This window comes from Leptosomus discolor, chromosome 24 (genome assembly GCF_034619465.1).
Source record: "Leptosomus discolor isolate bLepDis1 chromosome 24, bLepDis1.hap2, whole genome shotgun sequence".
Taxonomy (NCBI): domain Eukaryota; kingdom Metazoa; phylum Chordata; class Aves; order Leptosomiformes; family Leptosomidae; genus Leptosomus; species Leptosomus discolor.
The window spans coordinates 3,734,199-3,873,988 of NC_141414.1; the positions used below are offsets into that span (position 1 = coordinate 3,734,199).

General features: G+C 57.1%; 2 protein-coding genes across 19 annotated transcripts; both read right to left on the minus strand.

The window, feature by feature from the left end:
• Positions 1-1,219: 1,219 nt before the first annotated feature.
• Positions 1,220-3,711, minus strand: UQCR11 (ubiquinol-cytochrome c reductase, complex III subunit XI). Its single transcript, XM_086477604.1, has 3 exons — positions 3,656-3,711; positions 2,811-2,945; positions 1,220-1,495 (listed from the first exon to the last, which is right to left on the minus strand). The coding sequence occupies exons 1-2, from the start codon at positions 3,703-3,705 to the stop codon at positions 2,825-2,827; spliced, it is 171 nt and encodes a 56-aa protein (XP_086333730.1). The 5' UTR covers positions 3,706-3,711; the 3' UTR covers positions 1,220-1,495; positions 2,811-2,824.
• Positions 3,712-15,135: 11,424 nt separating this feature from the next.
• TCF3 (transcription factor 3) lies at positions 15,136-89,551 on the minus strand. 18 transcript variants are annotated; one of them, XM_086477578.1, is made up of 20 exons: positions 89,505-89,551; positions 86,788-86,889; positions 79,471-79,543; positions 47,968-48,041; positions 46,750-46,846; positions 38,168-38,235; positions 34,856-34,985; positions 33,149-33,198; positions 28,328-28,430; positions 27,891-28,030; positions 27,580-27,706; positions 26,647-26,708; positions 25,807-25,885; positions 24,754-24,827; positions 24,051-24,254; positions 22,625-22,748; positions 21,977-22,142; positions 20,721-20,959; positions 16,680-16,824; positions 15,749-15,786 (listed from the first exon to the last, which is right to left on the minus strand). In XM_086477578.1, the coding sequence occupies exons 2-19, from the start codon at positions 86,860-86,862 to the stop codon at positions 16,682-16,684; spliced, it is 2,028 nt and encodes a 675-aa protein (XP_086333704.1). In that variant the 5' UTR covers positions 86,863-86,889; positions 89,505-89,551; the 3' UTR covers positions 15,749-15,786; positions 16,680-16,681. The 18 variants fall into 18 exon arrangements, with proteins under 18 accessions (XP_086333719.1, XP_086333704.1, XP_086333707.1 ...); XM_086477581.1 differs by lacking the exon at positions 89,505-89,551 and having other exon boundaries at positions 46,750-46,843; positions 86,788-87,190; XM_086477592.1 differs by lacking the exons at positions 20,721-20,959; positions 89,505-89,551 and adding an exon at positions 17,394-17,617 and having other exon boundaries at positions 21,992-22,139; positions 26,647-26,705; positions 86,788-87,190.
• Positions 89,552-139,790: the final 50,239 nt, after the last annotated feature.

The following is a 139,790-nucleotide window of genomic DNA, read 5'->3' on the forward strand; positions in this document are numbered from 1 at the left end:
GCAGCCGGGCGCTGGGGAGAGGGACAGGCTGAGGCAACAGCACGTTATTATTTCACAGTTATTTCGTGGTTATCCCATCAGGTCATCAGCTTCTGCAGCAAAGCGAGTCTGGGATGTGCAAAGGATCCTCCCCAGCCCCGCAATTCGTTATCAGCGATGCTGCCGCAGCGATGCCGAAGCAATTCCCCTGTGAAAGGCGCAGCTCGAGCGCCCTGCACGGTGCCACCGTTTTGGCAAGGTTTTACCACAGCTTTCCACAGAACCACCGCGCAGAGGCCTTCGGCCCCGGAGGTGATGCCCAAGCAGCAACTCAGACCTTTCCCCTGAGGAGATTCAAAACTTTCATTACGGCCAACAATTGTAACGAGACGAAGTTTGGCACAAACCAGCGAAAACAGCAATCCTGTTCTTACACAGAGGCGAGCTTGTTTGCAAATTCCGGTCTTTGCAGAAAGGGATCAGTTTTTTCCCCCCCTCAGTCCGAGTCGGCTGCTGCAGCTTAATGACAGAGACCAGCTCAAGAACAATCCTTTTCACCAGCAGCTAAAAACTTTTTCATCTAAACAGCTCCAGCAGTGGGTTGTTCCATCACCCATTTATGTTGACAAATACACCCTGAAGTACAGCCACATTCTTTCCCTACTCGAAAGCACTAAGGAACCGAGCAGCTCTCAAACCACTGGTTTTGACCCCAGTACACAGAGACTCCCCCAGTTTGCAGACTCGCCTTCCTCGAGCCCCCAGCTCAGGGCAGGAAAGCCAGCCTGGCTGCAGCAGCACTCGCTGCTTTAACACGGTGCCTGCCCAGTCAGACGGTGTCAGGGGTCCACGAAGCGACATGAAAAAGGAAGAAAACCTTGCTTTAAATGAAACACCGGGAATCTGTGTCACCACGAAACGCTGCGGCATTGGCTACGGCAAGTTAACTGCCTGCACCAGCCCAGGGTCCCCGCTGAGCTGGGAAAAAAATGGCTTCAAATCAGCACGTCCCTACGAACAGGTCAAAGACAGCGGCAGGATGAAGAGCGATGAGCAACAGCTACGGGGAGACAACTAAAGGCTCATCACACCCAGCAGGGACAAGGAACCAGCACACGGGAGCCCCTCCTTAGGGGACACTCAAACAAGCCAAAGACACGACGCAACCCAGGAGTCGGGTCTAAAGAACGTGGATTAAGAGGGTAACGCCAAAAAATACCCCAAAAAACCCACCCAAAAATATCATTCACGTGGTTTATTTTGTACATCAGGTTTATAAATTGTTGCCATTAGGTCAAGATCTGCTGTGACAGCGACCGGAGGAAGCAGGCTGGCCAGCGACGTCAAATTTCTTCACAACCACGCAGTCGACACGGTTGATGGGAGAGAAGGGGCGGGGGGGGGACGGACACACCCCAGCCTGCTGCAGGAGCTGCGCCGGGCACCCCGAGTTCACCTCGGAGCAGGGGCTCAGCGGACGGACGGCTCCGAAACGCTCCATCCAGCCACACAATCCCTACAACAAACACAAAGCCGGCGTTAAGCAGCGGTTCCTTCCGAAGCCTCCAGCAGCCGGGCCAGGAGTTTCTCTGCGAGGAGCCGAGAGGGCGCAGGAGGAGGCCTGGAGCCCCTCGGGAGGGAGCCCAGGCCACCGCAGAAACCCCCTCTTCATTCCTCTTGCTGGGTGGTTTATGCACAACGACACATCAAAGCTCTTGCCTCACAACAGAGACCAGACGCTGCGGTCTCAGGAACGTCTCCACGTTCCTCCTCCCGGCTGATTTTTAAGCCCGGAAAGGCCTTATTAGGTAATTTATTGCCTCTACGTGGCTGGAGAGCTTTTCCACTTGCTTTCTGTAAACCTCTACGAGCACCCAAGGTGCTGTGAGCGCAGCTGACTTCCATGGAAAGTTTCTCTCATCCTTCACACAGACGATCTGGGTGATATTTTGGAAAAGGGGAAGGCACAGTAAATTGTTGGAACTGCAACAAGTATCTCTGGAAAAAGAGACTTAAAAATACCAACGATTTGCTCTGTGACTTCCAGACTCGCTGATCTCCCTGTGTAGCTCGAAGGCAAGTATCTTACTTTCATTTATCAACATCTCAAGCCAAGTTATTCTGACGGAAGACAAGTACTGAGGTGTGTACAGTTCCCTCCAGACCTTTTCCCGTCAGCAGCCTGTAATGGAAGGCAAAAAATCTGCCCAAGTCCCTTCTTTCTGCAGCGAGGAATAAAAAAGCCCTCAGCTGCCCACGACACGCGTTGAGGCGCCCCATCTAGTCGCTGCTCCAGCTTCACGGACGGGCCAGCTCACGGGAGGTTCAGAGCAGCACGTTTCATACGCAATTAAAGCAGAAAAAAAAACCCCAAACCCAAAACTCGAGAAAGCCAATTTTCCCGTGAATTTGTGGTACACAGTGACCAGCCCTGAACCCTCAACTTGCAGTAAGTTACAGGGAGCAGGAAGGAGCCTGAACTGGCCCAGCAACAAAACCAGTCACGAGCTTGACGCCGTTCTACCTGGGAATGGAAGTGAACAGATCGGTCAAAAGTTCCAAATTACCGCAGGAGGCTTGACTTGACTTCCCAAGGGCCCCATCGCATCGTGAAAAATCCACTGCTGGCAAAATAAGAACTTGAAAAACATATTCTTACTCATGTCTGACCCTCCTGGCACTCTCTGAAGCCCCATATTAAACAAAAAAAAGTCCTGAATAATCAAATTTTGGACCAATAATACGATTGTGCCCTGGGCAAACAGGACACATCCACTGTCTGGCAGCACAACGCCGCTCCTTCAGCCAAGAGAGGCACAACCAGAACTTACCGTCAGAGGGAAGCTTAGTCTTCAGTGTTATACTTGCCACCGATGTAGGGAACATATTGAAGGACCAACTTCCAGTCTGTGAGCCATATTAAACCAGTCCCAGCTACACCACCCCACGTCACGAGGGTGGGAGTCCTAAAGAGGAGACACACACGCACAGGCAAATAACGTTAATTCCCCACGCGGGAAGGTCTGGCAAGTGCTCATCGCTGAGGACCCGGCAAAAGTCATTTCCATCGTGGCAAAAGCTCGGCAGAAATCTCGAAAGAGCCTCACGTACACGGGACAGTGTCAGTCCCCGGGGTATTTACAGGAAAAGGGGGACATTTCACTGCTGCAGCTCGTGTCCCCGCTAGTCCGGCCCGCGGGCTGCTCCACTCCCCGCACACAACCCCACAAGGCGTCATCCCCTGACACCGCGACTGACACCCCCAGCTCTGAAACACTCCGAGGGCAGGCAGGGCGATCCGGGGGCCAAAGCCACCTCGGCCGAACCACCGCCAGACAGACAGACGCACAGACAGACGCACAGACAGACACCCCCGCCCCCCTCCGCCCTTCAAACCCAGCCCTAGCGCCGCTCCGCACCCGCGGGGCCGGCCCCGCCGGCCCTCACCCGGACCACAGAACCGCGGGACCAAGCGGAAAGCGCTGGGGAAGCCCCTCAGGCTCCGTAAGTACGCAGTGGGGGCCGCAGCCGGTCCCGGGAGCCACGGTGAAGGGCGCGGAACAGGCCGGGCGCCCCTCACCGTGGCTCCCGGGACGGGCCGCGGCCGCCCCGCAGACCCAAGACCCACCGTGAAGGAGCCCCGAGGCCCGGCGGGCAGCCCCGGGACGGGCCTCACCAGTTCTGGAGGAGCTGGACGTAGCGCGGCCCCACCAGCTTGCTCAGCATCCCGCCGCCCCCGCCGCCCTCAAAGTCACCCCCACTGCGCACGCGCGGGCGCGCCCTCCGCTCAATAAAGGACCCCGCGGGCTGCGCATGCGCATTGAGCGGGACTGTCCGCGTGGCTGCCTGAGTAGGGCGGCGTTGTCATGGCAACACACACACACACACACACACACACACACACACACACACACACACACACACACACACACACACACACACACACACACACACACACCCACACACACACACACACCCCCCCCCCCCCCCCCCCACACACACACCCACCCACACACACCCACCCACACACACCCCCCACCCCCACACCCCCCCCCCCACACCCCCCCCCACACCCCCCCCACACCCACCCACCCACACCCACCCACCCCCACACACCCCCCACCCCCCCCCACACACACCCCCCCCCCCCCCACCCCACACCCCCCCCCCACCCCCCCCCCCCCACCCCCCCACACCCCCACCCAACCCTCCCCCCACCCCCAACCCCCCCCATACCCCCCTCCCCCCCACCCCCCCCACGCCCCCCCCACCCAACCCCACCCCCCCCCAAACATACACACCCCCACACTCACACCCACACCCCCCCCCACCCCCCAAGGCCCGATGGCGCCGGGGCCGTCACAGCCGCGTCCCCGGCCCGGCCGGAGGGGGGCCACGGGCCGGAGGGGATGGGCTGTCCCCACGCCGGAGAGGGGACACAAACCCCAACAGGATGGACTGTCCCCAGCCAGAGAGGGGATGTCACCCCTGAGGGGATGGGCTGTCCTTGCTCTGAGCTGGGACTGCTTCTCACCCTCCGTGCTGGAGGGAAGCGGCCCCTTCCCAGAGCAGCTTCCCCAGTGCCCACCAGTGCCTCTGCAACCCCCCCTCGTCGCTGCCGCTCAGCCTCTCCCAACAGCAGAGGGAGCTTCAAGCCAGATTTTTCCAGCAGAGGGTCCCCCAACCCACCGCCAGTTCCATAACCTTCCCCAGGCTCCGCTCCGAACCAGCTCAGCCCCTCGTGAACCAGCAGAGAGCCCCGGGGGCCGCCGGAGCCTCAAGCGCTCCCCAGCCCGAGGGCTGCGGCTGGACCGCGAAACCTCCAGGGCTGCAAATGCCTCCGGTGCTCCCGGGGCCAAACCTGCACCGACGGCGTCCGGCAGCGACGCCAGCAGCCGCCGCCTTCCCTCACCCCCAGCGCCGGCTGCCGAGAGCCACGATTCACAGAGCGGAGCCTGTGGCAAAAATCCAGCTCCTGGGTGGTTTTTTTTTTTTCCCACCGGGACACGGAACAACTCTTTTATCAGCCCTTTGTGCGACCGACTCAACACCACGGGAGGGTTCGAGTGTTGCCCTGCCTGGGTGCCAGCGGGGCGACGGGGGCTCCCGAACCGTGGGGACTTTGGGGTTCGTTTCTGCGAGCTCTTTCCCCGCTGCCCGCGCCCCGGCTGGCGCACGGAGGAGTCAGGCGGGAGCTTCGTGGCGGTCGTTCCTGCAGGAAAGTGGAGCCTTTGCCGCAGCCACCGCGTTGCCGAGGGCACGGTGGGCGAATCGAGCCCCTGAACGGGCTCTGCGCGGGTTTCGCTCTCGTAACGTCCCTTGAGCTCTGTGAGAGAATCTCGGCTTTTGCTTTGCATTGAAAGTTTCCTAAATGCCTAAAAGAAAAAAAAATAATAAAGGCAAAATAACTCACAAAGCAATGAAAAACAAGTCAATGTTTACCTTCAGAAAAGCCTTGGGGTTTTGAAGGCAGTGTGTGGGGGTGTGTGTGTGTATCCTACTGCTTTACCCCAGTCAAGGCAGACAGGGAAAGACCCGGTAATCCCACCGATTTCCTGGTTAAAACGAACCAACGGCAACGTCAGCGACTCGGCCTTGCCGCAGGTTTTGCTGTCACCTACAGCCCAGGCACGGTGCGGAGGGATTTGCTCCGGACCCCACGCTGGGACTCCACGCTTGCTCCTTCCCTGCGGAAATTCCTTTCTAGCTGTTGGGAGAACATTCCCACCGCCGCAGGGACAGCGACGCCTCCGAAGCCTGACTCCCGAAGGGGAACTGCCACCAAAGGGGAGGGTCGCTTTCTTCTGTTGGTGGCTTCTGTGGCACAGGTGCCATTTTAGGTTGGGAAGCAGAAAAGAAAAGAGCAGTGAGCCTGGTTGTCCGGAGTTGCCTTAGGGACACCCCAGCAAAGCACAAAGCTGTATTTGACCATTAGAACAAGCGACCTGAGTGTCTCAGGCCACCAGAGCAGGTGAGGATGTCCCTGCTGGTGCCTTACGTCAACAAAAATCACTCCCTGTTCAAAGCAGCCAGGTGGGGGTTTCTGCTCCGAGAGAGCAGACGGCTCTGCGACAGCTCGTCCTTCCTTAAGGACAGTTCACGGCCACGTCTGGCAGTGCTGGCGTGTCGTGACATTTGCCCACAGGATCTGACAGCCTCATCCCACCTCTTGACTCATCTCCAGGGAGAAAATATTTCTGAGCCTTCACTGGCCTCCAGCTCCGTGTCAGTTGGTGGCCACCACTTGGATCTCGGGCGAACTGTTTGCTCCCAGCAGCAGCTCGTGTGTTGCTCCTTCTCCCTGCCCTCACCTCAGCTCCCAGCCCAAGCCTGCTCTGGCCACCAGGACTTGCCTGCGCTACCCTCAGCCTTCTGCGTCGCTGAGCCTCCACCTCCCAGGCCGCAGCCTTGCTCCCAAGCACGTGCTTCTCCCTTGACTGGATCTGGTCCAACCTTGGTTTCTTGGTCCTCCGCCCTTCCTTGCCCTGATAGGGGCGGATGGCTCCCCTCCTCACCCCGAGGATGCCCATCACCCCCCAGCCTGGCAGCTCACGTCTCAACTTTCCCAATAACCAAGGGGTTCGGTGTCTAAACAGCTCGGCTGACCTGAGCCTACCCTGGCTTTCAGCCAGCGCACGGGAGAAGAGCCCACAGGCCCAGCACAGGCTCTGGCCACACGGCACCGCAGCCCCCGAGGCTGAACTATCTCCCCTGTGTGATGGCACGCAGGAAAACGACCCCTGTGAGGAGGGAGCGAAGGCAAAGAGAACGAGGTGAGGCCCATCAGCCTGGACAAGGAGACACGGAGCTGAAAGGACCACCATTCGATGTGCTCAGTGCAGCTGGGGAAGGGCAGGGCGCTACCTCAGGGCTGGCTCGCTGCTGAGAGCGGGGCAGCCAGGGCTCGATGAGACTTAACTACTGCAAGAGCCAAAGCTCAGTGAATCTGGACTCTTTTTCCTGCCTGGCCTTGTGTGGACAAGCCCCAAGCTGGAGCAGCACGGTGGAAACAGGCAGCAAACCTGAGGGCTGCTTTCAGACAGGCTTTTCTCTCTGGAACCAGCATTTCCGAGAGCGTTTGTGAGGGCTCAGTGCTCCTGGGTGCAGCTGTTTCCCCCAACAGGTAGTCACTGATGTGCCAGGCGAGCTGGTGGCGGAGGAGTAACCCGACCACCGAAACCACAAGGGTTGAAGCTGTGACGATTTGAGGAAATACCTGCTGATCGGAGGGGTGACACAGCCCGGCGAAGCCTGGAGGATGAGGACAGGGCAGCGGCGGGTTTGAAGATGCCGTGGCCAGGGCTGGGCCCTTGGCAGAGGGTGATGGAGAGAGATCCCACATCCTTCAGCCTGGCCAGGGCACAGCCTCACCCCACGGAGGGCGAGAACCTACGAGGCTGGGCTGTCTCCCAGTACAGACCCATTCTCGCAGGGTTTGAGCCCTCTTAAATGCTCCGCCACCTTGTCTCCCCCATGACCAGTCTACGCTGGGCTGCCGGTACGCGCTGGGTGTGTTTGACCCGATTTCCAACTCGCACCCTGCCGGTGCCGCCCTCACTGGGTGCTCCCCAGGGCAGGGCAGAGGCGAGGGAACCCCAGCCCTGCCGCGCCGTCCCCTCCTGCCAGCCGGGCCGGGGCTGCGCTCCCAAAGGCGAATCTTTCCGGCATCAGGATGAAGACGAGCTCCCCGGCACGCGGAGCCCGGGCTGAAACCCACGGGGCCCCGCGCGAACAGGACCCCAGCGCCCGCAGCAGAGCCACGGGAGCAGCTGTGCTGCAACAGGGAGAGCCCAGCACCTACCCGGGGGCTGCTGGGGAAGGCGCCCAGATCCCAGGGTGATGGGCAGCGCTGGAAGCCTTCACCAGAGGCTGCGTGCGGGGAGGGGGTCAGGAGCACCGGCAGGGCAGGAGTTCAGGCAGTGCCACGGGGCTGGTTCGGCTGGGGAGGACCCACGCCGAGAGCGTGAGGGGAGAGTGTCTGAAAACCTGCCTTGTCTTGTCTTTTCTTCCTTTTTTTTTGTTTTTAGTACAAGGTAAAACCTTTATTACAACTTTTCATTCATAGGTATACAACATCTGAAAGACAGATATGGGGAAAAAAAAGGTAATATTGTTATAAAATGTCACATTTATTGCTACATTACTGTTATATACAGGACAGTTCTCAAAATCTACTTTAAAAAAGTTAGGATTATTTAAAAATTCCAAATAATCCAGCCAGCTGTTTTGACACTTGTATAAAATTATTTAAAAAAATGAAAACAATTCATATCTTGAGGCACTCAGAAACACAATTTTATCCCCCAATTGTGATTCATTTCAAAGAACAACGCATTTCCCCACCCCCAAATACTTTATTTATTTTTTTTTCTTTTTTGCTGGGTTAGGCATATATATATATATATTTACTATATATATAGTTCAAAACTATAATGTGTATCTGATTTAAGAACAAGGATTTCAGCCACTTAAGTACATCTGGATTTACAGGTAGGCAGCATAAACATCGAAAGCAAGGACCATTTGTTTTTAAAGGCCAAAAACCAAACCCAAAACCAACCCAAAACTTTCTACGGGGTTAAAAATAAACAACTTCCGCAGGCATCTCCCATCTGCTCTCCCACCCCCCCCCCCCCCATCCTACAAAAATATATAGAAAGAACAACCCAGTGACGCTTCGTTTCCCCAACGAGCTGGAGCCGGAGAAAATGGGTCGTTTCCTGCAGAGCGCGAGGTCCCGGCGTGGGGTCGGGGTCCCCCCTGCTCCCCTTCGCCAGGTGCCTCTTTCTCCTCCCCACTCCCACCGCTGGCAGGAGGGCGCCCGGCTTCCCACGGCTCCTTCCCTCCCCGAGAGGCCCCACGGGACAAGGTTTGCTCAAAAGCTGGTGGGTTTCAAGCGATTTGGGAAGACGTAGCACCGGGAAGGGCGAACCACGGTGGCCCCAGCTCGCTGCTGCGGGAGCTGCCGGGTGCGGGGGAGCTCCATGGCTCCCCTGGGCACAGCCCAGGGATGAGGGGCACCGGGATCTCTTCGGCAAAAGGCCTCGGTACCCAGGACAGCCCGTTTCGAAGCACAAACCCCTTTGCTCTCCCATACTGGTGCCCGCAGCCGCGCTGTGCCAAGATGTAACGAGTTTTTATTCCCTCTCCTTCCAACGCGGCGGGTGCTTGGCCGGAGCAGGGTGGGTCTGGCAAGACCCGAGGAGCAAGAGGCGCACAGAAGCCGAGGAACAGAAATACCGGCGTGGAGACCCGTGGCGGGGCTGCCTCTTGCCCCTGAGATGCAAGATGGACACAGAAGGTTTGGCAGAAAGGACACCCGCGGCCCGCACCGCCCTCCCGACCAGGGACACCTCCACGCTCGCTCGCGCAGGAGTCCCGCCGGCGAAGGCACCGCAGCTGCCAGCTCTCCAGAAGGGGGGAATCGCCCTGAAGATCAAAGCTCTGCGCGGAGCACCGGGGCAGGGAGAGGCAGCCACGTCGCAGGACCGACCTGCAGCATCCGTCCACCTCCCAAATCCTCCCACCAGCAGCCGGTGGCATCGCTCTGCCCCGCTGCGAAGAAACTCGGGGTGGCTGCGCATGAAGGGAAACAGCTCGGAGGTGCTGGCGGGACTGGGGGGCACAGGAGGAGGGAAAACACACCTTCAGGCTTGAGGCGGTTGAAGGAAGACCGGCCAAGCCAAGCCTGAGGCTCAGACGTTAACGGAGCAGCCTGCAGAGCCGGGCAGCAACGAGGTGGGACACAGCTTCTCCGTTCAGGGGTACTGGGGGAGATGGTGGATGCCGGCAGTGAGCTGCCAAGCATCGAGCAGAAGGCACAGGAGGGTGAAGGGTGCGTGGAGGAGCCCTAGGACCAGGCCTTGCCCCCTCCAATTTAGTGCTCAGCTCCTGCAGCATGAGTTGGAAGGGGTGTTCCCGCAGTGCCACCCTCCATCTACCTGCCCCAGCTCCAGGGCACAGGTCTTGAAACGCTTTTGGAGCTGCTAGAAATGAAGCTGGAGCCTGAGAGCAGCAGGGAGTGGGAACTCAGACGTGGACAAGAACAGAGAGAACGGGTTGGGCTGGGATCTGGAGAGCTCCGGGGGAGAGGAGAGGGGGTTGCATAGGATTTAACAGGGCAAAGACCTTGTGCAAGCTTGTGGTACGGAAAACAGGTCTTGCTCTTGCTGGTTTCGAGCAGGAATGGGGGAATCCAGTGGCTTGCTCCAGGTTAGCCAGCACTGCGCCTCGGGGGCAGATGGCACGTCCTGGCCCAACTCCAGTGCCAGCTTTGCTTCGCCTCCTCATCCTCATCCTCAGCTGCTTTCTAAAACCCCAAGCCAGGGCCTTGCTGAAACTGGAGCTGGCCCAGAGCTGCCAACACAGCACGCAGCAAGAGGACCACGGGCTCCGCTGGCCCCGAAGCTGGCAGCCCCCCCCAGAGAGGCAAAGCTCAGGGATGCAGGAGATTGGGGATTTCAAAAGCCTCCTGGTTTCTCAACCTGCCGAGGGGGAGGATGCGCCGAATGGCCCAGCAAGGGCCCAGGGCCCAAAGTCTCTGCTGGCTTCAGCAGGTACACGTGTGAGACGAGACGCAAAGGACCTTTGAGAGCAGGTTCTGCACTGAACCTGAAATTGCAGACTCCTGGGGAAACCCCAGCCCGATTCTGTCCTTCCTGTTCAATCGCTACCAGGCGGCGAGCGCACGACCTCTAGGAAACCGGCTCATCACCGACACACGGGCTGGGGGGAAGAAGCCGGTCACTGAAGTCACAGCTGGGGAGGTTTCACATCACACTTCTGCATTTCTCTGCTGGAGAGGGCAAAAACCCCAACTGCAAAGCAGCCAGAGCCCTGGCCCTGCGGCGATGGTGCCCAGGGAAGGGGCAGCAAGTCGACCCCATCGCGTGGGGCTGGCACGGACCCGCTCCCGACAGCCAGATGCCGGATCCTGGGGTGCTCAGCTCACTTGACTGCCTTGATTCCTGCAAACCATCTGCCCAGGCGCTGCTGCGCCTCTTGCTCCCAGGCTGGAGCTCAGTGCAGACTGGCATCCAGATGTCCCAGGTCCTGTCCCTCTCGCCAACACACCTCTGCAGGAGACCAGCGCAAGCTGTAAAAGCAGGGGAGCAGAGAGCCCGAGGAGATGTTGGCAAAGAGCTGGAGCTGAACTCAAGCCAGGCAGTTGCTTGGCTGTGAGTAGGTCTGACTGGCGGGTCACAGGCAGGGGAGCGACTGCCAAACCAGGGGTTAACTGGAATTTTGCTCCCCGGGGTGCGCTGGCAGCGGCTGCGGGGTTGTGAGCTGGAGCAGGCAGACTGCCACCGCCTCCCGTCGATGCCGAGCGCCGTCGGTGCGAGACCATAAAGGTGCCGTCTCTGGGAGGCTGCAGCTGTTTTGCTCTAGGGTGAAAGCAGGTGAAGAGGGAGAAAGAACAAAAATCTGCAATTTTTACTGTTAATAAACTGGATTCCAGACACTCCCCAGCACCTGGCGGCGTGCACAGCTCAGGCAGGATGGGCAGAGAGGTGGGGGGCTGCTTGAGGGGGAGGAAAGAGGAGGTCCCTTGGGCTGGGGACCCGAGGACTGCACCTCAGCCGCCAGCCCTGCCACACAAGAAGTGTCCCACGGCAGCCTGGGACCCCGGTTCTGTTTGACCGCGACAGAGCTCAGCTACCGCGGCCGGGGACAAGAGAAGCCAGAAAACACGCGCAGGGGAAGGTGGCCTCTCCCCCGATTCCCCACCTGACAAAAGCAGCTTTGCGGGGGCTCGGTGGCCCCAGCGACGAAGGGGGCGCAGCCCTGGAGAACCCAGGCAGGCGAGGCTGGGAGAGGAAGCAGAAACCCGAACGCCCCACTGCCGCGCGTCACCCGTCCGTGACACCTCTCTTTGCAGGACCACCAGTGCGAGGGACACGCAGCCAGGCAGAGAAGCAAGTTTGGGGAGAAAAGTGATCTGTCAGATCACAGTCGAACGCCAGCAGAGCCGTGGGCAGGGGAGGGCACAGACCCTGTCCCTCTCTGACCGTGGCACCTAAAGACCAGGGTTTCATTGCAACGGGCTGATATTTCAGGGCAGGCCTGGCGGTATTTTGGGGACGGCACCTGGGAGTGCTCGTTTTTAGAAAAGCCACTTTCCCCGGCAGGTGACAGGCACCGCATTCACGCTGAGCCAAACACCCTGGCAAGACAAAATAACCCTCCCTTGCCGCGCTCCGCAATCGCTCCCTACGCATCGGGGGAGCGGAGGTGCCGCCGAGGCGGCGCTGGGCTGGCGCAGGGCACACGAAGCACCTTGCGCCATCGAGGCAGCTCCCGGGCACAGCACCACCAGCCCCCGACACTGCATTTTCCTGCTGGAAGGCCCAAGATCTCCTCCAAACCCTGGCACTGGGGGTTATGCTCGAGGACCTCCATCCAAGCCTTGCCAAGGAAGTTTGCTGGTTTTGCTGGCAAGAAAACAGCGTCTACACCGCCTACATGCAGACGAAAAGCCCCATCTCTGTTGCAATGCCTGGTGGTTTGGGGATGATGGGAAAGGCTCTGTCTCCTCAGAAGTCCCCCCTGGCCTGTAGAGCACCAGCCAGGGCTCGGAGGGGATGAGCAAAGTTTTGAACAAATCATAAATCTTCTCAAATTTCCATTTTTTTTGAGTTTCTGGATTTTTCTGACTACAATCTCATTTCTTTAAATCTAGTTGTACATGCCTGCCACCTCCAATTCTTCCTGCAAAATCAAAGACTTGGGGAAGCACTTTTGAATTTTTTTATACAGTTTCGAACTCACCAGGGCTGGGAGACTTTGCTCCAGCCCTCCCTGGTGCTGGGGCACAGGCACCGAGCCAGCAGAAACCCCCGAGCAGCGAGAGCCCTGCCAGCCCCAGCACCATCCTGCTCACCAGGCAGAAATGCTGGCGGGATGAAGCAGCCTCTTATGGGCTGCACAAAGCAGCCGCCGAGTCCCCAATTCCTACCCCAGAGCGTGACTCGGGGTTGTCTGAACGTCTGGACCCGGCTGACGGGCTGCGGAGGGGCACTGCCCCCTCCCTGCGTGGTTTCACCATCCCCAAACTGAACTTGCTCCAGCATCTGAAGCACAACCCAACCCGGCAGCAGGATGCTTCAGGAAGACACGGCTTTTGCTGCAAGGGAGCTGCTCCACGGGGGCAAAGCTGTCACACACGGAGGAAAAGCTCATCCGTTTCACGCTGCCCAGTGCTTAAGCAGGCAGAAGAACCCAGGGGAGGGAAGAGTGTCATAACCTGATGAGCTAATTAGGCTGAAACATGTCTGTTGACACAGGCGAGAAGAACACGTGCTCCTGGGCTGCAGGGACGGCAGCCACTGACCTTTCCTGGGGACAGAGCTGGAGGCTGCTGTGGTCTCAGGTCTCACCACACAGAAGCGCTAGCAGGAGCAGTGGGCTGCGGGTAGGGAAAGCCAGGAGCACCCCAAAGCCTCAGAGCTATGGCGGGACCTTGCAGAGTCCCAGGGTAGCGCCAGTGCCAGGGGCAGCAGGGAGAGACGGTCCCATTCTGCTCCAGCACTTGCAAGTGGCTCCTCTCTGAGATGCTACAGGGGCTGAGCCCGCGGTATCCGGGTGTAGGTGGGAGCTGAGCAAAGTCCTGAGCATTTCCAGCAGGCTTTGCTGGAGCAGAAAGCAGAGCTACGAGCACAGAGGAGCACCAGGAGGTTATGCCAAAGCCTGGAGTTGCTAGGAAGTGCCACAGGACCCGATTCCGTTCGCCATTCCTTCCCTTTCCCCGTGCCAAAGCAATACAGCTTCCACAGGAGCACAGGCCAGAGAAACAGAGGGGAAAGATGGACCCTGCTGCCGGGGGTCCTACCGTACTTGCTGTCCCCGTGTCCTCCCCCAGGCCAGCACCCGTGTCCCGTGAACTATCCTGCCTGATGGGGCTCTGTCAGGCAGGACGGAGCAGCAGCCGGCCCCAGTCCGAGAGCGTTACAGACCCTGCTGAGATGGGACTTAACATCCCCCCGGGGAGCTGACCCCGTCCGCCCGCAGAGCTGGGAAGAACCAGGCACAAAATGTTTCAGAAGGGAAAGGAGAGGGAAGAAACAACAATAAATTCCCGGTGGATGCTTTTCCATTGCCAACTCCGGAACGGCTGCTGCAGCTCAGCACCGCCGAGCACCTCTTCGTTTGCTCCGGCACCTCTGGGGCACCCTGCCATGTGGTGGGGCTGCCGGGGGTCTTCCTCCCGCTGAGCACACCGGAGCGGTCTGGAGTGACACTGGGAAGCCCTCGGAGCAAAGGGATCGTTGGCCCAGCTTGGCCGCTGGAGCGTCTTGCGCAGGACGGGCGCTCGCTGCTCCCCTCCTTTCCAGCGCGGAGAGAGGAGCCCACGGGCAGGTGACAGCGGCCACGCCGCAGCCCCACGAAGCCGGGCAGCCCGCCGAGCTGCGTTGCCCTCCAAGGATGCTCTGGGGATACGACAGCGGGTGAAGGCAGGGGGTGAAACCACCCCTCTCCCCAGGCCAGCAGGGTTTTGCACTTCCAATGGTGGCGGCTCCGGTGCGGGAGAGGGGGATCCTGCTGCCGGCGACGGCTGGAGCGAGGGCACACGCTGGGCAGCTGCGCCCCTTCCCGCCGCTTTGGGCTCCGCTGCCCGCCACCAGCTGCTGCAGGCCCTTCTGCTGCGAGGTCGCCGGGCACTGGGTCCCGCTGGTGCCTTTGCTCCATCCTCTGCCTCTTCCCAGGCCTCCGGCTTTGTTCAGTTCCTCTTTGTTCAGCGCTGCCCCGGGAAGCGCCTCCCCACAGCGGCGTTTGCTCAGACGCGTGGGCCAGAGGCGCTTTCCTCCACCCCGGGCTTTCCTCTTGCATCCATGTCGCTCCTTTGCTTACCTTGGAAGCACCCTTGTCCCTCGGTTCTCTTCCACCCCCCAAGGCCTGCTCTCTCCCGGCAGCTTGTCCTCCCCGTCACGACGCTCCGGGACAGCCGTGGGGCACCTCCTCTCCCAGGCGGGACCGCAGCCTCCGGGATCTTCCAGGAGTCAAGCAAATCTTGCAGAGACCCTCGATGGACCTCGGTCGCCTCCCGGGAGGAGCGGGAGCACCGCTGAGGGATACTGCTGCAACGTGCTTTGCTGTTTAACTTCCTTCTCCCAAATCAGAAGTGGCCAAAGCAAAGAGATGGTGAATTCAGCACATGAGTTTGTTTGTTTGTTTGTTTTTTATAATGGAAGGTACAAGCCAGGCAAGGAAGAACATCTCCTCGCTGTGGCTACATTCGCTTTTAGTGGCTTTCAGAGCCGAATCTGAGAATTCCTCTCTTTATATCCAGTCTCTCTTAATACAATTTTAATATTCTGGTTGATCCTAAAGATGCAACGTTAACTATAGAAACAGCAGCAGAAAAGCATGGGGTACAAGACATTTTTTTTATACAAAAAAAAATTCTTTTCGTTGCTTACAAAACATATGCAAAAGAAGCTAAAAAAACCAAAAGGCATTGCTATTTGTTCTACATAAAAAATCTCATAACTAATGTTCTTTTTTTTTAAAAAAGAAATATCAAGCTTAGGCACAATTTTGCTGCTGGCTGCTTGTGAACAAGCCAAGAGAACACGCCACCCCCTCCTAACTGAGTGATATGTATTGACTGTTCTGCACTTTATACTTAAGGCAATTTTTTTGTTTTCATTTTGTTTTTGACAAAGTGTTTTTTTCCGCCCCTTACGTCATGCCAGGATCCGTCCACGTGTGTCAGTATTAGCAGTACTAAAGTTTATGGTTCGAGAAGGTTGTAGGTCACACCGAGGGTTTTCTTCCTACAGATCTCTGCATCCAGAGGAACAAAAAGATCTACGGATAAAAAACCCAAAAGCCTCAAGTGAGACAAACGCAGAGAACAAACCTCCGCTCCTTGCAAGGGGGGGGGGCTGCAAGCCCCGCTGCCGCAGCCCCACCTCTGCAGAAGTCAGCCCCGAGGGCTCGACGTGGCTGCAGCGGAGCTGCGGTACCAGCTCACTCTTCTGCCCAGACCCCGGCTTTGCCTGTTTGGGGTTTTTTTTCAGGGCAGCCCCAGGCACCCACGGGCGCAGGGGACGTTGGGGGACCACGATGTGGGGGCACCACGGCCCCTCCGTGCGCGGCGGGGCGTGTGGGCGCTATGGGCTGAGGCACTGCAGCCCCGCGCGGGGCAGCCTCGCCGACGGGGCCAGCGGCTGCCCCACCGCTCCGGGACCCGCTCGACCCCCCACCGACACCCCTGCGCCGCTCGGGCCAAACAGGCTGAGCTACTCCTGGCCAAGCACGGGGTTCCCTTAAAAACGGGGACAGCCCAGCAGAGGCTGCGCCTGCCACGGTCTCGCTCAGGGAATTTCACCTTTTGTGTCTTTCTTGGCATTTCTGGGATCATTCCCTCCCATAGGGCCACCAGGCAAAGGAGCTGCTGGTTTCCAGTAGCCAACTGGAGCAGGGCTTGGAGGTGCAGAGCAGAGCGGAGCTTGCTCAGGGTGGTGAGAGCACCGAAACGCCCCGACCCGGCTCTGGGGCTGCACCTCTCCTGCGAGGCTTTGGGTGTCCACGGACGAGCAAACGACATGCACGTGCGAGTCATTCACTCAAGGTAAATCAAGAAGGACGTTGGCTGGTGCTGAAGGAGCGGGGCTGAGCAGCCAAAGCGGAGCAGCGCGCGTCAGCGGCGGGTTGGACCCGCAGTGAGGTGCTGGGATCGCAGGGCGGGGGGACGATACCTTTACATGTGTCCAACAGGGTTGTGACCATCTCCTAGACCAGGATGTGAAGCTGAAAGTGTCATCTGGGGATCTCCTACTACTCCGGACACTTTCTCCTCTTCCCGACGCTTCAAGCAGGCTGCTTTAGGGTTCAGATTGCGCTCTATGCCAAAAACAGCAAGGGAGGGAGGGAAGCAACCTCAGTTGGGGCAACAGCATCGCGGACGGAAGCAGCATCCGAAAGAGAGAGCGAGGACAGAGTCTCAGGACAGACACACGGGGACCATGCGAGGAAACGACCTCAGTGCAAGCTGCTCTTTGCCTGCGGCTCCTTGCAGTGGCTGCAGTGACTTGGCTGGACCCCTGCTAGAGCAAAACCCCATGCCCGGCTGAAACACCATGCCAGTTCAACACGTGCTTGCTTACAGAGAGCCCCAAGTGCCTCGGCCAGCTCTGGGAGTCGAGGACTGAGTTTTCCAAAGCTGCTTAATGGGATCCAGGTGCCAAATTCCCATTAAGCGTGGAGAGGAGACGGGCAGAGCGGCCTCGAATCCACCCCGGGCCCAGGCTTTGGAAAGCTCAGCCTGCCGCGCGGTGCACGCCCGGGTGCCACTGGCGACGCGAACGCACAACCTGGCGCCGAAAGCAGGAGTCACAACAGAGAGGCACGCGCACGCAGAGACGTGGGGGAAGAGAAAGGCCCCGAAATGCACCTGCCAGCTGGTACCATACCTCGTACTTGCTGCTCCAGGCCCAGAATGACCTGCACCGCTTGCTGTAGGATGATCAGTTTGGTCTGTGCTTTGTCCGTTTTTAAGTGCATCTGACACATGCGTCCCAGTTCTTTAAAGGCCTCGTTAATGTCCCGCACACGCACCCTTTCCCTGGCGTTATTGGCCATTCTCCTCTCCCGGTCCCTCAGATCTTTGTCCTCCAGTGACAAGGCCTCGTCTGTACTGCTGGGTTCATAGCACCACAGGGATTAGTCAGGGGGGTGGTACCAAGGGGGGGGCTATACGTTGCCGTGCTGGTAGTGCTTCTGGTGTCCACTGGAAACGGCTCAAACAGCCTCACTTTGCAAAGCCAATTCGTCTCGGGCACTTCTTGGAGCGGCCGGGGTATTCGGGCTGCGTGTCGCCTCTGCGAGCCACGTGAAGGTGCTGCCAGCACGGGGCCGGGCTCCCGCGGGGCTGCAGGGTGCTGCCAGGGGCGAGGGTGGGCAGTGGATACAGTATCGCCACCAACACCTTCTCCCCTCTGCAAAATTTTGCCTTCCTGTTGGTTTTTTGGCTGAAAACTAGAAGTTTGAGGGGGGGCTCTCAGCCAAAAACATTGGGTTCGTCCCCCAAGGAAAGACTTTTTGGCAGAAAGCAAATCCCTCTTTGTAAGATTTCCTTCAAAAATCCCATCTGTAGCAAAATCCTCCCAGTGAAGGTGTTTCGGGCAGCAGCGCGAGGCAGCCTGGCCCAGCACCCTCTTCCGGGTGGGGGGCAGCACCAGTGGCAGGAGCCAAGTGCCCCGGCTGCTGCTGAGGGTCAGTCTCAGACGCAGACACTGAATCCAGGTCTTTCAACACAGCCAAAATCACTCTGGAAGGGGGTGATTTTCTTTTCCAGGCACGGTCAGGAGCTTTGGGAGAGCCTCCACCACTGGCAGCATCCTCCCAGGGGTGCCCAAAACAGGCAGGGACGGGGGGAAGGCAGAGTCGTGCTGGCAGCATCTTACACCGTGGCCTCACTCGCAGCCCGTCCCCTCCAAGCCCCCAATTTACTGTACAGACGACCTTCTCCCCCAGAGCAAAAATTCTTGCAGGAAAGCCACCTATCTGAGGAGGGTCCTTGGCTGAGACCTGGCACTGGGACAGACTGTGGCCTTTGGCTCCAGCGGAGCCATGTGGGGATAAGCCTTCACCGAAGCGGGGCCGCAGAGTCAGAGCCTTCCTGGGTGTTTTGGGGGGTCTGGAGAGCCTCCAGACCATGCCTCACCACGTGGAGGGGGAGCAAGGGCTCCCCAGGCAAGCGTTTGCTTGTGTGGGACAGAGACTTGCCCCTTGTCCCTGCCTGCACCCTCTCCTCGCTGCCTTGTCCCTGCCTGTGTCCCCTCCTCGCTGCCTCGGCGCTCCAGCCGGCACTGCCACCTCCGCTCCAGCACGCTCAGGATGGCCGCGGGGAGCGGAGCCACCAGCCGCCCTGGCACCCGAGCCCACCCCCGGCAGGAACCCAGCTCGTTCCTCCGAACCCATGCTGGGAGCCGCCGTTCCTGCCTGGTGGCTGCCCCCAGCAGGGACACGGCTCTGGCAGCGCCTGGCATGCCGCAGCCAGGCTGGATGGAGCCATCTCCCCGCCACCGGCAAGCGCTGCCGGCGGTTTGGGCGGCCATGGGGGGGTCCTCCGGGTTGTCAGGCCTTGCGGTGCCCTGGCTGCCTTGTGCCCCGCTCAAAGCGGGCGCTGCCCTGCCTGCCTAGACCCCGCCACCCCCCCCCCAGCCTTCTCCTTTCCCTTCCTGCCCCGGGAGCTGCTGACGGCAGCAGGAGGATCCCGGCAGCCCCGGCTGGGCATGCGGGGACCCCCTGGCCCCACTCCCAGGGCAGCCCTGCAGGAGGGGACAGGGGGGTCGGCTTCTCTCCTACAGAGCAGCCCGAAGGCCAAACCCGCCAGAGAAGGGCATCCCGGCTGCCTGCTGACGGCAGCACGCGGGGCTCGGCTCGCTTCCCCGGCTGCGCCCAAGAAGGGTTTAAAAAGGGACAAGCGTGGGAGACCAAAGTGAACACGGTGCCAACTCTGTCTAGCCCCTGCCCCCCGCCGCCCCTCGGCTCCTGCCTCCATCCGCGAGCAGCAAGTACAAGGTAGAGAGTGGGACCACCGAGAGGTCACGGCTGGGGACTGTCTGTAGGAGATCGGAAAGAACAGAACTAAAAAAAAAAAAACCAAAAACCAAAACCAAAACCAAACCTCGAAATAAAAAAATAAAAAAGGAAGGGGAAATTAAAAAAGAGACAGGAAAAAATATACATGTTATGAAAGGCAAAAAATTACAAACTGAAGAGAGGCACAAAGGACTCCAACATCAATGCAACAGCAGAGGCCAGCAGAGAGGAGCACAGCCAGGCACAAACCACCGATGCGTGTTACAACAGCCTCTGCAGAGAGAAAGGGGGTTAACCTGCCGCGGCCCCCTGGCAGCGGGGCCGGGGAGCGGGAGCATGCACTGCAGAACGCGGGAACAAGGCAGCCAAGCCCTCCGGAGCGGGAAGCTGAGCCCTCTGCTTCCCCTCCCACCCGGGGCCAGCACGGGCTGCTGAGACGGGCACACACACGCGTGGGAAGGGAGCGAGTGTGCCCCGGCGAGGGGCAGAGCCTGCGGGTGCCCACCTGCAGCTCCAGGCGCTGCTGGGGGTGCGCAGCGCTCCCGGCTTGCGTCGGAAACCAGTTGGTACAGGCAGCAAGGGCTGCTCAGCCCTGGGCTCAGCGTCTCCGTCCCGCTGCCCCTCGCCTGGCTCCGGCGATCCCCAGGGGTTTTGCCGGGTGTCCGGGGCGCAGGGGTGGGGACAGGGAGGGCAGAGCCCTGCGCTGGGCCCACAGGGAGGACGGGGCATCGCTCGCTGCTGCTGCGGCCGCGGGCAGAGACGGGCTGTGTGCTCGGAGCAGCCCTTGGAGAGATGTCAGATCTGGGCCGCCTCTGGGAGATTCGCTGTTCTTTTGGGTTTGGTTTGGGTTTTTTTCCTTTTATTTTTCATTTTGCTGGGCAAGCAGCTGAGCAAAACACCTGGCTGCGGGAAAGCGAGGACGGCGCAGGTGCCCCCTCGGGGACCGGCATGCAGCACATGCAGTGACAGTGGGGAACAAAAGAGAACAGCAGGGATGCAAAAAAAACGGGGGGAAAAAAAAAAAAGACCAAAAAAAAGACCAAAAAAAAGACATCGACAGCCTTGGGAACCCAAGACCACAGGGGAGAGAGACAGTGCGAGGCACCACAGCACATGTCACAGGAGACAGACAGACAGACAGCCCCGTGCCGATCAGATACGTAAAATATCACCACTCCGGGACCCTCACTGACCTCTAACTTGTTGCTCCAGGTTCAGTATGACTGATACGGCCTGGTGTAGGATTAGCAGTTTGGTCTGCGGTTTTTCGCTGTTTAGGTGGAGTTGGCACATGCGTCCGAGCTCTTTAAAGGCCTCGTTGATGTCACGGACCCGCAGGCGCTCACGGGCATTATTGGCGACCCTCCTTTCTCTCTCTCTCTCGGCTTTTTGCTCTGGGGGAAGAAGATCGTCCTCCTCATCCTCATCTTGACTAATGGTTTAAAATAAGAACGAGACAGGGACATTCCTCGCGTGCACTCTCAGCACTGGTCAACTCACAGAAAAGAAACACACGTCGAGGCACCGAGACGCCAAGCCCCGCACGTGGCCCCGTGAGCCGGGGCGCTGTGCCCCGTGTGCCCCGCCGGGCCGTGCCGGGCCGGTGCCCCGCGCTCAGACACAGGGACACACAGTGACTTTGGAGAGAAGCAATTAAGGCTCTTCTTCTGCCTTTGTTTGATTGGATTGGTTTTTAAACAACAAAGAAAGAAACCACAACAATGCGATTAAGGCCTGAGCTTGTTGCTGGGAGGTTGCAGGGTGGCCCAGAGAAGGCGTGGGGGCCAACACTGGTGTCCCAAGCTTGCATTTTGGGAGGATGCAGCCCTCTGCCTCCAGGGCAGGAGGTGGCTGCAGTCTGGCAGGAGCGGGGCTGGCGCTGCCCCTCCGGGCAGCATCACCCTGGCGAGGTCTCTGAGCTGACGGTGAGGTTGCAGACAAGCCAGCAGGCTGAAAGGACTCTACCTGATCCGCTGCCACATGTCTGGCTGGATGTGACAGAGGATACAGGAGCCCGAAGCAGACAGCGGAGACGGCCCAAAGCAGGGAGGAGGTCAAAACCTTCCCCGCCCCTGGCCAAGGGGAGCTGAGCGCTCGGTCCTTTCCACACATGGCCACAAGCAAAGCGCAGCTCGTGTGGACAAGGCGTGAGCTCTCGGCTTTATGAGCACGAGGAAGCCCTCTGGCCACGGGGGTGGGAGCCAGCAGGGGAGGGTGGCAGGGACCCTTCTCCAGCAGGGCTGGCTGCGGGGAAGCCGCAGGAGCCCAGGCTGTGCCGCCTCTGTGCGAGGACACACAAGGCTCCTGCGGTGGGCAGGGGCTTGGTGGGTCTGTGCCGCAGGATGACCCCCGGCCTCACCGGGCTGAGCCCAGCGCCTGTTGGGTCACTGCGGCCGTAGCCCACCCCAAACGTCCCCAGCCTGGTAACAGAGTAAGTGAAGGGAGAGACCTGTTCAAAGAGCACCTTGTTCTGTTCCGGGAGGGTTTCAGCTCCTTCTTCTCCTCTTCTGAGTTATCTGCCACCGACGTGTTCTCTTCGTCCTCCTTCTCTTCCCTCTTTATTTCGCTGGTTCCCGAGGAGACGCTGCTTCGCCCCAGCCCCCCTGACAAGCCTGCTGAGGAAACAGAGCCACACATGGAGGTTGGAGGGGCCTGACCCACACGCAGGGCTGGGGGGTCCCCAGGCCCTGCTCCTGCTGCGCTGCATCGCCAGTGTGCGGCATCCCGGGCTCATCCTGCATTGCCGGTCCAAAGCAAGAGGAGCCGGAGGGTGTGGTGGCTCTGCCCGGCCACCACTCCCTGTTCTCCCCCTGCCTCCCAGGGCCCTCCAGGATCAGAGCCCAACCTCCCCTGGCAGACCAGGGCCCGGGGTCTCTGTGCACCCACAGCTGGCAGGAGGGATAGGAACATGTAGGTCAAACCTCTGGAAAAGGCTCAAGGTAGAAACTGCCCTGCAGATGCTGCGAGCGAGCACTGGCCTTGCAAGAGCACCCATCTCCCCCCCGGCTGCTGCTGCACAGGGCTGGACCCCAGGGGTGACCCGAATCACCCCCGTGGCGGTGAGCCTCAAGCATGCACGCGTGCAGAGCTGCCTTACCGCTGTACGTGTCTTGCTGCCTGTTGAGGTCAGGGAGTGAGCTGGGCTGTGACGGAAGTGTGACATGGTTGTGGAGCATGCTGGGGTTGCTGGACAACCCGTCTTCGGGGTGACCTCCTCCCACCTACAGCAGAACAAGCAGAGCAAGCCTTGAGGAGGGGGGGGAGCGTCACAGCCAGTGGGCAGGGGCACAGTCACCCCAAGCACAGCCGCGGGGCTCCACGGATGAGGCTGAGGCGCAGCTACGTGCCCTCCTCGCACATTGCCACCACCCGTTGGCGTGGGCAGGCAGGAGGGAAGAGCCCACCTCCTCCAGCACCAGCTCTCCACTGGGGAGCGTGGCAGGGGCACTGCAGAATGCAGCTCCAGGCCCTGCACATCAGCCGGACCAAGCAGAAAGCCCCCATCACTGCTGTCTCCCCCCGCCACGGAAAAGCCTCTCTCTGCCTGGATGCAAGGCTGGCACACCAGAGAGGACACCCTGCCTGGGCTCCACGTGTCCTGTCTCCATCAAGCACCGATGTTTCTACCACCCTCCCAGTGCCACCAGAGCAAGGGACATCCCAGCAGCGTGAATTTCACTCCAAAGGGCCTGGAGGCTGCACTACACCGGCCAGGGACTGGCAGGACAGAGCCAGCCCTACTGCAAACACTCATTTCCGCAGCTGGCAGCAGTTTGCAACAGAGGGGACACACACACACGATTCATTGTTTAGTAGCAGAGTCTGGGGAGCTGGAAGGGAAACACATCTGGCCGTCTAGAGAGACTGGAGACGTGTTACTGTTTGCTGGAGCAGGCAACCAGCTCAGCCAAAAGTGTGCTCCTGTGGTCAGCGGCCTCTGGACAAGGGGAAACCCTCATGACCCAGCACGGGACCCCAGCATCCACGTGCTCAGGGCACCCGGGACCTGTCATGCTCCCTGGAGCCTGAATGAGCCATCGCACATCAGCACTCCCCACGTGCACAGGAGAACGTGGTACCTGCCCGAACAGTTTGGGGCAGGGAAGTCCTGGCGATACCTGGCTCTCTACACCCGCGGTTCTGCCCTGCACTGGATCCCTCTCCTCCCTGCATCCCCTGGGGACAACTTGAAGCTGTTTTGAGGCATTTCCATCCATGTTGCAGGGAAAGAAGAGCTTTCACCACCTCTGCCTGCCCTGAGAAGGGGCACGAGTGACCTTCATGTGGGGAGTGTGCCCCAGAGCCACCACTGTGCCGAGCATGGATTCAACCCCCTGCACGAACACCGCGAGCCACTGCAGTTCTGTGCACGTCACCTGTTCAAACCTGCCACCAGTTGACCCAAGCTGGACCAGACCGAGCTAGTCTCACACCAAAGACAATGTCCCTCTGGATGCCCGGGGACCCTGTGACGTGGGTCCCCAGCACGTCCCCGCAAGCTGCCACGATGCTTCCACACTTACCAGACTCGGGTGCCTGTTCCCCAAGGACATGACCGAGGCAGGGAAGGCCTGGCCCAGGCTGCCCACGGCGGCGCTGTGGGCCGGCGCTGAGCCCAGGAGCCCATGCATGTCCCCGTGGTTGCTGGGCATGGTGGCTGTCTGGCCCACGGCGTGATTCCTCAGCACGTGGATGGCTTCGTCCAACCTGTCTTCCATTTTGTTTTGCTGGAAGGACAGGACAGAGAAACAGGACTGTGTGAATGCCTGTAAAGCCAGCAGCCCGCCGCAGCTCTCTGCACTGCGGAATGACTGGTGGCAACCGTGTACTCGGCTACCTCAAGGCAGGTATGCGGAGGAGTAACCCCCCCTGCCCAGTCAGTGCTGTCCCCTAAAGGCACAAGGGGTCACCCAAGCAGAGCTGCTCAGGAAAGGGAGGCAGAAACCAGCCAGAAATCGGTTTGGCTGGGCCAGACCCACGGGGATGTGCGCGGGTGGTAAATAAGGGGAGGGTGCAAGGCTGCCCCTCTGCCAGCGAGGCTCTGGGCTCAGGGAGGCAGTGCCCAGCTCTGCTCAGCTGCTCCCAACCAAACACCCATCTATGGATGAACCATCTTCCTTCAGAGCCGACGTTCAGGGAAGAGGACTTTACCCAAAAGGCTCTTACCGCCAGGAGCACAAGGGATGGAAGAGACAAGGAGAAGGCAGATCTTTCGGTGACACTTACTAAAGTGTGGAGGCTCCCTTCGTAGCTGGGAGATAAGGCACCCTGTCCGCTCGCTCGCGACCACTGGGATGTGCCTGCGAACAAACGGGGAGAGCTTGGGACCGGGCACGGCCGCCGCTAGATGGGGCTGGAAGCTGGGCCACCATGCCGTGCACAGCACCGCCCGGGCCACCACAACACCGCGTGGGCCACCACAACACCGCGTGGGCCACCACGGCACCGCATGGCCCTACGGGCTCGCCTCTGCTCTGCCTCAGCAGGAGACTGAGCTCAAGGCCTTCAGTTCTCCAGAGGTTTTCCAATTCCTCTTGTCTCAGCGAGCGGACAGCCAGCACACCCGCTGCGCTCGCTCCGGCCCCGGGGGAGCAGCAGGCTGGTGGGTGTGCGCTGCTCTGCACCCCAGGCACCAAGAAGCCTCGGTGCCAGCTCTGCTGGGCAGAAACGAGACCTCTCCCGCCAGCAAAGGGCTTTCATCGGGTGATGAAAATGGTTTTTAGCTAGTTGGCTGCTTCCCAGTTCCCACTGTGCTTCTCCCACAGGAAACAAAACCAGGGACAAACCCTCCCAGCCTTTCCAAGACGGGATGCTCAGGGACAGGGTCTGTCTGGATGGCAGGAGAGAGTCCCAGGGGGTGGCAGCAATGCTTTAACTCAAGCACATGGTGATGTTTCCATGTGGGCCAGGCTCACACCCCTGGCAGAGCCGCCTGCCAAAACTCCTGTGCAGGGGCACAGGCAGGCGCAGGCAGAGCCATCACCCTCACGCACGCGGTGTTCGCCGCACCCAGGCACTGCTCGGCTCCAAATGGGGGAAAAGCTACATCTGATTACAGCAGACAGACAGGCAACTTCACAGGAGGCATTTAAAATTTATCCAACTTGGCTCATCCTTCCTCTTCACTCTCCTGCTTTTAAACATAAATGGGATTGGGTGAGATTACCAAAAGTGTCTTTAATGGGGGTTGGGGGCCGATCTGGGAAGCACAGGGCCTTGGACCTCCTGAAAGCAAACCCGACAGCCCCCTTTACACAAAGAGCAATGTTTTTCACATACCTGCAAGGCCCTGAGGGGAGCCGACTGGTGTAGAGGGGTTTGATGAGAAGTTATTGCTAGAGTGATCAGGGGAATAAATCTGGAGCGAGAGAAGCAGGGCATGGTCAGCAGCACCCACCCCTGTGACGGCTCTCCCCCTCCCCAGCAGCACCACCAAGCCAATGCAGTGAGGACCACCCGACGGCACCTCCCTCCCCCATACCCACCCCAGCTCCCAGCCCTGCTAGTGCCCCCACAGCTCCCCCGTTAACGCCGGGGTCTCTCTCTGTCACCACTGCCACCACCCCTGCAGCTACAGCCTCCCTTCTTCAGGTCCCACCTGGGAGGGGAGCGAGAGCCCCAAGAAATTATTGCAGGGTACAGTGCTGGCACGTCTCTGCCACCATGCAGAAGCAAAGGTCCCTGCACTGAACGAGACAGAGGCAACCCCAAGCTCTGGTAGCCCAGTGGGACCACTGCCCTCCAGTTTGAACCAGCGCACGTAGGGCCAGGAGTACTGGAACCTGCAAGTCCTGCTATGAGGGCTGGGTAGGGTCGTCTTGCCAGACCAGTACCAGGCTGGGTGGCTGCAGAGCCAGCTCATGGGCTTGGGTCTGCAGGACCACCATAATGTCCACTGCCTCAGTTTCCCCATGCTTTTGCACAGCGCCAGGACTCAGGATGACAGCACAGAGGGGGAGGAAAACCCTTCTCTCAGAGGCTGCTGTGGTTTTGGGGTGCATTCACCCAAACTTCTCAATGTGGCCATCTTCCCTGCTGCCTAGAGGGTCCCTGTTATAGAGGGGAGGTCCGACGCTGCAACAGGGCAGGGACTACGTAAGGATTTGCAGAAACTCTTACTGAAGCTAGTGCCTTCCCGAGCGCGTCTCCTGAGCTCCCAGCTGTGGTTCCTCTGTTACCTGCTGAAAGAGGACACAGACATCACTGCCAGGGCACCAGCAGGACAAGGCACCCATACAAGACCTTCTCTGGGGTCACCCGCTCTGAGATTGAAATCTCTCGCTCCTACTGTTTTGCTCGAAAATTCAGTGGGTGCCCAGCTCGGAGCAGCCCAGACGAGGGCACACACACCCCAGCAGCTTTCGTGGGGTTGCAGGAACATCTTTATAAGACGCTGGGTCGAAGGTGTCATGCCATCAACAGCCATCAAATGTCTCTGCTGCAACATGGCCCATTTTCATGGGACATCTTAAGCCCCTACAATGCCGAACTTGCTTCCCTTCCTCTAAACAAGGGGTTTTCTATGAATCAAGGTCAGGATCCTCATTTCCTGGGGAACACGAGTTCATTTCAGTAACAGGTTTTGTAACAGGTTCAGCAGGGTTAGAGATTAAAGCACTCGGGGGTTTAACGTGGTATCCAAATGCAGCACAAACATTCCTATTCCGGATTTAGATGAACAGCTTCACACATACCCCCGCCTTCCCGCAACGCAGGTGCAAATCCTTCCCGCAACTCATTTAAGCCACGGCACCTCCAAGAGATAATGTCACAGATCCTGCTCTCCTCCCATATCCACCAAGCGAGGTGTAAACCACCAAGCTAAGGCCTGCCCAGGCATCCAGCAGCAATAATCTTGCTGCGCCTCTTCCTCACGCACTAACGCCACACACGGGTGAAACACAAGGGATGAAAAGCATCTGAGTACGTCAGGCAGATATGGCAGCCAGAGGTTTGCACAAGACTGATTTTCCAGTTAAGCCTCTGCATGGCAGTGGAGCAAGGGGGGGGGGGCATGCTGGGGACCACCACGTGCCCAGGGCCTGTACGTACCCATCATGCTGTCCGTCCCGCTGATGGGGGGCGTGTGACTGGAGACACCGTACGGCGTGGAGGCAGAGGAAAAGCCAGACACGGAGGGGAGTCCACCGTTAACCTCTCCTGAATGAAGCTGGTAGTTCTGGCAGAGAGGGGGAGAGGGGTGAGAAGCGCCCTCGAAAGGCTGATGGGCATCGGCGTCCGGGCCAGGACCCAGGTCCCCCCTGTCGGCAGCCACCCCGAGCCAACAGCCAGGGGACGAGGTGACACGCCGCCACCGGCTGGCCGAGTGGAGCCCCCCTGCCCGCCCGCGGGGGACGCGTTACCATGCGTTCGTGCTGATGTAAACTGTTGAAGCCGCTGGACTGCGGGAGCGGGGAGGAGGAGCTGCCCAGCATGGCACCGTAACTCGACTGGCTCATGGCACCCGGCGAACTCCACAGGTCTGGCGAGTTATGGAGCCCGTCTGAAAGGAAAAGCGGAGCTGAGTGGGGCAGAGACGCTGGCATGCGGCCCACAGCCCACGCGGGGGGCAAGTGAGCCTGGGCTGAGGGGCTGCATCTGTCCCCACCACGTCCTGCCTACACTGAGCATCATCTGCTGAGCAAACTGGAGCCTTTTCGGGGCCCCTCCGAGTCTCATACACTCCTGCCCCGAGCTCCCTCTGTCTCCTGCGCTCTGCAATTCCTCCCACGGTCCGTAGCAGGCCAGGCAGCCCCTGCTCTAGCCGGCCTGCAGGACACCGAGGTTGTTAGTAACTCACCTGCCATGTAAAAGGCTCCGGGATACACAGTGCTGGGAGGTTTCGAGGGAGTATATCCAGCTGGATCCCTGCTGTAGTCATCACCTGAGTTGGATGGATACACCTGCAGGGCAGGAAAGGGGTTGAAGAGAAGCGCTTGGCCACCCCATGGCCCCACATCCTCCCCCCACGGCTCGCTCCAGCCCACACAGCTTCGCTTTTATTCGACCCAGCAGAGGACAGAGTCAGTCCCACAGCCAGGCTTGGGGGGAACCGAAGCAGCTCAGATGAAGTCACGGCAGCGGTACCGAACGGCACAGCTCCACCGGGGAGCGGCACAGGGGAAGGGGCCACCACGAGACACGTCCCCTTCGCCATCCCGTAACAGCACGGATCCCCCCAGCCCCCTCGGGCAGAAGACACCGGCGTCCGGCAGAAGTTTCAACTCTCCGCTCTAGTTCCTTTTTCTGCGGTTACAGCTTTTTATGGGTAACCACAAGAACCATCATTTCAGTGCGCTCACCCCGCACCCAAGGGTGCGGGCTGGGTGGTGGCGACGGGGACCGAGGAGGCTTCAGGAGGGGCTCAGCCCTGCGCCAACCCTGCCACAGGCCAGGCTGCAGCACCGTGACAGCGGCAGCCGCTCCCGAGCGCGGCCTCTGCTCAAACCCTGCGTGGAAATCGGCCCGGCCTGCTCGAGGGGAAACTGAGGCACGAGGGAAGCTGTGGGCTGAGCAGTCCCTCGAAAAGGGATGTCACACGAGAGGGGACGGATCTCAGCCAGCTTTTGGCCAGGTTTCTGCAGCACCGTTCAGCTACGTTATTTAACAGCATATTAAGCAAAAGAAAAGGCTTTTTTTTTTTTTTTTCCCTTCTAAATTAACCAAACTCATCCTAGAAAGCCCTTACCGAAAATCACCTTGTGCCAGCGCAAAAACACGATTCTATTTTTTTAGCGCAGAAATCCAACACGCAAAGAAACCGAAATGCCACTCAAAATTACGTGAGAACTTTTGTTACAGCTTATTTTCATCCCCATTGATTCATTCTGAAACCACTAACAATTTTTTTTTAAATACACACGAAAGCAGAGGCGGGGGCAGGGGCTGGCCAGGCACGCTCAGCCAGCTCTGCCTGGAAGACACAGCTCTCTCTGGAAAGGAAACCTGCCCTGAGTTTCTCTTTCTCCACACCCAGCCAGCTCCCTCCGACCCCTTGTCCTCACCCCGCAACAAGGGGCAAAATTGTTCTTTATTTCTGTAACTGACCAGAACACCAAGAATTTCTTCTTTTTTGGCGTGGGGGTAATAGAAAATAGGTGTCTTTTTGTTAAAAAATAAAAATTAAAAAAGCACCAGTGATTGCACTTCAATATATTGCTTCATTTTCCCCTGGCAGCCCAGGTTCCTGTTTTTCGGAGCAGCTTCCCTCCAAGCTGGGGGTTTTAGAGCCCTGGGGGCAGCCCTGGCCCCTCGCTGCTGATCGGCTCTTGGGCAGCAGCCAACCGGACCCTGTGGGGCAACGGGGAGCCGAAAGCAACTTGTGGGCATCGGTGCTCCAGACTGAGAGTGGGGAACTTGTAAAATAAAGGGGGAAAAAAGAAAAAAAAAAAAAAAGAAAAAGAAAATAAAGAGAGGGGGAAGGGAAAAAAAAAAAACCCTGACAGACGCTGGCAGCTGCCCTTCAGCCCTCGCTCAAAAAAAGAAAATTCACGGCCCTTCGCCTTTGTGCGGCGTCGCGGGACGGCGTCGGGGTGAAGCGGGCGCGGGGAGCCGCGCGTGAGCAGCGCGTGCGGCCGGCGAGAGCGGGGGAATGGAGAAGGCTGCAAAGAACAAGAATCCAGTAAATTGACTTTTCCTATAATTTGATTAAATAGCGGGAGCCGGGACAGGGAATCGAATGAAGCACGTCTAATAGCCCCGCGCCATCTGCCAGGGGCTGGCACCTGGCCAGCGTGCGAGGCAGCTGTGCGGCAGCGGAGCCGGCGCGGGGGGGCCGCGGCGAGCTGCAACATCCATTTAATAAACCCAGAGCGAAACGACGGAGGAGAAAATCGCAGGGATGAGCGGACCGGGGTTGCAAAGCAGCGGGGAGTTCGCCTTGCTACGCATCCGCCCCGCTCTGCCCTCGCCGACCCCCCCTGCCACCTCCCGGTGGATCCCGGGGGGGGCCCCAAGTTTCACCCCAGGAGTGGTCCTGGCCCCTCCAAACCTTTCGTTTCCCTGCTCAGAGCCAACTTGGCTCTTCCTCGCATCGGCCAAGCGAGGAGCAGCCGAGCCCCGCCGCGTGCGGGGGAGCCGGCCGAGCCGGCGGCCATCGGCCAAGCGCCGCAGGAAGCGGTAAATCAGCGCCAGGGCTCTGCTCCCCAACCCGCGGCCCCAGCCCTCGCGCCGGCGGCGGCCTCGGGGACCTCCAGGTGAGGTCATTTCCTCCGGTTAAAATTGCCAGCGCGGCGAGAGAGCCGCTTGAAAAGCCCCAGCGCTGGGATTCACAAGGCTTTGTGGTGTTGGGTTGGGTTTTTTCCCTCCCCCTCCCTGTTTTTCTTGCTTAAATGCATGAACTGGGGTGGGACTGGAGGCAGACGAAAGCTAAACAGAGCGGTGACCAGACTGCGAATTCACAGGCTGAAACAGCTCCCAGCAGCCACGCTCGCTGCGGCAACAAAATCCTGCAGGAACCGACTTGCACAAAATGCCTCCCCAGCTTCCTCCGGCACAGCCAGCCGACGCGCGGCGGGGGGCTCGGGGGGCTCGGATCCTCTGCCTGGACATGCCAGTCCGCGGAAGAGCGTGGTCGCGAGCACTAATAGCACTAACCCTGCTTTCCAGTCACTTACCCTGCTTTCCAGTCACTAACCCTGCTTTCCAGTCACAGGGAGGCTCAAAGGATCTCCGTGCACCAGGGGCAGCCCCAGTACGAGCCACTGCCCCAGTACAAGCTGCTGCCCCAGCCCAGTCACAAGAACTAACCCCAAAGGGCCGCGGGTTGCATCCACTGCCTGGTCCCTGCCCGACATCGCCTTTCACATCCCTCTTTAACCACCTCACACCGCCAGTGCCTCTCGGTGCCCTTTGGCAGAATCACTCCCCTTTCAGCCCCCCTCAACTATTCCAGCCACTGACCTCTCCGAGTTTTCAAAGCAGCTAGGGAATTACAGATTAAAGCACTTCATTTTAATAAGATGCTGATTAACCTATTTATTTTGCACAGAGTCCAGCGATAACACGGGACAGGCTCCTGTGCAGGCGAGTCAGACAAGAAAGAGCCTTTGATCCGCTGCCTTTGAGGCCGGCGACTCCTTTTGCTCCACACTTTTCTCGCCGCCTCGGTGCGGATTTCTCTCCCCAGGTGTGGAAGTTCAAAAACAAACTAAGAAGCCAGAGGTCACAGTAAAGAGAAGGCAGCGGAAAGAGGCAGCACCGGCCTGTACACCAAAACCTGGAGCTTTGCGGTCAAGGGGCAGTCGAGGCGACAGCCAGCGTGTGCAGGTGTCGTCTCAGACACAGGGAAGGGGCTGAGTTTTGGCAAACACTGAGGGGCTCTTCCTGTGGGAATCGGGGCCCTTTAGGGCACTGCCATCACGGGGGGCAGCAAGCCCCATCACCTTTGAAATCTGAGGCCAATAAAGGGCCATTTGTTGGGAGCGATGTTTTCCTCACATGGTGACTGGGGTTTAAAAGCTCCGAATTTCACACAGAAACTCGACGCAGCGCTATGGATTCTGCTTCGAGCAGAATCCCTGTTAAACCACAGACTCTTGGAGCAACTGCTGACGGGAGCTGGTTTCTGCATCATGTCGGTCCGCATGGACCCTCCACCACCCTCCGGTCGGCGAGCCCAGTCCAGCAAGCCATCGGTGCCTTCCCCTCCCTCCGTCCTCCCAACGTTGGCATCACAGGGCCCGTTTCCAGCAGCAGAGCCCGTGGCGGCCGTTACAGACCAAGCGTCGCGGTAGCAGCGAGGGAACGCCGCAGCAAGGAGGCGTCTCCCACGGGTGGACGCACACGGGCGTTCCCGGGGGAACGGGGGAGCGGGCGCGCCGCTTCACATCACATCAGCTTTGGCAGCGAGCGGTACGACACGCTCGAGCAAGGGCACGTCTCCAGCGCAGCCCAGGCTGAGCTGCAGCTCGCCTGCGGGACAGAGCCTGCCCGTCCCCCTGCAAGCACGCAAACGCTCCAGCAAGGAATGCAGCCCCGGCCGCCGCGCAGCCAGACAGCTCCCATATTCCTGCAGGAACCCTCCAGCCTGCTCCAATTAGCTTTCCTGGAGATCCCATTACTTCAAGCCACAAAGACATTGTTCAGTTTATTCCCCCGTAACAGCCGCAGGAGCATGGCTAACATATTCCTACAGGCTGCTCGGCTTTCTTATAAAACAGCCCAGGCAGCGCACACACCTGGAGCAGCCCCAGCTGCCTGCCCGCGTTACAACTGGTTTGGTTTCCCTTCTGGACTGAAATCTGATCACACCGAATATTACATTTCACTCGGGCACTCGCGACATAACGTCAAACAGACGAGAGCCAGCGAGGGCAGGAGGCGGCGGGTCCGGGCTCCGGGCGGAGGGAGAGGTGTCGCCGCCGGCTGCTCTGCAACGGGGAGCGCTGCTGCTTCTCTCCAGCTACTGCCCCGGCTCCGCGGCCTCACCGCGCTTCCCCGTTTCTCCCACATAGGGAAATGTAGCTGGGAAAACCCTTCCCCGTCCTCCTAAAATCCAAGCTCTCACTGTTCAGGGGGGGGCTGGACCCGTCGGGCCGGGAGCTCTCGTGGCAAATGGAGGATCCAGAGGATGGAGGAACAGGGAGGGGATTCCTGCGGGGAAAATGCTCCTGCCACTTACCGAGGAGGGGAGTCCAGGAGGCACCTTCCGAACCTTTTTGGGCTGTCCATCTGGTTTAAAGAAAAGAAGAGAGGATGTCATTTTTGAAGGGGGTTAAGCGGGAGGGAAAACAACAAGCTACAGCTGAAAGTTTCCACGGATGGAAGATGCAGGTACAAACAGGGCTCAGATCCCAAATGCCCCTGGCCAGGGAAGCATCAGTAGTGAAAATATCTAAAGATGAACTTCTCCTCATCTCATCTGCACCCTTTGAGGGTGGGTTTCACCCATAAACAAGAGTGCACAGGGCAATCTCTCCCCCCCCCCCCAAAAAAAAAGGTGCTCACTGCGCAGAGAAGGGCTGTGCTTGCTCTTTGGAAGAGACTGAGCCCATAAATAATCCCTCATTGAGGTTGTTTTTTTTTGAAACAATTTAACTTGAAGTGGGTTTGCGGAGAGAGGATGCAGAAAGAGAACAAACGCAGGGATAGGGCTGTATTTTCATTTGCTCCTGATACAGTAACACACTTGGGAAAGCTTCACTGCTGCAGGAAGGCAGGGACAGCACTTGCCCTGGGCCAGTCCCTCCCCATTTCTCCTAGTCCAGCTCCAAGGGGGGAGGACAGAGTGTCCTGTGGGAAGGGAGAGAAATTGTTCAGGGAGGTGGTGGGGGAAACATCCTGAGAAGTGGCTCAAGGGGAAGCACCGATTAAAAATTTAGGGGGGGGGTTAATTTTATTTTTTTAGATCATAATTCAGGAAAGCCCAAGCCGGGGCCAAGCCATGGACTCTGCCAGGTCGTAGCTCAGGAGGAGAAATTCATCACGCAGAATGACCTGATGCAAAAGAATCATTTTCCAGGCTGACAACATAAACCAGCAACGTTTCAAAGTGGCAATATCAAAGTGGATGCCTTTTTCTGAAAAGCGCTGGAAAAAAATACATGTAACGCCAGGTCGCTTCTGGTTTCGTTTGTTGGGGAAAGCCCAAAATAGCAGCAAGAAAGTGACTTTGGAGGGTGCGGGGGGGGGGGAACTATGACAAGAAACGCAAGTTCTGGAGAACTGGGGCTTGTCTTCACTCAAAAGTTAAAATTCACACCCTAACCTCAGCCTTCATTAAACACAAAATGGCTTATTCCCAGGCAGCTCCAGGCGTGGGCAACTCCTGCTCTGGAACTTCGAAGGTAGGTAGGCAGGGAGAGGTCCTGGAGCAAGCACCGCCTGTGTCCCAGGGCAGAGCTCCCGCGTCCCAGCAGAGCACCCAGACCTCACGCCACTTCTTAACAACTTGTTCCTGGCAGCCCTGTTCGCTTGCAGCAGGACAGGGGCTCCAAGGAGAGCCATCGGCCATAAAAACAGCCTCAAAGGTGGCCCAAGGTCTTCCAGGAACAACTACTGATGTGCAGCGTGGCTGGAGGCATTTTTAGAAGAACCTCAAGCCATCTGCTGCTTTCTCCTAAGCTGACTTTTTCCAGAAAGAAGGAAATTCTACATGACTCTGAGCCCAAACACCTTTTTAAAAAAAATTCTAGATATATCTCTATACATATTTTTCCCCCCCTAAAAAAAGCAAATGCCAAATTCACACCTAAGTGCACACACGGCGACATCAACACTTTCATTCCCGAAGGCCGACCCGACACCGGTGACAGCCCCTGCGGCTGCCTGACCAAGCTGCGGGACAAACCGGAGCGGCGGCACCCAAGGGTGACACGAAGCGACTCACCTATGTTGCTCTCAGCACCTCTCCTGCGAGGATTGTTGGGGTAAGAAAAATACTGAGACCCCCCTTTCACCCCGGTGGGGGAAAGCGTGCTCGGACTCGCGATTCCCATTTCGCTGGGCAGGAAACCAGTCTGTAAACAAGGAGACAGGAAAGCCCTTCCACGTTATTACACTGGGAAAGCACCGCGCTCGCTGGGAGAGAACAGAGCTGCCTTGAGCCACCTCCACGCAAATTCAGCTGAGGGAAGGAAAAAAAAAAAGACAAGCCAAGGGGCCAGAAGGAAAACCAAGTATGTAAATACAGGGATAGCAGTGGGGGAATATAGTGCAATAAGAAAAGGGAGTGTTTTCTCGCTGGACCCCAGCAGGGAACCTCCCTACAAACCAGAGACGCAAACTAGCAGGTGCCATCGCAGGGAGCACTGTGGTCCCACCTCACCTCGCTGCCCACGAGGGCAGGATGAGACCCTGCTGACCGTTTTATCGGCCCACCCTGCTGAGGGCAAAGAGGAGGCGACCGTCAGGCTGAGGGGCTCGTTCCGCAGTGCTCCCCACCTGCCTCACGGACTTGTTTGGGACAAAACTCCTCCCTCACCACCTCTGAGGTTTTACGGCCAGGGATTACGGTTTCTGATGTGATCAGTGCTTTGGTGCCCGCAGGGGACACACCTGATGGGCACAGCGTGGCCATCCATGCCCGAAAGGCACATCCTACCGAGCGGCCTCATGGTGCCCCTCGCCCCTGCGACGCCGCTGGGGACCTGGCCAGGGCAGAGGACAGATACAGCGCTCGCCCATCGGCAAAACCAGGAGCCCCCAGGCTGTCACATCTCTCGACTGTGCCTAAACTGACCGCAAGAGACAGGAGAGTTACGTGGCCAGTGGCCCATCTGACTGTGCCTCTCAGTCTCCCCTGGCTGGAAAACTCAGCCCAGGGCGCCGGCACCGACGGTTTCTCTCCCATCCCCAGAACCGCGCAGCTGGACCCATCGTGGACGACGCAGCGGAGCTGCAACACCTCTGCTGGGGGTGGTTTTCTCTCGCATTTTATCAGGGAAAAGTCAAATCCCTCTTTCTAAAAAGAGGAAAACTCCTCCCTCGTGTTTATCCCAGCTGACCTTGGGCACTCTGGGAAGCAGCGTGGAGCTGGCAGGAGCCGGAGCCCAGGGTGCTTGCTGGCTCCCGGGATGGAGCCTTTGCTCCAGGAGCACGCCCGCTGGCATTGTCCCTTTCACCTCGGGAGAAAGTTAAATGTATTTATGTGGAATTTAAGAGGGCTGGCAAAGGGCCTTTAAGTAACAAAAGCTTAGCTTTGACCCACCTTCCGAGGGCAACACATTGAAATAAAGGAGGATTTCAGGCTTTTGAGAAACTAGAAAGAAAAACCCACTGCTTTAAAACTCCGTCTCCTCCAGAAAGGGGTCGGGGAAGGAAAGAAGAGCTCGTGTATTCACAGCTGGTGAAATTCCTGCAATCTGTTCCACCGGTCATATTACCTTTGCACTGAAACCGCTACGCGCCACGGAGCAGCACGGCCAAGAAAAGCAAGCGGCACAGCACCCTGGAGGAGATCCCGGAGGGCTGGGTTGCTGCTGCCTGGCTCCTCCAGCGGGTACCTCCCGAGAGGCACTGAGATTTTAAGGCAATTTCCTAAAGAAAAAAGATTTTCTTCCCCTTCACTCTCCCTGGGGATGCCTCCGGAGGTGGTTAAGGGTTAAACGAGGGGGGAGCCAGAGCTCTATGTGCTCCCCACCCAGGGCATCTGCCACCAGACAATTTTCCAGCACTTTTCAAAAAGGAAAAAAACCCCAGGTCAACCCCCCCCAGCCTCCCCAAAAACTGGAGCCAGAAGCAACAACTGTTCTGGGGGCCACAGCGAGCGTGCAGACGGCCCCGCTCGCCTCCCACTGCCCCGCACAAGAGGGGTTTTGTCTCCCCTCCACATCAAACGGGCTCCGTCTCCCGCTCTGCCACCCGATCCGGACCCGCGCGCCCGCGCCAGGGCCTCTCCCAGCCCGCGGCACCATTTGCCCACCCCGTTTCTGTTACCTTATATCTCCCCCTCCTCCATGAAACCCCAGCAAAACCATAACATTAAAAAGCAAGGCTTGGCATCTATCCCATTTTTATTTTAGCAGCTTCAGTGGTAAATTAAATCCACTCTGGCACAGACAGCCAGCACAGCTGTTTCAGCAAAGGAAACATCCTCAGTTCAGAGAAGAGGAAATTATGACAAATTTGTGTAAAATTAAAACATGTAATATGTGTGTGTGTACATGTATAAAATAAAAAGCTGCCTGGCCAAAAGCTGCTCCCTTGAATAAAATGGTGGGACCGTTTCCCCGGGGCCATGCTCGGGCACTGACGGGGCAGTTGCAGCAACACATCAAAGCGGAGGTGCTCGCTCCTTCCCGAAAAACTATTTCTGGATGCTGGTAGCAGCAGGCTAGAGTATCTCAGGGCTGGTCGACTGCGTTCCTGGGCTCTGATTTACGCCTGTGGTATTCCCCACAGGAAGCAACTTTTTCCCCATGGCACAGCCCTGGTCCTCCCACCGAGGTTCACATGGGGTGACCCAACAGGGCAGGGATGTTGCTGCAAGAGGCAGCTCTTCCATGCCTTGTCCCTCCCTGATGGTGGAGATAAGCAGCTGCTGCAGGTCCTACATCGACAGAACCACCATAAAACCACCTGATATCCACTAAAACGATGCCACAACAGCACAGAAACCCTCTCTCCAGATTCTCCTTCCCCTTAACTGGCGAGTGGCAGGGCCACGGGGATGCTGGCTGGGGTACAGGGGGATGCCGGTCTGGGAGGGAGAGCACGCAGCACCAGGCACGGTGGAGGCCAAGTGAGAGCCCCACGGCAGGCAGCCGGAGGAAGAAGGTGCCTCCGGGAGCACTGCTCTGCCCGCAGCCACCCTCTCACGAGGAAAGGTGTAGCTTGGATCCGACTCACTGAAACTCCCTCTGAGGGCAGTGTTGGCCAGGTCATATCTGATTAAATACAAATCAGCTAGAAAACAGGATTAACAATAATAAAATAAGTAAGTCTGAAGAGGTTTTGAGAAGAACTGAGAAGCTGCTACAACCCCGTTTTCTAAACTCTGACAGCTCTTCCGAGCCAGCAGCACACACCCGTGTGAACCCCTGACACTCAACAGACGTTTCTGAGCAGAGCAGAGGCTTTCCAGGACCTCGTGCAGAGAGGCAAGATGCAAACCACCAGGCTCCTTTTCATTCCCAGGCTCTCACTCCCAGCAGCTTAACCAGTAAACGAAGCAAAAAATCTCAATGCATTTTATCATTACCTGGTTTAGTCCTGGCATCCCTGCGTCTCTTCCGAACGTGGAGTACGAGGCTCTTTCACTGCTCTTCCCTACGGGGGAGAAAAGAAAAGACAAGGTTTTGTGTGAGAGGGAAGGGGAGGTTTCGCACGCACCCCCACGCGCCCGCCCTCCCGGGGTGTCCTGCCGAGGTGCGAAGATCGCGCTCGTAACGGAGCTTCCTCCGTCTGCAGAGGCGACTGCCTCCTGTGACAGCTCGTGGCTAAAACCAAAGCTCTTTTAAGTTCACGGACAACAGGGCTCGGCCGGTCCATCAACAGCAAAACCCCAAACCTGCAGCAATGCAGGGAAGTGCTTGTGGCCATGGAAACTGGCAGTGTCAGACCAGAGCAAAAAAAAAGAATCCCTCCAGACAGATTAAAAAAAAGCCAGCCGAATTTGGCAGAGGCAGTGACGGAGCAAACCAGGCTGGAGTGACCAGACTCTGCGGGCGCTTTCCCTACAGTAGGAAACACAATTTCAGCGCACGCTGAGCAGCACTGTGGGGAGCTGAGCTCCTGCTCCTTATGGCGCAGGGATTACCTTCTTCCCCTTCCCTGGTGGAGATTCAACTTTCCCAAAAACCCATCCAGATCTAAAGAGCAGGCATTCAACTGAAAAGCTTTTCCTTCCTTTCCAAGCAGCTAGGTCCCACCGGGCAGGCTCCTCCCGGACCGCGGGGCAGCCGGAGCATCCGTGTCGACCGGGATGCTGTGCGGGAGCAGCCCCGTGCGAGCCGAGCCCACGTGCCCCAGCCCTGTTGAGTGAACTTTAGCACCCAGCGACGGCTTTTATCAAACATGTTCAACCTCACCCTGCCCACACGCTGCTGAAAATAGTGTTTTCAAGGAAGGGGGAAAAAAAAAGAAACCCAAGACACACAGTAAAATGTTTCCATTCTGAAACGTCCTTGCAGTCTCTTCCCTCGTGGTCATCGCCCCGGAGCACACCGCAGCCCCCAGCAAGCAGCACCCATGGGTGCCACGGCAGTGTCGCAGCCCCAGGGGAGGACCCCAGGCCAGGGAGAAAGGGAACAGTTCTACCCCATGCCTGGGGCAGTCAGAAGCACAGTAGACTGCTTTGGGGTACCCCCACACACACACCCCAAAGCAAAATTAGACACTTTTCTAGCGGGGAACACACACTTTTTCATTAAGAAAACCCCAACAAAAACCCCAACCTGGATAGAAAATATATGAGGAATTTTTCCCTCCTGTTAATTACAGCCTATTAATGGTGCCACCAGGGAAAAGGGGGAGGGAAGAGGGAAACTGGAGATGACGAACAAAAATGCTTTGAACGCAGGGCAGAAAAGCCCCGCTCCGGCAGCTGCCCTGTGCTGGCACAGGGGCCTCTGCCCGCAATACGGCAGCACCCCCTCCTCGGCAAAAGGGGGTGAAAAGGGGCGATCGTATCCTGTCTCCGGTCTGGCTTAGTAAGCAAAATTGGGAAGGGGAGGATTTTGCCAATCTGCTTAACCAAAAGCTGTCACCGAAGCCTGCTAAGATGCCGGTTAATGCACTGGGGAGACGTTTGGGCTGGCAGGCAGCTCCACAGACGGTGAAGAGGTTTTTGGGGAGCAGATGAAGAGGTTGTGGGGAAAGAATTTCCCCAAACCAGCCCCCCCTAAAGCACAAGGCAGAGAGATGGGAAGAGAGAGGAGGCTGCTTGGTTTTACAACCTTAACGTGAGGGCTTTGAACTCAACCCAGAATTCCAGAGTGGGCTCCCCCGCTACAGCCCCCAAACGCGAGACCCCCAGCTTCCCGACGGTGCCGGGGGTCACAGCGCGGCACACCAGTATCCCACCGCCCCTCGCCTCCAGTGACAGCTGGACGCACCGGGCGCCGCTGCCGTTTCGTTTCAGAGGCTTAAACGTTAAGTAAACAAAGGTCAAAATGTCAGAGGACGGATCTCCTAAATGACCTAATTTTTAAAAGAGCTTAGCAGCTCTATTTGCCGCAGCGCCGGCAACGTTACACAAATAACTCAACGGGTTGTGGCATTGGGTGGCTTGCGATTCCTCCTAAACCAGAGGAAAACCAGGGTAATGCCACACTAGTTTATCTGGTCAGCAACAGCCAGGCTGATATCCCGTCTGATAATATCCTGCTGCTTCCACGCATGGCTGGAGTGGTGAAGCGCCGAGCCAAACGCTTCTGCCGTCACCAGATAACCTCAGAGGCTGAACCACAGGGCTCTTGGCACGCGTGCGGGAAGGAGTGAGGACTCCAACCCGGTGCCAACTCTGCACCGTATTGCTCCAAAACCTGCTACCTTCACCTGATGGTCTTTCATGCCTCGCTCAGTTCACGTGGGACAGCAAGCACGCCTGGCACCAGCAAGCTGCTGCACGCTTGGGCATCTCGTGGGATGGGGGAAACTGGGAAAGGGAGGGCAGCTGTCCCCTGGGCCAGCCCCAGCCCCTGCACCCTCCTTCATCATCACATAAAAAGGGGAAAAAGCAGCAAAAACCTCAGCGGTAGAAATTTTACGTTTAGTTTTCTGTTAGAAAGGCAGAAAGAAAAGAGCGAACTTTCCCGGATAGGAATGTATCTAGGCTATTGAAATGAAAAAAGTCCACAAGTTGGGCAAGAAAAAGCTGAACTTGCCAGCAGAAGGTGCTGTTTCTGCTGCCAAGGAGATGCCAGCCAGCACAGGCGGCAAACCCGGCTGTGCCAGGACTCGCCCAAGTCGCCCTTTCCCAGCCACAGCCTGGGGGCACCCACCAGAAAAGGTGGTGAAACCCCAGGACCAAGGCAAGGACCAGGACAGAGGCAGGTCTCTGCAGAAAACATCAGGAATCTCCCCCCAAATGCCATCTCGTTCCTGACCGAATTACTGAAATCCTGCAGACGGGTGTTAAGGGATCTTGGGGGTGGGAAAAAAACATAAATCAGAAGATACTGAGAATAAATCCCTTGAATGGGAAAGGGGTTTTCCCTTGGAAATCCTATCATCCTCTCTGTTGGATTTACATCTGCAAATTTTAGCGTGCAAAGGTGAAGGACGGCGGAGGGCACCTCGAGCAAGCTGCCTCCAGAAACCGGCTGGGAGCATTTAGTACTTCCAGCTCTCTACAGCATCACTTTGCTGCGAGTCCTGGCATCCCCCTCCTGCCTTTTCCACCCCCGCCAGCTCCTGCCCCTGCCCCTCGCCTGCCTGCGCTGCCTTCAACCCTGCTTAATAAGCGATTTCCCAACCCCTCTCCTCTCCCCAGCATGTTCTCTCTTGCAGGATCCGGCTGTGCCGGGCTCAGACGGAGCCTCCCCCAGGCCTGCCTTCACCCAGGGCTCTTGCAGAGAAAGCCCCGTGCACCCCTCTCTCCTCCCAAAGGCAGATTTGCTCCCGGGCTCAGAGACAAGGCGGCAGAACAAAAACTCCTCTTTCCCGAGGCTCCCGCCAGCGCCGGCAGCGGCAGGGTTTGGCCTCAGCACCCGGGACCATGGCAGCATCTCACCTCCACCAGAGACAACCATGCTTTTAAGTAAACTTGTGGTTTTGCCATTTCTCTCCCCAAGACAAGCCCTCCTCACAGCTGTGTACAAATAAGCCAAGAAAAGGCAATTCAACGCTGCCTACGGGTTCTGCCAGCGCTTGCCGGGAAGGAGGCAGGTGCTTTGCCGAGGCGCAGTGCCCCACGCTCCTGCCAGCCCGGGGGCAGCTCACACCAGTGCCCCCGCATCACCCCGGCCCCGCACTCTGAAACGGAGCCCCGGTGCTGCCCTCGGCACCCACCACCCTGGCGACGGCACAGCCACCCACCGCGCTCTTCCCCCCAGCCCCGCACCGGTAATTCCATTAGAGTTACAGCCTGGGGAAAAAAGGGAGGAAGGACACAGTCGGGGATTAAAAGGGGGGGAGAAAAAAAATGTTAAAAAACCCGGAGCAGCAACAAACCCCATCCATGGGCAGATTAAAACCATTGTCCAGGAAGAACCCAATCCACAACAGCTCACAATACACACAAGATTAGAAACACTCCTCTGAAAAGAAGCTAATTACTAGAAATAATTACTAGAAAGAAATCTGTTATGGCTTATCAGTTTCCCTGCTGTTTAAGCAATCCCCCCCTGTCTGCCCCCGCTGAAGATGAATGGTAAAAGAGTGGCAGATTTTGAAGATTGGTGATTTAAAACAAACAGAAAAGCCCTCCTCACCCTCTGGGATGAGCCGGTTCGTCACCGTGCTGTGTCCTGGCACCACCTCGGGCAGCCAGGGATGGTCCCCGTCACCTCTCCTCACCCAAGGCTGGGATGCTCAGACCTCGCCAGGACATCACCTGTCCTCTGGGGAGCGGCACCAAGGGCTCAAAGCTTGAAAACTTGGAGGAGCGAGTGACGGAGCTCACAGGCATTGCTACTACACCCTGCTCATCAGGTTCCCCGACCCCTGCCTGGCAGCCTGGGGTGATCTTTACTCAGAGCAACTGACGGTATTTCCATTCCGGGACTGATTGACTTTTTTTTTTTTTAAATTTAAGTTATCCCACCCAGTGCAACACAGGCCAGAGGTCCCCACCCAGTTAGTCTTGCAGGCAGCTCTGGTTTTCCCCAACACCTTGGAGAGCTGCAGCTGTGGCAGAGAGGGAACCTGGGCTTTGGAAAGCATCCAAGTGAAGATTGTCCTTGCACTGTCCCCTTCAAAAAGTGCATGAGAGGCATCACCCCCAGCTCTCAGGGAGCCCCGAGGGCAGGGGAAGGCCAGCTCTGGGAGCAGCACCGGTAGGTCCCGCTGTCAGCGCAGCCCCTCTCCCGCTCTGCGCTCAAGGTGCCTCCCAAAGCCAAGCTCCCATCGTGCTGGACGCTATACGTTCATCTAAAGACCGTCCATAAGCCCCAAATGCTACACCTGCATGTCCCAGCCGAACAGAAATCGGTACTTTTCCTTTCGAAGCATGCTACGTGAATTCAACGTGGTTTTGGACTAGACGTGCACCCTGCCATCTGCAGGGCTGTCATCCCAAGAGCAGGTTGGACTGGGGCTGCCCGCGGACGAGCAGGCAGGCAACCCACCCTCCAGCACCAGCGCCGGTGCCTCGCGCTGCCGGGACTGCTGCCTGCTTGCAGGAAACCTCAGGCACGCTGTCCCCTCTGAGCCTAAATCTGCCTGGTGCTCTGCACCACAGCTCTGTGCTGCCCCAGCTCCTCCCCAGGAGCTGAGCAGCCCCCTCCACGCCGCACTTGGGAGGGGAACCTCGGACAGGGGATGAGGACACGGGCTGGGGGGATGGTACAAGGGACAGGCAGGCAGGGGATGCAGCCTTTCGGGGATGTGCTGGCAGCGCCCTGCTCCCCCCGACCTCAAGACCTGCTTTCCTTCTCTCCCGGGCCATGCAAATCCCTCCAGCCCTGCCCTTCTCATGGAGTTTGTTGCCCTGGCACTGCTCTTAATTTTCCACCCCCCTGAAACCAATGCTCTGCGCTGCTTCTGTGCGCAATCGCCGCTGCTCGCAAGCCAGACCCACCTGCAGCCAGAGCTTCCCTGGCCAGCCCTGCAGGGACACGCCGGGAAGAAACTTGGATGAACAAGTTTGCACGTTCCACTGCTCCTTTATCCAAATGGCCACTACACCCCGCAGTTCTCAAATCTCTCTCCTCACACCCCTGCTCATGTCGGATCAGTCTGTGAGTGGTGAAACGGCCCCGGTGGGAAGGGGAGTGCCCAGCTGCACCCCTGCTCCTCCTCCTGCACACCACAGCCCCAAAACACCATCAGCCTTCAGGGGCAGGTGAAGTCTCCACCCTCAAAAGGACGAGACCGTGGCTTCAAAGCTCGGGCTGGCAGGAGTTCCCCAGCCCACCAAAGGCTGGTGGGAGTGGAGTCTCCTTTCCATTTGCTGGATGCACGTGGAAAATCGAGCCAAAGAAGTCACAGTTTAGCTCCACTTCTCCAACAAGCGCTGCCTGGCCAGCAGCGTCCCTTCACCGCGGGAAGGGTGCTCATTGTCCCTAAGGCACGCCACCAGAGGGTGGCTGGCTGGCTGCAGCCTGCCTCTGGGACACTGCTGACTCAAGAAACACAAGAGCTGGAGGACGCAGGTTCCCGGCGGAGGCCAGCACCACCCCAACCGAGCAGCAGCCGGCAGAGAGCAGCGCTCAGAGCCCGCGCCAAGCGGGGAAGCCAACGTGCGCGTTTTCCTGGGGGGCCCTTTCAGCTCAGCCTCTCTGTCTCCAGCTCACTGAGCCCATCATTCCCAACACAGATCATGCTCCTCCTGAAATGTTTCTCCCAGCAGTTGCTGATGTTCCTTGAAGAAATAGAGGTCGAGTGGGAAAGAGATACGAATTCTGATTTTGGAGAAGGGCTTAGATGATAGCCTCACGCACCTTTTGTCCACCCAGTACCACCAGACACGGCCATCCTAATTTGCTTCTAGCATCTCCCCATGTTTTAAAGTTCACTGGTTCCACTCAATTGCCCCATTAGCATGAGCTTGCCTGGCCTGCTGCCCCCGAGAGGGACCTTGCTGGAAACCAGGGCCTGGCAGCTGAAGTGACACATCTCCAAAACTCACCTTTCCCTCCCCCCACTTTGCCACTGCTTTTACACTATCATATGCAAAACCATTATTAGGGTTTTTTTTCTGCTCTCCTTTCTCTCCCCTTCCACTTATCATTTTGCTACTTGAGAAGTTTTCAGAAGCAGCCTGGTAAAGACGAAAATAAAATCCCATCCATGGTCTTCCTCCTGTCTATCCTTCTCAGCACACGAGCACAGAAGCAAAGCAAAACTTATTTATGTATTTTGGAACCTGCTCCAGGAATTGATGTTTTCTACTTTAACCACATTCAATTTTAGGAACAAGAGCAACTTTGAAATGTGAGGAGCCTCCTGCCCCTCCTGGCTGCTCTCTCCCAGCCTCCCCAGCTCCTCTTTTGGTGGTGGAGCTCCTGGTGCTGCGCCCGACCACCCAGGCCAGCGGCTGAGACCTTGCACCAGCACAGGGAGAGGCAGCCCCAGCCCGCACTCGAGCCTCGGGCACGGTGCGTGGCCGCCATCCTCCCGGCCACGAGGCCACAGCTCGCCCTCCACGGCAGAGACAGCCAGTGGAAATCACCCGCCGGGGCAGGAGAGGCTCCGGCTCCACGTGCTGGGGACCGGTTGGGCTCGCAGCCTTGCCGGGGAGTGCCGTGGCGCTTGCCAAAGACTGGGAGCCCTGTCTTTGAGAGGAAGCCAAACGCGTCTTCCCTGCACACATCAAAGGGGAAACCTCCATGTTCCTCCCCAGGCAGCTCCTTCTCGGCTGGAAACTCTCAAGGCTGCCTTGGCCCCAGGTGTGGGATGGGTTGGGATGGGTCCCCCCCACGCACACCCCCAAGAAACCCTGCTGAATTTCATCAAGGCTCCCCCGTCTTATTAGAAAACACCTCTTCTGCTTTGCTTACATCCTCCTGGGGCAGAAAATGAGAAGGAATAACCCCCGTCGCAGAGAGACGGGGGGGAGCTGCTCGGAAATGCTCTTCCACACCTGCGCAGGACCCCGAAGGGGCAACTAGACATTGTCCCCCCTGACAGCAAGAGAAGCAAAAAGGGGGAGCAGAGCTGCGAGTGAGCCCCTCACCGCAGACCCAGGCCAGGAGTAGCGAACGCGTGGCTGCTCACTTCCCAGCACGACCCCACTACTCTCTTCCCCTTTCCGACCAGCTCCGCAGGAGGAACCTCCTACCACGGTGGGGATTTTCTGTTTCAAACGCAATTCCCTCTTCTAACCCCACCCTTCAAACCACCAGCAAACGCCACGAGCTGCGGGGCCCTGCCCCGACACCGCTCCTTCCACACTCGCTGGAGGGTTTTAACCACCACTGCGTGGGCAAAGGTGGGGAGGACTAACCCCAATTCCTGACCTAATGTCATTAGAGCTCTCTAAGCCCTTCAGGATGGATATTTTCTGCTCTTAATCTCTCCTCCCACCCCCAAGCTGGGAGAGGTAACTGGGTAAATGGTCGCACGCAGCTGATCGCAGACGATCACGGTCTCGGGCACCGCAGGTGGGGACGGGGCCGATCCCCGCGAGCTCCTCATGCTGCCCAGTTGCAGCAGGGGACGGAGGAGCCGGGCAGGGCTGCCAGCCGGACACAAGAAGAGGCCCTCCAAACCCCACTGCAGCCAGGGGGAGCATCCTCCAGCCCTCTGCGGAGACTGCACCGCCCTGGGGCTGTGAGGCTGGAAAGCAAAGCAGCCACAAGCCTGTTGCAAGACCTTAATGATGAGCTGTGTCTTTTCTCCCCCTCTCTCCTGCTTCTTCTCCACCCTCGATTACCAGCTCCCAAAAGCAAACTCAGCCCAGCACAGCAGGCATCAATCTCTGCTATTGCCTCTGGGTGCTACTGTAGAGCAGGGAAAAATAATAATGCACATAAACCACGGCGGCTGTCACGCATGTCAGGCGCTGATGAGACCCTCTGGACAGCACCTCCTTTAACCACAGCTTTGAGAACACCTTTGGGAGCACGTGGAACAGCAACACCGGCCAGTGCAAACGCTCCCACCCCCCCCCCCCGTGCCATTCTGCGATTTCCCCTGCCTTGACCACACACACCCGCCAGGCAGCTGAAAGGGACTTACCCACTAGTCCAGCTCCCAGGAATGGCGACGAAGATATGCTGTTGTGAGACGGCAGGTCCCTGTGCTCACTGTAGTGGGGGCCTTCGCCATAGCTCTGCTGAAGCAACACGGGAGAGTTACCACCGGGCGTGGGGGGATGCTGAGCCAAACGCCAAAACGCAAGGCTGTCGGAGCTCAGGCTCTCCCGCAGCAGGAAGGCTCAAAGTTAAAGGCTCCTTGTAAAAAGGGCACAGAAATGACCTCATCACATCTTACCAAGCCACGGTAAGAGAGAGCAGGGCAGTGCAGCCACAAGGCTACAGCATTGGGAGGGGCTGTGCCACCAAAGCAGGGACACATGGGGGGTTTGTCCCATGCCGGCAGCTCTCAAGCAGTTTCTGCCTCTGCCCAGCGGCTTGGCACCCACCAGGTGAGAGCCAGGCAGCCCCCTCCCCGAGCCAGAGGAGTGAAGGGGAGAGGAGAAGGCCTATAAAAATGAGAAATGACACCACAGCGCCTGCTGCGCCACTGACCTAAGGGAAGGGAAAGGTGCCATTGCAAAAATGAATCACACAAACCCATTAAAACATGAGCATCTGTCAAAATAACACCGTTTCAATTAAGGTAATGTCTTTTCTCTCTTCCCCTCCTCAGGCCCCAGCTACACGCTGTCACAGCCTCGACTCCTTCCCTGTAAAACCCTTCCCGTGCTCTCCAACCCCACCAAGGGTGCCTCGCCCGGCCGACGCGGTGGGTTCCCCCCAAAGCAAGCCCCAGTCGGCCCCTCGGGGTCCCAAAGCCGTGCACGGTGGGTGCCCAGCAAGCTTTGCTGAAGGCACAGGCCACCAGGTGAGAGGGCTCAGCTGTGACCCCATTTGGGGACCTCTCCCACCCCACGGCCAGGAGCCCCCCTCTCCCCACACCAAAGCCGAGCGCAGGGAGCGGAGAGGCCTGAGCAGCCACGGGGAGCCCACACGGGGTGCGGGCCTGGGGGAGGTTTTTGGACGAGAAGCCTTCTCCAGAGGGACCTCAAGGCAGTCAAGCCTGGGGAGATGGGGACAGGGGGACCCCTCTCCTTGCTCTTGCCCCCGCAGGGTTGGCAGAACCAGTGTCCAAAATGGGGCAAGACAAGCTCTTTCAGGGTTAGACCCAACCTGGGCACAAACGCACAGGCTGAGAAGCCATGGTAAAGTCCCCGTTTATTTTGGTTGGAGCTCAGTGTTTGTGCTTCGTCCTTACCCTTCCTTGGTCAAATGTGGAGCTGTTTTGATCTCCCGTTCCCCAGGAACCTGATCCCGGTCTTTCATCCAAACCTACCGAAAAACAGGAAGAACAAAGGTTACTCTTGCTTTATCAGCAAAGCCTCAAAGGTGTTCTCGCAAAATTAACTCTTCCTTCTACAAACAAAACAATATTTTCATTAATAAACCACTTCCACTTGGCGTGACCAATCCTCCCCTCTCCCTCCTCACCTTCCCACTCCAGCTGGGAGTTTGTTCCACAAACTTCAAAGCAAATCCCACCACAGCCTGGAAACGCTTCAAAACATGGGACAGTGGGAAGAGGAGAAACAAGTATTTTAACTCGCTTTATTCCAGAGAGCACCCATGAACCTCTTCTCCCCAGACGCTGATGACGAAGACGACTATGAATTAAAAACTCATTGCACCCATCCTAATGCTCTGGCGGGATCTGATTTTTGCCCACAGTGCTGCTAGGTCATGGACCAAACTCTGTTCTTCATTGCACCTGAGCAGATTAAAAGAGTGCCCAGAGCTGAAAGTCTCAGGTGGGAACTGCTGGGGGTACAAGGTTATCTGTGGCTTAGTCACATTCGTTCAAGGGCATTATTGAAGCCCCCCCGTGGTCCCACAGAGGAAGGTGTGCTGTCAACATGGGGCCCACCAGAGCACACTCCTGTCCATCTCATTTTCAGCCCTCCCAGGAGTATCCTTGGCAAAGGGGATCTGACCCAAAATGGCCAAGGACCAAACACGAGGGTTTTGCAATGCGCCTGCACACAGACCGCGGGAGGAAATCATCTCCTTTCATCGTCTGCCAGGTCCACCCAGGCTGCGCCTCGGGCTACCAACACACAAGTCACCCAGGGGAGACGGCAAATGTCCACCGGGACAAAAAAAGCCCAGGGAGTCACATCAGCAAAGGTCTCGCAGTTCAAGCAGGTACCACGACTGCACAGAAGAAACTTTTCCTGGAAGACGAGCCTCGACTCGACCCGGCAGCAGGATTTCTGACTGGGCTGGTCCGTCTCCTCCACTCCGGTGGGTGACCAGGGGTCAGTGCATGGCATGGCAGTTGGTGTCTCTCCGTCCAAACGCTCATGGGGGTAAAGCCAGGGATTTGAGAGGGGGCTGGGCAGGATGGGGGCATTGTTCTGCCCTGCAGCCGGGCTTCGGAGATGCTGCGCGGGTCCTGCGAGCTCAGCCGGAGCGGACAGGGAGAAATCCCGGGTCTGCGGGAGGCTGAGCGGCGCGGACGGCATCAGCCAGAGCCACTTCTCTGCCTCATCCCACGGAAACCCCTGCCCCACTGCGGGGGGTATATGGCCACGCTTGCCACGGGACGGCACAAGAAACCTGCAGCGGCTCCCAGCAGCATCCAGCACCGCCCTGTGCCGCCCCCAGCGCCAGGGGTTCTCTGGGAAGCCCCTCCGCACCCCCTCTCCCAGCGACAGCAAAGCTCCATCAGCCAAGGTGCTGGCAAGGCCTTGCGGGAGGTTTTCTTTTAGGAGCAGAGACCTGCTCGCAGCAGCAGTGACAGCGGAGGCGCAGGAGGGTGGCAGGGATGGGGGTCCATGCGGGAGCAAGGACATGGAGGGGGGCAGGGCTGCAGGGCGCACTCCAATTTGGGTTTAGCAAAGCTGATTATTATGGCAAACACGCCGTGTATTTGTCTCCTCCGCTCCCCTTACTGTTCATTTAACCAGAAACTTCTTTCAAATTACATCCTTCTATTTCTGTGCCTTTGTGTTAATCATTTCCCCAGAGAATTGGTGTTTAATTGCTGTCTAATTTGCATAATTATGCATATTAATCTCTACACCTAATGAATATTCATAATTCTCATTTAGATTTTGTTTTCTAATCAAAAATTTCCAATGTGATTACTGTGCAGAGCAGGGATAAGCCTCTAATAATACCTTGGATACTAGGGAGAATTACTGCCAATTCTCCCACCTCCTACTTCCTAGAATAAACTTTTGCTTTGCTAATGTGTTTTTCTAAAGCAATTCATCTGCATACCCTGCAAACACCAACGGAGATCAGGAGGCAGAAATGCTCCTTCTATTCATTTGGCTTTCACGGGTACTTTTAAAGCTCCCCAACGGTCAGGGCGAAGACATGAGCAGGAACTGCAGCCTCAGACATCCTTGGCAAACTCGCCCCTTTGCACTGGAAGGACGAGGACTGCGGCACCGACAAGGCTTTGGCTGCGGCCGGTGTTCCCACGAGATGCCTCGGGACCCCAGAGCCAGAGAGGAAGCCAAGGCACGGGGGTCCTGATCCCTGTACCCACCCCTACACCACACAGGATGGGCATTCACCCGTGCCGGATCACCTTGTCCTCCCGCAGAGCCACCCAGTCCTGCCTCTAACCCACCCGACGGCAGAGGAGCATCCCCAGGCGAGGATGTGCTGGCAGAGGATGCTCAGTGGGGCTCTGGAGGGAGTTCCGGTGCCTGGAAGCCCAGGATGAATTTTTTGCCAAAATTCTTGGGGAAAAAAAAAAAAAAAAAGTAAAAAAACCCACTGCCAGGTCTCCCCAAGGAAGGAGGAAAAAGGAGACGGGTGGTACGGGTGACAAAAGCTGCGGTCAAGAGGCTCATGTGTCCCCTAGACACGGAGAAACCCTCTGCATGAGCTACTTCCACGCTGCAGTGCCACCAGCGCACCCCAAAGAGGGGTCAAAACCGCAGCGGGTGCTCCGACAGCGGGCACGCACTGTGGCAGAGCCGCTCTCCCAGGCCGTGGGCGAGTCCCCAGCACCCCTCTTTCCCTCTCACTGCTCTCGGCGAGTACACGGAGCTGGGGGCAAGCAGCACCCTCCCCCCCCCCCCCCCCCTCCCTGTACCAACCCAGCGGGAGCTGGGAGTGAAACCCTGCCCTGCTCCCAGCAGCTCTGCAGCACCCAACCGGGCAGCACGGCGGTGGCCAGACCTTGCAACAGCAAACCAGCCCCTGGGGAAACCCAAAAGGCCTTTTTTTTTTCTTTTTTTTTGCCGCTCCAGGTGCTGGCGTTCACGTGGTCGCACGGCTGCCAAGGTGAAGCGAGGTTATCGCTCTCCCACCTGAGCGGCAACGAAAGCGGCCCATGGCTCTGGAAACGGCTCCAAAGGCTCAGCCGCCTCCGGCCGGGCCCGTGCCAGCACACTGCGGCAGGGCCAGCCCGCTGCCCGACGCCTGCTGGAAAAAAACAAAGGTCTCACGCCTTCCCCGAGCTGCTGTCACCGGCAGGAAAGGTGCAGGCAAAAATCTCCCGTTTTCAGCCTGCAGGTGTTTTCAGACTTCAGGGATTTCTGGAATGAAGCCAGCAAAAAACAGACTGCCCGCTTTTGACTTCTGGCATCTGTCCTACACGCGATGCCAACCTGCTCTTCTCTCCCGACATATCCAAGTAAGGATCTAAAATTTAGCAGCAAATGCCCTCTGCCAACCCTGCGAAAACCCAAAGTTTGGCCAAAGGCAGGCGCTCCTGGAGAAGCCCCCATCAGCAGGGTTTTGCTCCACTCACACCATAAAATCCCCAAAGACCATGCCACCGCCAAAAGCAGTCACGCTTTCCCCAGCCCGCGGTGCTCACCGGCGCTGTCCCCAAGCCCGGCCTTCCCGTGGGCATCACCTGGCACCGAGCAGCCAGGCTTAACCCAAACGGAGGAAGAGGAAGGAGCAGAAATTGGGGAAGCCTGCGGTGAGGACACTGCTCAGGCACCCTCATGCCAGCAGCCTGCAGCTCTCTGAGTGCTCGCCCAAGGGCACCCAAGCATCGCCCCGGGTCCCTTCTGTCCCAGCAGCTCATGAGGCGCCTGGGGGAGGGTCAGAAGCACCTTGGGGCACCCGGTGATGTGTTTCCTGCCTACGGGCACTGCTCACGTGCTGCCAGGCTGCTCCAGGTGAGACGGAGATCCCGCAGGCATCTCCCTCACCCCCCAACCCTGGGCACAGATTTCCTGCATTAAAGCACGCAGTCCTAGGCAAAAAAAAAAAAAATCATGAATCCAAGTCACCAACTGATATTATGTCAAAACTCACGTGGCACGGAGCTGAATTATGTTCGCACAAGCGAGCTTAATTCTGGCGTATCCCAGCTTTTGAGCGCTCGGCTGTGCAACACTTACAAGGCTCTTCCAGCGCAGGGCGTGTGTGCAGTTTGAGAGACGCCCACGTGTGCACGCAGCTGCCGGGAGCCAACTTTATTTTAAAATAAACCCATTTTCCAACTAACCAAGTTAAGGCCCACTTTCCAATTCAGAAAAGACAAAAATAGGAGCTACCCCCTCTCTCCATTAATACAGTTATTAAAACGCGTACAGATTAATTGTGCATTTTAATAACCCTGATCATGAATATTCATAACACATTTCTTGCTCATGTTCTAATTAAAACATACTAATAGAATAAGATGTAGCTGTCAGACAGTAATTTTTTTTTTCCCTTACGATTTTCGTGCCGCAGCTAAGAAGAGCTGATAGACAAGAACCGTCCTAAGCTCTCAGCATGGATAAAAATAATTTGTCCACATTTTACTCTCAACAAAAAAGCCCTTCACCCGATAACGAGCCACAGTAAAAGGCTACGCACAAATGACGACGACATGGGACACTGGGAGCCGTTCCCCACACAGGAGGAACAAAACCACCTTAAACACACAACTCTTAATGAAGAAAAGGCATTAAGGAGGGCGTAGGGTGTTCTGCTCCATCCCCACACCCCAGCAGCCACTGATGGTCCCTCCTGCTCAGTTCCCAGTCTGTGGCTTCCACCCCTCACCCACGGGTCCCTGGAGCCAAAAATGCTGCACCAAAAGATGCTGCTCTGGTTTCAGCAACCCAAGCCCCAACAGCTACCGGGGCACACGTGCTGGTCCTCGAGCCAGCCCTGAGCCCCGAAGTGTTTTGTAGCCCAGAAACCCCTGATCTGAGCACAGCAGCGGGATGCGGCTCAGGAGGGAGCGTGGCTTCACTGCCAGCCCCTGCTCTGCCCACCTGGAGACGGCCAAGAAGGACTCCCCGATGCACGGCCTTCACATTCAGGCCAAGGTCTTTCAGAACACGCTCAATCCCTAATGATTCCTTTGCAAGCAAAGCTCAAGGGGTGGGCAGCCATCCCTCCGGACCCAGAGGACACGCAGGGATGCAGAGCAGGGCATTTTGCTCCTGAGACTTGCTGTTTGTGCAGCAAAATCCAGAGTTTTTGCTCTTAAAATCCTGCACCAAGGGATACCTGGAGAACACGCCCTGCTGCAAAGCTGTGGCCCAGCAGGCTCAAATGACTCAAAGGCACCCAGTTTTCGGTGTCTGGAGGAGGATGCAGCGAGGCAGACTGTCACGGCAGCCCCACGGGTGACAGTGGGGGACACTCCTGGGGGTGCTGAGCTGTGGCTGAGCTGGGCTTGAGCGCTTCCCTCCCCCAGGCTGGCCCTGCCTCTGCAATCTGCCAGCATCAAAGCACCCTCCCTAATCTGATTCCCATCAAAATGACTAGGCTAGGCTTTTTTTTTTTTTTTTTTTTAAAGTCTATTAAAAATATTTAGGCCAACCCCCTCCCGGGGCTGGACAAGGTTCGGAGGCAGCCGCAGCTGCCAGGAAGATGGCATCTTCCATCTTCAAGGGTCTACCAAGCACAAGGTGAGGCTCTGAAAGCCGGGCGGCAAATTCAGCTCTGCAGCCGCAGCAGGACAGGGACGAGGGGGCAGTTGGGACTAAAAACCCGGCAGCCAGCAGCCCACCATGCTTATGTGATGAATACACTTAACTCAAGCCCCTGGGCCAGCTCGGGAGAAGCACAGTGGACCCCGCTCCCTGCCTGCCTCTGTCAGCGGTGGGACGGCACGAGCCACCACGGATAGAGACACCGGTGCCACAGTAATTTGATTTGAAACAGAGGTGACAGAAGGCTGCTTGATAAACACTTCCAAATTAAGCGGCTTTGTGTCCTAATCGCTCTGGCGATCAGCCTCACAGCAAAATCTCTGCTAAAAGGGATTTGAAATCAATAAAATTAGTCGACTAGTAATTAGCTTTAGCCCCAGTCAAACTAGTAAAGTTGTTTTTCCCGGCAAGAGTTGGCTCCCCAGACCCACGCACCACCGCTCGGCGAGAAAAACCCACGGACGCATCTCACCCAAACTTCCCCCCCGGTAAAGGCCCCTGGGTGCAGGCAGAGCCCCTGCAAGGGGAAAAGTGGGAGCAGGGAGCAGCCGCCAGCTCTGCCTGTTTATTTACCAGCCCCGTCCACCCCCGAATAGGAAAAAACAGCTGTGAATGGAAGGCAGCCGGTAGCTGTTTACAGGACGTCGATTGTGGATGGGACTATACAATTTGTTCACTTCCTTTTCCCGGCGCACAACAAAACAATTTAAAAAACAAAACAAAACAAAACAAAATCCCCCAAAAGCAAGTGGTGCCAAACACCTGGAGGGCAGCATGGGGTCCCCAGCAATGCCACCCTGGAGGGTGCTGCTCATGGGACAGACTGGGAGTCCTCGTCCCAGGTAGGAGAGCTGTGTTTCATCCCCTCCACTACCTCAAAATTTGAGGTTGGACCGAAGCTGGCTGGCTGAGACAGCAAGGCTCAGCTTTTCTGCTGCCTGGGGAGAAAGACTTCCAGTGGATCTCGCTTGAGAGTGGGCGGTTTCGTGCCTTGACTGCACAGCCCGTGCTGCGCTGCTGGTAGCCGCAGTCCGGCCGGTCCTGGGGGAGGGATGCAGCGTGGCCGGACGCAGGGTGGGATGGCTTGAATGAAGACAGCCACTTGCCGGGATGTGCTCCCCCAAACCCACCATTTGAGGGCCACAGGGGTGATCCCTGAGGATGAGCACCACCACGTAACTGCCCCCCTCAGACAATGTGAGGTGCCATGCCTGACCGGAGGGACCCAATGCCACCGTGTCGTGCCCCAAGAAGGGGACTGAGCCACGCTGCCCAAGAAGCTCACAGCTCCCCACGACCCAGCTCGGTCCTGTCCCCGGCCCCTCCATGCTGCTGCTTCCCGACCCGTCCAGGAGAAGCAAGTGGGCCAGGCAGATGCTCTGGACCACGACATCCCGGCACAGCGGAGGGCAGCGATGTCCTCCAGGCACCTGAAGGGGGGACACATGCAGCTGTGTCGACATGTTAAACAAACAGGTCACTAACACAGATCCCTAGAAGATTTATGGGGCAGACTCTGCCCATTTATCTTTGCAATGATGAATGTACCGAGAATTCAAAGCCAAGACATGCATATCCACCCCACACGGGCCCCCGCGTCCCTGTCCCCAGGGAAGCGCCCGCTGCTGCCTCCCCCCTCCCCAAATGCGCACTCAGGGATAATTTTTGACTTAAAAAAAGCTGATGCCACCACTTCGGTGATCATTAATTCCTCCGCTTAGCATCTGCTCTGGCATCTACTCCACTGTATTCTGGTTCAGCAGTTTCTGCACAGTCCACACTCAGAGATGGGTTTTAGGAAATGTTTGGGGCTGGGGAAAGATGGGAGCGGTACCAGGCAGAGAGCGGGAAAAATGATCCATTCCCCACTGGCTTTGGATGAGGGATGAGTCTGGAGAGAACTTAAATCTACAGCCAACACCAAAAAAAAAAAAAGCCAGCAAGAGGGGAAAAACAGCCAAAGAAGTACTTTAATTGCTCCTGGTCTTTTGGAAGATGGTTTGGGAGACGATGCACATGGCATTTCGATACGAAGCTGCATTCACAGCTTCTGCTGTGGGTCAGGACACTGGTTTGCTCGAATGTCACAGTCCATGGGTGGCTGCAGCTTGCTCTCAAAGGACAGGGCAGGCTCCAAGGCAGCCATCAAGCTGGTTTCAGGGGTGCTGAGTTGACATCCCAGAAATGCCCCAGAAGAGAAAAATAAGTGTACAAAACAGTGCCCAGCACAGGGGCGAAGAAGGTTTGTGGAAAAAAATAAATAAAAGAAAAAAAAGAAAAACCTAAGAAGCAAATTCAACCGCCTTTCACTTTAGGATCAAGCGTTATTTGCAGACCCTACAGGAAGGTCCCCACCGTGTTTTGGGGGGTGGCTTTTTGGCAATCAAAATGAGAGTTTGCCTGCTTAAAGTCATAATTAAGGAAATAAATAAATCACCTAGACCAGGCCAAACCTCATCAAGGCCTTGCAAAACAACTGCACACAGTGCTGGTGGTGGGACAACACTGCACTGTTGCATGGCCACCACCACGGGCGTCCGCCGCGCGGCCAAGGAGCGGACCCAGAGTCCCACGGTTCGTGCCAGTGGCAAATTGCTGGGCTACCTTCTTCCTGGAGGACAGGCCAAACTGGACAGGGCTTATTAAACTAACAAAAATCCAGTGAGACCAAGCGGAGGCAGCGAGGCCATCGGGCCTCCCAAGAGCAGGGAAGAAGCCCACTCTCTCCAGTGGAAAGGCAGGGAGAGCAGAGACGGTCCTACCTCCCAGCCCCTAGGAAAGCCAGCAAGATGCCACAGGGAGAAAGAAAACAAACCTGTGACGACAACCAGAGGGAAGAAAATAAACTTTAAAGCTCAAAACACTTCCCCCAGCTGTAAAAACAAAGGCACAGCAATGACCAAACAAGAGCACAAAGGAGCAGCATGAAAAGGGGACGGAGGATAACACGGGGCTCGACCAGCCAGTGCATTCAAAAGGTCAGCAGCCTGCAGGACAAACCCACCGTGTCCCTTGTCCCCAGCCTCCCCGGGACGAACCTACCCATGTCCCTCATCCCCAGCCTCCATCCAAGCCCAACAGCCCATCCACGCTCTGCAAGAAGCAGGATGTCAAGGAGGGTCTAAGGTACAAAAGTGCAGGGAAATGGGCCAAGAATAACACTGGTGTGAGTCAGACCGGTAACAGGTGTCAGAGCATTCGCTGCTTCTTTGCGAGCACCTCGGACCAACGCGTATTTCGGAGGAGCTGCTCCGCTACCCTCCTTGCGGATGGAAACAGAGACCCAGCATGAGGCGACAGCGGGAACCTCGTTGCCACCAGCCGGACAACCCTGTGGTGCCGCTGCACCGTGACAGGGCTGCAGGAACCGCCGAGGGTGGGAGAAGCACGAGGGGTTGCCCTGAGCCCTGGGGATGAGCCCACGCCTGGAGATGAGCCACCCACAGCTGCTGGTGGCAGCTTGTGAAAATCCCAACCCTGCAGAAAAGCAAGGAGGTGGCTCAGACCCGACCCCCGTGGGACCCCTCTTTCCAGAAGGGTGCCACGAAGCACCTCAGCCCTCCCCAAACTGCTTTGTGACAGGAGGCCGGGGAACACACCCACGCACCGAAAGCGGGCTCCGACTCCAGGCTGCTGAATCTCAGCGCAGAGAACCACAGCGCTGGACAGCAGCAGTGCCGCCCCACCACCTCTCCAGCAGTCCCTCAACCCAACCTCACCGAACGCTACCAACACGCTGCTCCTCACTCTTTCCAGGCAAGCAATTTGAAAATGTTTCATTCTATTAACTAATACTAAAAGCCGTGGAGCTACGAGGAGTTACAGCCTTGAACATCAGACTCACGCCACTCAGGAGCCCCCGGCTTGAAGCCCATACGTGTCTCTACAGGATCTCCGAGGGCCCCTGCGAACTGCAACCCTGCAAGCAAACTGAAATGCAAAGACAGCCCTATAGAGAACCTTTACTCATGTTCTGCATCCCATGCATTCAACAACATCAACACGCTTGCTACCACAAAACAATTTAAATTCAGTAGATACAGGCCTGTTCACAAAGCAAGGGGTTATATTCCATTAAACAGAAAGCTTTGCGGAGAAGAGCAAGAGCAAATCCACATCCTGTTTTTTCCAGCTCATTTATTTTACCACAAAGTTGCACACTCATGAAAGATGCAGACACTCGACACTCACGCACGTATTGTTGTCCAAAGAAAGAATTCATTTTGCTGAGTGCGCACAGCAGCCCAATGCCAGTGAGGAATGAAATACGACGGCCGCGGGTCCCCCGAGACGCTACGTATTGACCTTTCTTATTTCACAGGCAATTGTGTGTTTTGCACATACACGCAGATGCACGGAACAGGCACATACACCCCCACTACTTTACTTAGAAGCATTTCTATTTCCGCTCTGATTTGCATCTTTCCAAGTATTGTTTAATTTGCAATGTAAAATAAAATTATGGCTCCAGAGATGCAACCAGAATACTGCCCTTTTGCTGGGGAATAGAAATCTTTTCCCACTTAGTTTCCATTACTCACCAAGCAAGAAAATAGGGGACAAAAGCCTGTTTACTTGTACCTGACCAAAAAAAAAAAAAAATACCCAAAAGTTTGCGAGAGAGACATTTCAGTTCAAATAAAAAGGCTTTCCTTGGCGGCTTCCCCGGGCCACGTCCAGAGCGCAGTGCCAGCCGGGCGTACGTGAGCCCTCCCAGCCCACCACCGCTGCCGCGCTCCAGAGCCAGCAGGTAGGAAGGCCAGAGGCAGTTAAAAATTAGACAAATTAAAGAGCGTTTCCAAAGAATGTGGAAATTACACGGGGAAACGGCCAAACACACACGCACGCACCATCACAGTGGCCTTGGTAGTTTATTTGTAAGTCTTCTCTTACGGGGAGAGGGATGGTGGTTGATGACTTGTACGCCCCACTGCTAACGAGCCAGCACTTACCCTGCAAACTTCCTCGGAGCAAGGGGAAACAAACCAGTTCCCAACAGGCAGAGGAAGGCTGAAGCAAACACACATCCAGGAGTGTTTATTCCGACCCAAAATGCAGGGACTACAATTCTGCCCAGCACCCTCCGCCTCTGCTGGCGGCGCAGGATGCCCTGGACCGCACAGGATGCGGCCGTGGGGCTGGCTAGGACAGCTAACGTGTTCGCCGAGACGATGATTCAGCCCACAGGAAGGATCATCTAAGAAGAATTGTTCAACACAATGAGAAAAACTTTCCCAAACAAAGTGTTCTCAACACCACCTGCCTGCCTGCCTCCCTCCGCGGGGCCGGGGCAAGCCCTCAGCTCCAGCTTTTGTTTGCAAATAACTTCAAGACGATGGTCGCCCCAACAAAGGTTCGTCTTTTTGCCTTCTCCTTTCCCGAGGCGGGTGTCGCCGAGTGCGCAGCAGGCTCTGGTCCCCCGACAGCAAGCTGGTGGGCAACGCAGAAGCCACCAACACGTGTCTGATGCCGAAACCCCCGGCCAGGCCGTTATAGAGATGTAACTGCAGGACCGCAAACTTCAGTAGCTGAATACGCCCTGAATATACAAGCCAGGCTTCCTGAGGCATCCCTAAAGCAAAACCAAATGCTGGTAGTGTACAAGGCGCAGAGTTTGGGGGATAACTGTGGGTACAGCCAAGGAGTTTTCCCTCCCAGGCACCAGTTTCTACAGAATTTGGTCAGCACGACACAGCATGGTGACATATTTACCTTAAGAACAGTTTAAGGACAGATGTGACCTATTTAGAGCTCTGCCAAATATTTCTGTAATTGAATATACCATTGATTATTTAAATTGCATTAACAAGGGCTGTATTTGACCTACTGGCTACTAAGAAGCACCATCTCCAAGAACGACAACTCTTTTTTCCCCTCTTTAAATATAAACACTTCAAGATGTTCACTCGTCCCTTCCCCTGCGAAGAATCCACATCTTTGCATAACCATATTCCATGCCCCAAATTCCCCTTGCACCCCTAAAGCCAAAAGGACAAGTCGCAGGAAGAGCTTACCTGAAAAAAAAATAAAATAAAATCACCAGCTTTGTTTTAAGGTCTATAGAGGCTTATGGTGTAGCCAGCGCAGCGCCCATCATGCAAGGTCTCAACCAGCTTCTCGACCTCAGTAGAAATCAATGATGCATTGCACCGTGGGTTCAGGCTGTCAATCAGCCTCTGAGATCCTGTTTCTAATCACACGTCAGCCAGGGGACACCGAAAAGTTCCTCCAGCCCCTCGTGTTCTGGTTTCCTTTGCCCGTAAAACCAGATCGCAGCACCCGTCTCCAATCAGGGCACTAGCCCACGGCAAAGAGATCAAGGGACTGAGCTGGTGGCGGTGGGCTGGTTTTTTTAAAAATCTGGATCTGCCACCTGGTCTAGGGAGCAGTAGACAAGGGAGGGGACAGGAACCGAGGGGACAGGAACAGAGGGGGCACGTCTGTTGCCAACAGCAGCGTGGACGCATCCCATCAGTCATGGAGGTATCGTGTGAAGCATCCAGCCTAGGCTAGGACGCGTCAACCTCAGCAGACACCTCCTTCTGGGCTCCTCCTGCACTGCGTGGGACTACAACTTGCCTGGACGAGGACACTGCTGAACGAGCGGAGGGGAAGCCCATCCTTACCATCCGCTCGCCAACAGGCTGGGCAGGCCGAGCCCTCCCTCCGTGAGACCCACCGTGTGCCCAGTGCTGCCCTCCCTCTCCCCGGGCAAACATGTCAATACCCTGGACGAGGTGCCAGCAGATGGCACTCAACGTGTAGCATGGCCTCTGTTTTCTAGGACTAAACAACACTTCTTTCCTGTGTGCACATTTCAAACCCTTTCCTGGGTACGACTTTAGCATCGTTTAACGACGGCTGGCAGGAGCTGCTCTGATCTCTCATGCTGAACAACCAAAAAAGCCCTGAGAAGAAGCCACTGCTTCCTAGGAAGCCCAACAAAGACCTCATGCAAGCACTCTTCTGACTATTACAACATCAAGGAGCAACACTTCACCTAATTTACATCTTTCACATTACCCTGGGCACGCACCGACCCATCATTCGGGTTGCATATGGGTGATGCAGCGCTGCTGGGAACGGTGGAAGGCAGTTTTCTGCCCGCTGCTCTGCAGCCGGCACGGTGAACCCACACAAGCATCCAGCCTGGCTTCACGCACTGTGTCTGAGCCCTTTAAATGCTCTTCACATCAGTGCTGTGTGCTATTCAGAGGAACAAGTTGGAGACAAAGAGACCTATTAGATTATCTTGTCTGTGTCTCCTCTACATGATGTTTCGTTTTCTAGTGCTTTTGTCTAGACAAGCAGTAACACTTCTTATCAGGAATACCAATATAACTGTCTAGTACAATTGACCATTTAGAAGTTTCTCTGATAATTTTGCTTAAAGCTTGCTTTCTCTTAACTACAAGAAGCTCAAAGGCATTTTTTCCTCCGTGAACAAAAAGAGCTGCATCAGTGCCCAACCTGCAAGCGCAGAAGCTCTGGTTGTCTGAAGGGGGTTAAAAACCTGGAGCTCCAGTTTGTTGGGACGGTGAGAGCCAAGCCACGTGGCTCCCGGCAGGCCCGGGTGAAACGCTGTGTGTGCTCAGGATGAGAAGCTGCTGCCCTGCAGATAAGTGGCTGCATTTTCAAACGCAGCTTTGGAAAGAAGATATATTTATAAAAATGAGGAGAGGAGGGGAAAAAAGCCACTTCTAGCCTCAGTGCTGCAAGGAAAACGTGAAGGACCAAAGTCAGCACTGAACAACCAGACTGCCCCCAGCACACGAGCTCTGCTGGCAGCGCCCACCTCTGCTCTTGGGGGGAACCCTGGGCCACCCTGGCCACGGACCAAGCTCCCTCCAGTTCCTCGCTGCACAGGGTTCACGAGGTGGTTCAAGGCATTGCAGCACTCGCTGCTCTAGAAGGAAAGGGCCTTTCTTGACCCACATTTATCTTCAGCAAGCTCTGGGGCTCACTGGACTTTCCAGGGGCTGCTGAACGTGTAAGACAGCAGGAAACCCAACGAAAATCAGTTCCCCATTTGGAACACAATGTGCCCCAGAAGCCCCCAAGACGGGGCAGGCCAGGACAGATAGGAAGAGGAAGATCTCAGCCAGCAGCAAGCGACCGGCAGCTCAGCTGTTTGCAAAACCACAGCTCCTCACCTCTTGCCTTTCAGGCGACCCGAGAGCCCCATTTGCTTCTGCCACTGCGTCAGAGGGAGCAGGTCAGAGGCTAGAGGGGACAACCGCCTCCGTGCAAGCTGCCTCAGCTGCTCCACTGGACCCCCTCAACCCCAGGCAGAATCAAGGGGAAAACAAGCTGCTTGTCAACCTCTCAGGTGCCCAGGATCGATCGCACTGGAGGGTTTGGCTCTCCAGCTCCTGCCCACACCGCTCGGATCAGGACAAGGAGCACGCATCTACCTCCAGTGACCTCGGGCATGGAGGTTTCACTCTCTCCTGGGAAGCTAATGTTGGGCTTGCATGGTTTTGTCCATCCTGCACATTCCCCCTGATCTCAGCAGCATCCCAAAGCCTCAGTTGCTCCCTGGCATCCCAGGGGGAATCCTGTCCACTACAAAGCACACAGCACACTGCCTCACCTAAACACAAGCCCACATTTATTTAAAACTAAGAGGTGTAGGTTTCCCAACCAGAGCAAGACCCCCTGTAGCCCACCCCATTTCACAGCAGGCACCATTCGAAGCGATTCAGATAAACTGGTTTCTCTCAAGCTAAAACTAGACACGCACGAGCCATTCGAATTAAAGCAAGACCGTCTCCAGAGAGCTGGGCATGGGTTTGATTTGTTTTTAAAACCGGCTGAAATGAAAACCATCCTACAAGTCCCTCGTAGGGCAAGGAATCCCCACATCCAGGTCACGTTACCCACCCAGCTATGGCAGTTCACCGTGCCAGCTACCAGCTCGCAGCACGGGGTCCATGGGTCACCACCTCAACTCAAGAAACCCTCGGCTAGCAACTGACTTTGCTGCGTGCCGGAGCCAGCCTCCAGCTACGTACCCTTCTCCTCTTCTTGCCGTGCCACTCGCCGCAGCTTGCTTTAATAGGTTTTAAGGGACTTACGTATACGTCATGGGGGAAGGCAGGGAAGCAGCAGAAAAAGTGGAGCTATTCTTGCAGAGCCACGCATCTTGCTCCCAAAACAGCATCGTGTGTCCTCAAGCAGCATTAACGCTCTCTGCTCCTGCCCAAAAGCGGAACGGTACTGAAAGGCAGGTACTCAGAGCGTGGGGAGGAGGACAGAAGGATCTCTGAAGACTTCCAGCCTGACACTCCAACCCACCTGCCTCCAAATCCCTCGAGAGCAGAATTCCCAACTGATCTGCTAAAAATTATTCCTTTGCGCTCCATCCTCCCACCCTCTGCCAAAAAATCCCAGCCTCGCCAGATGTCTGGCAGGAAGACCTACCCCAAACCAGCTTGTTCTGGGATGCCATGTCCATGGAGTAGCTGGCAGCCGAGGAGCCCAGCACTCCTATGCTGAGTGGTCTGAGCCCCAGCGCGCTCCTCCCACCTGCCCGGGAGCACCGGGGAGGAGCGCAGCTCCCGGTTCCTCCGTCCCTGCCCACCCCTGCCTGCCTTTGTTTGGGGGACTATAAAGGAGTTCACTCTAAGGACAGGCAAAGGCAGTTAAAAGAAAGTTAACGAGGTTTATGGAGTGGATTAAGTTTACCAGGGGATTTTATGATGCGCTGCCCGGAGAGCAAAGAGCAACTCGGCAGCACGTTTCCCCACCAGGTTCGCTCCCAGGGAGTCCTGGGAGAGCCGGGGAGCGCCCGGGTGATGCGAAGCGCAGGGAAAAACTCACCTCTGTGCCTCAATCGTGCTCTTGCCCACAGATGTTACCTCCTTAACACAAGCCCTTTCAAAGGCCAGGGTCGGGGCTTAGCTGCACCCCTCCTGCTAGCAGGGCTCCCAACCGAGTCTGCAGCGGCGGCTTCTGGAGCAGTTGTTTGCCCTCTAACAAAAGCCATCTCCACCCAATCCTGCGTGGCTCTGTTGTGGCGATACAGGGTATTTCTTTGGCACAGCCCTGGTCGCTGTTTATTGTCTTGCCTTCCTTTATCTGCAGATCTCAAAGCATTTTATAAATGTTAAACCTCAAAGCCTCTCTAGGGAACAAATCTGTTTCTAGCTATTGTATATATGGAGAGACTTGCCCAAAAATTAGGGCAGAGCTGGAAATGCAGCAGCAGAGACTAGAGCTGAGACAGCCCCTCTTGGCACAAAGTAAAGTGACACAGATTGTCCCTTAAATACCTGTGTGGACAGATACATCTCCAGCTATTAACCCACATGTTGTCGAGCCACCTCTTGGAACAAGCACTTGCGCTCGCCAAGTCCGAAAGCCTTGCACGCTGGAGCGCGCAAAAATCTTTACAACTGGCAATCCAAACCACAACATCTTACTAATCTTTCAGTTTTCTTCTTTGGGTAAAAAAGCACCAGTCCTACAGTTTCAACTTTTTAGAAAATTATTTAAAGAAAACAGAACAAAAAACCACAATGCTTTTAAAAATACAAAGCAAGCTGAGGGGAGAAGTGCTGTTCTCTATTTTTGAGCTGACCCAGAGGGGCTGGAAGAGGCAGCGTGCTGTAGGAGATGCTCACGCTTGGCTTTCCTTGCCATGTGGCTCATGTCCTGCTGTCACAGGTCCTAAGCTGCAGTGGTTTCACAGCGGGGAGCGTAAGATACAGCTCCCCATCTTTGTACTCAGCTTTATTTTCCACGCACTTCAGTTGAAAGGGACCTGAGGAGTGTCAGGGAGTGGGAATCCAGTGCCATCCAGGCTTGGCTTTTCCCACCACTCCAGGGAAATGCTGCGGTGTGATGGATGGTACGTGAACCACACCAGTGCTTTACTGGGAAGACCAAAGCCCATAGACTCCAGCTAGGGGAGAAAAATCAAATACCTGAGCGTCCGGGACGGGAAGGAGCCAGCAGAAGGGCGCCCTAGCTAGTGGAACAGCAGCTTGGAAACCTCAAAGGAACGAGAGCAAGCGGCAGCGGGAGGCAGCCTCGCAGCTGGCACAAGCATCCTCTCGGATGCACGAGCTCCTGTGCAACCTGCAACCGCTCCGCTTGGGCTGTAAAGGCTTTTGGACCAGCTCTTACAAGAAGAGAGTTAAGTGTCTGGCCCAAAGAATTTCCAATTTTGACTGCCACGAGCAATCTAGAGAGGACCCCAGAAGTCTGCTGTGAGCTCATGGCTCTGGACATCAGTTCCCCGAGATGCCTCAGTTCCCTTCTTGGAGCATCATCTCTCCCTCAAGCCCGGGATCTCATGCAACACCCCTCTGGTTTGTGACCCATACTTAGTGCTCTGCACCACAAGAAACCCGGAAAATCAAAACCTACGAAGATTATGTAAAAACCTGACAGGACAGAATGCAGGACTCATTTTCCACATCCGAGTTGCGCTTCCAGTGTGGCAGAGCTCCATTTGGATCAACTTCATGCTTCCCCGTGGAGCCGCACAGCTCCTGGAAAACCAGCGCAGGGAGAGCAGCACCTCTGTGCTGCTAGCCCTGAAAAGGGAGAGAACCAGAGACAGGCCAGGCAACTGCCAGCCCCTTCCACTGCTTCCCTGCAGCCCCACTCGGGAAGAGTCCAGAGCCAGAGGGGCTACGAGTCAGCTTTTACCAACGGGGAGGGGACAAGCAAGGGCTTTGCAGGCACCTCGGCTAGAAACAGCAGCTTAAAAATAAACGAGCACTAAGTTTTGAGTTCTGAACTAACAGAAACCGAGAGGACTTCTGCAGGATCTCTGCTGACCACAAGGCAGCAAAAACTTCTTCCTCTTCAGCTGTTTTGCCCCCAGGTCGCTTTTGCAGGTTGTGGCTGCAGCCGCTCTAACCTCAGAGGCTGCTCGTTATATCACAGCCGAGAAGAAGCTAACGAAGGAAAAGCAGCCAAGGACGGCTCCACCTCAGAGCATCCCCCTCGGCCAGAAGGAGCATTTGGCTAAACCAAACCCGAAGCAGGAGTTTTATGCCTCAATTTTAAGCAAGACCCAAAGGGGACCTGGTCTGTTGGGGCAAGGAGGAGCTGCGGATGGCAGACAGCGGGGCCATGGGTGCTGCTCCCCAAGGAAGCTCAACCTGCAGGTCTCTGCCAAAGGTTCAGACCGGCTCAGTTCACCAAACCACCCACCCTGCCCTTCTCTCCATTTTGCACACCTTTACTACCCACTGATTTCCAGGGAAGAGCTGAATTAAACAGTGATGACGGGTGGGTCTTGAAATATCAACAGTGAATTAACTGCAGGCAGATGGACAAAGAGGAGGAGGAGAAGAATGAGGAGAGCTCCAGGATTCAGGGCAAACACTGCCCAGGTAGGACCACGGCCACACATGCCAGGACAAGAGCTCAGGACCTGCTTCTTCCATACCCACCACCACCACATCCCCAGGGCTGGATGCGCCGCTTCCACCAGCATGGAAATGGCTTTTGCCCTGTGCAGCCCCTGGCTCAGGCGAGACCTTTGGATCACCCCAATTAACACCTCCAGAGGGGCAGTGACAAAAAGGCTGAACCAGAGTGCAAAGGTGCAAACCTGTGCTGGTGGCCTGGGCCGGACCAACGCTGCGCCTGGCTCGCACAGCATCCCCAGGCACCACGGCACACGGGAACTGCTGCGCAGGCGCTCGCCCTCCCGTTAACGGCACTGCCAGAGCCTTGTGCCTTGGTCCTCAGCACCTGCAAGGCCGGCTCCAGGCCCGGTGAGAGCCACTCATGCCGCTCGAAGGTGCCGCAGCCCTCCCGGGGATTTTCCTGGGAGAGTTTTTAAGAGTTAAAGCAACACCGGTAGTGGGATTGTCAGCAGCACAAATGCACAATCAGGAGGGGAAGATGTGGGGGGAAAGCATCCAACTGGCGAATATAATACTTGGAAGGAAAAGCAGATTTTAAAAAAAATAAAAAATGAGGGGGTGGTAAAAAAAAAATAAAAATCTCAGGAAGTCATCTAGTCATTCCTGCTCTTTGCTGAAACAATAGACTCGGGATGCTGGCTAAGTTATAAATAATCACGCTGGCTACACAACACAAATACAAGACAGGAGCAGGGTAACTATCGGCTCGATGGAAAGTGACTCACTACCTTCTTACAGCATACCCAAAGAAGGGCAAACGCCGCAGCCCCGCTCCCGCTCGGCAGGGCTGTGCCGGTACGGGGGCTCCGCCGGCCGGTACCTCCATCCCGGGAGGGGAGGAGCAGCCCGGTGCTTCGGGAAGCCAAAGCCCGCGCGGCTCCGAGACACAGGCGCCCTGCTCCATGGTGCGCTTGGGCAGCGGCGAGGCTGTCTCCAAACCGAAGCAGACCACACAGCCTGACACTGGGGGACCGATGGCAAGAAAGAGCTCAAATTGGGGAAAATAATGGGAAGCCACTAACTCCGCAACATCCTTCTCTTTTTAGAAAGGAAGTTGCCATTGCGAGACGATTTGGCTGAGCTGTTTTCCAGATCGTTCCTCCAAAATCTGAGAGCGAGCACCGCGACGAGCAAAGCCAACACACCTCACGATACCGGTGAAACTGCCCCAGGGAAGGGGGCGTGTGCGAGGGTCACAGCACTGGGGAACGTACACGGCCCCTTTGGCCTGGCAGCTCTCACGGGGAAGGGAAGACCCATCTTTTGGGGCACCCAGGACAACCTCGTGGTTGCTCCGGGTCTGTGACCAACCACAGCACGGAGCACGAAGTGCAGCAGCCAGGACCAGGGTGCCGCACGCATGGCCATGGTAGCAAGGAACCCTCGTGCCAAAAGTAACTGAGAAAGGGAAAGATCTTCCCAACTGGAGACTTGGATAATTTGGAAGTGACATAAATTCTCCTTTTTTTTTTTTTGAAAAAAAAAAAAAAAAAAAAAAAAAAAGAGGAAAAAAAAAAAGAGCTTCCTGACTTGTTATTCCATTACCCAAATCTGGAAATGTAATCATATTAGTTCAGCTGCATTAACACAACAAAAAAACCCAACAAAAACTGTCTTAAAGATCGAACTGATCTCCAAGGGGCCAAAAGAAAGGAGAACAAAAGTCAGAAACCTGTGGCAACCAGCTCCCCCTGCGAGCATCATGGCCAGCCTGGCACCCAAGCGATCCTCCAAAGACAGATTCGCGGAGGCAGAGGATGTGAAATAATCAGGATATGAAGTGATTTTTAAGCGAGTTTTTTGCCAGGTAGGTGAGGTAAAAGGTCACTAAGCACACCCAGCTCAGCAACGTAATGCTGAGCTTGTTACAGAGCTTAACTCGGGTTAAACGTATCGCAGACGAGGAGAAAAACCAAGCCACCAGCCAAGCAGAAAGTCCAGGCAGCTCTAAGAGACTGTGGGGATGCGCTGCCACGGACCCAGCCACTGTACAGCTCCTAAAACAGCTCTTCCTCCAGCAGCGAGATGCCACCGCTCCTGTTTTACAGCCACACGTGACCCTGTCCGGGAAGAGGCTTGGAGCTGCCACCACCCCAACAAACTAAAAATAAAAAGCCAAAAAGTTTCAGCCCCCAGGTAGGAAGCTGCGGCCGATGCACTTTGAGCAAAGCCCCACGTGCCAGGAGGAGACAAGCCGAGGCGCAAACCCCACCCGCCGTCAGGCTGGGAAAACGAAGCAAAGAACCCTCACCGTGCTCCTGGAGCCTGCACGGCTGGGCCGTTGACTCGCCCGTTGAAAGACAAGGTGCTGGTCGATACCAAAGTCTCTTTTAAGTCAGCAAAAGTGATCACAAACCAACAAGGACACAGCAGCCGTGGCTGAAAGCCCGAAGCACGGGGAGGCTCGGCAGCAGGCTCATCTCCTCGGCCATGAGTGGAGCTGCCACTGAAAATATGCTGGTTACGAGCAAATCTAATGCCTCTCCTTCGGGGGCTGGAGCCTCTGTACTTCAGAGGCTGGAGGAATGGCCACCCAGCCCAAAAAGTTCAGTTTAGGTTTTAGAGGAAAAGTGTGAACAGCTGGAACCACAGTACAAGAAATAAAGGAACTTTGCTTTAAATTTTTTTCTTTAAAAAGAAAAAAAAAAACCCACCCAACAACTACACGCAATAGGGAGGCACATCCACCTTCCCACAGCCTCTCGGGCCATTCATCATTTGGATAAAATCCAGTTTCACATTGAAATTCAGCTGGACTTTCAAATGCAAATACGAGGAGAAGAGCAACATATGGTAGAGGTTAGTACGTATTTTTCCTAATTAAATGGCATACTGCTGTTTTGTATAACAATGTTAACGGGGCATTAAGAAGCCTTTGGAAGAGAGAGCACCTCACTTTAAAAAAAACCCAACAAAACATCCCAGAAAGCAGAAGGGGCCCAGGACCTCCCCGCTGTCCGAGGAGTGGTCACACACTCACCACCACAAGGACAAGTTTTGTCACTCGTCACCACCAAACCACCTGTACCCCCCGGCTGTGAAGGACAATGCAGAAACCTCAGAGAGGTGATTGGCAACCTCAGTGTCCTCCAAGGCTTGTCCTGCAGGAGTTTGGCTGAGTCTTCTTCCAGGTCAAGGCCACAAAGCGTTGTCCCCTGGGGCACTTCTGGATGCCACCATGTCTGCGACAAAAGAGCACCGCGATGGAGACCCGGGAGGGCTTTTGGGGAGGGAAAAACCTCACCGATTCCTCGTCCCCAAGGGCCACGGATGAAAGATGGGCAGAAGATGCTTCAAAACACTTTGAGAAGGAGAGGAACAGCTTTGCCTCGAGTGACGGCCAGTGAGCTCTGGGCAGGCGCCACCAAACCTGCTGCCCACCAGTCCCCAGGAGAGGCAAGTGCTGCTGCCGAAGGAGACCCCACGGCTGGCTGGCAGTCCCCAGCACCCCGCAGACAGCACATGGGGAGCATCACCCGCTTTCCTAGAAGGTTCTTCCCATTTAGGGCAGGCCAGGGTTTTGCAGGCGACTGTCCTTTGCCCCGCTTGGTTTGGAAAAAACCACCACCACGCACACACTGGGGTGCTGGAGGCTGCCCTTCCTCCCAGCCTCGTCCCCAGACGCTCTGAAACGAGGCCCATTTTTATTTATTTTTGGTCTCTGTCTAACCATGAAGACTCCCCTGCTAGAAAAAGCTTATGCCACATTAACTTCACCTCCCTCTTGCTCATGACGCAATCTCCAGCTAAATTTAGAGGGAGATGTTGCCTTAGGTCACTTTGGAGGTGGGGAAACAGGGTTAACAGGCAGATGGACAGTATTTGTTAAAATTTTTCTCCCTGCTGGCTTTGGAGCTGGGCTACCTGGCGAATCCATTTAAAAATTCAAGACAATAAAAAAAAAAACAAACCAACAAACAAAAATGGGGCAGGTGTCCTGGACTGCATCTGTCCCTCCTTTAGTGAGGGAGCAAGTTGCTGTGAAGACGCCCTCCCTCCAGAAACATTCATCACAGCAGCGAGAAGAGCATCAAAACAGCCGCCACAAAAATTCTCAAAAGCTGAATCAAGAAATCTTCACCCACAGTCCGGCTTTTTCCTCTTCTGAGGTTTCTTCACCCTGAAAGGCCACCCGCGACACACAAACCCAGAATCTCCATAACCAGTTGGCAAAACCACCATCCTCCATCCTACCCCAAACCCAGGTGACTCGGTTTTAAGACGGCAAAGATGCAAAGGCCACAGCGGCTGCTCCTGCCGCGTCCCGGAGAGGACAGACCCTGGGGAGCCGCAGGCACAAGTCTTGTCTGGCTGCTTGAACCTTACCCAGGGGTTGGATTCTCTGGCAAAAAAAAAATATCCAAAACCCCAGTGACAAACCCTTGGGAGTAGCAGCATCTTCAGGCGCCTCTTCCACTTCAGGTGGGGAGGTTGGCACTGTCCTAATTCCCCCGGGGAGCACTGCTGGTCCCCCCAAATCAGCTCACTGCTGCCGGCTGAAAGCCTGGCTGCGCCACCGCTGCCAGATGTACACATTTCGGTGCCACGAGAGCTCTGGGCCCCAGCTTGCCTCAGGTGATCTCCTATCCTCAGCACTCGCTGTGCTCCCAGTCCCCCGTACAATTACACATTCAGCACCACAATATATTTCACACTGTATTTCATGCCTCATTTGGCAACAAAATTAATTAAACTTTAAGACAACACTGAAGGAGCGCAGCACCTTTCTTCCCTCTGTGGCATATATAACTCAATTTGTTTAAGCTAATGCGCTAATCAAGACTTGCAAAGTAGTTGGGAACCTTTTGGCAGGAGGGTCTCCGAAGCGTGCAGCGAGACGCTCTCCGCGCCGGCTGGTCTCCTCCGGAGGTCCGGCGGGGGCACAGGCACCAGCTGACTGATGACAGACGGGCTGCAAGCACCCTCTGGAAAAGCCCCACTTTCTTAAAACGCAATCCCTCCCCTAACAGCGCTGGTCACCAACACACCCCTGCATTCAGGCCAACGCATCGTCTTAGGGGTTTTTGCAGCCTCCAAGCTGCCCGTTCGCTGGGAAGCGTGACCCCAAGCGGGTCACTGCCCGTCCTCGCCTCCCAAGTTGATCAGGTTCAGGCAACAGCACGTATCCAGCTGGGCCGGTGGCCCGGGGACGTGCTGGGGAAACCCCAGCACCCAGTCCTGGCGCTGCCCAGGTCCCTTGTCCTCGCCACACAGGCGGGCGAGCCGGTGCTCCTCCTCGGAGCACGCAGGCTGCCACCCCCTTGCCGTGCTCCTGGGATTTCTCAGCTATTTGGAAGGCGCTGGGAAAGGGCAGGATAATCCCGACCCACGCGGATGAGAATCCGAGAGGCAGATGTGGGCAAACTTTTTGGCATAACTGAGACAGCTGCATCGGCCACACGTCCACCCCTGGCCCACCGCTCGGCAGCCGCCAGCGCGTGGGTGGGCGAAGCCCTCCGCTCCTGCGCCGGGAGCCGGTAAAACAGGCTGAGCAGAAGCAGCGAGGAGCCGCGCCGGGGAGCGAGCGCCAAGACAAAAAACAACAGCCAGCGATCAACGACCCAGGGTTTACCTGCACCGTGATCCCAGCGCTGCGGGGGAGAGGCACCAACCCTGCTCCCAGGAACGCAGCGTGTTTTTCAGGCACAGCCTGGCTCACGCTGCTGCCGGGGCAGGTCTCCAGCTGGTGCAGCCAGATCACCTCCGCTCATCGTGCCGCGCGGCTGCCAACGGGCAGCTCAGCCCAGTTTGGAAAACCACCTCGCATCAGCCTCATCTACGAGGGGACGTGGAGCTTTCCCAAGAGGGCTTCACCTGCCCATCGAGTTTAGTTGACGGTCTCTTCTCGTGTTCTCGAGTCTGGGGCTCAAAGCGCTCAGGAAACAGAAATGCTCACGACATCACTCTGATGACCACGGGGAGGCTTCTGTCAACATTTCCTTCTTCCAGCTAAAGTGGTAGATCACCATCATCTTCCTATCTGTGAAAATGTCGCTTGCGAATAACATCATTATCCAGCTGGGTTCAGATTCTGCTCTTATGTTAGAAAAGCATCGAAAATATCACCTTCAGCAGTGATTTGGGGCGCTAGCAAGCAGAGAAGATGCATTTATAGCATCCTTCAGCTGTGTTAACATTGGAGAACGGAACGCCAGGTTAGAGATGAGGCCATCTACAGCAATGAAATAGCACTATGCATTAAATCCATCCCCTTAAGACACCCATTTGCTGGCTCAAACTAAAAAATAATAATAGTAATTCCAATTGGACTTTCATTGCATATAAACATTAACAATGGAGATGCAATAGGCAGAGTAACTGGTCACACGCGGGACACGTGCTGGAGTAGGGCACCCCACAGAGCATGCAGAATTTGAAATTAGCAGGAGCGAGGTCCAGCAGAAATGCTTGCCAGACCTGCTGGGCCCCTTCCAAAGCCATCTCTCCCCTTTGGAAAGGGCACAACAAGCGTGCAAGGCCTCGAGCTGGGATGCTGAGCCAAAGGCTCAGCCCTGCACCAACACGTGCCGCTCGGGCAGTCCTGCGTGAGCAGGATTTGAGGTGGGCTGAGGCAGAGCTGCTGCATCCCACCGCCAAACCCCAAGCACGCTGCCCTCCAGAAAATCGTTCGTAATGAGGCCCTGGCCCTCACGATTAAAAACAGCCGTACGAACAAGGCAATGACATTAAGCATGCAATTAATACGCAACCAGCTCCTCTTATTAAAAGAAAAGCAGGTGCTTGAGCTTGTACACGTTCTTTGACACACAGAAGGTTCACTCCTAGCCCAGCTTCACGTCAGCCTGAAGCCAGGCAACGCACGTGATTTTTACATAAGATACACTCATCTCGTCATAACCCCTCGAGCAGGCACAGTTACGCTAGTACCGAATTGCCTCATCTAGCGAAGGAAAAAGCTCTGCCGGCAGGAGATAGCTGTACTGCTTCAGCTATTCTGGCAAAGTTAAACTGCGGGCTTAAACAAGGTCTGTGTCAAATTTGCAGTTTCTAAACAAAAGCTGTCACTTAGCTCAGTACAGCTTCAGCTCTCTGGCACTGCCGACATTCTCTGTGCTCTTTCCTAGTTCAAAATCTCAAACCCAGCCAGGAGGACTCTTCCCCGGCGTTAGAGAAGAACAAAAAAATCCCTCTTCCCTGAAAACGGGCACCCTTTCCCCCCCTGAAATTAAACACCACCAAGACAGGGACGGGGTTATATTTGCCTCTCCCCAACCGCCAGAGAAGCATTCAGCTGCTGTCAGAGCATCCCCACTGCCCCACCAGCACGGTTGCCCCTTTCCTGCTCTTCCCAGGCTCGCTCCTCACGTGTCTGTCAGAAACCGGCTGTGCCTCTGGCAGGACATCCTCGCTCTCAGCCTTGCCCAAAAATTTGAGGGAAAAAAATAAATTTGAAGAGAGGTAACAGAGAGAGAGAGAGGTGGGGGGAGGCCTTCACGTTTCAACCTCACTGCAAAGGCACAGGACAAACAGCTGCCCCAGTGGGGAAGCCCTGGGAGCAGGAACATGCGCCCCAGGACACAAGGATCAGAGACGCAACTGGGGTGTGACACTGGATTAAGGGTGACAGGCGTGAAGATCTTCCCCTGCCATTTGTTCCCCCATGCTTGCTATTTCCTGCTGACTCCCCCTCCCTACCCCCAGCTTTCGGGTCCTCCAAACCTCTTCCTCCAAACCCTGCTTCCTGTATCCTGCTTAACGGGACCCACTCCACGGGAAAGACGGGGAGCAGAAAGGGGAGAGGAAAGAGAACCGGAGCTTCCCAAAGGCAGAGGCAAAACCAAAGCAGAAAGCCGTGGAACGCACCTGACTAGCACGTGGGAGATGAACTTCACTGAACGTCCTCCAAGCTTTGTTACTGGAAAGGCTGCGACTGCAGCACCCTGGGAGTCTCCCTGCAATGCCCTCAGCACGCTGGCATCATCCTCCTACAGCCCGGCAGGAATGGAAAGGCTCCGGGGGCGCGGAGAGCAGCGGAGGGCTGCGGGGATTGTCTCTTTCCAGGCTAACAAGACCTCACAGCTTTGCAAGCTTGACTTGTCCATGGCGAGGCTTTTTTTTTTTTTTTTTTCCCCCCGCTTTGATAACAGCTAAAAAGTTAATTTTTACTTTGAAAGAAACGGTCACGCCAAGAGGCAGGCAAGTACATTCTTCTGCTTTGACTTTTTTGTTGTGGTGGCTTTGTGTTTAGTGACAGTTTTGCGAGCCTGCTGCATGGGCACGCACGCAACCGCAACATAAACAAGCTGCCTGAAGTACGTACTTTAATGGAAAGTGCCAGTTTTAAATATCAAGTCGCATATTGCGCACCTCATGTCTGCCTTTCATCATCTATCAAAATAGCAAGCAAAGCCCATCACTCCCACTTCAGCATAAGCAAAACATGTGGGAACTCGAGGCAGTCAGTAGGAAAACGTGATACATCCTTACTAATAAAAGCTCCTGCTTTCCTCACTATGGTAAATAGTTGCAAATGCGTTTCTGCAGCCTGAAACTCAACTGCTGACAGCACGGCAACAGAAACGCTGCGCTTAGCTCTTCACAACTCTGTAACTCAGACGCTCTGACTGCGAACTACCCAGCCGGCCGCTCGGCAAGCGGAGCCCAGCACCGACCCTGCGTTCGCAGAGGTGCCGGGGCAGGCACCACGCTCCCAGCTGGAGCCCCAGACCCTCCCCTCCCCACCTTGGAGCTTCCCAATACAGGGCTACGTGCACATACAAAATAATTAAATCTTCAAACAGCTCACCCGTAGCACCAATTAAAGAGACAACCTCGTCTTTCATAGAATTTATTACTTTCAGTGCTGTTGCCACAGGTATCCAAGTTTGAACGTTGTTGAAAGCAGCCCTTTCAAAGGGGATACAGACTCACCTACCTCCAGGGAGAATGCATTTACTTTGTTCAGGAGACTATAACTTAAAATTTGTTACATGCACCAGCTTGTAACTCTTTGAAAAACTCCCCGGTTAGCCAGCTTCAAATGTATTTTATGAACTTGCCCCGATCAAAGCAATTCCCTCAACAATGAGCCTCATCTCACCATCTCACTAGTAAGAAAGCACTGAACAAATTTTAGGGGGTGGAAATCACAGCACAGACCAGGAGGGGACTCTCCCTTCCAAACCCACCTCAGAGATCCCAAGCAAGGGATCTCCCTTCAGCACAAAGCAAGAAGGAAAAGGCATTTAATGGTGAGTTCACTCACTCAAAAGGGAAGGAGGAAAAAAAAAAAGCAGCTATTTTTTGAGCAGAGCTTTTATTTGTTGCGAGCAGAACCATCTGTCAGCAGGAGGCTGCCTGGGCTCCTGTTCCAACAGGACACAAACCCGGCATGGCGCGCCATTTCCGAGCGAAGGGGAGATGGCCGCACGCTCCCCGTACCCACCATGGATGCGAAGTGCTGCTCACGAGCTGCTCCGGGAGCCGCGTTCCCTCGCACAACCACTTGCCCTGGTTTTACTTCCCTGCTCCGCAGAGCCCCAACTCATTCGCCGAACCAAAGGCGCAGCTGGCACGCACCGACCCTGCCGAAAAGCCAGCAGCCACGAGGCGACAGCCCCAGCACGGCCCCGTGCCGCGGCGGCAATGCCACGGCCTGGGCTGGGAAGAGACAATGAAACTTCTTTGCCTCCTGCCACTTCTACTGTCTTAATGTCAGTTAAAAATGGTTATTTCCATGTGAAATTCAGCACGAGCGGTTTCCTGCTAGAGGCACAGTTTAATTAAGCGCACTGGGAGGGAGCTCATTTCTGATCAGATTAGTCATTTATGAACTATGACATGCGGGGGGACAGAGGATATGGCTTTAAATGGTTTGCTACTGCAAAGAATAAACAAACAGTTTGACGAGGGGACGATGAAACCGCAGCCTTCTAGGACCAGGACAATAGGCATACACTGAGCGTCCCGGCTAAAATAAAATACCACCAGCAAATGACACAGCTTACGCTGGAAAACACTAGTTGCAGCTCCAAGCCCCAGGAAGACCAACTTCCCTGCGGTGACCTATATGTGCTATAAATGCTGCAGACACGGTCTGCATGACGTAAGCTCCATCCTAGTGGCAATTGTTGGGTTTTGCCTTGCCAAGAAAACGCAAAGCGGAGGTGCTGAATTGTCCATGCGGCAGGGTAGCTAAACCAGTTCCTCCCTGGTGCATTTGAGGACAGAAATGAGGGAAACAGTGGCAGAGCTTAAAATAAAACCAGGAGACAAATATAAAAGCAAAGGGATCTCAAAGCTGGAGGGCTTGCATTAACACTCTGAATTTTCCTGGCCTGGGAGAGAGAAACAGGTTCCCCTTCACAAAGGGGCCACTGGCACGAGCGCCAGTAGCTTGGCCAGGGCAATCGCTAATTGGGACTTGAAAAGGATTTGAATGTGGGGCAAATTTATCACTGTGATTTTCTAGTAGCACTGTTTCAAATGACTGCGCTACCTTATTTACCAGCTGGACTTTGGAAGCAAGAACCTCATCTTGGCAAGTGCGGCAATTTGGCCGGGAGTCATCGGAGTCACTGCCTTGCTTGCTTCACTCCTAACTTCCCCTGGAGAGGAAAGAGCCTCAAGTTAATAGCTCCTCTGGAGGGGAAAAAAAAGAAAAGCTACATAATGCCGCAGGATTTCCCCAAGGAGGAGAGAGATGAGAAGTGGGAGGTCACGAATTCACATGTGCAAGGGTGTGCAGAAGCACGAAACATGAATTTTTCTGGCACGTAAGACAACATCAGTTTATAATCTCGGGGTTACTACAATAACCCCAAATAAAGAGACGCTGGCAGTATGGTGCACACTGCCGAGCCGAGACTTCAGTGAATCGGTGTTTGCTTCTCCTTTCCAAGCAAAGGGACGGCAGCAGAGGGGAAATGCTGCACTATCTTTACCGGGGGTACGGGATAGCGATTGAACAGGAGCGTTTGAAAAACACCAGGCACATTAAAGATGAAGCCTGGGTTTTCCTGCAAGGCAGGAAGATTTAGGGAGCTAATCTCCAGGTCCAGATTATGGTGCGGCCGCAAGGCGCTCGGCTCCCTCAGCAAGTCCGGGTCCCCGGATCCAAGGACCATCTGCTCTTCACACTCTGAGCACATCAGGGCTGGTGACGATTCGATGACAATTCGACTTCAAACCAATTTTTGAGCTGGATGGCTGGCTATGCCTTTGGGGGTGAACCAGTATCTGATTGCACCTTGCTGTCAATTAGTGAATTAAGCTAAACCATGAAGCTAAACCAACATGAACAAACTATGAAAACAACCGCTCGCCACTATCTAGGACCCAGCTGAGACACCTTGGATCCTTCTAACAGACACAGTGCACCGCTGTGCATGGCACATCTCATTAACGTCTTAATGCAGTTAGTCACTCCACCAGCAAAAAACAACCATCAAACATTCAAGACCAGAGAGAAGTCACAAAGCCGACACACAAATGCCCCCCACTCTCCAAGGGTGAGGCTGACAGTGACTGGCCAAGGGATAACTCCGCTGGTGGAGCAAAAGGCTTCCCCTAAACCAAGCCCCAAGCTGCACTTCAAACCCAGGATGCCCACAGCAGGACAAAAGAGCCACCACAGAGCTCTGAGACAGGGACAGTAGTGATTGTGCAACTGCCTTCGGTGCAGTTGTATAACATCAGTCCTCTGTTTTTATAAACTGCTCACAGCCAGACTCAAAAAGCAGCAGCCCAGAGGAAGGGTGGTGTCAACATTACCTTTCACTCACCCGAAAGAAAAGGAGGAGGGGGGAGAAAAAAAGATTTGGTGTCATTTCGGCTGCTGCACCGCCAAGCAGAGGGGAGTCCGGTCACTGCGCCGGCTACACCGCAGAGCCCTGCTCGCAGCCTCTCCTCGCTGGCCAGCACTATAAACCCGGCAGCCAAGCCAGCCTCCGAGCAGGAAACAAATTAATGGGAGCTGCTCCGTTACTATTCTCTCAATAGCGTGTAGCACGTCTTTTGTGGATGATTTTAACAGCAGAAGTCACACACAGGAACACTCACTGGAGAGATCAGCTTCCATCTGGGTTAACTCGAGAGTTTTCACCCCTCAAATTTCCTCCAGCACCCACTCAACAGCTTCCCTCCCTGTAAAAATGTTTGCTCAAAACCATCTTGACATGCAGCTAAACAGCCCAAACCGAAAGCATCAAATTTCCCCAGCCAAAAAGGGCAGGAGCAGGGGAGAGCAGAGTTCACCCCTCCTGTCCCACTTCTGCAGATTTCCCCACGAGCTGCCCCACAGCATGCTGTGGCATCAAAGCTGCTACCTAGAAATCCCACCCTGGTCTCTGGAATGCCACTCGGTATCGGGGCACAGCCATTCCATGTGCCCAGGAGCTCCCCTGGACAGCTCGAGTCAGCCCAGGGTAGAGAAGGTCAAGTTTTAACCATCCACAAAGCATCAGCGTGTTTCAGCAAGAACGGCAAATTAACCGAACTTCCTGCATGCCAGGGGCCACAGCGAGCCCTGCACGGAGCGGCTTCCCCGGGCATCAAAAGCCTGGCACGGCACCGCGCCGTCTGCCCGGCCGGTGAATTCTCTGCTTCAGCCTCAAATTAACCAGCGTTGCGTTTCCCAATCAGACATCTGAAGCTCCTCGCCCTTCAGAGAGTCTCCTATCGCAGCCGCATCGCCAGCCTGCTCCTCCCCGCAGGCACCCTGCGCCCAAAGCCCTTTGATGTTGGCACCCCTGGCCCCTCCTCGGCATCCTGGCCGGCAGAGATGCGGCCACACAGCGCTCCTGGGGAGCGGGGCCAGCTGCTGGCTTTGGGAGAGCTGCGGCAAGGCGGGCCAGGTGGGGCTCTGCTCGACAGCACCCCAAAACCACAGTGGGGTCTAGCTCGGAGGCTGGTGAAACGGCTCCTGCCACCCCTGCTGCCCACCTCCCCGGGGCGGCTGCGCTGCCTGGAGGTGTCTGGCCAGGAGGGCTTTGCAAAGAATCCTTTGGGAATGCTGAGATCCCACCCAATAGCAGGGAGCTGCTGAAGGGGCTGAATGGAGCAGACACCCAAATTGCACCAGTCTCCCTTTGGGGCAGCTGAGCCCCAGGAACTAACCACCACCACCACCACCCTGTCTTCTCGGTGACGTACAGCAAAAGTCTTCCAAGGTGTCTGTAGGCAGACACGCGTTCGTCTAAGCCGCTTAAGAGAACAGCATTGACTGTCTGCTCTCAGGCTGCTTCAATCGGAGCAGCGAGACAAGAACCTTCAGCTCAGGTAGTGACTTCTTAATCGGAGACAGATCAGCCAGAGCAGCTTTGCCTACCCGGAGACATGTGGAGCAACAAGAAAATCATCCAGAGAAACAGTAGCAGACCACCATCAGGAAGATACGTAACACAAGACTACAGAAACCCCTCCTTCTGAGGCGCTGGAAGCAAACACACGTTTATTGCAAGAAACATGACGGTGTTTAGAAAAAAAAAATTAAAATGACAGTACCTGATCCTCCAAACTGAGTGCTCGCTAGGGTCGTGGGTCTGTTTTTTCCATTAGCCACTGGCAGGGGAAACATCTAGAAAAACAAGAAGATGAGAGAGAAGGGAAAAGAAAAGAGATTTCAGTATGTTAGTTTTACTGTGCTGCTGCAAAAGGGGTCAGATCGGGCAGGCGGGGGGGAAGAAAGGGGGAAGAAAAGCACTTTATTGATACAAAAAACTTTCCTCTCCGTGTGTCCCTGCTACATAGATCAGCTGCAAGAGGGACAGGAGAGCAGCACAGCTGTGCGCTCGTATACACACACATTCCTACGTGCATAAACTTCTCCTGTGTACACAGCATGTCTGGTTCCTTAGGTGCAACTGAAAACCATCCAAGCAGCATCATTGCTGTGGTCAAAACCAACACTTTCTTCACCCAGACTAGAGGGTGCCCATGGGGCCACAGGGAAAAGCCGACTCCATTCATAAAAAGCTAGCAGGAAAATGACAGCACCCCGCCGAGACCGCAGCACCCAGCAAAGCTCCTCTTATCCCTCAGCACCCCAGCACCCGCAGTGGTCCGGGTCTCACCCCGCATCTCCCACGCTCCCAGGCCCATCTCCGGCAACGTGCAGTGCCTGGGGAGGACACGGGTGCCCGCGGGCTCCAGCTGGCACGGGCAGAGGTGACTAAGCCACATGCTCGAGCGATGCCCAACCTCGGCGCTGGAAGCCTCAACATCAGCTCTCAGGGGGAAGAACCCTCCAGTCTCATGGAGCAGCTGCCACCCCTGCTGCTCCGGGGGCTCTGGCAGCACCGTGACCTAACACAGCCCTGGGGTCCCGTGGGAGAAGCGACGCCAAGGGCAAATATTTCACTCACAATTAGAAAGATTAATGTATTTTACAGTATCGGTCCTTCTGGCTACACTGCTGCAGCTTCAGGATCACAACTAATGTTCTCCTGCCTGGGAGCTTCCTCAAAAATACTGTATACTTCATCAGCTAACCTGTATAAATATTTTTAATATAAGTTGGGAGGGTTTCAGAAGCTGTTATTTAAAAATTTATATGCACCTGCGTGCAGCAGAAAACTAATTCTTCTCCACACAAATGGAGCTCCAGCCAATAAAACAACTGGTGGGAAAACGCTCAGTGAATTAACATTTTAATATCCTTTTACTACTCAACTCAAGATACTTTCACCACCAAGTCATTTGAATTTTTATTATTTTTAGCTTTGCAACGTCTGAGTAACTCAAAAGTTTAATGCTTTGAAGATTAAACAATGTAATGGCACAAGAGCCTACAGAAATGCAGCATTTCATGCCCTGACATAGCTGATGTCTGGCTGTGGTCAAAAACATTCCTTTGTACAAAACCGTCTGCCCAGCTTTGTTTTCACAAACGCTGGGGAGAAAAAAAAAAAACAAAACAAAACAACACAACAAAAAACCAACCCAACAGTTAAATGTGGTAAAGATGCAAAGAGAGCAGTTAAGAAACCAACTGCCATTCAAAAAAAGAACACAAATTTGGGATCATGTGTACGTAGGCAGACACGCACGTCATGTGTATGTTAGCTATAGGTATTTAAATAAAGGTGTAAACAGTGCTGAAGCACGCAGCCCGCGTGTGGACAACCGCTCCCGCCAGCAGCCAGCCGGCAGACACCTGCCCTCCTGCCGCTTCGCCCCCGGCCCTCGCCCCGCGCTCCCTACACTCTCCTGCCTGCAGCCGTGCAGGGAGAGCCGCTGGCCGGGCATGGCCAGGGGGGGCTCCTGCTGCGACCCCCCAGGAGGCCGCTGCCCACCTGGGGTGGGCTCCAGAGTCACTTGGAGTGGGTCGGCAGCCCCGTCACCGAATGAGCCTTGTTTCCTCAGGAAGTTGGGCTAGAAAACAAAAACAAACCCTGACGACACCGAAGACTCGCAGCCTACCTTCCTCTGCCAGGCTACAGCGTTTTCCTGCCCACCCCCCCTTGCAGGGCACCGCTGTTTTCTGCATAGAGCTCCAAAATGGCTAAAAATGGAATTTACGTGGCTGATCCCACCCAGCCTGTGCTCCCTCCCCTTAAGGTAGGGAAGAAGATAAAGTGAAGTGGTTAGAAACCCCCTTGCCAAGTGGCCAGAGCCAGTTCTGCATGTGCGAGTCGGGGGGATGGGATGCATAAACATAATGGTACCGAGCAGCAAAAAAACCAACAAAAACAACCCCCCAAAAAAAAGCACCGCTGGCTCTTTTTCATGAGTGTTTCTGCTTCATACTTGCTGACGTTGAAAAACCCAAGGTTTGAGTAGCAAACGCGAGCGGAGAAAATGAACAGCCTTGTTCCATTGTGCAACGAGCGCTTTCTACTTCTGCAAAAGCGGTGGTGTCCCCCCCGCCGCCGCGCTCGGCAATCCCCAGCACGCCCCCGCACCCGGGGGATGCCCTCCCCACCTCTCCCCTTCGTCCGCCTCCGCCTGTTTCGAGAGCTATTTCAAGACTGATGCAACACCTTCCTGCTCTCCCCTCGCCAAGGGATTCAGGCATCCAGACCCCTTTCCACACCAAGGTAAGCGGAGATGCTGGAGAAGGGGGATGTCGGAGAAGGGGGAACCCCAGGTTACCCCTCGCCTCAATAAAGGCTCCAAACACACTTATCACTTGCCAACTCCAGGAAGTGTTTTGGGTTGTGTTTTCTTTTTTTCTTGCTGCCAGCTCGTTTTTCCACTGTGGTGTGGGCTGAAGCCAACCGGGTACGCTGCCTCGAGGAGCCCCGCGCAAGTCATATGTGAAGTGCCGGCTGCCTTCATGGGCTCGCGTCGCTCACAGGCAAAGTTCACCCACCCACTGCAAATTTCCTTTCTGCTTTTAAATGCTGCTTTAAAAATAAATGGGGGGGGGCGTGGGGGGAGGAGGTGAACCAGAGCTGGCATGTACGGGAGGGACCCAGGCACCAAAAAGGGACCCAGGCACCAGCGTCTGAGGAACTGTAATTGGGTCATTACTTGGCCTTTGTTGGATTTGAATAATGTAGATTTAAACGGTTATGTAAAATCCCCCATCTTAAGTTGCTGTCTTTGGTTTCTCAAGCCCTATTTCCAGCCTCCCTGACAGCTGACAGCAACTTCGGCGTACCCTCGTAGCTCAATTTCCACCTCTCCCAAAGAATTTAGTCTCCCTCCATTTCTCCCAGGTTAAAAGATGCAAATCCAGTGCACGGGAAGATCCAAACGCCCGCACCCACCACTGGGGAGGTTAGAGCTAAGAGACCCCACACTTTTAACGGCAAACTCATAACCACGAAAGGGAATTTGCCAGACACAAGTAACAACATCAAGCAGCATTTCATTTATTGTGTACTTCTAGCAGTGCATCAGCGTTTTCAAATTAAATAGCTGTTTTCACTTCCTCCGCTCTTCCACCTTATGAGCTCCAGGCTGAACAACCTCAAGCCTGAACTCAAAACCTGAAACCTATTTTGCAGCATGGAAAGCATCCAGCTGTTAATTCAGGGAGAAGAGGGACTTTGACTCAAAAAACACTGCCAGCAGGATATTTTATACGTGTTCATTTAAGACAGACCTTCCTGACTACAGCCCCAAACGTCCACCGTGGCGTAAAGTCAAACTTTACAACTGCTTCACTCTAAACAAAAGCAAGAGTTTTATCATGGAAACACAGGCGCTGCGCCTGGGCCAGAGCAGGGCGCAGAGCACGGCTCCGGCATCCTCCAGTATGTCAGAAGGGGCAGTGGCGAGGGCAGAAGGAGCTTGCTTGAGCCCTGCTTGCTGACAACAGTTTGGCTTTCACCCCCGGTTCGATGGCTGGAGCCACAAGGGCTGGCACACAACGAGAGCAGTCACTTGTGGAGAAATCAGACAGCAGGTCCTAGGCGACTGCTCAAGCCCCTGCCCACCCTGCAACGTCTCATCAAGCTCGAAACCCACCCTGACAACCAGCATCCCTGCAGCATATGGTTAATACTCTGCTAATAATCATGGCTGTTAACAGCATTTCACTTCTGCCAGAGACCTAGGCTGGCACGCAGCCGCCTGCCTCTATCTAGCTTGGCAGGCGCGCTCTGCGGCACGGACAGGCCCCCAACCCCATCCACGTGCCTGCCCGGGCTGCTCCATCCCAGCTCTCCCCGTGCCATGGGGTGCCCCTGCCCTCCAAGCACCCCAGCTTGACCGGAACGCCTGCCCGCACCCTCCCACAACGCCCCAACGCCGGCAGCACGGCACAGCCGAGAGGCTGCCCGGGGAAACATCGGTGAGTCCTCGCGGCTGAGCGTCTCCCGCCGGTGCAGACCGGGGGCAGCTCCTGCCGTACACAGCCGGTGCCCGTCAGGCCACGCCGCAAAGCCTGGCAACCACGGGCTGGACACCAAAACACGCCAAAACCCAAGCCTAATAAAGAGGTTAGGCCGGCAACTCGAATCTACAGGCAGGATGCTTTCTCGAAAGCTCTCCTCCAGATTTGCAAGCCCGTGCTGGACTACTGCCAGGGAGCGGTGCTGAAAGAAAGCTTACAAATTACCTGTACTTTGGGGCAATTATAAAAGGCAATTTGTTCAGAGGTAGAGGTAAGCTCGCTGCCGTGCTCACCCCAAAGCAGCACTCAGACAACGAGCTGGGTGTTTGGCCCCGGCTCCCTTAGATGCACGTTACAAATTCCTTTGATTTTCACCCTTATTGGCAAATTACATTGGCACAAAGCTTTGGGCGAGCGCTTTGCAGCTCAGTAGCTGCCCAGAGTATTTATTTATTAAAGAAGGCACAGTGTTGCTTTTCAGGACTGTAAGCCCAATTTGTAGCACCTCATGGATCCCCGACACACACCAACCCCATGAACTCCCACCTGACTACACAACCCCGTTAGGGCCCGACCTTAAAGCTCACTCACTGCACAGCAAGGCGTAGAGCAGGACCCCAGACTACTGGGGTTGAACATATTTTCCCCAGAAAACAGGAATCAAAATACTGATCTGAAACAAATGCTTCCAGCTGCTCTGAATCTCTCTGTCTAGTCTTCCCTCTCATCTACTTTCCTGCAGAGGATTAGTGGACCAATGCTCCGCTCCCACTCATTCAAAGAAAAATATAAATATTCTTGAAAGAGCGAGCTTTTTGGTCAAAAAGCCTGCATCCCAACAACGCAGGGAGAGCAACCTGGGGAGCAGCCTCTTCGACAGACCCACACTGCACACAACAAGCTTGTGACACCAGGGTGAAGATCGTCTAGTAGCTCAGAAGTTTTCCATTTTAGCTACTCATCCGTCAGGAGAGATGTTAATATTCCCTTTATGCAAACTCAGGAGAAGGGTGTGCGGAGATGAGGGTTTGTGAAACAGATCTGGCTCAAATCCAGACTGCGTCGGAACCCATCGGCCAACTTATCCTGGAGGGAACGTCTTCGAATCATTTGCTGGCAAACGACATTTGCAGGCCCTGATCCTGCAAGCAGCCGCCCCCGGTGCCGCTGCTGAACGCATGAGCCTTACACAAACACAGAACAAGTTCTGGTCGTTCCCAGGTTTACACGAGCGTAAGAGCATCGGAACCAAACCCAAATTCAACCATTAGGTGTAGATTAATCTCCAAGGACAGAAACATCCGTGTACAGAGGGAACAGGTCAGGGCCCCTCCAGGGAATACAGCTCTGAGCATGCAAATGAGGATGATTCGTTAAATTTGAAAAGAAGGTCTTGGTGGGGTTTTTTTTAAAGCTCTAAACGATGAATGGGATTTGATTTTTTTTCTAAGGGGGAGAAAAAGCAAAGCAGGAGCCACTGCAGCCTCGGCCAGGGAGCCGATGACGGGTTACTGACCCAAAGTGCTGTTCAAACCCTGGCACCCTCCAGCGCAGGAGATGGAAAGCTCCAGGGCTCCTGCCAACCCGCAGGGCCTCTGCGATGGGAGAGGGACAAATAACCACGCACCCCTCCCCAGCGAGCCCTGAAGGTACTCCTGTTTTTAAACGCGTACCGCGGCTGCAGCGCCCCTACCAACACCCTACTGCAAAAATACATTGCTGGGAATTTAACGGAACCAGCCTCCCAACACAAGCCTCAAACTGGGAGAACTGGGCCTCCCCTCCTGCTGGAGGATTGCTCCTCGGGGGAACTGAGACCCCATCACCGACCCCCCCTCTCCAGTGCGGAGCCAGGACAGGTACAAGCCCCAGCTGTAGAAAAGGTTTATTTCCCATCGCTCAACCTCAGCGCTCAGGTGCAGAAAAGCGCCCGAGCCTCAGCACTTCCCACAGGCCCAACAGGTACCGGGGCAGCGGGTGCCCCTCGTTCGGCCACCGCTTTCCCCTCCTTTTGATCCCTTCTTCTCCAAAAGGCAAGAAAATCAGCCCAGCAGGGCCACGGGCTGGGTGGCCCAGGACAGCCCGGAGCCACAGCGGCAACACTCAGGGTTATTCCTCCTCGTGGAGCTGTTTTTTTATCTTCACAGCACATTTGCTTATCTCAAAAGCAAGACGCACGCTCCGAGTGCCGTGAGGGCGCAGCACACGACAGAGGAGCCCAGCAGAAAGTTGGTTTCTTTTGAACACGAGCGCTCTCCTCCACAAGTCACCTGCCGACGACAGCCAGCGCGGGTGCGGCAGGCGCACAGCGTACGCGGCGTGGCGCACAGCCGACCCTGGACGGCAGGACAGACGGACACGCTGGGGACTAACCCTCGCTCTGCTATGACTAAAAAGGGCTTCTCCTCCCTCCGAGCTGTGCACACCCTTCTGGGGGAACTCTTAGGTCCTGTTGCTTTGAAAATAAACAGCTCCTAAATGCAGCTAAAGGTTTCCAGGATACAGAAGAGCAGAGCGTGGGGAACACAAGTGTCCAACTCCTGCAAAAATAATGCGCTGGAGAGCTTGGACACATTTCAAACTGTGACAGAATAACCTGTGGGAGCAAAAGTTTAATAGTCTGGATCTGGGGAGAGGAAAAAAGCCTGATTAATCAGCTACTGAAGTTACATCTTTGCCTGACTTTGGAAACAGTCACCCAACCCATTTCACGGTGAGCGCTTAAACAGAGAACACACAACTCCTTTACGTTTCCCCAGAATTTCCCACACCCCCCCCTCGGTGCTCCCTGCGAGGAAACAATGTACGTTTGAGGGGAAGCGGGGAGGCGGGGGGGGGGGGGGGGAGGAGGGGCAGAGGCTTTGCTTTAACTTGAAAATAAACAAGTTGCAGCACATGTGCAGGCACACAAACACAGCACATCTGAAACCCATCATGTCCAATTTACAGGCTCACATTTCCTCCCTTCTGCAGCTCCAAAACACTGCGCACAAGCAAAACCCCGGGGCCTTTAAAGCCCCCCGGCCGCGCTGTCTTACCATACTGAAGTCCAGCAGGTCACTGAGCTCTTTGTCTGTCCCAACTGCAGCCATTCTCTGCTGCTGCTGATTCATACTCCCACAGACTCAACAGTGGCAGCCCTAGAGAAAGCGAGGGGGAGGGGAAAGAGATATTTTAATGACTAGAGCAAACTACCCACCCCATTGATGAATATTTTAAAAAGACAGGGCGAGAGAGAAAGGGGGAGAAAAGAAAAATCCTTTGCGCGTCTCCAGCAGCCAACTCCTCTGCTGAGAGCACAGTCGGAGTCCTCACATAGCACCCAGAGGCAGGAACAAGCGCTCTATTGACCAGACACACTTGTATGTTAGTTTTTTGCTGCCAATTCCACTAGTTCAGGCCAATTCTGTTCCTGGCGTGTGGCGAATGAAGAGAAAAAAAAAAAAAAAAGAAAGAAAAAACCAGAAAAAAAAGAGTCAACTCATTTATCAAAGGGTTCAGGCAAGTTATCACTCAGGCGCTTGTCTGGCTCGGCTCGCCCCCTCTCCTTCCCCCACACTCGTTCCCCGCAGGAGGCTCTCTTGTCCTTGCCTAGTTTTGTTTAAAAAAAAAAAAAAAAAAAGAAGAAAAAAAAAAAGTCTGATCTTACGCCTCTTTCCTTCGGGTTGCTGAGCACCTGCAGCTGCTTTTTCAGGGGCTGAATTTGGGGATGCCCAGCCAGGCCATAGCCAGTGAGAACTGAACCTCTCCGCTCCCAAAAGGGATTGGAAAGAAAAAAAAAAAAAAATTTGTTTTCGGAGGGTTTTGCAAAAATAAAGCCCTCCAGGCAACCTTGCAAGATAGGTAAATATTATTCTTCCTAATTTTACAGATTATTTTTTTTAAAGGGAGATTGATCTTTTTGGCCAGCTCACTATGATAGAAAAATATTTCTTTGGGAGGGAGGAAGAGAGGTCTGGGATGAGATAAAAGATCCCTTTTTTTTTTTTGCCTTTTTTTTTTTTTTTTTAGGAACTCATTCATGGTTACAAAGGGCAGCTGGCCAATAAATTTAACTCATTAATCATAAGATAAAAAAAAAACGAAAACTCCACGCAATCCAAAGTGTTTGTAGGCTCTGCCGGCTCAGCCACCACATTTCAATGAAGTTTTTTAAAAAAAAAAAAAAAAACAAAACGCAGAAATCAGCCCAGCATGTAAAAACCCTTTGCCACTATAAAAAACAGCCAGGGGATTTTTTTTTTTCTTTTCTTTCCTTTTCTTTAAAAAGCCTTTTCTTTAAGTGTCATCAATACATCTGGTCAGTATTTTTAAAGCAACTTTAACAACCTGCCTTGACCGCCCCGGTGGGGTCGGGGAACACGACCTCCTCCCCGTTAGACCCCGGAGAAACCCCCCGCACCCCCAGTCGCTACCGGGGAAAGCGGCGGGGGGGGGGGGGGGGGGAGCAGCTGCATCAACTTCAGCAGCCCCCTTCCCCCCCAAACCCCACATCCCCCGAAGCGACCCGCGGCACCTCGCCAAGATCACGGACAACTTGAACAATACGCGTTCGTTGCCCCGAATCCAGCTTTTATTTTTATACCACACGCCCCCCCTCCCCCTTATTTTTAACTCCAAAGCAGGCCCCGGGGAGCCACCGCCTGGCCCGGGAAGGGCTTTATCCGCCCCGGCGGCACAAAGGCCTGGCAGAACTTGACCCGGCAGGACCAGGGGGCCGCGGGGGCCCCGCCGGTGCCGGGCTAACGCGCAGCAGATGTCCGTCTCTCCCGCTGGCCCGCTCGGGTTTCCTCCGGCGGGGCCCGGCCGTGGCGGCACCTTCTCGCCTCGGACAAAGGCTCCGGTGCCCCGAGCTCCGGCTCCCTCAACTCCAGGCGCGGCCTGTGCAGCCCGTTTGCTCCGGGACACGCGTGGGCCCAACCAGGCCGGACCGGGCCCAGCTAGGCCGGACCAGGCCGAAGTGGGCCCAGCCGGGCCGGACCGGGCCTCGCTCGCCCCTCGCCAGGCCTGGGGTCCCGCCGGGAGGGGGGTAAGCGGGCAGCCCTCCGCCCCACACGCACCCCCCCAAGGCAGGGAGGAGGGTGAAGTGGGTCACTGCCCCCCACCCGGGTCCCCCGTGCCGTAGGGGGGGGGGGGGGGGGTCACAGCGGGCCGCCCCCGCACAGAGCGCAGGGAGGAGGCCGAAGCGGCCCCCCCCCCCCCTTCGGCGGGGGTGGGAGCGGGCTGCCCCCCACACCGCGGGGAGAGACTGAAGCAGCACCCCCCCCCACACACACACCGTCTGGTCCCCCAACTTTTGCAGCCCCTCCCGGAGCCGCGTCCCCCGAGGCGGGAAGGGGGACAGGGAACCCCCGGGGGGCGGCTGAGCCCCGGCCCGGGGGTGGTGAAGGCGGGGGGGGGGGGGGGAAGGCGGTGTGCCCGGCTGAAGTTCGCAGCAGGACCGCGGACTGGCCCCCGCGGCGGGGAACGGGGAACCCCCCCTTCACGACACGCCTGGAGACCCCTCAGCACGCCCCGTCCGCCACCCCCCTCCCCTTTCCCCGGGCCCCGGCAAACTTTACCGAGAGCCGGCGGCGCGGGGGGACAATAGAGCCGAGCCCCGTCCCGTCCCGGAGCAGCCCCCGGCGGAGGGAGGGGGCCGGCGCCCGAAGTCCCGCAGCAGCAGCAGCACCGGGACCTCCAGCACCGGGTGAGCGCGTCCGTATTTTATTATTTTATTGGTTTTATTATAATTTTTATTATTTTTTTTTTTTACCTGTTCCGGGGCAGGCGCGCAGCCCCCCGTGCGTGCGCGGGGGAGGGGAAGCGCATGAAGGTCCCGCGGGCGCGGAGGGCCGGGGGCGGCGGGCGGGCGGGCGGGCGGGCGGCGGCCGCGGCGCCCAGGGCCGGCGGGCGGCGGCGGCGGCGCCTATTGTTCTCGCGCCGCCGGCGGATACAATGTAGCGAAGCGGCGCGATCGCCCCGCACCGGGCGGCGCGTGCGCCCCGGCCCGCCCCGCGCACCCGCCTCTCTCTCCCCCCACCCCCCACCTCCCCGCCCCGCCACTCCACGCCCCGGGTCCTAACGCCGCTCCTGCCGCGGCCGCTCCGCCTCCCGCTGCTGCGCCCGCCGGCCCCGCTGCCTCTGCATGGTCCCCCCGCGGCGGCGGCGGCGGCGGCAGCGCAAGACACGGCGGCCCCCTCCCCCCCCAAGTACACACCCCCCGCACACACCTCCCGTCCTCACGCCCCGCCCCTACGCGGCGGGGCGCCTCCCCCCCTCTTCCTCCGCCGTATCCCTCCGCCAGCAGGTGATGGGGCAGCGCTGCTCCACCACCCGCCCCCCGCTGCCGTGTAGCGGCGGGACGGGCCCCAACGGCAGCGCGGGGCGCGGGGGGGAGGGGGTGTGTTTGGCTCCACCCCGCGCCCCCCCCCCCCGCCCCTCGTATGGGGAACTATGTTTTCTGGCGGAGGGGGACTGATGGTTGCGGCTCTGAGAGGCGGGGCGGGAGGGCCGTGACGACGAGGGAGCTCCGGGAGATGGACTGATAAGGCAGCGCAGCGCCGTCCAACAGGAGGGCTCCTCCTCTCTGAGTGGCAGGCGGCGTCGCCAACTAGGACGCGCTCTATTAAGGTTACCGCCCATTGAGCACGAGGGGCGGGACGCGGCGTAGGTCGGGGACGGCCGCTGGTTCACGTCGCCGCCCGCAGCTTCCCCGGCTTCGCCGACGGGGCTCCCGCCGGAGTCGGGCGGGCAGAGCCGTGGGCTCACCCCGGGGTGGGGGTCCCGCCGCGGGGCCGGCGGCGCTCCGGGAGCCCCGGGAGCCCCGGGAGCCCCGGTCCTGCAGCAACCGCCTCACAGCTGGACGCTCCGTCGATGTTTCGCCGTGGGGCAGCTTCGCCCAGGGCAGCCCCGCGCCTGGGGTTGGAGGGGCCCGGCGGGACCCGCACTGGCGCTGCAACGGAGGCCGCGGCCTGGCCCTGCCGCCCCCTCGGCGTGCCCCGGGCAACCCTCCGCGGTGCTGGGGACGTCGGGGTCCCCCACCACGGGGCAGCCCCATCGCCCCTGGGCCGGGCCATGGGGTCACCCGGGAGCAGTGTGAGCCCTGCGGCCGGCGAGGCCTTGCCCGCACTGCCCGCCCTCCTGCCCCCCAGCAGCCTCAGCCGCTCCCCGGCAGCGCAGCGGGCGTTGGGATTGTAAAGTCCATCTTTTATATCCAGATCTTTACATCTTTCCGCCCCGTTAGCCACCCGGTGGAACTTTGCAGCTGGGTGCCGGCACTTCGAAGCCGGTCGGCGGGTGCTTTGTATCAAAGGTGCCGCCCGGCGAGCGCTGGCACCTTGTGTGACCTTGTGCCGTGTGTCCGCCCGGTTCATCGGGGTCCAAGGAGGCTGCTGCTCGGCGGAACCTTTCCCCGGTGCCCGGGGTGTAGCTTTCCCCATGAGGGCTGCTCGCTTGTTCAGTGGCTTTTTAAAACACAACCTGGGGAGAAAGTTTCGGGGGGGGCGGGTGTCCTCAGCCCCACATCGCTTCCCTGCTTCGGGTCATGGCGTGGTGGAGAGCTGGCGCTTCGCCCCTTGTTCAGTCGATTCAGGCAGAGGCATGAAGCATGTGGGTGCAGGCAGGGGGTTGCCTCATCTCATGGATTGTCCACACCAGCATCCAACAGAGGAGGAGCTGAGCTGCTGCCCACCCTGGTGCGGGCGCTTTCCCTGGCAAAGTCCAGCTGCTCCTGCCCTGCTTGGTCGGCTTCAAAGCCACCGGTCAGCAAAGCTGCTTTCGTTTTCACTTTGCCTCACTCCTTTCTGCAGCCGGGGTCCTGGGCCAGCCATCACCTGGACCTTGGGGCCATTTGGCTTTTTATTTTTTATTTTTTTTTTAAAGCAGAAAGAATTGCCTGCATTTAAATGGGGTCGGTGACCAAAGTCATCTCCTGTCATCGGGCATGGATCTTCCCAGGGATGAGAATGGCCCCTACCCCGATTCGGCAAGGCTGGGGGTGTATCTGGGCTGGCAGTGAGGTGCGGGTTACGGTGGTGGTTCGTGGTGCGTGGGGTGGGAACCGCTAGCCACCACGCTCGCTCGCCCGCAGCCATCTGCACCCCTTGAGAGGAGCGTCCTCCCCTGGGAGGTGGGATTCGGCTGCCTGTCCCACGCCGATCCCACGTGCGGCGTGACGGGCTGAGCATCACCCTCGGCCCTGCTGCTGCCCCGCAGGCAGCCAGCCCTGGGCAAAGAGCCTGCACGGGGGAAACGCTGCCTGGGTCTGGGCTGGAAAGGCGGGTGGGGCACGGGTGGGGCTGGCCATTGAGTGCAACTGTTTTTGGGAACCAGCGCAGGGCTGAGCCCTAGGCTAACGGGACAGCAGAGACACAGCCCCCTGCCCATGCTGCACGCTCCCCCCGCTCTGGAAGGAAGGGCAGTGCTCCCTCGCACGTTGCTGCTCCATAAAAGGGGCCATTTCCCTTTTTCTCCTGCATTTTCCTTGTGCCCGGTGGCCCCTCGGGCTGCTGTCGCCCCACAGCACCCTGAGCCCGGCTGCTCTCCCCCCGCCACAAGGTGCAGGGCCAGCACGTCGCTCCAGCATCGCCCCTCTTCCCCCGCTTCCCCTCTGCCTTCCGCTCTTTGGGGATGACAAGGGGAAGATGAAACATTTCCCTAACACAATTATATTCTAATTTTGCGTGTGTGGCCATAATTTCCCTGTCAACAATTGTAATTAAACCTCAGAGCCTAGCTATCCTGTCGCTAGTGGCTGTGCAAAGCCACGTGATGGAGAGCTGCGGCAGGCAGGAGCCAGCATGAGCCTCGCCGGTTTTCCCCAGGCATCCGTGGCCGGGACAGTGGAGGGTGAAAGCGGTGGGGAGGTTTTCCTGCTCCAAGCTGGTTTGGTCACTGTGTGTCTTTGCCTATGTTGAAAATAGAATTTGCCTTTGAAGGCTTCTCCTTCCAGGTGGCAGCATCGTGGCAAGAAGCGTGTCCCCAGGCTTGACATGGGGAACTGGGGAGGATTAAACCTCCTCTGGCATCGTGGTTTTTTCTTGAAGCTGAGAAGTTCCTCCTTCCAGTTCACAGTGTGGCCCCCTCAGTTTCCTATTTCGGGCTATTTTGGCCTAGGGCAGGAGGAAGCAGAAGGGATGGGGGGGATACACGAAGGGGTACCATGGGGATGCCACGCAGACACCTCCACCCAGGACACTGGAGGGGCTCTGGTGACTCCCCACCTGGAGATGCGCTGGAGCCTGCAGGAGCAACCTCGACGTCCCCTGAGCCCCTCGTGATGTGAGATACAGGCCAACCCAGCCCCTTGCCCCTGCGTAACAAAATCCAGCAGCGTTGCATGGGCAACACCTCGAGTTCTCCCTGTTTCTATCCGCTGAACCTTTGCGATGGGGAAAGGAGCTTCCATCATCTTCACAACTCTTAGTGCTAATAACGTTCAGGTAATAAGTAAGTAAATGGAGCTGAGATTGTATCATAGTCCTACGACACCAAAAGCTGAATAAAACAGAATTTCACAATGACTCAGAGCTGGCGAAGCTGGGGAAAAAAAACATTGTGTAGTGGAGGCTCCAGAGCGGGCACTGGCCGAAGGAGGGCACAGAGACCTTCCCCCACGGGTGGGTTATCCCCCGGGGCTCAGCTCCTGGTCGAGCCTGGAAGGGGAAGAGCCCATCCCTGCCATGCTCCCTCTTTGGAGGAACAGCGGCTGTTTTTGCAAGAGCATTTGCTACCTTTGAGAAGGGCTTTGCAGCCCTGGAAGCTGATGGGGAACTGCTGGCGGTGCCAGAGCAGCCCAGCAGCTCTCCAGGCATCCAGTGCAGACCCTCAGCAAAGAGCTCTACCCGTGCTGGGATTGCCATCATCCCGCTGACTCCCATGGAAATGAGTCCCTTGCTGCGTATAATGCAGCCGACATCCCTCAGCTTTGCTTCCAGGGCTGTCCCCTTCCCAGGGTCCCTCCCCGTCTTCGTGGCCCCGAGCTCCAGCACCTCCAGCCCTGGGTCCCTGCAGCCTGGTACCCACTGCCTGTGACACGGGGCAGGGCACCGACAGCCCTGGAAAGTGCGGGTGAGTTGATAGTTTGGCAGGAATCGGACAAATCCCACTGGAGCCAAACGCGGGTTCATCAGCGGCCTCCCCCCAGTGCAATGCCGTGTTTGCAGCACCGCGGCGGGAGAAGCAAAAACCAATAAAATATCACTAAGCAACAGCGCTGCCGGCAGCCGGAGCGGGTGGTGGAGTGGTGGTACCCTCGCCAGCCTGCACAGAGCTGGCTTTTCTGCTTCCCACCCCGGGGACTTGCTTGTGTTAAAAGTTTTGCGAAGAAACAACATCCCTTTACAGCCCTTGCCTGAGGTCCAGGGGTTCCAGGGAGCTCCGAGCTCCGGCCACGACAAACCCCCTGCCCTGAGTCTCGCTCCCCCCGTGTAAAGCAGAGCCGTCGCAGCCGCCGGCGGGCGGCTCCTGGTGCGGCCGCCTCCTCCTCGCCACCGAGGCCTGGGCAGGTTGTTACACGCAATAAGGCAGAAGTCAGCAAAGGGAGGCCGCGAGCTCCGACCGCCGGCAGAGCCACGCACCATCTCCAGAGGAAGACGAGCAGTTGCTTTGGTCGGGACTTTATCTGTGGCCCTGGTCTCCGTGCCTCAGTTTCCCTTCTGTGCGATGACAGCAGGGCCACGCTCTGCTCGTGTGAAACCCTTGGAGACCTTTGTAGGTGCTGTTGGGGATATGGCAGCGGTGTGTCAGCCCACGCCAACATCCCCGGGCAGAGGAGCCCTGAACAAGCCCCGGGATTGGAAACCTCACAGTGGAAACCTGCCTGAGTCAGGGGAGGGGGCTGCCTTGTGTCCCGGCCTCATTCTTGGAGCCAAAAACCAGCTGGAGCCAAAAAAACAACCAAACCGTTTAACTTCTCGCCAAGGAGGTGCAGGACCCGTTGCTTCAGCAGGGAAAGGGCTGCTGGTGCCGAAAATAAGGCTGAAACCTGAAGCGGGATAGATGGAGACTGGCTCAAAGGCAGCTTTGGGGCAGGTTGGTCTGCCTCTGCGCCCCGACCCTGGCCTGTCACTGTCCCCATGTCACCTCCCAGCAGTTCGGGAGGGTTTGGGAAAGGCTTGCTGTGGAGGCCAGGGGAGCTTGGGAGTGCTGGCCTGGTCCAGTGTTGTGGGAATATCTGAGGGAGGCTCTGGCCCCGGTGGGGGGCTGCCGGACACCGGCCACTGCCACGTCCCTCGGGGCCTCCCACCCCCCTCTTAAAAAACTGAAAACGAATGGAAATTCAAGGCAGTGCTGGGCAACAAACAAGCTTAAAACCAGAAAATAAGAGATACTGGAGCAAAATCCCGATTTCCCTGGAATTTTCCTTTGAGCAGGGGTGTTCTTCCAGGGCGTGATGTGATTCCCTGGGTACAGCGCTGGTTGCTGGGACCTGCCCCCTGTCTGTTAACAGCCAGGGACACTGTGCGACAGCCACCCGCACCGCGAGGGACCCGATGTCCAGCACAGAGGAGATGGATGGGCTGGGACCACCCAGCGAGGCTGGTGGCTGCACAAAGTCCCTGTGCAAAGCCCCCCTGCCCTTAAAAATCAGGGCAGGCCAAGGAGGTCCCCTCAGTGTGGGCGACAGCAAGGGACAGGACCGGGTGAGCACCTCCCACCCAAAGTCAAGATCTGGGGGTGTCATCCTGCCCCCAGGCTCCCCCTTCAGTCCCATTTCAGGGAGGTAAAACACACTGGGAGGTGCGGGGCATCGTTTGTCACTGTCACCGTGGAGGATGCTCCTGCAGATGCCTGTCCCTTGAGCCACCGAGACGTGGGCCAGCATGCGGCCAGGCTTGGGCCACCTCGCCGGGAGTGCCGGGGCGAGAGGGCCAGTGGGAGCTCTGGGCTTCGCGCTGGATCCTGGCGACTTTAAGGAGCGAGTTTGAGTTCATATTTGCATTTAGTCACAGTGTGAGTCAGACATTCCAGCCCCGGCTGCCGAAATGCCTCAGCTCTGACTTCTGATTTCCCACTGCAACCTCGGGGTTTGTTGGGGGTTTTTTATTATTTTTATTTTTTTTCCCCTTCTCTTTCCCTTTCTCCTTTTTTTCTTCCCTTTCTTGCCTGTCCTTTCTGGCCAGCCCCATTTCAAAGGCAGGTCAGGCTCCCACGAGAGCGGGGTCAGCACTGGGCACGGGGCAGCTGTGATGCTGCGGGGGGACAGTCACGGGCACCAAGAGAGTTTATTTTTCCCTGTAGCAGTGGGTAGCCAAGGAGGAGTTAAACCCTGCCAGACAGTCCAGCCATGGAGGAGGTAGAGCCAGGGAGCCCCCCCCATCCCTCCAGCAACGGTGGGGGGGACATGGAGGTGGCAGGAGCCCCACTGAAGCCACCGGCAGCTTTTGGCTACCTCAGCAGTCACGGGAGGCCCCAGGGCAAGGCAAAACTTGAGGGGAAGAGGGGAAGGAAATGGGGGAACCTCCCAGGAAAAACCCACCAGACCTTCTGCTCCCTCGCAGGGTACGTGCCAGCCTTGCGCAGGTTTATTTGGCCTCAGCAAAGCGCCGGTTCTTGGTTTGTAACGGTTTTAATTAAAAAAGACCTGGACTTCAGCCAGCAGGGACCAGGGACCTGCCTCCCCCCTGTGGCCCCATCCCAGCTGCCCCTTGCTGTCCCACAGGCACCCAGCACCCAGAGCCGGGTCCCAGGAGCATCGGGGATGCCAAGCCCAGACCTGGGGGTTGCTGGACCCCCCGAGCCAAGGGCTGGGGAAAGGAGATATGCCGAGTATTTGGACAGAAAGGCAGTTTTGTTTTTGGTTTCCTGAATGATGCATTCCACATGGCGTTGCATCACGCACAGCTGTTACATCACTTTAGCCAGGAAATTTAAAACAAGTGGCCTCGGCTGGAAATGGTGGTTTAATTATTATTTATGGACAACAACAACAACAGGGAGAGAGAAAAAAAGGCCTCAAACCTCTTTTTTTTTTTTTTTTTTCTCTGTAAAAACCCGCCCATCTCTCACATTACAGCGAATTTGTCCCCAGCTCCCTCCCGGCCTGCCTGATGGTGCAGCAGCCAGGCTGCCACGGGGATGGGCTCTTGGTGAGGGCAGGCTTTGGGCTTGGCTTGCGCTCCCCAGGCAGCTCAGCCAGTGGTTATGGACCCTTTGGCCACGCTGTCCCCCCTCGTCCGATCGTCCCCCCTCCTTGCTGGCTGCCCCTGCAGCACCCACAGCGGAGTGGGGCACCCTCCGGCTCGCGGTCACCCCACAGGGGTGCTGCTCGTCCCCGAGCACGGATGCTTCCTCCACGAAAGGGCGAGTAGGTGCCACTGGCAGGTCCCCAAAAGCATCATTAGCTTCAGTCACTGCCCCCCCTTCGGGTGCCATTTCTCATTAAGCGACGGCCCCCAGCAGCCCCCCACAACGTGCCGCCGATCTAATTCTCTCATCAGCTGAGTTATGATAATCAATATCTCCCGCGGGACGGCCTGGAGTCACACGATAGATCCGAGTTCCTCCCTGCCCGCTGGGGCTGCCTCTCAGCACGGCCTGCCTGAGCGCCCCACGGCGATCGGCGCTCAGCACAGCCGTGGGGGACATCGGTGGCAGTGACAGGTCCCCTTCTCTGACCTCTTGTGCTCCTTTTCTTCCAGCTGTGGGGACAGAAGCGATGCTGAGAGCGTGACCATCCTCCCGGCCTTCACGTGGGGGCATCAGGGACCCTTTTCTTCCTCTCTTCCCTCACCTTCTCTTTTGGGCAGTAGCCCTGACACCCCACTGCCAGCACCCCAGGGGTCCCTGTCACCAGTGCTACGGGGAGGACACCCCCCCTCCATCAGGATCAGCTCCTGGCTGAGTGTGAGTGATGGCTGCGTGTGGCCGGCTGGGGCAGGAGCCACGTGTGTCCCCAGCCTGAGCTGCCCGGCTGCTCCTCCAGACCCCCGCTCAGGGGTTTTGCACAGCCCCCAGCCCCATTTGCAGGTGGGGAAACTGAGGCAAAGGAAAAGGCAGCAACTTTTCTGCTGGAGCACAGCCCTCAGCAGCGTGGGGTGCCCATCGAGCACCTCCACAGGCACCTGCTGGGCAGGGCCACATCCCCACCGGCACAGCAGTGGGATGGCAGGGAGGCAGCGATGCTGGGGAGAGGCACTGGGGGGAATGGGGCACGGCCCAGCCCTCACCTGGGACCTGCTGGAGAGCCGGGCGCTGGCGGGGCCAGCCGGACCCAGCCCTGCAGAGGAGCACGACCGTGGCACCCGCCTCCACTCGCCTCCCAGCCCGGGATGGAAACTTCTCAACCGCGTGTTGCAAAGCTTCGGGGCGGCTCGTTGGAAAATTCAGCGGGGAATTCTCCTGTGTGCAAACCCCCTTTGCTTTGTGCAAACGATGAAAAATGCAAAAATGCTCCATCAAAACGCTGCCCCGGTGCATCAGCGATGACAGACGCTCCGCCTGCCTCCCACCACCGCCGTGCCGCCTCTCTCTCTAATTGCACCCAGAATAGACCTTTTCCAGCCCATCATCCGCAGACTACTGGGTGCTGGTGGGGCCCCTGGGAAATGCGAGGTCCTTCCACGCTGCAGCTCACCCCAGCCCCACAGCATCTCCTGGGGCTCAGGGGAAAATGATCCCCGAACTCTCATGTTTAGATGACTTAGTTGCAAAGAAATCCCGCCCTGGGCACCCCAGGTCGAGGGTGCTCTTTATCCCTCTGGCAGGGGGATATGGTCCTGTGGCACAACAGAGCCTGGGGATGCTCATGTGTGCCGGGGGGGGGCACGATCCTGCCCTGGGGGGCTTGGAAAAGCTGACTTAAAATCAACCCAAACCAAACCAGGGTCATGAGAGAGCCCTCGGCACGGTGTGCTGGAGGGGGCAACGTGGCATCCCCCACCCCAGGTGGAGTGTGTCCCCCCCCACCGCTGCGCCCCGCGGCCCAGGATAGCATCCGCCTACGAACAGGAAACCCTCGGTAGGTGTTTGCCGAGGCGGGGGGCCCGGGGAATCTCCTCTGAATGGAAAGAAAAGGCACCCCCGCACACAGAAGGCATCTTAGCACCTCCTCGGGGGGAGGGGGGGGGGGGGAATCTCCAGGGGTGCCCTTGCTGAGGTGCCCCGGGGGTGGCCGGTGGGAACCATCTTCCCCTGCCAGGATGCGGGGGCGAAGGTTGCTGCTGGGTGAGACAGCTCATGGGTGGGAGGAGGTTAATGGTGAGGAGCAGGGGGAGATCCTGCTGGGAAAAGGCTGAAAGGACCCCAGTCCCCCCTTGGTCTGAGCCAGGCAGGAGGCTCTGGGGAATGGGGATGGGGCCAAGGGGAGAGAGAGGAGGGAAGGAGTGAGGTGGAAAAGAAGAGAGAGATGGAGGAAGGGAAATAGCTGTCACAGGAGCTGGGTGCGGAGCAGGGGACAGGGACAGGAACCTCGCCTGTGGGTGCTGGCCAGGATGACAAGTGCCCCGTCCAGCATCTCTTCACAGGTGAAAATAGCAGGATCTGAGGGCAGTTGTCAAACCTGAGGGTAAACATTCCCCGTGCACAAGGAATGTGGCAGCCCCCAACTAAAGGACTGCCAATGTATCCCCTGCCAGCTGGAATAGTCCCCTCCACCCACCCTGAAAGTCCCCGTGAGGAAGGGACAGGAGGAGACGGCAGGCTTTTGCGTGGCTGAGCTGGGGGTTTGAACACCGCTGGGATGTCAATGTGTCACTAACAGGGGGCACCTTTCCAGCTGCTTCAAGCTAAACAGCGAAATAACTACATCCTCGCAGTAGGTGAGGCTCCGAAAGTTTCCATTTGCCAACGTGCCCCAAAGTGGAGCTGCTCCCAGCACTGGGACGCTGGGGACTGCGGTGGCCTCTGTGCCTTTGCTGCAGGGGAAGGAGAGGACAGAGGCAGCGCCTCTTTGGGACCGGCCGGGGGATTTCCCTTCCCTGCTCAGATTTCTTCACTTTGTGGGTTTCATGATATAATGTCAAGTTTCAGCCTCATTTGAGGAGTAATAGAAACCGCCCCGGTGAGGTGAGTCCCTGCTCCAGGCTCCTTCCCCCTCCGTGGGACACGGCCATGGGAGAGGGCGGCCAGATCCTGGTGACAACTCTCGCCGCAGCAGGAGCGAGCTCAAAGCCTCCTCTCCAGGAAAGTGAGGGTTTGCAGCAGGTCCCGTCTCAGCCCCGTTTTCCATCCTCCCTCCTTGTGGTCTCAGCCCAAGGGGTGGTTTGGGCACCGCCTGCCTCCCCGCTGCTGGATCCAGCCCCACTGGCATGGGGAAGATCCAGTTTGGCTCCATCTTCTTCTCTATACTGCCTCAGTCCTTGACTTCTGTGTCTGCACCGTGACCTTGTCCCACTGCATGTGGCTCTGGCACAGGTGGAAGATGCAGAAACCCCCCCCCAAAATTTGGGCTTGGGCGCAGGAGCAACGACCAACCTGACCACGAGCAGGCACCTAAAAACCAACCTGGTGCCCTGGAGAAACTGGCCCTGAGTGACTTAAATTTATAGATCAGGTCCCCAGCAAAGGGCTGAGACCTGGACGTGCTTCTTCTGGAAGGACACACAACCCCAGATCACCTCATCCAAGAGGGTGCTGAGGGCTAGAGCCAAAAGACACTCCCCAAATCCACCCCTCTCTCCTGGGAAGGGCCGGACACGGGGCTGCCGTAGCTCTGCCGGCTCTTGCCCGTCCTTTGCCGTGGCTGCAGGTGCATCTCCGCTGCGTCCTCCCGCCCGGGCTGGCCCGTGGCACCGCTTCTCTTTCGTTTCTCTGGGCCGACACGGTGCGTGGGTGGGGGAGCCAACCGCACCGGCGCGGTGGTATAATTAGACACTGGCAACCCCGGGAGCTCACGTCACTTTGGGTGAGAGGAAGGAGAAGCAGAAACTCCTGGGAGGGCTCAGCCGCCGGTGGGGGGGGGGTCTGGGGGGGCTGCGCTTCAGTGGCTTGGGGACACAGCAAGGGGCAGCCGAGGGTGTGCCCTGTCCCAACCTGTATGGCAGGGGCAGGGGCTGCTGCTGAGGGGGAGTCACCGGGCGATGTCCCCGCGGGGGGAGCTGCCAAAAAATCCTGCAGCCTGGCCGTGGGTGCCTGTTCTGCAGCCGAAGCTGGCGGGTCCCTCCCCAGCACTTTGTGGGGTGCTCCTGTTTGTGGGGAGGTGGGACAAAGCCCAAAGGTGGCTTAAGGGAGACCAGAGGAGGAGGAGGAGGCTGAAGAGATGGGCATGTGAAAGGACGTGGCAGCAAACCCCATCTCCCACCGGCTGTGGCCAGCAGGCTGCAGAGGGGTTTTGCCAGCGGTGGGGGGGGACACAAGAGGGGACGTGGGCACCCCAGGGCCAGGTTTCAGGCTATGCCCGGGTGGCAGGGGACGTTTAGGACAGTGCTGTGACTCTGGCCATGGGCTGATGGGTTCCCAGCAGCCCTGCCAAAGGCTGGGGACACCTGATGACCCCTGTTGTGCTGTAGCCCCCACCTTATGTCCCCGCAGGGCCCTGCCACCCCCCTCCCAAGCAGTGGGAAGCCTGGGTGCAGCCCTGAGCTGCGGGGAGGTGGGCTGCCGGGGGGGGGGGGGGGGGGGGGAGGGTGCAGGAAGCCAGATTAACGGCAGCCAGTCGTGAAATCTAGGGCAGACCCATCTGTCAGGCGTCTCCCGTTCGAATCCGGCTGCGATGCCTCCCCCCGTGTTGCCCCCACCCCCCGCATCCCCTCCCCACCCTGCTCCCTGCAAACCCGCATCCGGGGGGGCCTGCGGGGAGCAGCCTCCCGGGGGAGGGGGGGGAGAGGAGGTCTCGGGGTGGCAAAGTGGTTTTTTACCCGTATTAAACCCTGGATGTGCCTTTTGTTCCCACAGACAGCCCGTGGCCTGGGCTCCCAGCTCTCCTCCAACCCAGTTTTTGGACACCCGGGGGCTTTCTGCTCTTTTGAGGTGTCTGGAAAGCTCCGGGTCAGGGAGTCAGGGGGTTTCATGATAGTTTTGTTTAAAATCGGGAGCTTAAGGGAGAAAAAAAGCACGTTTGGAGAGGGGAGAGGAAAGGACAGAAAGGTGACTCTGGCTGTGCCGAAGGCTCTGAACAGCCCACGCGTGCAGCCAAGCCCCAGCTCTGCGGTTCCTGGTCAGCCCGGCTTTTGAAGCTGTTTTCAAAGCTTTCAGTGGCTGGCGGCGTTGGAGCCTCCCTGGGAGCCACCGGGGAGGGGGCACAGGGTGCCGGCTCTGCCAGCCCCAGGAGGCGCCAAGGGTGTCAGAACCACGGGGCTGGAGCACGGAGGAACCGGGGCAGCAAGAGGAGGCTGGGAGTTGGCAGGATTGCGCCCCGGCAGCTGAGCCCCACGTTCACGGGGAAGCCACCCACACCTTGCTCGAACTGTGAAATATTAAAAAACAACCTGGTTGCTCAAGAAGCTGCCACTTTCCCACAGAGTGTCTTGCTCAGATTTTGAGCAAAACTAGGCAAAAAAGCGGCTTGGAAACTGCCGGCTCTGCCGTCAGCTCTGCTCGAAGCTTGGTGCTGTGGGAAAAGGCAGGGACAGGAGAGCCGGGTGGAAGGACACAAATCCGCTTGAAATGAAAATATACATCTGGATGTGTGTGTATGTAACCTGGGGCTGCGGGGGCACGTAGAGCCGCCTGGGTTTGCAGTGACCTCAGTTTAACTTGGCAGCCGTCAGACGCCCTTATCTTATCTCTGCATCGAGCTGTGCTCACAGCTAAACAAGTGCCAAGCGCCTTGGCTTCCCCTGCTCCTGCCTGCTGGGGCACCCACATCATGCAGGCACGGCACCCATGCGCTCATCGTCAGCGTCGGGGCCGGGGGGGCGACCAGCTGCTGGGCACACGGCGCTGGGAGCTGGCACTACAGCTTTCCCCCGGGTTAATTCAAAGGAACAGGGGGTGCTCCCATCCCCGCATCCCTCCTGCATCCCTCCTGCATCCCCCAGCATCCTGGGAAGGGGAGGTTGAGATGCTGGGTATCGTCCTTATCTCTGTGGTTGTGAGGGGTGAAGCTAAAACCGGCTGCGCTCTAGGTCCGGGGGCGTCCAGGGCATGCGGGTGCTGTGGTGGGGGCAGCCAGGGTGCCCGGGGCTGGGCGATGGGCTGCGGGGCAGAGCCCGGTGTTTATCTCTAATCCTGCTGCTGCACGTGCGCTCCCAAAATGAAGCTCTGATGCAAAAGGCTTCACCTGCTCCAACTTGCTGCTCGGCACGGAGGGTGTCACCCTGATTTATACCTTGCTGCTTTCCTTTCCTGGTAGTTTATAAACCCAGATATTGGCAGTTTTTTCTGCAGAACAGGGGAAGGAGGCTGGGATGGGGGGGCTCAGGAAAGGAACCTGTGAGCTCCTTGTCCCTGCGACGTGTCCCCCACAAGCTGTGCAAGGAGAAGGGGTGGATGGCTGGACTTGACTCATCTTTGGGGTGGATAGTTGCCATTTTTCAGGTGCAGCCGGAGCTGGACAGGGGGAATGTGCCCCCCCCCCGCCCTGCCTCTGCTGCCCCTGTGGTTTCCCTACCTGCTCCAGGGGCCCCCCGGGGCCAGGGTGACAGCGAGACGCAGAAAGCAGGATGTCACCTCAAACCTCAAGAGGAGCTGCCACCGAGGGGGAGGGCGGCCGGGATGCTGAGGCGGGGGGTGGAGGGGGGGGATTTGCAAGTCACTGTATGTAAACAAGGGTGCTCCTCTCCCAACCATCCTCTTCTGCAGCCTCCCAGCCTTGCTGGGGGCCGTGTGGCTCTCGTGTCCCCCCCTGGGATGGGGAATGGCCTCAGTGCGCCGTGAGCTCCAGGGGGAGTGGGGACCCAACCCTTTTGCCAGGGCCATAGTGGGACCCTGCTGTAATGGTGACTGGAGAAAATGCCCTGGTGCCCTCAGGGGTCCTTCTCGGGGTGGTGGCACAAAGGTGTCCCCTTCTCTCGGGGTCGGCATAACACCCTGGCCCCTTGACCCCTGCCATCCTCCATGAGATGGATTTGGTAACTTTGGGGCAGTGGTCAGGGACTCTGTGACCCCCTAAACTCATGAGGGAGGGAGGGGTCTGTCCTCCGGGCCAGGGGGGTTATATTTGGGACCCTGCCCTCAGCCTGCTCCATTTCAGTGCTCCTCAAGAACCGATTTGATTTCAACTTGTTGGCCATCACCACCACAAACCCCTTTTGCTCATCCGTCATCCGTGTAACCCTTCGATTTCCACCCCCCGCAGCCCTCCTGGGGCACGAGCCCTGTGAAAGCCGGGAAACCCGGGACCCCTGACCTCATCAGGCTCAACGACCCTGGACGTGGGGCCGGGACACAGCAAGGAGGGGGTCACGCATCCTTCCTAAAACACTCTGTGCTCCCCAGAGCCCTACCACCACCCTCTGCCCCTAATGGGGCTCGGGAGAGCGCTGCGGGGGGGGACCACCCGGGTATGACGGTGCCCACTGCGGCCGCACAAGTGCCACGCTGCTTGGCGGAGGTGTCGCACGGGGAGAGCACCCGCGTGTGCACACACCCACGGAGCACCCAACGCACCCGCCTGTGCGCGCACCCGCGGGGCGCCCACAGCACTCGCGTGTGCACGCACCCACGAGGCCCCCCCCCTCCCCAGGGACGGGGCATCGGGGCTACGAGCCCTCCCGTGGGAAAAGGCAGCGATGCCCCCGCTGCCCGACGGCGAGAGGGGGAGCGCGGGGAGGGGGAAACGGAGGCAACCTTCTGCCTGCGCCCCCTCCCCGGCCCCCCTGCGCCCCAGCTCTGAGCTCCACTGGGGAGAGGAAGGTTTCCGGCTTCGCAGGTGTGCGGTGGGGCTGAGCGCGGTGATGGGGGGGCCACGGCGGGCGGGGGGAGCGCTGGGTTGGGTCGGCCGGCTCAGCCTGGCTGCGAGGCACCCGCGTGCCACCCTGGGGATGGTCCTGTTGGGGACAAAGGGTCCCTTTCCGCCCACGCGGTGTTCCCTGCCAGCCCCCAAGCCCACGGTGCCCTGAGCAGGTGAGCCAAGGGGATGCCCTGGGATGGGGACGAGCTCAGCTCCAGCTCCCCAGGCCCTCAGATGGCAAGTGTGGCTTCAACCTCTGGCCACCAGCTGTCTGGCCATGCTTGCCACCGCAGCGTGGAGCAGAAGGGGCCGTGGGAGGGGGCTCCTGAGCCTGCAAGCAAGAACTTTTGTGGCTTTGAAAGAAAGAAAAAAGCCCTGCATCTCTGGGGAGCAGCTGCTCCTGTTTGCCCGTCTCCTTTCCTGCCTTGGTTTTTTTTTTTTTTCTTGCCTTTTTTTTTTTTTTTTTTTGTAAAAGAAAAGATCTTCTTCTTCTCTCGCCTCGACCACAGCGACGCTAAGATGGAGCCGGTTCCCTCCCATCTAACCCATATAACTCCCTCCGCCTCCCCCAACCTACCACCTCCACCTCAAGGATGACAATGACAGCTGCAGGGGTGGCGGGCATCCTTTCCCCCTCTTCTGTACCCCTTCCCATCCCCCTCCTTGTCCCCAAACCCGCCCCCCCCCTCGCCCCAGCAGCGAGCCCCCCGAGCTGGGCTGCCTGGCGGCCCTGCAGCTTTTCGCCTTGACATTTGAAAAATGCCAGGCTGAGCCGGGAGACGGCAGCTGCAGAGTGGCACCCGGCCAACTATTTCGTTTTGGGTGGGTTTCGGTTTGTTTTCCGTGGCGGACGCCACCGGCGGGAATGAAAGGGGAAGGCTGAGCCCCTGCTCTCACCCTCCAGGTTTGGGGGCTGTGGTGGGGGCTGCTGGGGGGGGGGACGTGGCACCCCTGGGCAGCTCGGTGATGGGGTTTGACCCGGCAGATGGGGACAGACCCAGTGCCCAAGGACTGGTGGCCCTTTGGCTGGTGCGTCGCTTGCATGGTGCAGGGGTCTGGCTGCCCCCAGTGCCCCAAACCCTGTGGGTAGCCGTGTGTCACCCCCCCACACTTTGGGGTCTCCACCATCCTGGTGTCTAAAGGTCCCTGCACACCCTCAGTGCCAGCTTTGGTTGGGTCTTGGCCCCCGGTGAACTCACGGGGTGGGAAGAGATGGACAAAATGTTACTCAGCATCCAGCTCCCCCGGGAGTTTGGCCAGGAGCGGGACAGGAGGATCCTGAGGGGGTCAGGCGCCGGGTCCCCGCAGAGACACGGCCTGACCGTGGAGCCCCACCACATGAGGAAGAGTCACCCCCTGGCTTGGGTGTCCCCAGTCCCTCTTCGGCCCCCGGCGAGATGGGGAGCCAGCACGGCCTCGGCACAGGTCTCGGTGCCGGTGGGTGCCGCAGGGGGTGGCACCGATGCGCTGCCGGTTGGTTGGGCATTTGCTGGGGGATGTGGCACAGAGGGAGCGGGAAGGGAGAGGCTGTTTGCACCCTTCGTGGCAGGCCCGGTGGCGATGGGCAACGCCAGCCGGGCGGGCACAGGGGACAGGGGTGTTGCACCCTGTGCCCTCCTCCATCCAGGGCAGGGGACTGCAGCAGGCAGCAAGGACAACGCTTGGATACTCATATTTTATATTCATGTAAGCAACATAAATCCGCCTGGCTGCTCTTTCCCTGACAATAGAATTCATTATGATGGAAATATCCTCCGGAGGACTGCAGCTTAATTACCTCCTGATTTGCATTTTTGCATATTAATGACTGCAGAGCTGCTAATTTTGCTGCATTATTTTAAAGGCAAAGCAACCCCGCTCCTCTGTTGTCTCGGCTGCCATTTTCTTTCCCCCTCAGTTTCTCCCCGTTAAGGCCGGAGGCGGCCCAGCCCCGGGCTCAGCGAGTGCCTCTTCGGTTGTGACCCCAGCACAACATCCCAGCTCCGTCCCAGTGCCACCCTCGGGAATGTCAGGCCTTCCTCATCAGCACGGTGCCCTCACCAGTCTCTCTGCCCCCCTCCCCCCAGCACCATGGGATGTCCCTTGCGTGGGATGCCCCAGGCCGGGTACCCTTGCGGGGTGTCCCAGGGATGTGCCCGGCTCCTTGGCGAGCGTTGGGGGCAGCGTGGCCGCCTGCGTCCTCTGCGCTCCCGACTATTGTTCTGGTGGCGGCTTTTTGGGCAGCAGTGTCACCACGCGTTACTTCCACTCCACGGCTCCAACCGCAACAGGCTGGGGAGGAGTAAGGGGGCTCGCCTGCCCCCGCTGGCCTTCGGCCTCAGTCGCTTGCCAGCCCTGTGCATCCCTGCTCCCGCTGGCACCCCGGAAAAGGGCAGGGCACTGGGCTGGCTGTGGAGGTGCCACCTCCCGAAATAACTGATGGAGGAATGATCCAGGGCTTCCCATCCTGGCTGCCAGGACCCAGCTGACCCCAGGACCCACTGCCTGGTCCCCAAATGTGCCCTGACCCCCAGCCCTTGGTGTCCGCTCACTTTCCACATCTCACCCCACGTCAGAGGGCCGGTAGCAGAACCGAGGGCTTCCTGTCCTGGCCAAAGCACGTGGTGTGGCTACGCGTCCCTGATGCCAGGCTGGCCCAGGTGCCACCAAGCCAGGGCTGCCCGGAGTGACTTGCTAGCTGCCACCAAGGGCTGGGCACAGGGGCTCTCCTCGGGGTGTCACACACCCTCGGGGAGCCACATGCCCTCGGGTTGCTCCTAGCATTAGGAAGTGGGGTGGGCAAGGCAGGCAGAGCAGGGGGACAGGGACAGGGCTGGGGACCAGGTTGGGGCTGGGGACAAGGTTGGAGCTGGGGACAAGGTTGGGGTTGGGGACAGGGCTGGGGACGGGGACAGGGCTGGGGAGCTGGGAACAGGTTCAGGGATGAGATCAGGCATTAGGCAGCATTAGGCAGTGGGGTGGGCACAGCAGGAAGAGTGGAGGGCAGGGCCAGGTCTGGGGACGGGGATGTGGACAGGGACAGGGTTGGGGCTGGGGACAGAGACAGGGTCGGAGCTGGGGGCAGGGATGTGGGCAGGCTGGGGCCAGGGCCAGGTCTGGGGACAGGGAAATGGACAAGGACAGGGTTGGGGCTGGGGCCAGGGATGTGGACATGGTGGGGGACAGGGATGAGGTCAGGGATGGGGACAGGGCCAGGGATGCAGAGAGGGACAGGACCGGGCCTGGGGACAGGGATGCGGACAGGGTCGGCGCTGGGAACAGGGTCGGGGGCAGGGCTGGGGCCAGGGATGTGGACAGGGCCAGGGATGTGGACATGGTGGGGGACAGGGTCGGGGTCGGGGTCGGGGTCGGGGCGGGTCCGCACCGGCCGGAGCCGCGGCCCGGGAGGGCTCGTGGCGCCACCTGGCGGGCGACGGTCGCGCTGCGGGGGGCGGGGCCCGGGGGGGCGGGGGGAGCCGCTGGGTGCGGAGGGGGGGACACGGCTCGGGGCGGGGGCAGTGGGACCCCTGGGTGCAGGCAGGGGGACCCTTGGGGGGGGGGGGGGGGCCGCAGTGGGAGCTCCGGTGGTGGCCCGTGGGTGCGTGGGGCAGGACCCCGGCGGGTGCCCCCCGCCCACCCCCACGGCTCCCGGCGGGAGCGGGGCCGCCCTGGGGCTCCCCCCCGCACCCGAAGGGGGGTTGGGGGCTTCAACCCCAAAGCCCGTCCGGGCCGGGGTCCCCCCCCCCCCGGGGCTCTCCCCCTCTCGGGTGGCTGCGCCACCACACGCGGGACCCCGCGTCCCGCCACCGGCCCACGCGGCCCCCGGGCGGCGCCGCCGCCCCCCCCCCCCCCCCCCCGCGGACACAGGGCGGGGGCGGCAGCCGGGACCCCCGACGGCGGCAGCGGGACGGGGCGCGGGGCCAGCGCGGTGCCCTCGGCGGGGCCGGGCCGGGGAGAGGCCGCGGAGCGGCCGGACCTGCCCGCTAGAGGGCAGCGGGAGCCCAGGAATTGGGGTCCCCGGGCGGGACCCCCACCCTGCACCCCGCCACCCACCTCCCTGCACCCAGCCCTGCACCCCCCTTCATCCTGCACCCCTCCGTCCACCACCCTGCACCCTGTCCTGCACCCCTCACCCTTCATCCCGCATTCCACCAGTCTGCACTCCCCCCTCCCACCTCTCTCCACCCAAACCTCCAACCTCCCCCTTTCCCCTTTCCTCCCTCTCCACACACCCCCCACCTGCCCCCTTAACCCCCCCCCCCCCCGCCCTCCAAGCTCCCATCTGGGGTCAGCACTCCTGGGTTCCTTCTGTGCCACCCAGGCGTCCCTCTGTGCCTCAGTTTCCCCAGGGAACACACCACACCAAGCCTCACTGGTGATTTCTGGCACCCCCTGCCCCCTGGGGTGCCACCCGGGCCAGGAATTTAATCCTCATGCCCCGTCTCCCCCCAGGTCTGTAGCATCCCACTAATGCACCAGCCTTGACATGCTGACCTGCCCCGGCACCCCCCTGCATCCCAGAGTCCCCCCAGCCATCCCCAGGGACTGCTGGTGTCACCGTGGCAACCAGTGATGGTCAGGAGCCGGTGACCTGGGTGCCCTGGAGGGAGCCCTGGCCTGGGCCGGGGTCACCGGGGTCAATCAATCTCATTGCTATGCACAGGGCCCTTCGTTACCACCGGCGGTAACGAGTGCCAGGGCTGGCAAAGCACGGGAACGGGAGAGAAAAAGGGACAAAACAGGGGAATAAAATTAAATAAAGGCAACTCAAAGAATTTTGTTCAAAAGCCTGTCCCAGTCCGTCCCAGTCCCCTCCGCTCCTTTCCCAGCCCTTGCCTCGTTAGGGGATGGGTCCCTCCAGAGCTCTGAGGGTCCGAGGGGCTGTGGGGCTCTTGGGGCTGGGCAGGGACGTGCCTGGATGGGGGTCCCCGGGCAGGGCAGGGGGTCTGAGCGCCCAGGGTCGGGCCAAGGTGGCCGTGCTGCCCAGTACAGCGGCGTCTGGGGGCCGCTGGTTCCTGAAACCCCCTGCCCATGCGGGTGAGCCCGCTCCCACCGGCGTTACCGCAGCCTGCCGGAGAGGGTCAGCAGGCGGCTGCGGGATGGGGCAGGGGTGAGGGGGGGGGCTTTGCTGTAGCTATGTGCCCCCCCAGCAATGGGCAAACCACCCTGGGGAGGGCTCAGGGGTCCCTGCTTGCTGATGGCAGCCTTCCTCCCCCCCTGAGCCTTCCTCACGCTCCTACCATCCCCATCCAGCCCTGGGCTGCGAGGCCTCCTGGCCTGGCTGAGGCCCAGCAGACTCATCTCCCCAGTGGGATCCCTGCCCACCACCTCCTGCCTGCCCTGCCCGGGCACTCGGCTGGGTTCGATCGGCCGCTGCCGGCTGGCCCCAGCTCCGGGCTGTGCTGGGATGAGTCTGGGCAGCAGAGACACCCCCGCCCCAGCCCCAGGCAGGGGGATGCGATGGGGCACTGAAATCTTCCCCCAAAATGGGATCCTGCTTCTCAGGAGCACCCCAGCCTGGCAGGGCAGACGGGGGCATCCCTGGAGACCAACGAGGTGGGAACCCCGACTTCTTGTGCAACCTCCCCTCTCGAGATGCTCCACGGCTGTGGGCGCAGCCACTCTTGGGGTGCAGCCCCCCCCCCTCCAGAACAGGTCCCAGCCAAAAAAGCCACCAGGTCCCAGCAGAGGCTTCCCCGGGGTGGCCAGGCCATTTCTTCTCACCTCCTGACCCCCAAACTGACCCCCCAAGGGACAGCGCAGAGCTTGGGGGGGGGGCTGGGGGGGCTTTGGGGAAGGGGCAGCAGCCTTCCCCGGAGCTCTGCTGCTGCCCACTGAGCCCCCCCAGCTCCCCCCGCTGCTCTGGTCAGGGGCTGGAGCCTGCGGAGGACAGACACGGCGTCTCCAGCACACAACCACACTCACCTCGGAGAGGGGGGCTGCTGGGAAAAGGCTCCCCCCCGCCTCTGCTGGGTCGCCCGCAGGCAGGGGCATTGCCAGGATTTACCGGTACTGGGTTGACAGCACCGTCTCGGGGCCTTCCCGCTTCCTCCGGGGTCTCCCCAGGGAGGCAGCGGGTCTGAGCCCGTTGGGGGTCCCATGTCGCAGATGCAGTGACATCCCAGTCGCTCGATGCCCCTGGGGACCCCTCCATCTCTCCGCCGAGGCATGACGGACCAGCAGGGTGGGAGCTGGGTGCCAGCGATTGCTTTTGCCCACCTTAACATTGCCCCAAGTTCCCATTTTGGCTCCAGCCCCAACAAGGACCACCCCCCCCCGGGACCAGCAGTGCCGGGATGCTCCTGTGCCTGCTCCCCCCCACCCCCTGAATCCCGCTCAGAGCCACACATGGACGGCAACGAAGGCAGATTGTAGCTGACGGCTGGAAGATGGATTTATTGCAATGATGCAAAAATTAGTTTATAGAATATATATAAATAAAGATTTCCTTCCTTGATGGGCGAACTCAGCACAGCAGCAGCTCTTCTGGCAGGATTTATTAATCACCCCGGTGTGCTGCTCGTGCAGTGGCAACTGTTTCCCTGGGTGAATAGGGCTGGCGGTGCCCTGAGAGGGGGCAAAAACATCCTCAATTTCAGCTCAGTCCTCAGCCCAGTGCCACTTATTGCTGCTGTGAACAGGCCTGGCCACAAACCCAGGCAGCTGGGCAGAGCAGGGCCTCCCCTTGCCCTGAAACGGGCTGGAACGGAGGCATCTCATTAGTTAAACCTGGGGAAACTGAGGCACAGACGCAGTGGGACGTGTCCGAAGCAGAAGGGAACCGAAGGGAGGATACAGGAGCTTGTGCTGGCTGGAGTGTAAACCTGGGATGTGCTTTCTCTTAGATTTGGGAGGAGGAGGCAGCTGTTCTGCTGGGGACCCTTCCCTGCCAGCCCCCCTCCCACCTGCCCTAGGTGAAACGCCGCCTCCCAGCACCCCCACTTTGTCAGCAAAGGAGAAACCTCCCCCCTGGGATGGCTGCACCCCATCACCACCCACCTCCCAACCACCATCGCCCCATCCCGCGGGCGACCGGGGCCACGAAGGGGCTGCAGCGAGGGGGTGGGGGGGGGTGTCTCTGGGTCCGTGGGGCGCCGGGGTGCAGGCTGCTGCTCTCTGTGTCTCCTTGTTGGGCGGTCGATCCCCAGACAGACTCCTCGCCTTGCTGCGTGTGCTCTTTCGAGCCCATTGATTTCCCTGAGTAAGTGAGTTTGTATGGATCATGCAGCATGCAGGCCGGGCTGCCCAGCGGTGCAGCAGCCGGCGGGGGGGAGGGCGTGCGAGGGAGGGGGGGAACCGGGGAGAGAGAGAGCAGAGCCGATCAATATGGACAGTGTGAAGTGAATTAATGGAAGACGTCGAGGCCGGCTGACAGCGCTGCCGAGGCTGGGCTGCCCTTCGGGGGCTGCTGGAAGGCAGCTGGCGATGCCGCGAGGGGTCCCCGGGGGAACCTGGCTCCGATCCTGGCTTGGGGGGGGGGGGGGGGGTGAGGGGGGGGGGCTGGGGGATGCCGGTGGGGCAGGGGACCGTTGCGGGGATCTTGTGGTTTTAGAGCTTCTTCGCGACAAGGGATTTGGGATCCTCTGGTTCCTGGGGCAGCCCCGTGCGCCTGAGACTTGGCTCTGCCAGCACCGTGCCCGGGGCACCGCAGGGTGCCCAGCTCTGCAAGAGCAGCCGTAGCCACTTTCCCCACAGCCAGGCACCTTGGGGTTAAAAAATGACATTTTCTTGTGGCAAACAAAAAGCTCTCAGGGAGGCTGGCTGGTCAGGGTTTTCACAAAAACATTTGGTGAGGGGTGTTGCAAAGAAAACGAGCAAAAAAATCCCCAGCTTCTGGTTAAAAATCTGTTGTCTTTCCTTTCCAGAGGGCCCCCCACACCCAGAGAAGCCAGGTGTAACCAGGACCCTGCCTACAACCAGCCTGGAGCAAGCGCAAAGGTTTCCAACGTCTCATTTGCCTTTGTGGAGCGTTCAGCGGGGAGCTCGGAAAAAAAGCAAAGCCTCAAAAATTCCCCCCAAAAGCACTTCCCGCAGCGCCGAGGGGCCGGGAGCAGCGCGGGGCAGCCACTAGCACCAGCTTTTCTCTTTCCCGGGTTGGGGGTGTTTGCAGCTCTGCCCTGGGTGCGGGTGGGCGATTCCTGGCACTGGGAACACGGGTTAAACAGAACCACCTGCCGAGCGTGCGGTTGGTATAGAAATCTCCAAAACTCCACCCCAAATGAGACAATTTGCAGTCCACACTGCTTGCTGAGGCTTATTTGGGTCTTAGGGCATAATTACTTTTCCTCTTTCTGGTGTGTCTTTGCTGGGATTGAGAGATAGAGGAGGCAACCTTGTCTGGCATCATTAGGTTTCAGTGTTAACGCACTTAGGGAATGGAAGAGTTCCCACCAATTCAGGCTCAGGTAGGGGTTGTCTGGCTCATTTTGCTCAGGCAGCACAGTGAGGGGCTTGGGGAGGCACCGCGGCCACCTGAGAAACAGCGTCTCCAGGTCCTGCCGCTTCTTTTTCACTCTCGCAGTGGGAGCAAAGCGGGTGAGCTGGGCTCAGGGGAGCACCGGCAGGTCTGTCAACCTGCTCCAGCCGGGACCACGGGTGCTCGAGGAAGAGGATGGTACCTGGAGGGCACGGCATTGGGTCTGGTAACTCACGAGGCAGGATGGGAGTTGTTACGGCGATGCCCACCTGTGCAGTCCCGTGCGAGGTGGCTCTCGGGAGGTTTTTCCCCAGGCGGAAGAAAACGAGGTCCCCCATGTGACACACGCCTGTCCCCAGGGCCCCGGTGGTGGGTGCAGGGAGCCACTGGGCAGGGGCTGGAGTGACTTGAGGCGCTGCCTGGTCCTGTGCTCCAGTCGCAGCCCGGACACCATCAGCTCCCGGGAACTGGAGCGACGGAAAATCCCATGGAGCCGGCGGGTGGACAGAGCAGGAGCTGCTTTTTGCAGGCTTTGCCCGCCGCTGGCGTGAGGGCCCTCGGGGCTGCTGTGGTCGTGTCGAGGAAGGGAAAGCTGTGTCCGTGCTGGAGACGCTGGGAAGAGGCTGCCGAGCGGCGAAGGCAGAGCCGTGCCCCGGAGGTGGGCGCCCACGTGTCCACCACGAGCTGCGCAGCAGGGACGTGGTGCAAAGCGGACGCGACGGGTGAAGGAGGGTGTCACCACCAGCCTGGCGTCGTGTCCTGCCCGGCAATGCCGGGCACGTGAGACCTGAGAGCCAGTGGCTCGTCTTGGCCCAGCACCGGGTAACACGAGGCAGATGGACCCGGGGAGGGGGAGGGAGAGGTGTGCTGGCCCTTTAAGAGAATAATTTCGGAGCTGGCCTACTGAGTTATTGATTGGCGCTATGGTAACGTATATTAGATTATGTATGGCTGGAAATGTGTTGTGGACTGGGAGGCTTGTTTGGGAAGCCAGCACTCTTCTTCTTGTAAACCAGCTCCCCACAGAGGGTTTGGGTTGTGAAGGGTCTGCGGCGCGGCGGCTCGACCGGAGCTGAGGACGGGCAGCGCTCGGTGCACGTGTGGCACTGCAGGATCCGCTGCTCTGGGGGCACCTTTAGGCCCAAGGGACGGATGATGGAGGGTTTGTGTTCGAAAGGGTGTTATCGAAGAGATGGGAATAACTGTGGAATTGGTCAAAAGTGGGAAAACCCCGCAGCCGGGCCCTTTGCTTCCACACCAGTCCCCTCCCCTCTTCCCTGGAAAAGACGAAACACCCAGGGAAGGACCCAGCCCCACTGAAACACTCCAGGTGAAACCTCTGGGTTCACCCCAACCTCTCAAGCCCATCTGCCAGGGTGTTGGCTTCGGTTTAGTTGCGTGAGCTGGCGAAACACGATTTTTTTTTCCTATCACTACGGCACAAAGGGAGCTGGTGGGCTTTGAGGGAGGTGGGTGCACCAAAAAACCTCCTTTGCTGCTTGCAACCCGGGTCACTCGGTGTGTCTGCGTCTCGGATGCACTCTAGGCTTGCAGGGGGGTGGGGGGGCTCCTCCCAGGCCCACCCCACGAGTTCACACAGAGCCACGGGAACAAGATGAGGAGCTGCGGGTCAACCCGCCGGGAACTGCTCCCGTTGGGCTGGATAAAGCTCCCACACGCCGGCGACAGCCCTCCGTGCCCCTTCCCTCACCGGGACGTTGGTAGGAGAGGCCACGGCTCATCCCGTTCCTGCTGGACGGTCCTCTCCAGGCGAGCCCGGAGGTGTACGGACCGCGATGCCCAGTGGGGCCGGGAGATGAAGGCGCCGTATTGATCCCGGCCTCTCGCCGTCACCTTTCGGCACTGGCCGCGGCCAGCCGCGGGGCAGCTTGGGGAGGCAACGGACCGTGCCGCCGTGCTTAGAGCGCGGTCGGGGGTATTGTGCCGGAGTAATTGGGCTTAGAAAATGAGAGGCTCTGCAATCGTTTAAAAGCAGAGAGGGAGGGGAAGGTGATGGGGAGAGGCAGCTGCCGGAGGAGCTGAGGGAAGGAGGGGTCAGCCCAGGGGAGGGCGACAGAGCTGGCGAGGGGTGGGATGTACTTTGGGGTGCCCCCACGGCAGCCTTGGGTGGGAACTGTGCCTGCTCCCCTCTTTCTCCACTCCCGCCTGCCCTGAAGACACCCCTTTGCCCTGGGGCCACGCCAGCTCCCGGTGCTGCCGGACCCGGGGGAGCAGCGGCCCCACGAGGAGCCCCACCAGTGTGGGGGTCCCCAACCATCCCCACCACGGTTCTGCAACCAGCACCCACCATGTCTGGGGTCAGGCCTGCAAACCAAAGCAGGGACAGGGACGCACTGGGGACAGCCAGCGCAGGGAAGGGGACAGGACCCTCGGGGCAGGCGGTGGTGTCTGTGCGTGGGGCAGCGGGAGACTGGCTGGAGATGGGATAAGGGGATTGGGGCGGGGAACAAGGCTATTTCTGGCAAGGCTGCCTTTTGCATCTGGCTCCAGTGCTCACAGCTGGCAGTTTGGCAGCGAGACGGGGATCCTGGGGTCCAGCAGCCACCAGGTATTGAGACGTTTCACTCCAGGCAATTATCAGCCCCCGCTCCAGTGCTAAGTACACCATCCTCTCCTCCCTTGCCTTCCTTTTTCTTTTTCTTTTCCTTTTTTTTTTTTTTTTTTCCCCTTCTTCCTCCCAGTGTAACATAAAAACCTATCGATCCTCAGCCGAGTGCTCCGAGCATGCGTGCAATGGGAGGGGGACAGATCCAGACACTGAGACCGCCCGAAACTCCAGCGGCTGAAGCGCCTGTGCCACCTCCACCCGCGGTGCCTGACAGCATCTCCCAGCTCTCTGCGGGACAGACAGGGATGCCATCGCCAACTTGGGCTCGAGTCAGACCCACCAAGCCCGGAGTGTTGGCTCTGCCACCACGGGGCTGGCCTGGGAGTCGCTCGGCTTCGGTCCGTGGGCTGGAGCTCCAGGTCGTGGGGAGCCCTGAGCTGCTCTGGGAGCTGAAGTTGCCTGGAAAGGGATTGCCTCTGTCCAGGCTGGGGTTTGGTTTTTAAAGGCTCAGGTCCTGTATTTCAGGAGGATTTTACGTGCATTTCTGGCTTTCCCATGCAGAAGGAATTGCCCAAGTAGTTGCTTGAAGGGCTGGGAACCCTGGGCAACCCCTTCCATGGGTTTTGTGAGCCTGGAGAACTGGGATGGGTCCTGGGCACCACAACCAGGGCAGTGCTGGGGTGTGTGAAACCCCCAGCTCCCAGCTCCTGCTGGTGGCTCCAGAGGCTCTGGGTGGCTCTCTCTGAACTCCAAACACTTGGGCAAAGTGGTGATCCCTGCTTGTTCCCCTTTTTTTTTCCTTTTCTCTTTTTTTTATTTTTTTTTTTTAATATTCTTGTGTTGATGCTCGTTCCTGCATCCTGGCTGTCTTTGAGGGCTGGAAGAGAGTTAAAATAAAATAGAAAGTGAAACACGAGGAAAAACCCCATCCCTCTTCCCCTTGGATAAGCGTATGCAAACATCTGTGGGTGCACACAGATGCTCTGCCCCAAATCCTCACGGCTCCTGGGAAATGGTGTGTGGTTTGGGCTGGGTTTTCTTGCTTTTGTTGGGTTTATTTTTTTCCCCTTCCAACTGGCTTGAGGTGCCAGGAGTGGGCCTGGCAATGTCAGATCCCCTCTGTGGGCAGCAGGTTGGGCTGAGGGAGAGGAGAGGACCACGGTGGGGTGATGGATGGAGGAAGGCAACAGTGCCTGGCTCCCCAGCACATCTCCGATACGCAGCTTGGAGCACTCGTCAATCAGTCAAGCCAACGCACCCAGACTCCTTCGGATCTATGTAAGGAGCCTGGCCCTGAAATAACCCCCCTCCCCTCCGTCCTCCCCTGCCCCTCACTCCCCGTGCCTGGGAGATACCAGCCAAGCAGGAGGGGAAGGATCCACCGGGGTCAGCTTCTCTTCTGTCTGCCATGGGGACGTGCCAGCCTCCCCGTAATGTCCCCAAGGGTGCGGCCCTGCTCAGTCCCTCCCAGGCCAGTGACAACTGGCATATCGTCCTTTAGCTCCGACCCCTGAACTGGGACAGGAGAATGTCCCTGCTCAGGTGCCCTGTGGATGTGGAGGAGCTGATGGGGGTCAGTCCAGCCTGGCTGTCATGTCGTGGTGGTAGCAGTGGGGAGGACCCGCTCCCGCTGATGGGACCCACTGGCAGGGACAGGAGGGGTCCTTCTGGCGACCCTCTCCATGGGAGAGCTGGCCAAGACCTGAGACCCACTGGGGTTAATCCTGCCTGAGGGTCTTCTGGAAGGGAGAGGAGCCTGGGGGCAGCCAGCTCTGACTGCAGGGCACAGAGACACAGCCCCAGCTGGCCACTGGTGCGATGAATGTGGCGGTCTCAGGGATGGGGCAGCTCTGGATCCAGCCTTGGCAGGTAGATGAGGAGGCTCTGAAACCACCCAGTGTGGGGGATTTCTGGAGAAGGTGACTATTTTTTACCCTTTTCCCCCCCCCCCTCCCTTTTTACGGGGAGCTGGCAGCGGGGCATTAGGGAAAACGAATGGGCCAGAGTGACGAGGGAGAAGAGAGAAGCCCGGCTCAGGCTGCGTTTGTCAAGATCCATATTGACGTGTGGCCCATCCCTCAGCGGCCCGTTAGACCTGGGAACAGAAACTGGTGAATGCTGGTGGGAAGGAACAGGGGTGAGGAAGAGGAGGTGGGAAGGAAAGGTAAGGTGCGCTCGGGGGCATCCCCCTGCGGCTTTGGCGCAGGGCTGAGCTGCCTGCAGGGAGGGCAGGATCTGTGCCCTGTGGAGGCAGAGACATGTGCCAGGGGGTTGCAGGGACACCCCTTTGCTGGCCAAACGCAGCAGTGCCACCACACTGGAGCAGCCCCTGTCCATCCCATGTCTCAAAGGGCTACTGAGACGCAAGGACTGACATGGGCCCTGGCCAGGGACCTTCTGGGCTGTTGAGGTTTGAAGTGAGACCATTTCTGCAGTGATGGTGGCAGGATGTGGCCCCAGCCTGGGAAAACGGCACTCCCGCTCTGTCCCAGCACCCAGAGCTGGTGGCAGCGGGACTGGGGGTGCCAATGCTGGGAGGGAGCTGGGGAACCTGCAGCGGGTGCCAGCCGGGCTGTGCCCCTCAGCGCCAGGACAGGAGGGAGGTGACGGTCCTCCCAGCTCCCCACGGCAGTGCATGGAGCGGTGCCAGGGCTGCCGTCGAGCTGACCTTGGTGGTATAACTGGGAAGGGAGTAGGAGGAGGGAGGCGAAGTGAGGGGTGCAGGGGTGCCCCGGTAAGTGTTTGTATGGATTTTCAGCCTGGGAGGGGCTGGCAAGGAGGAGGTTGGGAGGGGAGCCAGGGTGGCGCCTACTGACTGCGCTGAGCATCTCACCTTCCCCAGGAGCAGGATGCTCTGGCCTGGGGCTCCTTTCTTGCTTGCCCACCCCAGGAGAGGGGCACAAACCTTCGCCTCCTGGGGGATAAGGGCCAGTGGGGCCACTCGCCCACTGCTCTGTGGAAAAAACCAGCCAGGGGGGACAAAAGCAAAAGGAGGGAGTTAAGTCCTTCTTTGGCTTTGGATGCTCCATTTTGGCTGTGGGGCAGAGGCATCCTGAGGGGTCACCCATGACTGCATGGGCTCGAGGTCCCCAGGGTGGGCAGAGAGACCTGCACCCGTCAGCCTTCGGGGAGCCCCGTCCTCCCGTCACGCTCCTCGGCACCGCGCTCCAGCTCTCCTCTCCTGATCCCCTCATTAGCTGCAACACGGAAAGTGTTTTGAAACCTTTGCAGAGGGGTCTCTCCCCCCTCCTCAAACACCCCCACCTCCCCCCAGCCTTGGCCACTTTTCCCGTCACGCTCATTAGAGCCCTGAGTATCAATCAGGCGGAGATGAAAGCCAGCTGGGGATACATTACAACACCTTGGAAAGGGATGAAAGGGCCTCTTTAGTCCTAACAAACCTCTCGAAGCCGAAATGCATATGGATGCGAGCCTCGAGCACGCTGCCTTTCATCTCAATTTTCACCTTTTGGGCTGTTTGGCTTTTGCGACATTCGGCCATCCCAGTGGCACAACGCCTGTGACCAGCACGGTGGCCTCAGGTCCCCAGGGATGGGTGGCACAGGGTGCTGGGCATGCTGGAAAGTTACTAGGAGGGTTTATGGGTTTTGCTTTGCCCATCTGTCCTCTCCGATATCTGAGGGCCGAGGGGATGATCCAAAATGTCACCAGCCAGAAGGAGCCTCCATGGACACCTCTGGGTGCAGCACCGGTCCCGTCCTGGCTCCAGGGGTGGCTCCCACTGAGGGAGGGTGGCAAGATCGGGCCCTCGCTGTGTTGCGCTGTGCAATGGATTTTAAATTTAGAAATTGTTCAGATTTGTACTTTGAAAAAAAAAAAATCCATGGGGCATTAAATATTTACAGAAAATCAGCAGCTGTGTAAATAATAGAAAAAACCAATATTCTGCAAGTGGACTGGTTTTCAATAAATTTGAAAATTTTATGATATTGTTATTATTATTTATTGCCTATTTTATTTGTCAGTGTCTCTTTTCACAGGCCGCATGGATCTGGCTGTTTGACCACCTCGTGCCAACCCAGGGTCCAAACTTCCCCTGCCGAGGGCTCTGCCCCGACGGCGTGGCTGCCTGCTGAGACCTGGCCTGCTCCCTGCACCGATGGGCCACACTCGGGAGCAGGACGAGGTTCCCTGCCCCGTCCTGGCAGGGCCCTGCAGCAGCGGGACGTGGTGGCACGGGGGGGGGGGGTCCCGGCAGAGCTGAGGGTGCAGAGGGAGCCCCGCGGGGCTGGAGGGCTGCGGAGGGTGATGGCGACGTAGCACCTACTCTAATGGGATCCTCTCCACAAGTAATTAAGCCTCGGCTAATGCTAACCGTAATGTGATGTATGTATGCCTTTAACTAATCATTTATTAGCCTCGTTGATGGTTTGTCAATATTAATTCATTTATTTAAACAACTCCGAGCTGTAATGAAGATGTTTGCTTTAAGGGGGGAAAAAAGAGATGGAGCTGCCAGGAGATTTTTTTGTTGACTCGATGGATGTCGCCCTGCCCTGGGTGACGGGGCTGCAGGGGGCTGAGGAGCTGCTGCCACCGCTCGTCCCCGCTGCCAGCGGCCTCTCCTGCAGCCCCGGGCTGGGTGAGAAGCTGCTAGGGGGACTGCGGGTGGACCCGGGGACCACAGGTACCAGTGGGAGCTCAGGGCTTCCCGCACCACCCAGGGGAGCAGGATCAGGCCCCGCTTCCCACACCTGGGGTGATGGGAGCACCCCAGGGGGATGCCAGGCTCCGGCACAGCTCACTGTGCCAGCTCCTGTTGGAGCAGCGCCAGTGCTGAGCAGCTCCAGCTCTGCCATCAGAGCAACTTTGTTTGGAAGAATTTCCTTCAGTTTGACCTTAAAATGTTCGAGCCGTGCCTCAAAGCCTGAAATCAAACCCAAACGTGCTGCCTGACCCAGAGAAATTGGTTTTTGCTTGACTTTCGATTTGCTAACGATTTCGAACCGGTTTTCGTTTCAAATCAAATTACTTCTATTTAATTTTTTTGAGGTGGGGAATGGGAAATTGCCAATAAACTGAAAAAAAAAAAAAGGATTCTTGGCCCTGTTTGATAAGCCCAGGTTGGATCAGATCTGCTCCTTCTTCTGCACCCTTGGGGTGTTAAAGCAGGTGGGATGCATGAGAGGGGAATGACCTCTCCCAGGGAGCATCCCTGGGACGGCCGCGTCCTGCCCTGGGGCCGTACTGAGCAGATCCTGATACGGGGCCTTTGGCCAGACGTTAGATCAGCTTCTTCCAGCTGCTCCTTGGCAGCTTCTTAATACCAACTAGATCACAGTATTAAAGTTAACTTTCTCTTAAACAGGCTCAATTAGCGTCCTTCAGACAAACATAAATTAATCCTGGGTTGCTCTGGAGGACGCGGAGTTTCCCCTTGATCGATTGCCAGCCCCGGCTCCAGAGAAACTCCTCGGAAAGCCGGGTCTGGCTTTTGGTCATCTGTGACGTTGCACCTGAGAGCTGGTGGCATCCTCGTGTCCTTAGCGGTCGGCCCTGCTCCATGCTGTGGGCACAGAGACGGGGCTCTGGATGTCACCACAGCCATGTATGACCATGCATGACCATTCATCCAGGACAACGTGTGACCACGCACAACCATGCATGACTACTCACCACCACACATGACCACACATGACCATGCATGACCATCTATGACTGCCCACAACTGTGGATGACCACACACAACCACTGGCCGCCGTGCACGACCGTGCACAACCATGGATGACCATGCGTGACTATGTATGACCCCATATGACCATGCATGGCTGTGAAATGCCCACACACCACCACCACACATGCAGCCACCCCGCTGCAGCTATTCCCTCACCCCCCCCAGCTACAGGGATTCCCTTGTTGAGTTGATGTTTTGGCTGGGCAAGGCCAAGGACGTTTTGTCTCTCAGGAACATGTTTCTTGGCCCCCACCGCCCTACAGCATCTTGCCATTGCAGGGTGACGTATCAGTGGAGAAGGACCTTCTCCTGCATGGTTTGATCCTGCTACCTGCTCTTTTCCTTTGATGCCCTTTGTTCTGAGAAGGGCCAGAAGGCAGTCTTTCCCTCATCTCCTTCTCCGGGAAAAAACAGGTGAAAAAAGGATGAAGATTCAGCAGGAGGTCAAAGGAATCTGGGGTGAAAATCGCTATCTTTTGGGAAGCTGCTGAAGGGCTTTCAGAACAGCAGGAACCCACATGGATCCCCCAGGGAACAAGGATAGCAGAAACCCGGTGAATTCAGCTTGAATTGGTGGTGGCGTTTGCCCGTTTTGATAAAAGCAACACACAGAACTGCTTGAGCCTTCGTCTTCAGTTGCCTCCAGTGCAGAAACCTGCAGGAAAAGGAGGGGGGGGGAAGATTTGCAGGCAGGGAAACTGAGGCATGGAAGATTTGATGGCCTTTTTGCGGTGCAGCACCCATCCCAGCCCCAAAGCCATTGAGCAAGGGGCTGAAAGCCTTGAAAGTCACCCAGTCTGGAGCAGGATTTCCCTTTGGGATTCACCCAGCTCCGAGGCCGTATCCTACTCTACATCACCCAACGAAGCAGTGTGTGTGGGGGAGGCAATGAGGGGCTAAAAGGCCCTGGCCACGGGAGGATGCGGTGCCTGGGTCCCCGTGGCATGTCAGGAGGGCAGGGAGCGAGGGACCCCAACCCAGCCGCAGACAGAGGGATGAACCAGAGAGCAGGCAGGAGGAAGCGCGGGGCGGCCGGAGGCGGGGGGGCTGCCCAGTCTGACACCGGGTCACGGAGCCGGGAGCGTTGCGAGGTGCCGAAGGGATCAATAGCAATTCTAATATCATACGAGTCAATTTTGACCTGTCATGGGCAGCTCGGCAGGCTGACTCCGGAGCTGCAGGACCTGATAAATGGGCTCTCAAAACCATATTTATAGCAAGAAAAAGCTCATAAAATTGAAACAAGGGCAGAGCGCAGGGAGGAGGCTGCAGCCCGGCCGTTACGCTGACCGCGGGAGGGGAAAGGTGGGATACAGGGTGCGAAGGGGGGGGGTGGGAAGCTGCCCACCCTGGGGGGCTGCTTAGGGGTTGTGATTTGGTGCCGGAGGGGTTGCAGGTGGACCTGCAGCCCCACGGGGCAGGGGAGCACCAAGGGATATCGCAGGTGGGGGCCGGGGGTGAGCAGAAGGGGGGACAGGGCTGTGTGCGGGGAGGGTTGGGGGCTGACCCCAGCAAACTTTGCCACCCCCAGCCTTTTGCAAGCCCCCATCAGCCACGAGCACCCCAGGGACACGGCGGCTGCAGGGGGCAGAGAGCTCTGGGTCCGGCCCAAGTCTCGCAGTGGGTTCCTGACCCATTTCTGTGGGAGGCACATGGGGAAGGCACCTTCCCCCCCTTATTGCCCCCAGGGCAAGTAGGACCTGCAGCTGCTGGTCCCTGCTTCCCTCCTGGGGTGGCTGCCAGGACCGACGCTCCCCCCAAGAGCAAACCCTGCCCGGCATTTCCAGGAGCCGCAGTTTTCCTCCAGGCCTTGATGTGGAATGACATTTATGAAAAGAATTGGGAAAAAAAAAGAAGTGGAGGGAGATGGGCTTGTGCAGGGGCGAGGGGCAGAGGAAGTCCCTGCTCCGTCCACCAGTACCCAGCCGGGCAAAATGACATTGGCTTCTCCGTGTCCCAAAACCCTGTGTCCCCCGTCCCTGTCCCAGCCAGGAGGACACCCCAGGGTGGTCCCTCTTGGAGGGACATGGCCAGAAAAGACGTGAAGGGCCATGATCTCCCTGCAGTCCCCCTGCACTGATTCCTTCTTCAACCCTCTCCCCTTCCCTCATCCTCCTTCCCCCTGTTTCAAACCCCACCCGTTTCCCTTCTCCACCTCTTTTGGCACTTTCCCTCCTGTAAATCCTCCCTCAAAATATCGCTCCCAGTTAGCCAAGGGGGATGTATGGCTCCCAAATAGCCCTCCCAGGAGGGCTGAGCCCCGCTCAGCACCCTCAGGGGTGGGCAGGGTGGAGCAGGGGGAGGTGAGTACTCACTCCTCCATCCTCCCTGCGCTGCCCTGGCCCCCGTGGGTGCCCAAGGAAAACCAAATGGCCCTGGACGTGGGGCATCCCGACCATTTATTCCTGCGGAGTTAACTGGGCTGTTGGCCCAGCACAGTGGTTTCGTTGGGTCTGGAGCCCACCATGCCCGTGTGTTAGAGGTGTGATGAGTTGGCTGGTCTCAGCTCGAGTCCTCTGGGGGGCTCTGTGGGGGAAGGTTGGAGAGGACGAGGAAAAGGTGCTGAGAGAGGGTGTGAACATGAACAGGGCTTGAATTTGGGGCCCTAGTTCCCCCCATAGCTGGGACTGATGCCTCTCAGCTGGTGGTTGGCATTCTTGGGATGCTCCCGGCTGGCCCAGGTGGGTGTGCTGGGAAGGGATGGGTCTGGGGTTTTACTTCCCTCTAGAGAAACACGAGGGACAGGAGAACACCCACCTCCGGATTTCCCACTCTTCTTGCTGTTTCCTTCCTCCCCAGAGCATTTCTTCCCCTCCCTTGTGCAGCAAATACAACATCCCTGTAACACCGGGATCGATGTAACTGGAGTCAATCACCCCAAGAAGGACCCTGCTGGAAACCTATACCCTGTCCCCTGCCACTCCTTCCTCCTCTCCCTCCTCATCCTCCTCCCAGCAGCCTCATGCTCTCCTCCCGATCCCTCCCCAGGGGGCTGGCAGCAGCCTGGAGCAGCTTTATGCCCTCACTGGTCACCGGCTCCGGTTGTGTGACAGAGCAGCAACTCCCTGTGCTGCTGTTGCATGAACCGAGTCTGCCGGGTCTCAGCTCCAGCTGCTGTGGGCAGGGCGGGCTCCGGGTGAGGAGTGGGTGCATCCCCTGGGCTGGTGCCAAGGCTTGTGAATCCCGGGGAGCTGCTTTTGTATGCTGTGCCTCAGTTTCCCTTATGGCCCGGGAGGACAGCGCTTTCTTTCCTTATACCCCACATTTGGGGCAAGATTGGACTGTGCTGTGCCGGGACAAAGCACTCCCAGGAGCATCCCCAGGGAATTCCTGGTTTGGTGGCAGCACAGGGATCACTGTGAGCCGAAAGGTGATTCACCCGGGGATGGCCAGGATGGCTGCAGTGGGGTCTGGGCAGGTTTTACATTTACCAGCAGCTGACACCCAGCAGATCGAGGCCAGAATGAATAAAATAACACAAAAATCAGACGGATTTACGGGCGAGATGGCGATCGCCTCACTGCTGCCGCCTCGCTAGCCTGCTCCTGTCCGGGAGGAGGGCTGAGAGCTCACGTGGGCAGCAGCGATCGTGGGGAAGGAATCAACTGTTTGCTCAGGTTTTGCTTCAGGTTTTCTTCTAAAATGGGAAATTTTCCGCTTCAAATAGGAGAGGAGAAAGAAAAGATCAGTATGCTGAAACAGACAATTTCAGCCTTGCCTTCCTCCCTCCTTTCCTAGCGAATCCACTCATTTCTTTAAGAATTAGACCTTTGTGCATCTGGGAGTTTTTAAGTTAAAAGTTGCAACATTCCTCCCCAAAATATTTGTATATGGGGCTTTTTTTAATAATTCTCCATGGAAAATAATGGCTCTGACACCTCATTTCTCGTCGTGTGACTGAGTTTATCAAGCAGGTCAGTCTGCAGGGATCTTGGCAGGGATCTTTGCAACACCTTTGCCCTGGTGCCAGTGCTGCCCAGGAGCCTGAGCACAGCCCAGGGCTGCAAGAACACGTTTCTGCCTGCAGGCTCTGCACCAGGGAGGAGCTCACCCCACTGCCCACCTCCTCTGGAGAGAAACGGATGATGGAGGTCTTTGGAGGTGGCTCAGGTGTTGCTCTGATTGACCAGGGAAGGCTACAAGGAAGAAAAAACAGGGCAAGGAGAGATGCTTTTCCCAAGCTCCCTGCTCATAACTGCCAGGGAAAGGGTTTCCAAAAGGCAGATGTGAGCTGGGCAGCCTTTCGGGGTGAAGCAACATGGGGAGCAGGCTGTAGGACTGGACAGGAGCGTTTGGTCTCGCTCAGGGTATTTCTTGCATTTCAAAAGCCCTCTCAGGCCCTGGCTGCACAAGAGAAAAGGCCCCATGGGGCTCAAATACCACATTCTCTCTGGCAGAGGGAGCCCCAGAGCTCTGGTTTTCCCCTCTGGTGAGGATTTTAGGAAAGCATCTGAGCAAGGGCTGGGCCATCAGGACCTGATTTCCCCTCTCGCTTCTTGGCAGGTCCCTTGAGGGCCTGAGAGAGGCTGCTTGGCTGGGTGGGAATGTAGGACGGCCACCGCTCTCCCATGGGGCACCAAGAGCCTCTCACAGAAACCTGAGTCCCCCAAGAACTGCCAATGTGCAGGTACCAGCACCCCACCTTGTCCTGCTGTCCTCCCCTCCATATTGCTACTGCAGACACAACCCAAAGGCTCTCAGCAGCCCTGGTCCCATCTTCATCGTGCCCCATGTGCTCTCCTGATGGAGGGAGAGGTTATTAACTGAGGGAGGTTATTTCTAGACAGGACAGAAAGAAAGCAGGAGATACCAATTTGGAGCTGGTATCTGGAGAGCCATCACTATGGTGGGAGAAGAACCAATGACCAGCATCTCCTGGTCCTGAATGAAGCAGAACAGCTTCTGGATGTCCCTTAGTGCTGTGCTCATGGGGACTTTTGAGCATTTGCATGGTGGTGGTGTGCAGCTCCCTGTCACCAGTGACACTGGGTCCACCACCAGCTGCACCACCTCTTGCTTAAAGGGTCATTACCACCATCAGCCTGGTACCAAGACCCCAAGGACTCAGCACCGACTCAGCACCACAGCAGCAGCTCCTGTCCCCAGGGACGGACGTGAAAGGCCCAATGCAAAGAAAGACCAGGAAGAAACAGTTTCCTGCAGTGATGAGAAGCTGACTCCAAGCTCCTGAGATGTGGTGCTCCCACCACCTGGCTGTGGCACATTCCCTTGTGGATGAGACAGATGTGTCCCAGAGGTTCTGCTCCATCCCTTCCACCCTTGGCCACCTGGGAGAGCATCTCCTTCAATACAGACAAGCGCTCAAGCCTGGCCTGTTGGAGACAACCCAACCACGGACATCCTAGGCCTACATCCTCCATGTAGGCCCATTCTTAGGTCTCCATTGCCTCCATCGTTCATTACCCTTGGGACCCCCTGCGCCAATGGGCCTCTGGAGACCTGGGTCTGGTTGCGTGGAGAACCCACGCGTGGCAAACAACGATCAGCATTGGGAGAGGACACGTTCGCATCCAGCTGCTCTGCCAGCCGTTATCTGCGGGAGGCGCATCCGGAGGAAACAGGGAAGAGCTAAAGGGGACATCTGGCTGCTCGAACCCTTGGCCCCCATCTCCACGTACCAGGTGAAGATCCTGGCGTCCTCTTGACTGAAGCTAGGCAGAACGGCTGCATCTCCGGCCTTCCTATCTCCTTGCGAAGCGTGGCAGTTCCTGAATTGCCCGGCCGCGGCAGGCCCTAATGGCCCAGAGCTGATGTTTTATTGTCGGGTTTAAAAGTGTAATTAGTTCAAGTGTAAACAAAAAAACCTTGCTTAATTAAGAATTTTTAAACAGGGCAGAGAGAGATTCCGGAAACATTAATGAACCCCAGGCAAGCACCATAAAATTGATCGAGGGAAGAGAGACGGCGGGGGACGGGGGAGGGCTGGGATGGGGATGCGTGATGAGAGGGTATTACCGCAGAAATCGCCTTAAGTTTACTTTGGCCGCTTAATGCCGGAGTGCATTTGGAAGGCTGTGTTTATGGCGATGGGTCTCCATAGAAATACCTAATGATTTTTTATGCATTAATGGGAACGATGGACAGCGGTAATATATCGTTTAAGGAGACGGAGAGAATCCTTTTAAAGCTGACATGTTATAGATCAAGAGTGACGGGACGGGCCCTGGGTTGAGGTTCCCCGTGCCACGGCCTGTTGGGGCCCATGCCTTAACAAGGATCAAACGCCAGCCTGTACCTTTAAGCACAAATAAAATCAAAGCGCTGTTTTCCCACCACCCCATCCCTCCCTTCAGTGCTCTTTTTGGCTAGTGCCAAGAGAAGCTAAATATATCTGCCTTTCCCGTCTGCGGGCGATCGGCTGTGTGGATGGGAAGAGGGTCTGAGTGTTTCCCATCCAGACAGCTCCCAGGACCGAGTGGCCGATGTGTGTCTCCAGGTTGGTACATCCTCTGTAGGTTGAACCCTCTAGAGCAGGGCAAGGTGCCCAGAAGGTCCTTCTTCTTCCCATTGACTGGGAAGCAGCCAAAGGCTCCGTTGAGCTCTGCTCAAGGTCAACTGGCCTCTCCCTTGCTGGTTGGGTTGTTTGGCGTGAGGTGCTGGTGCAGGTTGGCAGAAGGAAGAGCCTTGAAGACTTTCTGTACGTGGGTGTACTCTTGAAAGTGACGGGCAGGAGAGCTGGAAGGGTCCAGAGTAAAACGAAGGAGAAAGAAAAGTGACCTTCTGGCTTGGGAAAGGTCATCCCTCTTATTCTACAAAGAGGGGCAAAGAGCACTCTGCTCAAGAAAGGAGTCCTGCTGTCCCTCTTGGGCCGAGAGCCCAGCTCAGAGCGAAGAGAAGCTGAAGGACTTTGAAGAGCAAGGCATGTTTTGGCTTTTCCCTTCCCGGCCCAGCAAAAGGCCCTAAGCATGTCTTGCCCAGTCCTCTAGAGCAGCCAGGTCCTGCAGAAGTTCAGCAATTTTCTGTGCTTCTGGTCCAAGTTCCCTTTGCCAGACCCCCATACCACAGGCATCATCTCTTGGAGTTCTGCAGGAATATCCACCTTGTTCTCCCCCAGACCTCTGTAACCATCATGTTTGGTGTCACCACTGGCCACCAAAATCCTCAAAGATAAATTTGCTCCTGCCTGGGAGCCCACCTTCAACCTTGCATGGTTTCTTTTGTCCTCTGCTTAATAGAGATGGAGAAGAAACCAGCCAGCACCCTGTCCTACTAGGCTTGCTGCTGACATCTTCCTTCTGGTGTACATGAACTCACTGCCTTCTACTCTTCTTCAAAGGCCACATCTTCTAAACATCTTAATCTTGTTCCTTCCCTCCATGGCTCTCCAGGTTATCTACATTTTCCTTGTAAATCTGGTGTCTAGCCCAGGTGAGCTCCAGTAGGGACCTCATGAAAGCTGAGTCAAACAAGAGAGTGACTGCCAGATCTGGCATTTTGCCTGGCCCCTGTGCACTCCCCAACCTGCTCAGGGCTTTTGCCCAAAAAGCAGGGCATTGAAGGCTCCATTGAGCACTCAGGACTAGCTCCTCACCTTGAGGGACAACGAGGGCCACCAGGTGACACCAGATGATCAATGTGATAGAAAACAAGTCCTCATTAGATGAGCCTCACTCAAACTTACTCATTCTCCCAACAGCTCTGGGAGGCACTATCCAGAGGTAGGAAAACTGAGGTTTGGGGAGTTTAGACCATGTCTACTGCTTAGGTGGATACCCCACCAGCCGTGTGGGACAGGCTGTGCTGCTGAGGCAGGGATGGCTCCTGCCAGCAGAAGGAGGTGGTGTTGCACTGAGAGGCAGTGGAAGAGAAGATCTGAGGTCAGCAGATTGTTGCCCGCGTGCTGTTTGGGTCTCGCTGGGGTATTTTCGACAGCAGTGCCTGGGTCTGGCAGGGGGTACAGTTAAGAGGACTGCTCCTTGCCTCTCACGCTCCTGCCCGCAGTGGGCAAGGAGGGACAATTTAGCGGTGCTGGCCCAGGGCGCTTTGCTGTTGCTGTCGTGCGAGGGTGCAGGCACACCTGCAGCAGCGACGGAGCCCACACCTTGCATTCAAAAGAGGATTTAGATATTCATGTAGGCACCAGGAGGTCCCTGCCACGCCGTCACCTCTCCTGTCCCGTCAGACCTTGCGGCACGCAAGTCATCCAGGGCCACGTGCCGGTACTGCACCCACCCGCAGGGCTTCCGAGGGGCAAGCTGGGCTCTGCGGGGCTTTGTCCTCCCACCTCCTCTTCCATCCTCTCCTCTCTGCCTCTTCCTTCATTATCTCTCTGCTCCTCCCACCCTCTCCCTGCCTCTCCTCCCTTCCCCTGGCTTTTGTTCCTTCTCTCCTCTTCCCCTCCCTCCTCCCAGAAGCCTTCCCCCATCTCCAATCCCTGCTCCGGCTGCCCAGCCTGTGTCAATTAAGTATCGATCCCCTGTTCTCTATCAGTGGTCAGCTGAGCTAACCAGTCCTGCTAGGTGCTTTTCACAGTGATGAATAATAACAATAATAATAAAGGGGTAGGGGGGGAGGCAGCTGCACTTCGTGCCTACAGCCCTTCACCTCTCCCTACCCCACGCACGCCCGCCCTCGCCCCCTCCACAGCTACAGGCAAAATCGATAGCGCGCCGAGTCAGGAATGGAATATTTTTATCCTCTAATTGGGAAATGTGCTTTGACAAAGCCCAAGGAGCAGGGAGGGGGCCGGGAGATACTGTACCGAGAGCCAGGGAAGGTGGCGGAGCTCGGCCAAAGCGGGGACGCCAGGGATTTTCTGCTGCAGCTGGTGACAGCTGGGAGGAGGTGATGGCGGTGGGGACTTTGTTGGGGCCCAGGGCATGGCTCTGGAGGACTGGGACAGTGTTGGTCCTGTGAAGGAGCCAGTCTTGACCCAGGGGATGTCAATGCAAGGATAAAAAGAGGACAAAAAAGCCCATTCTCCCCCTCAGATCCCTGCCACTGCTTTGCTATTGCAGTTGCAAGGAAGAAAGCATGTGCGCCACTCCCTGCCGGCATCCAGGGGCTCCACATCCCACGGCACGACGTGACACATGCTCTCGCCCAGGTCTGGTGGTGCTGAGCAGCATGGGACAGTTGTGCATGGGATGCCATAGTGAGGTGTCCCAGGAAGCCACCAGCCTTCCCTGGGTTATCCTTGGGGAGATCCTTATCCTGCAATACCCAAGGCAGCTCGTACTGATGTGCCTGCAGAGATGCAGGTTGGACTCTATGACCTTAAAGGTCTTTTTCAACCTAAACGATTCTGTGATTCTAACTGATCCTATAGGCACATGGGCAGCTATCCTGCCACGAGCCTCGTGCTGCAGCTCTACGTTTATCACAGCTACAAACATCTTCCTGTCTCCAACTGTGTGGGCCAGGTGAGTTGCACTGTCTTTAAAACACCCTTTTCTTCTGGTCAAACCAGCTACAAGTGGGTTCTCGGGCACCATTTCTCCAGACACCACATCTCCAGGCACCACTGGGTCTTCAGGCACCGTGAGCTGCATCCCAGTCTAAGACACAAGGGTGCAGCTCACCTGAGGTCAGCACAAGGGATGCCAGGGAAGGGCTACAACCCCGTACAGGGGGCAGCCAGGGTCTATCGCTGAGCCCTGGGGAGATGGATCGAGGCCCTGAGGAGCCTCAGCATGACTAAGGCGACCAGACAAGGCCATGGAGGGACACTAGGGTGCAACTCCCCATCCCAGGTCAGCCTCCCCCTATCAGACCCAGGCACTGGCCTTCCCCACCGATCCCATGCTGCTGCGTGGCTCCAGCCCAATCCCGGTCCTGTTTCTGACCTGTGATGCTTGCCTTCCTCACCAACCCTGTCCCACCACCCACCTCAGCTCTGACCAATCCAGGCCCAGCCGGGTCCACCTCTGTGGGTATGTAAGGCCAACACTGCATCACCCCCCTTCTAGGATGCTCGTGCTCTGCAGGGAGAAGGATGATGAACATTTCCAGGGCTCTGCTGAGCCTGTTTTGGGGCAAGAAAAAGGCAATTTTTCCCTAGGAGCTGTGAAGCACCAGTGTTTCTTTACGGCTGTAAAAAAAAAAAAAAGAATTCTGTTTCTAGTGCTTCTCCTTCCTTCAGAGACTCCTGTAGCCTGCCCCAGACAGCCCAGGAGGTCTGCAGGACTACAGGGCACCAGTGAAACTCAGTGCAGTGCAGAGCCCTTAAAATCCCCCTTCCCCAAGAGCAAAGGCTCCCAGAGCTGCAACCAGCCTGAATATTTGGGCTGTGCTGAGCAAATTCTGGAGATCAAGGGGATTTGAGTCCTGGCTTTGCAATACCGCCCCACTCCTTTCCTCAGGCTGCAGAGTTTGGGGTGAATTAGTCGGTTGCCTCTGAATTAGTCTCCAGTCCTTGAGTTGGGAGCATGTGGCATTCTGCTTGGCTCCTCTTAATTAGAGCCTCGGTGCTTTGGAAATATCAGGGCCCAGGGTGACAGGCTGGGGAGAAATGCAGCTGGGGAAGTGTGCCAGGCACTCAGGACCTTGTGCTTTAAATAGCCAGTGAGGCAGGAGCCTGGCTGCTCAGTCTGAGGAGAGCTGATGTGAAAATCAAAGAAAAGATGAGCAGAAATGGCTCTGGAACCTGTGCAGTGACGACTGCTTCATCAGACGGATGCCTGGTGGTGTTGACTTCAGCTGAATGAAGTGTACGAGGGAAAGCACCAGAAGGAAATGCCGTTTAAAAGCTGAAATTAAATACTTTGACCTGCCAACAGAGGATGTTTCAAATTATACTTAACGCCATTGTTTAAGGTGCCCATAATGTTTCTGAGTAAGTGAAGAAGTTACTAGATCTTAGTCCAATTGTATCTTCCCCAGTTTTATTTCATAGGAGATGTTGAGAATTTGTAGTTTAGGGAAAAAAAATAAATCTAAAGGCTGAAGATTATATTTCTCATTACTTTGGGCCAGACCTGTGGAGGTCTGCTGCTCCCACTCAGCCCTGTTGTCCTGGGCTGGTGACCCTGGTCCTCAGCAGAAGGGTTGAACCTGGCTTGCCTGCTTCAAAACGTCCTAATGGCAGCAGAGTGTGACCCAAAAATGTGGCCTTTCTGCAGGCCTTGGGACAGATGTTAAAACCTATGGAAATTCTGCCTTCTGCAATAAATGGCAGGTTGGAAAAAGCCCTTAAGTCCAGCTGCTACTTTTCAGAGGTGTTTCAGATGACCTCAAAAGGAAGGAGTTTGGGTAAAAGTCCAAAAGACACCCACAGCACGAAACCCACAAACACCACCAAAAAAATCCTCCTTATCCAGTTGTAGAAAGGAGCTTCTGAGCGAGGTCTGGGCTCCCCCAGGCTCCCCCCTTGGCTGGCCTGGCCAAGGACCTAAAGGGGGGATGACTACCTGCGTGCGACCCAGGGTAGCTGGGCAGACCAAGTCTCACCCATCTCCTCTACTTTAGCCTCAGCCAACAATCTCCTTGAGGAGGTTGAAGTGATCTGGAGAAGCCTGGGGTGTTTTTACACCGTGCAATGGCTGTCTGTTTGATCTGGTTTTAGGTTTGCTTTCAAACCTTTTAAACATCTCATCTTGCATCCAGCCCATGCCTTCACCATAAGAGCACTTTTTGTCTGCTGTTGGCTGGTTTATTTTTAGGCATCTCTGCCTTATTGTGACTGTGCATATGAAGTCTTTGCACGGACGGAGGGGGAGAACCAGCACCAAAACCACAACTCTTCTCCTTTCCACCCAGCTCCAAAATCTTGCAACCCCTAGTTTTTACTTGCTCCTGGCTGCACTTTGCCTTGCCGGTGGTGCCCAGGGCTCACCGTGCTGCCTGCAGGTGAGATGCCAGTTTGCCCGCCAAGGAGAGACTGGCTCAGTGCATGCCTTGGGCTGGGACTGAGCCAATCTTTTCAGAAATAAAGACAAATCGGCAGCTCTGCCTCCCACAGCCGGGCAGGGAGCGATTGCAGTTGCCATAGCAGTGGGCACAGTCCTCTCCCTCCAGCCTTCCCTGGCAGCCTGGTTTATTTTTGGCTATTATTGCCCAAGCTGCTTTGAATGAAACCAAGAATGAGTTGGAGGGAGAAACAAAGCAAAGCTGGATTCCCCTGCTTCCCCCCGTGTCAAGGGGCACACAGAGAGGTGTACGGCAAAGGTTACTGGGCAGATTGGTATGGTTGTGGGGGCTGCTGCATCCTTCGGGACATGGCATGGCTGAAAGTCAAAGGGAAGTGATACAGCATCTCCATGACTTGGTCAGGAGTGCAGATGAAGTGGGACACCTTCATTCACAGGATGGGTAGGAGTGTAAACCCCCTATAGACCCTGCGAGAGCAATCGGATCTTCCTTTGGGGGAAAGATGCCCGGATTAGGAAGGTATTTGCCTTCACCTACAGAGCACAGGCTGATGTTACCCTGGCTGCTCCGTCCTGCTGTTACAAACCTCTGAGCAGCAAGGAAAGGACAAAGACTTGCGCCAGGGAAGACAGGGTGGGTCGCGGGTGAAAAGGCAGATCTGAATCCGCTGCCCAAGGAGAGCCTGTCTCTGAGCACCTTTGCTGGGGTTGGTGCCCTCTGCTGTTCCCCAGCTGACCCAGTCCCAGGGATCTTGGCTGCATTGCCTCCATATGCTCCTGGAGATCACCAGGGCCAAGGGCCCCGCAGACATCCCAGGAGAAAATCCTGCTCTGCAAGTTCCCAGGCCAGAATTGCTCACGTGGGATCCCTTGCCCAGGGGATGGACAAACCGGACAGACAGACCTCAGGATAGGCGTGTCCATGCAGGACAGCAACAAGGGCTTGAAGACAATGGTTACATTGTCAGAAGCTTTGTGCCTGGGTGAAGAACTTTCCTCAACATTCCTGATTATCTTACAGGATCTGTTGCTGCTCACTTCCACGTTCTCCAAAATTAGCCACTTCTTATGCGATGTCCTGGGCCTGAGTAGGTTTGCTTCTCCTGGAGAACCTGGGACCAGGAATGTGGCCAGATGGTGTCTGGATATCATTCCTTCAGCCTGAGACCAACCTTCATGGAGGACTTCCACGTGGGGTTCGCAAGGATCAGTATTGGGACCAACTGTGATCCACAGGGTCTTAAATAATCTGGCAAAAAAGCAGAAAATACAGTGATAAGGCTTGGTGGAAGGCAGAAATTTTGGGGCAGTTGACACAAAGAATGGCTGGGAAAGTTTGCAGAAGGCTCTAAGAACACGAGGAGACTGGGCAACAAAAGGGCAGATAAAATATAATGTTGATAAATGCAAAGTCATGCACATGAAGAAAACAACCTTAACTACCTATATACCACGATGGGCTCCAAATCAGCTATTACTGATCAGGGAAGAGCTCTTGGAGTTAATGTGGGCAGTTCTCTGGAAATGTCAGCTCAATGTTCGGCTGCAGTCAAAAAGGCAAATCGGATGCTAGCAATGATTAAGAGAGGAACAGAGGAGAAATCACAACACATCATTACAGCACTGTGTCCATCCATATTCGATACTCCCGTCCCCTCCTGCTCTGTGAGATGAGCAAGGAGAGGGACTAAGGATGAGATTGGCTGGTACCCCACATAAGGGGACATTAATTGGCGTATGAAGAGCCCTAAAGACTGTGAGCAGCCTGGAGAAGAAGGGAAATGGTTATTTTCTTGTTTTCCTAACAGAAGAATGAGACAAACCCCCAAATCTCTCTGATAAGCAGGCTCAGAGCAAACCAAAGGGAATCGTCTTCCCTCTGTGCTTCCTTGTGTTCAGGAACTCCCCGTCTCTGTGCTGCCAAGACCCAAAGCTGGAATAACCCCTTGAGGGCAGTTGCATGGGATGGCCAGTGCAGCCTCAGCTAATAAGTCATTAAGCTGAAGATAAGGAAAAGTGGTTCAGCATGAGAAGTGTCACCTTATTTTTTACCAGCTTTCCCCATTAGCATTGGTCTCCAAGGACAGGGATGTGCTGAGGGTCCCAGAGGTCTCCTGGAGTGCAGAGGAGGGAAGAGCTAGTCTGTGTGGCAGGAGGAGTGCGGCAGAAGGAAAAACCTGTCTGTCTCCCCATGGGACAGACTCATGGAAGGCCCTTGCTGCTCCGGGCTGACCTTGGTGCTGGCAGCAAGGGCTGGGTTTGGTCTATGCTGCCCCAAACGAACTCTGAACCCAGGAGATCTGGTCATCCGTTCCCCAATATAGTTGCCCTGTTCCTGATGCTGAGCAGACATTGGGCTTGAAAACTAGGAAATAAGTGTGAAAATCCCACATTTCTCTCCCATGCCTCCCTCCTCACCATGCAGGAGCAACAAGGTTCCCCTTGCAGCCAAAACTGGAAAGTTTAATGCACAAGGAACAACTGAGCAGGGGCCCGAGGGCCATCCCTCTTTTCCCAGCCACATGGAGCATCATTTAGCTTCTCTCCTAACCTTGGTTTACCCAGTTGCATGGCAAGGAAGAGCACGGGATGCAGGGTAAAAGTCAGAGGAGAGTCACTGCAGGCTTTCCAAGAGAAGTGGGCTTTGGGGAGGGGGTGTTTGTGCTACTGTTCCTGCTGTTAGCACTTCGGTTAATGCCTCCACACTACCTTGTCTTTCAGTGGCAAACAATAAAGCTCAAGGTGAGCATCACCTCTGCCCTATCTTTTAGATTCACCTCTCTCCTGTCCATCCATCACACGCTTGCTCTCCTGCAGCCGATTGCAGCCAACCTGCATCAGCTATTGATTTATTGACAGAAGCCGGGTCTGGAAGATTCAGGGAAGCAGCTCCCCACAGAAACGCTTTTCAGAAGTAGAGATTTGATTTTTTATTTATTCTTCTCTTCAATGTATAGATTTAACAAGCTCTAGGCAACAAAGAACTTACTCCTCCAGCACGCAGGCTCTCACACTCCCTCCATCTCCTCCCCTTCTCCAGCACTAAAGTCATCTTTAAGGGATTACTCTTTAAGGGTAAAATGCAGCCCTGTGGGTAGAGGCAGCCCACAAACATCCCCAGGGCTTGGATGCTACATAACCTCTGTGCTGACCTCTTTCAAAGGGGTCTCCCTTGGTCTCCATGTTTGTTATCTGTATGTGGTGGTGTCAGCATGAGATCAAAATTCCCTTTATTTTTTTCCCTATATCGTGATGACGAACTTCCAGCCCAAGCTGGCGCTGTGGACCAGAGGCACTTGTAGGTGAGGGGGTTTCCCCAGGGCCACCAGCAAGGCAGGGCACATCTGGCAACATCTGCGTCTTCCTCTGCTGTGACTGCAGAGAAAGGGGGTTTGCTGCTTGGTTTGCTTTTTCTTTCCCCCCCTCTTTCGCAGAAGCTCGTTGGCCAGGACTTTGGAGAGACCGAAAACAGGAGAAAAGGTCCTTTTGCCCCCTGTGCTTGCTTTTCCCAGCTCCACAATGCCAGCCTGTCACCCAGGCTTCAAGCCCGAGTGATTCTCCTGCTGCACCAGCCGGGATGTCACTACAGGCTTTGCTTTTCCCAGGACATCCCCAGCGCAACCCCAGCCCCACGTGTCCCTTCCTTCACCTGCACCTATGGGTACAGTGGGGCCACCCTGGAGCTCCAGGATGGGCTGATGGGTGGGCAGGGGGTTGTGAGGAGGAGGAGGTGATGCTGCCTTGCTGGTGCTGTCCTTGTGGCCCAGCCCTGAGGGGAGGAGGCGGCAGCACTTACGGGGCTGCTTGAGCAAACTCTGAAAGCTAAATCTCCGGGGACCCAGCAGGGCCAGAAGCTGCAGGGCCTGGGACCCAGCCTCACTGACCCCTCATCCTTCTCAAATCAGTATTTTTTTTGACTCGTATCACTAGTTTTGCTCCAAATACACCAGCTGGGCTTTGGTTCATCAAAGCCATCCCCCTCCACGTGCTTTTCAGGCTGGTGAAAACCTCATGCTCAGAGCACGGCTCTTGGTGCTCCCAGGTGGCCCCAGTCCCCCCCATCCCCAGCTCATGGCCCTAAAGAGGTGACTCCAGCCCCTCTCCAACTACCCCTGCCCTCACTCCAAGGGAGATTTATTGGGCCGATCCTTTAGAATCCTCTTGGTTTGAATAGTTAATGATGGGTGATTTCATTTGCGGCTGCATTAACCACCTTATTACTCTCCCGTGGAAGACTAATTTGCAGACGATGGAGACAGATGCTTCCCAAACTATCAGCCAAAAGGCCTAATTCCTGCACAGCCAACTTTTTTAATTTACTTCCTGGCTGATTAAAAAACCCAATGTTTTAAGCAACAGCAGGGGCCAAGCTTGTGCTAAGGCAAACCCTGCCAGAGACACTTGGAAGTCAGCTCTGCCCGCAAGCTGCCAGCACCTGGGGCGGCTGCTTTGGGTGCAGTTCTGGTGGCTCCAAGAGAGGAATTTGCCCTCGTGGAGGATGATGGCCCAGCTTCAGAGATGGGTAGGTGAATCTCAGGAGCTGCTCTCGAAGCTCTCGTCCAGTTGTGACCCCGTGTGCTTCCAGCCTGCCCCGCTTCAAACCAGCTCCTCCCCGCTCTCCTCACACCACCCTGTGCCCCTTCCTTGCTGCAGGAGGGACGTGACTGCTTCAAGAACAGGTTGTCCACAGTTGCCACCATGAGCCCTTTGACTCCTCGTGAGAAAACCCATCTTGCAGCAATTGCCCAACCCCAAATTCGGAGGAGGTCTGGAGCCAGCCACGTGGTTCTGTCTTGCCAAGGTCAGCGGCTTTCTGCAAGGACATTTGCAGCAGTAGCTCACTCACTGTCTCCCCCAGCTCCACGCAAGCTGCATTGCTCGTAAGGGCTTAATGATTACCCTTAGATAACTTTATTGGCTGAGAAGTATTGGCTGGCTTTGCTGCAAAGACAGCCTCCTGCCTCTCTGCATAGCCAGCCACAGGTGAAGCTCAGTGTGAATGTTGGGTGAGAAAACCCCAGGAGCCCACGGTCTGGACAACCCCCAAAGGGGTGGTCTGGGGGGGCTTTGGTAGGACATGTGGCCCAGGGTGTCTTGCCTTGCATGGAAACAAAGCAGGGGATGTCCATCCTTGGCTGGGCAACCTCTGGCTCTGACCACTTTTCTCAAGTGCTTTTCATTTCTAGAGCACTTTAAAGACGTGATCCATTTAATTCCTCCAAGCCCCCAGGGAAAGACGCAGGTAGGGAGGTGGAGCCAGGGATCCTGAACAAGCGTAGGGGCGGTTGGGAGCCGCGATTTCAGCTGTGACCTGTCGGAAGGAGGAAAAACAAGATGAGGATTCTCTCCGCTGCTGGCCGTACCATGGCGACACCCTCCGTCACATCATGTGAGGGGCCTCACCCAGCCCACGGGCACAGCCGACCGGGGCGCGGGGATTGACCCCTACCGCTGTGGCCATGAGGGCAGCTGGACCCCCATCACCCCTCGGTGGAGAGCCTGGAAGACGGCTGCCTTGCCTTGGGGTGCTGAGCGGGGTCCCCAGCATCACTGCAGAGGACCGGGTGGCGGGAGAGCAGCCCATCGCCATGGAAACGGTACATCCTGTGGCGATGCGCATCCTGGCAGGGGTTTTTTTTTATTTTTTTTCCCCTCCCTTCCTCTCCTTCTGCGAGACCTCGGCATTGATCCGGGAACGTGCTCTTCGCATGTATGATCCATGCAAACACCGTGTTCCTATTGATCAGGCTCCTTTGCTGCTTGGGGTCCGCGCTGGCAGCAGAAACAAAGGCTGGAGGAAGGAGGGGAGAAAAATACCCAGCACCGCACCGAGCAAATAGCATTGGCAGCGTCTACGGGGTCTCTCCAGAGCTGCCTCCTCATCCCTTCCTATTCCTGCCATCTGCCCCCGGATTTCCCCTCATTTGCCCCTTCTCCATCTTCCCTTCTGCCGTCCCTCTCTCGCTCCTGCCCACCAAAAATGGCCAAAATCTCCCCGCTTTGCTTCAATGGTGACTTCTTGGAGGCTGTTTCCAAGAACCTAGGAGCTAACGTGGCCGTGTGCGGCAGGGAGCCTCGTGTTGCTGCCTCCCCTTCCCAGCCCTGTCCAGTTTGGGGGGGACACATTTTATGGGGGGGTCCCAAACCCATCTCCTTTGCCAGCTGAGCTCTGTGTGAGCCTTAATAATTACAGCGAGTAGTCAATAACAATTAGGCCTAACAGCCACTCAGCAGAATTGACGCAAATTATTTTAATTTTATGTTTCTATCGATGAACTTTTCCAGGTTGGCACCTTCTCCCCCATTCCCACGCCTCCCGGCCCCCTGCTCCCCAGGGACACCTCACTGCCTGCGCCCCAGCTCGGGCGATGGCTGCTGGGGGACAAGGTGGGGCTTCACCAGCCCCTTCTCGCATCCTTGCTCCAAAAAGCCGTTTCCAAAGCAGGAGCTGCCTGCAGGAGGGGGTGTTTGTGCATGAGCAGGCTTCTCCACTCAGGAAGAAAACCTCTGCTTTTCCCAGGAAGGTGGTTCCCGGTTGAAGTTGCTCATCAGGCACAGCCGGAGGGAAGAGGCTGGATTCAGGCTCGGTTTGCTGGTGAACAGGTACCAGGCTTTGCTCCACAGAGCTGAACGCGATCTCCTACGACATGATTTTGGTGATGTTTTATGCACATACCTTCTCGTTCAGGATGGGGGTACATCGCCTCAGGTTTTGCTGGTATTGGGTTGTGTTTATTTTTCATGCTATTCTATACAATTGACCCTATGCTTATATTACATAGACATTATAATGAATCTAATC

What these genes read in the sequence shown, in the direction of transcription:
- TCF3 (XM_086477578.1), bottom strand. Translation starts at nt 86,862, where the DNA reads ATGAATCAGCAGCAGCAGAGAATGGCTGCAGTTGGGACAGACAAAGAG. An exon ending in AGGTGCTGAGAGCAACATAG is followed by an intron (nt 33,199 to 34,855) that starts GTGAGTCGCTTC and finishes TCTTTAAACCAG; the next exon opens with ATGGACAGCCCAAAAAGGTT. An exon ending in CGGAGCCTTTTACATGGCAG is followed by an intron (nt 28,031 to 28,327) that starts GTGAGTTACTAA and finishes TTTTCCTTTCAG; the next exon opens with ACGGGCTCCATAACTCGCCA.
- UQCR11 (XM_086477604.1), bottom strand. Translation starts at nt 3,705, where the DNA reads ATGCTGAGCAAGCTGGTGGGGCCGCGCTACGTCCAGCTCCTCCAGAAC. An exon ending in GTCCAGCTCCTCCAGAACTG is followed by an intron (nt 2,946 to 3,655) that starts GTGAGGCCCGTC and finishes TCTCCTCTTTAG; the next exon opens with GACTCCCACCCTCGTGACGT.